The 128899-nt window shown below is 49.1% G+C and overlaps 2 protein-coding genes across 5 annotated transcripts; one reads left to right on the plus strand and one right to left on the minus strand.

Moving 5' to 3' along the window:
- Window positions 1–10974: 10974 nt before the first annotated feature.
- LOC105481618 (EBF family member 4) lies at window positions 10975–77247 on the plus strand. 4 transcript variants are annotated; one of them, XM_011741338.2, is made up of 18 exons: window positions 10975–11283; window positions 11789–11910; window positions 23286–23442; window positions 23675–23738; window positions 23910–23965; window positions 25640–25713; window positions 27267–27335; window positions 65190–65271; window positions 66037–66154; window positions 66254–66387; window positions 66481–66607; window positions 68622–68710; window positions 68839–68904; window positions 69003–69180; window positions 69275–69463; window positions 72517–72714; window positions 76135–76210; window positions 76429–77247. In XM_011741338.2, exons 1-17 carry the CDS (start codon window positions 10975–10977, stop codon window positions 76203–76205), a joined length of 2103 nt encoding a protein of 700 aa, XP_011739640.2. In that variant the 3' UTR covers window positions 76206–76210; window positions 76429–77247. The 4 variants fall into 4 exon arrangements, 3 of the variants coding, with proteins under 3 accessions (XP_011739640.2, XP_070935675.1, XP_070935676.1); XM_071079574.1 differs by lacking the exon at window positions 10975–11283 and having other exon boundaries at window positions 11700–11910; window positions 66118–66154; window positions 76429–76567; XR_011613480.1 differs by lacking the exon at window positions 10975–11283 and having other exon boundaries at window positions 11704–11910; window positions 72633–72714.
- Window positions 77248–112701: 35454 nt separating this feature from the next.
- On the minus strand, window positions 112702–119345 carry LOC105481617 (carboxypeptidase X, M14 family member 1). Its single transcript, XM_011741336.2, has 14 exons — window positions 119119–119345; window positions 117442–117603; window positions 117144–117253; window positions 116868–117007; window positions 116684–116774; window positions 115912–116062; window positions 115726–115814; window positions 115260–115383; window positions 114980–115176; window positions 114715–114894; window positions 114332–114629; window positions 114010–114149; window positions 113274–113376; window positions 112702–113168 (listed from the first exon to the last, which is right to left on the minus strand). Exons 1-14 carry the CDS (start codon window positions 119288–119290, stop codon window positions 112927–112929), a joined length of 2199 nt encoding a protein of 732 aa, XP_011739638.1. The 5' UTR covers window positions 119291–119345; the 3' UTR covers window positions 112702–112926.
- Window positions 119346–128899: the final 9554 nt, after the last annotated feature.

The raw sequence follows: 128899 nt of genomic DNA on the forward strand, positions 1-128899 counted from the left end.
GTCCTCACACAGTGGAGATTGATAGCTTTAGTGTCCCTTCCTCCTCACGTAAGGGCACTGGCCCTATCGGATAGGGATCTACCCTTATGACCTTTATCATTTCAGCTTTTATCACCTCCTCACAGCCTTTTTTTTTTTTTTTTTTTTTGAGATGGAGTCTCACTCTGTCGCCAGGTGGAGTGCAGTGGCGTGATCTCGGCTCACTGCAACTTCCACCTCCTGGGTTCAAGCGATTCTCCTGCCTCAGCCTCCTGAGTAGCTGGGACTATAGGCACATGCCATCATGCCCAGCTAATTTTTTGTATTTATAGTAGAGATAGGGTTTCACCATGTTAGCCAGGATGGTCTCAATCTCCTGACCTCACGATCTACCCACCTCGGCCTCCCAAAGTGTTGGGATTACAGGCGTGAGCCATCATGCCCAGCCTCCTCATAGCCTTTATCTCCAAATATAGTTACTTAGGGGGTTAGGGTTTCAACATATGCATTTAAGGGAGACAAACATTCATTCCATAACAGGTGTCATTCAGGTTTCAGTTAAGGCTGGTGGTGAGAGAAAGCTTTAAAAGAAATGTTGAAAATATGAGGAAGTTGGTTAATTTTGCAGAGGGGATTTTTTTTTTTTTTTTTTTTTTTTTTTAGACCTCAACCTCCCAAGTAGCTGGGATTGCAGGTGTGTATTGCCAGGCCTGGCTAATTTGTTGCAGCAACAGAGTTTCACCATGTTGGCCAGGCTGGTCTAAAACTCCTGAGCTCAAGCGATTTGCCCACCTTGGCCTCCAGAAGTGCTTGCATCTGTAAGCCACTGCCTTACAGATGGGATTCTGAAGGGCATGGCGGATGCTGGAGGTGAAGTGGTGGAGGATAGGTCAGGGCCAAGGAGAAACAGAGCATTATGGGACTGAGTATGTGGCCAGTGGGATCCACAGTTTCAGAGTTGACAGACAAAAGCAGGCATAAGAAGCATAAAAAAGTTTTAATAAGTTAAAACTGGGCTGGCGCGGTGGCTCACGCCTGTAATCCCAGCACTTTGGGAGGCCGAGGCAGGTGGATCACCAGGTCAGGAGATCGAGACCATCCTGACTAACATGGTGAAACCCCGTCTCTACTAAAAATACAAAAATTAGCTGGGCATTGTAGTGGGCACCTATAGTCCCAGTTACTCGGGAGGCTGAGACAGGAGACTGGCATGAACCTGGGAGGCAGAGCTTGCAGTGAGCCAAGATCACACCACTGCACTCCAGCCTGGGCAACAGAGCGAGACTCCAGCTCAAAAAAAAAAAAAAAAAAGTTAAAACTACTGAAAGTCTGTGGTAGGAATACTACCTAGGAATGAAAACAAATGAATTATACTCTTATACACAACAACATGGATAAATCTCACAGGTAATGATGAGTGAAAGCCAGATATTTAAAAACTACATAATGCATGACGTCATTTACATGAACTTCAAGAATGAGAAAAACTAGTTTATGGTGCAAGGAATCAGGAGGGGCTTACCTCTTGAGGGGCAAGTGTTCACTGGGAGTAGGCACCAGAGAGGATTTGGAGATGTTGAAAATGCCCTGTATCTTAATCTGAATGGTTGGTTATGTGGGTGTATATGTGTGTAAAATTTTACCAATGTGAGTATTTTGTACTTTGCTGTAAATTATGTCATAATTTTAAAAAGGCAAATAATTTTTTAACTAAAAACAAAGATGGACATTAGGCCAAAGTGATCATCCACATACATCTTGCCCACATAAAATGATCTTACCAGCAAAAAGAACAGCTGGGCTGACTGCAGTGGCTCATGCCTGTAATCTCAGCACTTTGGGAGGCCAGGGCAGGGGGATCACTTGAGCCCACGACCTCGAAACCAACCTGGGCAACTTGGCAAGACCCTGTCACTACAAAAAAAATTTTTTTTTTTTTTTTTCTGAGACAGAGCTTCGCTCTTATTGCCTAGGCTGGAGCACAATTGTGTGATCTCGGCTCACTGCAACCTCCACCTCCCAGGTTCAAGTGATTCTCCTGTCTCAGCCTCCCAAATAGCTGAGATTACAGGTGCCCACCAGCACACCCAGGTAATTTTTTGTATTTTTAGTAAAGACTGGGTTTCACCATGTTGGCCAGACTGGTCTTGAACTCCTGACCTCAGGTGATCCACCTGCTTCAGCTTCTCCAAGTGCTGAGATTACAGGCATGAGCCATCATGCCTGGCCTACAAAAATTTTTTTTTAGAAAATTAGCCAGGTGTGGTGGGACACCCCTGTAGTCCAAGCTACTCAGCAGGCTGAGGCAGGAGGATCGCTTGAGCCCAGAGGTCCAGGCTGCAGTGAGCCAAGATCAAGCCACTGCACTCCAGTCAGGGCAAACAGTGAGACTCTGTATTTGAAAAAAATAATAATAAGAAGAAGAAGAATTTCCCATACACAGCTTGGCACAGAATATGAGAGTCCATCATCCAACATTTTGTTCAAATAAAGAAAGACCCTAGTCCTTGAGACCCCTACAGGAGTGTGCTGGAGTTGGATTGCAGACTCTGAAGAGGCTATTGTGTGTCTCTCCTAACATGTTCAGTGATACCACACTGGTAGTTTTAAATCAGCCATGGTAGGAATGTGTTGTTACCACAAATTCAGCAAATGCTACAAAGCAAGTTTATTTTGTGAGAGGAAGCTGTTAACCTCTTACCGTTGCACCACTTGGCCACCAGCACCTCAGGTTTATCCATGAAGTAACTGCAGCTGAGAAAAAGTCAGTAACTTACCTACTGAGGTCAGGTCTCCAGACCCCAAGTCCACTGTTCTTTCCAACACATGGCACATTCCAAGGACCTCGCTCCCCCAGGCCAAGCAGCCATTGAAGGCTAAGGAAAGAGAGAGCCACTAAGACCCCACACCAGGAATAGGCCTGGTTGACAGAGCAGAGTAGGGATAGGTGACAGGGGATAGGTGTGGGGAGCTATTTTTTTTTTTTTTTTAGACAGAGTCTCACTCTGTCACCCAGGCTGTAGTGCAGTGGCGCAATATGGGCTCACTGCAACCTCCACCTCCTGAGTTCAAGCAATTCTTCTGCCTCAGCCTCCCGAGTAGCTGGAACTACAGGTGTGTGCCACCACACCCAGCTAATTTTTTGTACTTTTAGTAGAAACGGGGTTTCACCATGTTGGCCCGGCTGACCTCAGGTGATCCACCTGCCTTGGCCTCTCAAAGTGCTAGGATTACAGGCGTAAGCCACTGCGCCCGGCTGGGAGCTCATCTCTTTGGGACACGCTGTGGTGCCAATCAATCATGAGTTTCTGACCTCCACCTCCCAAACAAGTATTCATCCACAAGTATTTATTCTCCAGGCACTATTCACAGCACTATGGCTACAGAAAAGAAGAAAAGAATCAAACATCCTCATCTGCAAGAGCTACAGGCCAGTAAATGACAGCAATTTTCTATTAAGAAACGCAACCCTCCCCACTGACTTTGTCTCAGTTGAGATGTTTATTATTCTTACCTGAACTGTTCCTACCCAACTCCAGTTCCCACCAGAAGATCTAGGTTTTGGGGGACCTGAAGCTTATATAATTGGAGGAGTAACTCCTTAAGAAGAGTACAAAATTATGAATACACAATTACATGTAGTCATGTGAACGTGTCACAAGGAACATTCGAGGGGCCTTGGAAGGGGCCAGTGTAGATGACAGCCTAAAGATTAAGCCTCATGGAGAATCAGCCTCTGCCAAGTCCTCTCCCCACTTCACCCAGGACAAGGGGAAAAACAGCTCCCTCCTGCCTACACCTTATATTCGCCTCACCCCCTACCCCTACCCCACCCTGCTCTACCTTAAGGATAATAGTTTCCTTTCGTCTTGACCCTCATTCCCCCACCCTCTGCCTACCTCCCCAGCAATTTGGGTTTTGGTTTTTGTTTATTGAGGCAGTGTCATTCTGTTGCCCAGGCTGGAGTGCAATGGCACAATCGGCTCACTGCAACAGCCTCTTCCTTCTGGGTTCAAGCACTTCTCATGTTTGTTTGTTTGTTTGTTTGTTTTTAGTATTATGCTCTTGGCCGAGCGCGGTGGCTCAAGCCTGTAATCCCAGCACTTTGGGAGGCCGAGACGGGCGGATCACGAGGTCAGGAGATCCAGACCATCCTGGCTAACGCGGTGAAACCCTGTCTCTACTGAAAATACAAAAAAAAAAAAACTAGCCGGGCATGGTGGCGGGCGCCTGTAGTCCCAGCTACTCGGGAGGCTGAGGCAGGAGAATGGCGTGAACCCGGGAGGCGGAGCTTGCAGTGAGCTGAGATCTGGCCACTGCACTCCAGCCTGGGCAACAGAGCGAGACTCCGTCTCAAAAAAAAAAAAAAAATTATGCTCTTGGGTTTTTGTTTTTAATGTAATAGTTTAAGTATGAATATTTGTCCCTAGTATCTATTTGGAAAAAGAAATAAGCTGCTTAATGTCTCCAACAAAGACAGTTATATATCTTCCCTACTTCCACGAGAAAACCCAAGGTGATGAACGCCCAGAATAGCAACCTTACACAGGTATAGTGTTCAAAAGTTTGTAAAATTGCTTTCCTTATGTTTAATTTTATTTCACCTTCACAACTGTGTGCTATCATTCTCATTTGATGGGGAACCGAGGCTCAGTATAAGTTTACACATCGGTGAGTGGCAGAGATGGGATTCTGACTTAAGTTCAGCATTTTAGGAAACTCAAGGCCAGGCGCCGTGGCTCATGCCTGTAATCCCAGCACTTTGGGAGGCTGAGGTGGGTGGATCACCTGAGGTCAGGAGCTCAAGACCAGCCTGGCGAACATGATGAAACCCCGTCTCTACTAAAAATACAAAAATTAGCTGGGCGTGGTGGCGGTTGCCTGTAATCCCAGCTGCTCAGGAGGCTAAGGAAGGAGAATCACCTGAACCCGGGAGGTGGAGGTTGCAGTCAGCCTAGATCGCACCACTGCACTCCAGCCTGCGCGACAAGAGCGAGACTCCAACTCAAAAAAAAAAAAAAAGAAAGAAACTCAAATGTGATCTACTACCAACGGGATACTGGGTCAAGTGAGAGTGAAGACAACGTAGCCATAGTACTGAACTTCAATTTACGCTGGTGGCTAGACATTGATTTAAACTAAGTAAGCTGAACTCAGGTTTGCTCCCAATGTACTTGGAATTGTAACTGCACTGAGCTTTTACTTATTTATTTCAAGTACTCTATAGTAGTTCTGAGTCCCTGCTTCCCGTGTTGCTGGGACTAGAGGCACGTGCCACTGCATCCGGCTAATTTCTGTTTTCTTTGTATTGTTTTTCTTTTTTTTTTTCTTTTCCAGTAGAGGCAGGTTTTTGCCATGTTGGCCAGGCTGGTCTCGAACTCCTGGCCTCAAATGATCCGCCCACCTTGGCCTCCCAAAGTGCTGGGGTTACAGGCGTGAGCCACCGCACCTGGCCCTCCCCAGCAATTTGAAAATGAATTTGATCTTGCCCCATGGGTAAATATATATATATATATATAAAATTTCAAAATTGTTGCCATTGCCTATGAGTAGCTAAAGGGCAGCCATCAGGGTTAGTGTTGGGTGCTGCTGCAGTTTTAGGTTCGAGACTGCAGGGGACAGCCCCATGTTCTGCAAAATAGCAGGGAGTGGGCATAGCTTGCTGCACTGGGAAAATGGTTCCCTTCCTCTTCCTCAATGGGCATTGAGACCAGGTGTCTTTGAAGTTGTTTGTGATTGGCAGGCGTGTGAACAACCAGGACCAATGGTCTCAGAGCCTGGGGATAGGAGCTCGACTCTCCTGCCAAAGGGTCCACCACGAAGCTTCCTATTGTGTTATTATTCAAGATTGAATAACTCAGCCTAGATGTGGGGATGGGATGGATCCTAAGGCAAGGCTAACACTTGTGGTGTGGGGTTTTCTTGAAGCAATTGAAGAGGCCTCGGGAATCAACAGCAAGGAAGGCCCAGAGCTGATGCATACCTACCAGACCACCTTCTTGGATGGCCTTTGTCATTCTGGATTTCTTTATGGAGCTATGAGAATTGCCATAATTAATGCGCGCTTTAATTTTTGTATTCCTCCTTTAATTTTAATTACCATCAGGGGACTTGACAGGAAGTGGATCCAAGTGCCAGCCTCACACTCTGGGGCCTCCAGGGGGCGCTATGGCCCAACACACAGCGTGGCCCATCTGTTTTATATGGTTTGCATTCGCTTAAGGAGGCGGGTGGTGGGGGGAAGTTCTGCTGATTTAAAAAAAAACAGGTCTGTTTTATGACTAGACCTACATAAAAAAATTTCCAAACTCCTTAGCACGGCATGTTAGGCACCAGCATGACCCTCCCGGTGCTAGGTGCTAAAACTTCCACCTTGAAGCAAGTGCAGCAAACCCACTCATTCCGCTCTGCTAGTCCTCACACAAGCTGCTCCCGGCCCTCCTCACCTTCAGGCTCAGGCCCTTTTTCTGTGCTTGTCCCAGGACTTGCTCCACTTCTGTAACAGCCCAGGTCACTCCAGAGTGACATTGAGCATTCATGAGTCTCCTGCCACCTGACTGTGAGCTCATAAGGGCGCCACCTGGGTTTCATTATCTGCTCACTCTCTAGCACTGGCCACTCATAAAAAAGCCCTTCTCGTGGACATGAGCATAATGAAAGGGCAGAATGAGACCAGAGGCTCTGGCCTGAGGGTTTGTGGTGAGCCCCAGCCAGAAGACAGTGGCATTCTCTGCAGGCATACACCAAGCTTCCTCTGTCACCACCACCCCTCTAGCTCTCTGTGGTCACAGTTGCAGCACCCCACCCCAACCCACCCCACCAAATTCCTTTCTCATGAAGAAGATGCAGCAGTAGGAACGGGAAAATATACAAAGGAACTAAGATAAATAATGCATGGCCGGCACAGTGGCTCACACCTATAATCCCAACACTTTGGTACGCCAAGGCATGAGGATCACTTGAGGCCAGGAGTTCGAGACCAGCCTGGGCAACATAGCAAGACCTCTGCCAAAATATATATATATATATATATATATATATATATATATATATATATATATATATATATATATATAAGCCAGGCATGGTGGTGCACACCTGCAATCCCAGCTACTTGAGAGGCTAAGGAGGGAGGACTTGAGCCCAGGAGTTTGAGGATGCAGTGAGCTATGATCACATGACTGCACTCCAGCCTGGGTGATAGAGTGAGACCCTGACTCTAAAAACATAAATAAATGAAAGGTTAAAAAATAAGATAACTAATGCAAAATAAAACCACACAGAGAGATCCAAGAAACAACAGACTTTCACCTGGATCTAAACCAGAGACACTCACCTCCCGCCCCCAGGTGCTGCCCCAGAACTGCTCATTGACCTTCATCACCCCTTGGTTCAGCAGCTCTAACCCAGGAGCCCTTCTCTGAGGCTGCAGGCTCTGGGAAGCCTCAAACACCGTCCTGGCTGGTTTTCTGTTCTATGTGGTTAAGATAGAACAGAAACCCACGCACGTTGGGAGTCTGCCCCAGCTTATGACTGAGCCTTAACTCAGTGCCACTTTCCTGGGCCGACTGATTCCACCTTCTGCCACAGGTTAATTCTGAGCACCTATCCCCCAATCTACCTTGGGGACAACCTTCCAGAATGAAAAGCACTCCAACCAAAGCACTTCAACCATCACAAAAAGAAATGCTGCAAAGTGAGGGCATTCCCACGGGAAGGGCCAGCCAGCATGAAGGCTGGAGCTGGGAGAGAGGGAGCTAGGTTTGGGGAACAGTGTGATCTCCCATGCTGGATAAGCAAGGAACTCACACAGCAAGGGAGTGGAGGTAAGGCTGGACGGCAAGAGAAATTGGATAGGGCATCAAAGGGCCTAGAATGTTCCCAAACTAAGGGCCTAAATGTCTATTCGAGAAGCCACAAAACACATTAAAGTTTCTAAGCAGGCGATGGCCCAATCCAAGCAACACTTTTTAAAACTGTGGCAGGAGGATGGGGGTGTTTGGGGGTGAGCAGCTGGGGACGGGAGCTAAGGGAGGAGGCTGTGGGCAGAACTGGGAATTCCATATCTGCTCCAAGCCAGGGTGGAGTCCAGTGGAGGAAAAGTATGTTTTGCTGTTAAAGATATTCTCTGTGGGAACTGGGGCAGGGAGTAAAAGGAAGGGAGACCCCTTAAGACCAAACAAACGGGTAGCTGCAGGACAGGGAGAGATAAGTATTAGAGATGATTCCCAAACTCCAAGCCTGGTGGGCAGCAGGAAGAGGTGCCCAGCACAGACACAGTGGAGTCAGGAAGAAGACCTGGCTGGTGGACAGTGAGCCTGTGGAGACCAAGAAGCCCCATCCCAGCCTAGGAACAGAGCCTGTTGGGATGGGGACCCTCCCTAGAGGCAGGTGCTCCTCTCCTCTCTGAGGGCCAAGCCCAGCCCTGTCCTCACCCACTGATGTTCAGGACTGACAGAAGCGAGAGTCCCATATGGGGAGACCACTTCCTCAAAGATGTTCTCTGAGACCATGGAGGGACGTGAGTTCTATGAGGGGAGAACAGGAGAAGAGCGCCAGGCACAGTAGCCTGAGGTGCTCAGAGGGCAGAGGAGAAAGACAGTGTGCGCTGGTCATCAAGGCAGTTTCCCCGGTGTGTGTGGGGTTGGGGGGTAGGGTAGCCCCACTGCTGGCAGGAGGTCCCAGGACCTGAAGCCCAAGAGAGACCACGGAGTCTGAGAGCAGAAGCAGAAAGGCAGGGCTGGAAGGGAGCCAGCCCACAAGGGCTCCAGGAGTGGCTTGCTGGGGGCCAGTCAGGCGTCCTTGGCAAAGTGTTCCTGTGAACAGTCTCAGACACAGGAGGGGCAGAAATTTACGAAGGAGGCGAGGAGGAGGGGACAGTTCTTTTAAGAATGGGGAGATCTGAGCAGAAAAAAGAACATATTGAGACACAAATAGGAGATCAGTGGGGTAACCTCAGGAAAGGCAGAAGACAGGACTGAGCAAAAAGGTTCCACATCCATCTCCACAGTGGAAGATGAGGAGAAGAGAATGAGTGAAAAGACAGAAACGAGGAGGAGCATCTGCCACTGATGGTGCCAGCAGGGTTCTGCCAAGATTCCCCGAGTCCTCTCCACTGGGTAAGAAGAAGGGTGTCTGCTGGAAATGAGCCAGAGGTGGGTCTGAATGTTGGGGAGAGGAGTGGAGCAAGTGTGGAACAGCCCTGGGCGGGGGGGGGGGGGGGGGGGGGGGGGGGGGCTTCTCATATGTAGTGTGTGTACAGATCTTGGTAAATTGCAGGTTCTGATTCAGCAGGTCCGGGCAGGGCCTAAGAGTCTGCATTCCTCACCAGCTCCCAGGTGATGTCAATGCTGCTGGTCCAGGGACCACACTGTGAGATGCAAGATTTAGAGAGGCAGATCAGGAGATGGAGAAAGAGACTGGCTTAAGAATTGTCGGCCAGGCGCGGTGGCTCATGCCTGTAATCCCAGGACTTTGGGAGGTGGAGGCGGGTGAATCACGAGATCAGAAGATCGAGTCCACAGTGAAACCCCATCTCTACTAAAAATACAAAAAATTAGCCGGGCGTGGTGGCGGCCGCCTGTAGTCCCAGCTACTTGGGAGGCTGAGGCAGGAGAATGGGGTGAACCCGGGAGGCAAAGCTTGCAGTGAGCCGAGATCGAGCCACTGCAATTCAGCCTGGGCGACGCAGCAAGACTCTGTCTCAAAAAAAAAAAAAAAAAGAGATCCATGTTTGATAATCCCACCTGGGGTAAAAGCTGAGACCTGAAGGAGTCCTGGTGGGAATGGCAGTCCCCTGCGGGTGATGGGGAGAGGCATAGAGAGGAGGGGTGGTAAAGAGACCAGAAAAGGAGGTGAGAGGGCCTCTGTGATGACAGGAGAACCAGCAGTGCCCCTGGGACGCCTCATCTGGGCCAATGTGGGACAGAACACTAACTCACACGTGGAGGCCCCCCAATAGGAGTCAGTTGGGGCAGGAAGGTGTTACTGCAGGGGTGTCTGAGCTTGCAGGCAGGGCAGGTGGCCCCCATGCTGTTCTGCAGGAAATTGCTGGACTCATTCTGGGCTTGCCCAAAGCCTGGCCAGGACAACGTGGGGAGAGGGGCAGAAATGTATCTGCCCCACGGTCAAGGGCCAGATGACTTCTGTACCAGGAACTAATTTAAAAAAAGGAATGGGATGTGAGAGGGGATGTGGCTGGGGAGAAACAGGAGGTGAGCTGCGCTCTGAGCCTACCTGTCCAACTTGCAATAAGAAATCAGGAGGTTCCTGAAAGGCACAGACAGAAACTGAAAATGCTTTAGGCTTAGATAACCCAGCATCAGGAATAGGGGTGGTTGGATGCAGGGAACTTGCCCAGCTTGTCTGGGGCCCCAGCCTAAGGACAGAGGCGTTTCAGTCCTTAGCTGGGGTTAAAGCGAGGTCAGGGTCGCCGGGGAAATGCGGGAGTACAGTCGCGCCGGAGAAAAATGTCAAGAGCAAAAGCTCGGAGGCGTCAAAATGAGCAGCAAGTCCAGGCACAAGGCGTCGGGCGCGGAGAGTACGGCGGATGCTAGGGAGGGAGATGAGTCCGCGAAGACGCCGGGGCTTCGTCCGGCGGCGACGGGGAGGCCGCGGAGGTTCCCGAGCGCTGCAGGGCGCGCACCTCCAGCTCGGGCCGGGCTCCCTCGTCGCGCGGCCCCAGCTCCTCCCTGAGCGGGTCTCCGAGGCCCCCGCCGAGCTCTTCCGTTCCCTCCCGTGGCCTCCACCAGGCCGCAGCCCCCAGCCCGGGCGACCGACTCGCCAGGGTCCGCCCCGCCGCCGCGGCCCGGGCCCGGCCGCTCCTCCCCCGATGATGTCACGTCCCCGGCCGCCCCTCGGCCGGCCGCGCCGCCCCGCCCCCGCCTCCCCCGGGCCCCCGTCCCCTGAGCCCGCCCGCTCCCGACATCCCTCCTCCCGCCCGCGCTCCCTCCCTTCGGCTACCGCTCCCCCGGGAGCGGCGGCGGCGGCGGCGGGATGGCCCGGGCCCGCGGCCAGGCCCCGGGGAGCGGCGGGCGGCGGCGGCCGCGGCGGGGCGGCGCGGGAACCGGGCCCCGGGGGGAGTCGGCCGGGCTGCTGCTGCTGCTGCTCCAGGTGCTGCCGCCCGGGGCTACGGCAGGGCCGGGACGCCGGGGCACGCGGGGCGCCGGCGGCGGCGGCGTCTGCTGGCCCGGCGCGGCCCCAGCCTTTCCCCGGGACGCGCGGCTGCTGCTGCTCCTGCCGCCGCTGCCGCCACTGTCGCCGCCGCCGCCGAGCTCCGCGCCCGCAGCCTCCGCCTCCCGGATGGTAATCAGCGCCCCGCGCTGGCGCCGCGGGCGGGCGGGAGGTGGGGGCGGCGAGGGGGAAAGGGCGGGCAGCCCCGAGCCCCCGCCTTGCCCGAGGCAGTTCCCGGGGCGCTCGGGCCCCCCCCTCCGACGACCGCGGCCCCGGGCAGCCGCCAGAGCGCGCCTCTGGGGCGCCTCCGCGCGGACCGGGTGCGGGCTCCGCTCCCCGCCCTCCCCGCCCCGCTCGCAGTCCGCCCGCCAGCGCTCAGGCCGCGGGGGAATCCCTCCATCTCCCCGCCCCGCGCCCCAGGAGGGGAGGGGACAGCGCCGGCACCCGCGGACTTGCTTTCTCCGAGGGAGCGCCCAAGAGGCGAGCGCGCACTGAGCCGCCCGGACTCGGTGCTGCGCTGCTGGAGGCGCCTGGTGCCGTCGGGTCGGGCTGAGCTAGACGCCTGCAGCCTCGGCGGGACCGGATCCCGGGCGGCGGGGGCGCCCACTCACTGCGCGCTCTCATGTTCCCTGCGCAGGAGGCTCTGCCCCGCGGCGGGCTGAACCTGAAGGAGGAGCCGCTGCTGCCCGCCGGCCTGGGCTCAGTGCGCTCCTGGATGCAGGGCGCGGGCATCCTGGACGCCAGCACCGCGGCGCAGAGGTAAGCGCTGGGACCAGACCCGGTGCGCTCGGGTTGGACGGCTCCGCGCCGCCTCGGCTCAGCTTGTTGGAGCTGCTGGAGCCAGGGGCGGAAGGAGCCCTAACTCTGGACGGTCCCGGCGAGCTCCCCCGCCCACCCCGTCCGGAGCGCCTGTGCTGCCTCCTGAGGTTGTGGGGCGGGCCGGGGCGGGGCTTCTGCCTCCACTCCAGGCTGTCCCGGCAGATGTATGACGGCTGCTCGCGGGTGCGGCGATGAACGCCACCCCAGCTGGGCCGTCTATGGCTCTGAGAGAAGAGGCAGAGCCCCAAGCCATGACCCACAGCCACCGGCTGTCTAGGAACGTCCAGCCCCTCCTTCCTGGGCAGTCCCAGTGCCTCTCCTTGTCCAATTCCGCAGCTCTCTGTCAGGAAAGGCACGAAACCCAGCCCCCTTTTTCCTTTCCCACGCCCCTCAGAATTGGAGGATGGGGGTGTGCAGACCCAGAGAAGCGGCTGGGGGCTGGACAGTGGCGAAGAGATGAGGTGGGCAGTCGGTCTGGCTGGACTGATTGGCCTGAGAACCGGGCAGGGGCCCTGCCTCTCCCTCAGGTGTTTTTCTGGTAGGTCCTGTGGAAGGCAGAGAGTCCCTGGGAACCCAGCACCCGCGCCGGTCTCCTCTGACTCCTTTGCAAGGATCTGGGAACGTTAGTAGGGGATTGACTCCAGGATTTGAAGGCGAACTTTAAAAGTTTATTGACCTGCCCCTAAACCACCTGCACCTCCTGGCTTTTTGCACCTTCAGCGGTGACCATGGAGGGAGGCATTTAGGTATCCCATGGAGAGTCACTATGGTTTAGGATTAGGGAGGTGCCAGCTCTGCTGACAGCTGGGACAGGGTTGGCACTGGGCTTCCCAGAAGTCTGAGCTGTTGCAGCAGCCCGAAGGGATTCCGAATGGGGGGCTTAGGGCAGACCGGGCCTGACACAGGAGCCCACATTCACACCCAAGAGGACGCCTCAGTCTCACCCTGTAACAGACACACCGCGCTTCATGCGCAAACTGAAGCCCGTCCTTTCCTGGCCCGTCAGGAGGGAACACTGTGGGGCTCTGGAGCTGATCTCTTCCGGAAGAGAAAGGGTCTTGTGGATGAATTAATTTCCAAAAGTTTTACAAGGGATATAGCTATATTCCAGAAAAATTGGAAAATAAAAAATTTAGTCCCTCCTCTCTAATACTACTACTGTCAACATTTTAGTGTATTTCCTTCCTATTTTTCTTTCCATTAACTTGTGTTTTCCTGTGCTATGCTTACAATTCCACTTCCTGCCTGATCTTCTGTTGGTTCTGGCTTTTTGTTCAATTTGAGACGGTCAGTTTCTTTAACATGGCCCCCTCTTTATCCCCACCACCTGCTGTGTGGCGAGAGCTCTTTGTAAGAGTGGATGAGGAGTGCTGACAGGGGCCTCTGGGAGTTAAGATTCCATTTCTTTACCTCTGTGCCTACCCAGAGGCAGGTCTGATGAAGGGGAAGCAAATGTGAAGGAGGCAGTGCCCTTGGAGTCTGTGTGGGGTTCAGAGCGTGGGCCACAGCAGTGGTGTCTGCACATAGTGGGGCTGCGTGGGCTTGGGGTGTCCAGTAGGAGTCCCCACATTGTGAGGGCCACATTGCTGGGATGCAGAGGGCTTCTGCAATGTGAACAGGGGCTTTCTCGAGGCTCAGTCTGCTAATCCCCAAGTTTGGAGACTTCTCTGTCTCAGGACATAGACTGGGAGCCCCCACTCGCTTTGTTGTTCAGCTGACTGTCCTCCCAATCCCAGAGGGAGCCACTTTGTCCTTCCTTCCCACTCTTCCTCGTGTTGTCTGTTATCACTCCGGTTGTATCTTGTTCCTCAGTCAGTCCTCTGCGCAGGTCTTCTCATCCCAAATCAGCAACAGTGAAAATTCCTCCCCCTGCCCCTGCCCCCGCCTACATCCGCTGCCTGGTTTCTCTCCCTCTTGTCTCTGAGAAACTTGCACGGAAGCGCTCTCCCAGAAGGCTCCCTGGGATCCGAGAGGTGGCTTTGACACCTTCCTCAGCCTCACCCCACATTTGCCTGGTTGTCAAGGCTTAGGAATGTTCCTTTCCGTGTCCTAGTCCCAATCTCAGTGCCCTCCGCCACCGCTTTTAGCAATGAAACCCCTGGCCCTCCACCCACTTCCTCCCTGGCTTGAAGGTTAATTGCACCCTGGTTACCACCTCAGCCTCCTGGCCCAGTACCTAGCCCCAGCCATTCACCACTCCCCTAAAACCATCCTCCCTGCACTGGGGACCAAAGCAGTATTTCCAAAGTACTTTTTTCTGCTCATGTCTCTCTCTGATTACAAATAAAGTGACCAGGCTGGGCATGGTGGCTCACACCTGTAATTCCAGCACTTTGGGAGGCCAAGGTGGGCGTTCACTTGAGGTCAGGAGTTCGAAACCAGGCTAGCCAACAGTAGAGAGCATCATCTCTACTAATAATGCAAAAATAAAGTGGGCGTGGTGAAGCATGCCTGTAGTCCCAGCTACTTGGGAGGCTGGGGTGGGAGGATTGCTTGAGCCTGGGAGGCAGAGGCTTCAGTAAGCCAAGATCACACCACTGCACTCCAGTCTGGGCGGCAGAGTGAAACTGTGCCTTAAAAATAAATAAGTAGGCCGGGCGCGGTGGCTCAAGCCTGTAATCCCAGCACTTTGGGAGGCTGAGACGGGCGGATCATGAGGTCAGGACATGGAGACCATCCTGGCTAACATGGTGAAACCCTGTCTCTACTAAAAAATACAAAAAAAATTAGCCAGGCTAGGTGGCAGGCGCCTGTAATCCCAGCTACTCAGGAGGCTGAGGGAGGAGAATGGTGTGAACCCGGGAGGCGGAACTTGCAGTGAGCTGAGATCAGCCACTGCACTCCAGCCTGTGTGACAGAGCGAGACTCCGTCTCAATAAATAAATAAATAAATAAATAAATAAATAAAATAAAATAAAATAAAGTGACCAACCCCCAAGCCCCACTGCTTCCTCATGGATATCTCCAACATTCGAGGCCTATCATGGTCTGACTCCAGTCTTCCTCCCCAGCCTCCTCTGCATGATACTTGGCAGGCAATGGATACTTGGAGAATTAGCTGCACCACTGGTTAAGTGCTGTGGTCTATTGAAACAGTCCCTCTGCCCTCAGCACCTGCACATCCCCTGCATTAAGTCTCACCAGCCTCAGGACTCCCTCCCACACCCACCGAGCCCAGCACCTGCTCTTTCTATGCCCTCCCACCATGCCCAGGGCAGTGGTTTTAGTGCTGCCTACGAATGCTTACCACAGGCCAGCATCTGCTGTCCTCTGCCTGTCCCGGTCCTCCTTGCCCTGCCAGCTGGGGCCTTCCATTAAGGCAAGGGTAGCGGTCTGTTCATCCTTGTGTCCACAGCACCTGGGGCAGGCTCAAGCAGTCCATGCGGGGTGGGGGTGATGACAGTCTGCCAGAGGAAGCAGGAATGTTTCCCAGAGGGCTCCCAAGTCCCCTTATGTTGGGTTCCCCTCTTAACTTTAGAAGACTCCAGGTTCTACCTGACCCAGGAATCAGCTACTGGAGCAGCTTCTCCTGCCCAGTTCTACAGCTTGGCTTTTACAATAATGCCAAGATTTTACAGAAGGTGGGTGGGGAGGAAAAGGCCCAGAAGGCCTGCTAAGATGAGTGAGGGAGGCTGTGCCAACAGGAAGGAAAGGTCTGAGCAAAAGAGGGATAGGGAGAGCAGAGGGGCTGCATACCCTTAAACTGGAGGCAATGGGGATGGAAAGGCTGGTGGAGAGGGCTGCCCTCTCCCTACCAAGGTCTTCCTACCAGGGAAGTCTGCACAAGGACCCCTGCCCCTGCCCTGAGCCAACAGGACTTTATCTCTAAGATCCATTTGCCCAGCCCCAGCCCATCTTCCCCTGACTCCCCTGAAGACCCAAGTCCTCCTGCTGGCACACTCAGCATAGAAGTAGCTCTCCTTTCCTTCTGATATGCTTCCCAGTCTGGGGAGACCTCTGGAGGGCCCAGGCCAGGCCTCCCCCTGGAGGAGACCCCTGGAGGACCTAGGCCAGCCCTCCCACTGGAGCTGGTCCCAGCACACTAGCAGGGCCCCGGAGAGGGAGGCCAGCTGGGGCTGCCTTTCCTGTAAGCAGCTGCAGGCTAGCATCCCTGCTAGGAAATGCTTTTGTTTGTTTTAATAATTCATAGCCGATCTTCAGCCTGGGACCTGGCAGGCAGGCCTGTGGGTGGGTGGTGAGAGGGTGGGCAGAGAGCAGTGGAGTGGGGAGTCTTTAGGTGGAATTGAGGGCCAAAGGAAGAGGGGGAGAGCAGGCCTGTGAGATCCTTCCCCCTCCCTCTCCACCTCCTTCAGGGACTTTGGTCACTGTACCAATTTCCTGGGGCAGGTGAGCTGGGGCAGTGGGAAGAGGGAATAGGGACCTCCCCCAGACCCAAACCTCACCTCCAGCAGGACCATCTGGACACAGGCTCTGGGCAGCTCTCTGCAGCCACCAGGTCCTCCCTGTGCGAGCATTGTTGAGGTGGGTGTGCCCCACTGAGCTGCTCCTTTTATCTTCCCCAGTCTGCAGCATGGCCAGGGGTTGGCATGTCAGGGACTGGGCAGGGCCAGGCCAATAGATCTTGTCTGGGGCATTAATGCCAGGCCCAGCTTGATCATCATCAGCAGTCCCGGGGTCCAGAGGATGCCTTCAGGGGAGAGTGGGGCCCAACGGGATGCTTGGAGGAAGGGGGGATGTAGAGGAAAGGGACTGATGGAGCCCTGTCAGGATGGGACTAAGAAGAGCCACATTTGGCAGAGAGAGACTTGGGGGAAATCTGTGGAAAGGGATGAGATGCAGGAGTCATACTCTTTTTGCTCCTTCCACTTCCTGGGATGAGGGGTGTCAACAAGGAGCCTCCCCCTATTACTGATGAAAGTAGGGCTTGTCCCCTGTAGCCCCAGCATCCCAGACTCAAAGACAAGTTAGGCCCAGGTCAAGGCACAAGCTCAAAACCTTGAGTTATCAAGGCAGTCAAGAGTTAGGATTTGGTGGGGAGAAGGGAAGGCAAGAGGCCTGGGGGTGCCTCTGAGAGGAGGCTAAGGCTCCAGCCTCGGTCATTTGTCCTCTGTGGGATTTGAGCTGGCTGTGGCTAAATTGCTCACATTTATAACAAGCATGTAGTCAAGGATGTGAAGAGCCATGAGTAGCCTTGGGAAGAGAGAACAGAGACTGTGAGGGGGGCTGTGTCTGCACCAGACAGTTATGCTGTGGCAGGGGTGAGCAGCTGCCATGAGAAGGGCCCTGGAGTGTCCTGCTCAGCCTTGCAAAGGAGCATCTTCCAGGACCTGCTGGGCAGCCCCAGCAATAGCAGTCAGACACCTCTGCAGCTTCCCACGTCTCCCCACATGCATCCGTGTATACTCTGGAGCACAGTCTACCTGAATGGCCTAGGCTGTGAAGGTCAGGTTGCCCTTGGTATTGGCTTGAACCTGGATTCTTAACAGTGCTCAGGAAGTCCATGCACACCCATGCTCACTACAAAGCATGTTAACTCTGACCAAAATGCATCTGTGCAACGTAAATCTTTTTTGGTGTCTCAAACAATCTCCTTTAATTTTCGGCCTATTTAACAAAAGATGGGAAGGAGGTGAGTGGGGCACAGTGGAAATACAAAAGTGAGCATATTCTCTTCCCAAATCTGGGTTCTTTAATACGGGAGCAAATGTCCCACTGCCTCAGGACACTCTGGAGTTGAGAAGAAAGTGTTTTGAACATTGTGCTTGAAACAATCTTTTTAAGAAAGCGAGGAAATGTATAATTCATTTTGCAGTCTTGCAAAAGTGGTTAATGTGGCTGATTTTGTCACTCAGCTGCATTTCTCTGGAAAAGGCGCTTATGTGGCATGGTTTGTTCACTAATGATGCTAAGTGAATAAGCTGTTTCTGAATTATGGGCGTGAGCATTACATGTGCCAGGTGAGGCAGTTCTTTCTTGTATTTGTCATAAACTGATACCTGCCAAGCTGCACTCAGGCCCTTGGGGCTGTAGCTTTACTGGCATCCATTATACCTCAGGCCTCTGAATGGCTGGCAGTTGGTACCCACCCACATCTCCTCAGGACCCTTGGTCAAGGGTCTGCCTCCTCCACTGTTATCTGCTTCCCTTTGCTTGAGGACTTGCTCAGGCTGCCAGAGCCTGCTCTGCCCACTTGCACAGCAGCCCAGAAGTACCTGAGAAGTAACAGCCCTAGAAGCCCTCCACCAGTGACTGACTAGAGTTGGTAGATAAATACCCCAGCTCCCTCACCCATCCCTCTGGTTGGATAATGCTGAGGCACACATTCCATGCTGTTTCCAGAGTTCCCCATGGGATGGAGCTCCAGGTGCCCACAGTGTGGAGTTGTTGAAAATGCACCCTCTATATGCTGCGTTCTCATCTTTGTCTCACCCCCAACCCCCAGTGTTTCCAAATCACTGCCCAGATACACTGTTGGTACCTCCACTCCCTTGCTGTGTGTTTCTTGCTTATCCAGCTTGGGGTCAATCAGGAGAAGGGAGCACCATCCACACCTGCCTCTGTCGCTCTCGAGCCCTATTCCCTGCAATGTGCTGTTCCTTGTGTCCTTCTCTGTCTCTTGTTCATAGGAAATATCCTTTACTCATCTTGTCTTGAGCTTCTCCAAGCCTGGCAGGGCCATGAATAGGGTGAACTGGAGACGTTCCCAGGCAAGGAGCAGCCTCATGTGCGCTGCAGGGCTCTTGCCCACTCTGCGGTCCTCCTCTGGTTGGAAGGGGGCTGGGGCTGTCATTAACACTGCCCTGTTGTCCACTGCACGGATCTTTTCCTGAAGCTGTAAACTAACCAGTGCTGCTCCACCGGTGGGTGTGAGCCTGGGAGGATGAGTGTGCCTCAGACCCACTGAGCTGTGCTGGGAAAGGGCAGGATGCCGCTCTGGGCTGCCTCGGGGCAGTGGACTGAGCCCAAACCTACTATGGGGCAGGGCACAGGCATGCAAAGCAGGGAAGCCCCTTCATGCCCCCAGCTGGCAGGAGATGCTGGCCCAGAGACCCCCGGGGAACCTGCTGTCTTCCCCCTCCCCAGGTCCCTGTGCCCTCGCTCCTGTGTAATCCCCTCCTGCAGGGATGCTGAACCCTGTGAAGGAAGCTTGGCTTGGGGCTTATGCCAGGCTTCCCAGGTCTGGTCCTCAGCAGCCTGTCAGAAGCTGGGGGGCATCCAGGACCCAGGAATGGCTGATATTTGGGTGGGACAGGAAGCTCAAGCCAGCATCTTTGATTTATGCTGCACTAGTCTGGAATTTGGCCTGAGCACTTGCAGGGTGTCTGTGTAGAAAGGGCATGTCCAGTGGTCTGGGAGATTCTGTTCTCAGCACCCACCACTCCTCTGGCAAGGCCTCCTTTGCTCTCTACAGCCTCCCTCCCCGCTGCCTGAGAGCCTTCCAGGCCCCTTCGCTGGGCTGGATGACAGGATAAAAATCCACAGGGACCTGGGGTTGCTTCACAAACCCACCTCCTCTGACCTTCTCTCCCACTAGGTGGTCCTGGAACCCATCCCCAGTGGAGTTCAAGTTAAGCTGGTCCTGGGAGCAGGAGGGAGGAGCTCAGGGTTGAGGCCTCATTAGCATATTCATCAGCAGTAATCAGGGCCCCGCTGTGATCGAAAGCCCTCTTAGGGCTTCCCTGCCTCTTGCTGGCTGGGGAGCGGGTGAGGGGCGATCAAGGCCTCAACTTGAAAGGACTGCAGCCTGAGAGCGAGGGGGTGGAGGGAACAGGGAAGGATGGAGGGACAGTGAATTCCCTAGGGAAAGGAGCATCTGTAAAAACAATCTGTGGTCAGAAAGAAAGGTGCCGAGCAGAGCAGTGGCTCAAGCCTATAATCCCAGCACTTTGGGAGGCCAAGGCAGGAGGATCACTGGAGCCCAGGAGTTCAAGATCAGTCTGGACAACATAGTGAGACCCCATCTTTCCAAAATTAATTTGCTGGGCGTGGTGGCTTATGCCTGTAGTCCCAGCTATTCAGAAGGCTGAGGTAGGAGGATCATGTGAGCCTAGGAGGTTGAGGCTGCAGTGAGCTATAATTGTGCTGTCGCACTCCAGCCTGGGTGACAGAGCAAGATCCTGTCTCAAAAAAAAAAAAAAAAAAAATGGTATTGGAGGTCCCCTCCCCTCATCTTGATCAGGGACAAGAAGACTTATGGCTTCTACCTCCTAAGTCAGCATTTCATGTGGACCACTGCGGGAGGCTCCGGGGCAAGCTTTCAAGAGGAGGAAACATTTTCATTTTACTATTTATTATAATTTGTATGTGTAAAGCAATAGCAAGTGCCTCATGCCCATGACATCCCAGATGTTAATGGCTTAGCGTGAAGTCTAGTAGAAGAATAAATTGATTTAAAGTTATATGAAGAATAATAGTAAGTAGTGGTGACTGTGGCAGCCATTGTCACAGGAGCACGCTCATGGTGGGCACCTGGACAAGCTGACCTAAGTGGCCCTCAAGGCAGTTCCCCATCCTCTTCGCTTCCCTGCATCCCTGCAACAGTCTCTCACTTGTCCTCCACACGGCACCCTCCTTTCCCCCATAGCATTTTTAAGCCTTGCCTGGCTTCAGAACTTTCTAGTGGCCTTTAGTCATGTTTCCCAAGCCATGACCCTCAACAAAAGTGCTCCGTAACCAAGCAAGCAGGGTGTGTTATTTGGCGAGGCATAGTGGTTGGCACCTGTAATCCCAGCACTTTGGGAGGCCAAGGTGGGAGAAAGCTGGAGCCCAGAAGTTCGAGTCCAGCCTGGGCAACATATGGAGACCTCATCTCTACAAAAAGTAAACAAAATTATCCAGGCATGGTGGTGCGTGCCTGTAGTCCCAGCTAGTCAGGAGGCTGAGGTAGGAGGATTGCCTGAGCCCCAGAGGTTGAGGCTACAGTAAGCTGAGATCACACTACTGCACTCCAGCCTGGACAACAGAGCAAAACCCTGTCTAAAAAAAAAAAAAAAAAAGTTACTCCAAGCTGGGCATGGTGGCTCACGCCTGTAACCCCAGCTCTTTGGGAGGCTGAGGCAGGAGGATTGCTTAAGTCTAGGAGTTCAAGGTTGCAGTGAGCTATGATTACGCCACTCCACTTCAGCCTGGATGACAGAGCAAAACCCTGTCTCAAAAAAAATTATTCCATATTGGGCGTGGTGGCTCATGCCTGTAATCACAGCACTTTGGGAGGCCAAGGCAGGAGGATCATTTGAGCCCAGGAGTTCAATACCAGTCTGAACAACATGGCGAAACCCTGTCTCTACAAAAAAATTAAAAATTTAGCCGGGTCTGGAGTCACCTGTAGTCCCACCTCCTTGGAGGACTGAGGCAGGAGGATCATTTGAGCCAGTAGGTCGAAGCTGCAGTGAGCCGTGATTGCACCCTGCACTCCAGCCTGCATGACAGAGTGAGATCCTGCCTTGAAGAAAAAAAGGCAGGGCAGATCTTGAATCCAAGTCTCTCTGTCTTCAAATTTGTATCTTTAAAAAAAAAGGACTCCAAAACTTAGCAACTTAAGACAACAAATATTTATTATCACACAATTTCTGAGGTCAGAAATAAGGGAGCAGACTAGCCTGGTGGTTCTGGATCAGGGCCTCTCATGAGGCTGCAGCAAGATGAGAGCTGGGGCCACAGTCGTCTGAAGGATTGACTGAGGCGGGTGGATCTGCTTCCAGGGTTGCTCATGCTGGCAAGTCAGGACTGGCTATCGGCAGGAGGCCTCAGTTCTTCTCCCTGTGGACCTCTCCATAGGGCTACTTGAGTGTCCTCAAGACATGGCAGTTGGCTTCCCCCTGAATCACTAATCCAAAAGAGAGAACAAGGCAGAAGCTGCAGTGCTTTCATGATCTGACCTTGGAAGTTATATGCTATTACTCCTGCCCTAGTCTCCTGGCCCCACAGGCCAATCCCAACATAATACAAGAGGGGGCTAACTAAGGGCATGAATCCCAGGCAGTGGGGATCACTGGGAACCATCTTGTAGACTGGCTCCCACTCATGCAGAGCACCAGCCCTAGCCAACTCAAGCAGGGTCCATTCCTGGAGGGTGTCCCAGGCCCCCCCAAATACACCCATGTCTGTGGCCACAGCACCCTTTTCTCAAGGGAGGCTCTGGAGCCATGAGAGATCTAAGGAACACCCTTTGGAAGGCCGTGGCTCAGAGAAGAGAATCTAACCCCTTCCCTTGGAGTCTATGTCCCTTCATGATCTGGCACAAACTTCCAGTACAAACTTTCCTTCTTTCACTTCACATTTCGACACCTGCGGTACAGCAGCAGCCTCTACACATCCAGCCATTCCTTATGCTGTTTATTCTGTCCTTTTCCTCGTTCACCTATTGAGCTCCTGTTTATTCCTCAAGGACTTAAGGAAAAGTCACCATTCCATGAAGCCTTCCCTTCATCTCCTATAAAAAGAATTAATATTTTCTTCCTTTGCTTCTCGAGTTTTTGCATGGTGACATCTTTCGGGGGGCATCTGCCCCTTTGTCTGATGTCGTACCTCTCTGTCTCTCTCCCCTCTTCCAGGCATTTGCCTCCAGCCCCAGTTGTTGCCGTGTGTCCAGTGCTTGGTGTATCATTGGGATGCAGGGGATATTTGGGGCAGAGGGAATCCCTTCCTCCTGCTGTCACCCTGGCCTTGCTTCTGGGCATGGTTTCTGATGAGCCAGGAGAGATCCCTTAGCAAGGCCAGATGAGAAATTCCTCCTGCCCGAGGGAGCCTGTGGTTGTCTCTCCCAAAGCCTGGAGGCAGGTCCCTTTACATCTTGGGGGTGCTCCCCACATTCAGCCAGGGCCCAGGCCAGGCAGACTAGTGGTCCTGAACCGGTTTGACGTCTGCAAGGGTCTGATGGACATCATCATTCCCCAGGCAACACCACAGGCTCATGACAGCCTCAGCCTGGGCTGGGGTTTAGTAGGATATCTGTTCTAGGGCCCCTTGGGTCTCCTTGAAGCCCTAAAGGGCAGTCACAAGAGCTTCTGGTCAGAAAGACGGATTGGTTCATACTTTTGATTTTGGAGACTGGCCTTGCAAAATGTGCGGCCTAGGGAAAAGCCTGGGAGGGAGTCTGACAGAGTCTCCTCCTTTGCAGTCACCACTGTGCCTCTTGTTTTCCAGGGGGCAGGCCGGGGTGCCCTCAGTGCTGAGAGACCTCTATCTGGAAGCGAGATGGCCCTGGTCAGGCTGGAAAGGGCCTGTCTAGTTGGATTAAACTCTTGGCATCTTGGAGCCATGTCCTGGCCAGCATGCCTGCCTGGCCCGAGGCACTGGAGTCTTTCTCACTGGGGGGCCCTTCCAGTGGTTTCCCAGCTCTTTTCCTCCCACAGTGGCGTGGGTCTGGCACGAGCACATTTTGAGAAGCAGCCTCCCTCCAACCTCAGGAAATCCAACTTCTTCCACTTCGTGCTGGCCATGTACGACCGGCAGGGGCAGCCCGTGGAGGTGGAGCGCACAGCCTTCATCGACTTTGTGGAAAAGGACCGAGTGAGAGGCTCGTGGGCTTGGCTGGGACTGGCCCTGGGAGGGAACCCCCAACCACACACACACGCACATAGGCGTGCACACACACACACACACACACTGGGCAGATGAATGGATGGATGCTGGCTGAGTGGCTGGAAGGGTGGGAAAGAAGTTGGGGTTAGGAGAAGGGGGTGGGCGAGGGAGGCTGGAGGATCCCTGAGCACCCAAGCATCCTCCCATCTTGTCCCTGCAGGAGCCCGGGGCGGAAAAGACTAACAATGGGATCCACTACCGCCTCCGACTGGTGTATAACAATGGTGAGTGGAGACCCCTGCCCTGCCTGGCCCTGCCCCTGAAGTCTGGGCACTGCAGCATCATGCAACACCTAATGCCCCACGTGCCAGGCCTGGGGAGGGTGTGATGTGGTCTGATCATTGAGGCTGCCCATGCTCCCCCGGCAGCAAGCCCTGTCCATCTTCCCATCCTAGGACTTCGGACGGAGCAAGACCTCTATGTGCGTCTCATCGACTCCATGTCCAAGCAGGTGAGTCAGTGCAGGGGGTGCTGAGGCCCATCCCACTCTCTTTCCGGACCCTGCCCCACTCTGGTCGAGCCTCCTTGTTCCTGCCTCATCTCCCTATGCCCTCCGTCCCCATCAGCCTAGCTCCCCCAGTTCCCACCCCAGCCTGTGCCCGAGGGTGTGTGGCTCTTGCCCTCTGTTCTAGAAAAGACAATATTTGTGCAAAAACCCTGGCTTGGGTCATGTTTCCTAGCAGCCCAGCTTTAGATGGGAACTCAGGTGCAGGTAGTTTATTTGGGGAGATGGGAGGGGCTGCCGGGAGCAGGGGAGGGAGGCAGGCTGGACAGAAAACTGCACAGGGAGCTCTGGAGAAGGAGTGGCACCAGACATGTCCCCCTTCGAAGCAAATACCAGGATTTTGTACCCCGTATCAATTAGTCATTGGCTGGGAACCACTCCTAAGGGTAGCACGTAACCTCCCAGACATTTTCAGACCAGGCAGTTCCTATCCACTGAGAGCAGTTCTCAGGAGGAAGCCCTCTGCAGCAGACATCAGCCACAGCCATGGGAAGGTGCACGTGTCCAGTAAAGGGGATGTGGGCACAGCCCCGAGAATTTCCACTGCAGACCCTCAGTACCTTGCTGATGTGACGGTCACGGGAAGGAGGCTCAGAGGCCAGCATAAGGAGCTGGAGGAAACTGAAACCTGAATAGGCCCTGATGGAGTCTGCCAACACAGGGCCCCAAATCTCAGGGCTTTTCAGAGAAGCTGTGCATGCTGGCAAGGAGGGGGCTGAGTCTCCAATGGTCCAGATTAGTGGGGTAGGAATGCAAGGTGGAGATTTGGGCTTCCTACACAGGCAGGGTCTTTTGGCAGCCTCCACCCAATTCCAGGGCAGAGGGAAGAATGGTTTTTCTAGAATACCCATGGCCACTGGGCTGGGGGAGGCAGGCCAGGCAGTGCCCAGTGGAACTGTCGAGGGGATGAGTGTGGAAGGGGTTCGAGGAAGTCGACAGGGAGAGGGATCCCACAAATGGGGGAAGGCACAGATGGTTATAAACTGGGAAGGCAGATTTGCAGTTAGGAAGCTCACTTCTTGCTTCTGGGCAGAGGGAGGCTGGAAGACTGGTGAGGAGGTGATGCAGCAGTCCCAGGGGAAGACCAGGCCTGGGCTGGGGATGGTATGGGGGAAGAGGCGATAGGTATCTAGGGGGAAGAGGCAGCTGTGCAGCCCTCGGAGCTGACTGGGCTGGCAGGGATAGCTGAGAAGGACAACACTCATCAACAGAAGCAGAGGTCCGCCAGGACATGGAGGATACACACAGGAGGATGCTGGGGGAGGGGAGGGGCCTGGTGCTGGGTGGGCACAGGAGTATGTCTACCCACCAGCCACCTGACCTTGGTCCTGGAGCCCTCGGGAATCCCCTGCCCCAAGCAGAGCCAGCTCTGGAAAGAGCCGCCTGCCGACAGACAGAATCTGCAGACTTCATATCATTCTTGCCAGCCGGTGGTGGTCCAGTTTGGGAGGAGGGATTATCCTCCGCGTGGGCAGCCCAGAGCAAGGCAGAGGGCGTGCTCTTCCCTGGGGCAGGGTTTCCCTGGGCCTAGGCTTGGAAGATGCCAGGCCCATCTGTGCTGCCACCTGCACCTCAGAGGAGCCTCCTTCCCCTCCAGCCTGTGCACCTCCCTCTCCCCAGGCTATCATCTATGAGGGGCAGGACAAGAACCCCGAAATGTGCCGAGTGCTGCTCACCCATGAGATCATGTGCAGGTGAGATGGCCATGTCACTCACACCTCGCCCCTCTGCCAAGGCGTTGCCGAGGACTCCACCCAGGCCCTGCCCCCTCGCCGCCCTTGCCCCTGGCTGCTCTCTGCTGCTGCTCCCTGGAGAAGCCTGGTGGCAGGTGATGAAGGGAGAGGGTGAGGCCCCTGGGCACAGCGCTGGCTGAGAAGAGGGTCCTTGAGGCCCCATTAGCCTGGCCTGTTTATGTGGCTTCTCCGAGTGTTTTTGTAAGAGAGGCCTCCTGCCGCCACTGGGAAGCTTAGCTAATAAAGCTCAGGGGAGGGCTGCTGGGGATGTGGGAACAGGGCCTGGGAAGGCCTCTGGGATTAGCTGAGAAGCTAATCTTTGAGGAAATTTTGAACCCTAGGGCAGCTCTCTGGTGGGGCAGGGTGGGAGTGAGGAGGTGCACAGCTCTTGGTTCCCTTTTCCCCATTATCCAAGAGCTTGGCATTTCTAGTAAGGTCTCCCCAGGAGATGCCAGTCATACAGGGTCCTCGGAGGCAGTTCCTGATGCATGGAAAAGAGAACAGGGTTCTGAAATCTGTGGTTGGTAGCCAGGCGCCTGTAATCCCAGCTACTTGGAAGACTGAGGCAGGAGGATCGCATGAGCCCAGGAGTTCAAGGCTGCAGTGAGCGATGATTGCACCACTGCATTCTAGCCTGGGCAACAGATCCAGACCCTGTCGCTAAAAAAATAAATAAAGTAAAATAAATTTAAAATAAATAAATCTGTGGTTGGAACTGTGGCTACCCTTGGAAAGGGGAGTGACAAGGAAGAGGTATGACTGGCATCTGGGCTGCTGGCCACACAGCACTTCTTGGTGTGGATGCTGCTTTCACGGATAGATTAACTTTGTGGCCATTCATTGGCCAGGCACAGTGGCTCAAGCCTGTAATCCCAGCACTTTGGGAAGCCGAGGTGGGCGGATCACTTGAGGTCAGGAGTTCAAGACCAGCCTGGTCAACATGGTGAAACCCCATCTCTACAAAAATTACAAAAATTAGCCAGGCATGGTGGTGCACACCTATAATCCCAGCTATGTTAGGAGGCTGAGGCACGAGAATTGCCTGAACTCAGGAGGCAGAGGTTGCAGTGAGCCAAGATCACGCCACTGTACTCCAGCCTGGGTGACAGAATGAGACTCTGTCTCAAAAAGAAAAAGAAAAAAAGATTCACTTTGTGGTCATTCATGAGCTCACTGTTTGAGCTCCTGTCTCTGCGTGGACTGTGTTTCCATAGAGAGAGACCCTGTAGGTGACCTGCCGCCTGCCCTTTCCTGAGTCCTCCAGGAATGAGGTGCCTTTGGGGCAGGGCTCTCTGGCCAGCCTCAACCCCAGGCTAGGCTCTCAGGGTCCCTGCGGAGGAGCCACAGCCTTTCTCCCCCAAGGCCCTGGGAGTGAGCCCCTCCAGCCCAGGGATTCCACACTTGAGACAGGACATCAGCACCCTCAGCTCAGGGCGCCCCTCACAACTCACACACTGTCATGGCCCCCTCCTTCCTTGGCTTCCGCCTTCCCTCCTTCCTTATCTTTTCTTCAGCCGGTGCTGTGACCGGAAGAGCTGTGGCAACCGGAATGAGACGCCCTCAGACCCCGTCATCATTGACAGGTACAGACTCGGGGAGGGGGCCTGGAAGCTCAGAGGGGAGTGGGGGAGGGGCGGCTGTTTTCAATCACGGAGCACCAAGGCTCAAGGGAGGAGCGGAGCAGCCAGCTCCCAGGGCACCAGGTTGGGTGGCTCTGAGCAGAGAGAGAAACTGCCAGGCACCAGGGAGCCTCCAGCCGTGGCCCCTGAGTGAAACACCTGGTAGCCAACTTTCTGGAGCTGCTTTCCCCAACTCCCTAAGAGAAAGAGCCGGGGAGGGCAGGGAGGCTGAGAGCCGGGTGGGAAGGGAGGGGAGGAACCAGCACTCAGGGACGGGCTGCCTAGGTGGAGTGGCCAGCGTGGTCATGTCAGCAAAAACCGGGTTCAGGTTCCCAGTTCACCCCTGTGCTGTCTGACTTGACTTCTCTGAACGTTCGTTTCCTTGTCTGGAAAAGTGGGGAAAGAGCTGGTGGGTTTCGGTCACAGAATTGTTGAGGTACTGTATGTGAAAGTGCATTTGCACACCAGGATTTCTATTTCTTTATTTTCTTTTTTGTGTATTTGTTTTGTTTTGTTGAGACAGGATCTCACTCTGTCACCCAGGCTAAAGTGCAGTGGTGTGGTCATGGCTCACTGCAGCCTCGATCTTCGAGGTTCCAGTGATCCTCCCACCTCATCCTCCCACCTCAGCCTCCCAGGTAATTGGGACTACAAGCACACACCTCCACACCTGGCTAATTTTTTGTATTTTTTGTAGAGACCGGGTTTTGCCATATTGCCCAGGCTGGTCTTGAACTCCTGGGCTCAAGCAATCCGCCCACCTCGACCTTCCAAAGTGCTGGGATTACAAACATGAGCCACTGTGCCTCACCTACTTCTTTTTGAAGAGGAAATGCATAAATAAGGTGCAAAATTCAAATGGTACGAAACAGTAATTAGTGAAAAGTAAGTCTCCTTCCACCCCTATGTAGAGCATACTGTACATGTTATTTTTTATTTTTTGTAACAATGTATTTTAGATATTCCATATAGGAACATAAGCCACATCTTATTCTCCTTTTAATAGAAAAAGCATTCATAGGTGCAAAAATTCAAGAAGTTTAAAAGGGTTTACAGCAAACTGTCTCCCACCTCTGTCTCCCAACCCATCTATTCTCCACCAAATAAGCTACCACTATTACCATTTTCTGTTTTATCCTTCCTGAGACAGTTTGCACATATACAATAAAATAGTTATATGTTCTTTTTGTACCCTTTCCTTTTGTTTTTATAAAAATGGTGACAGTGGCTGGGTGCAGCAGCCCATGCCTGTAATCCCAACACTTTGGGAGGCTGAGGCAGGGAGATTGCTTGAGCTAGTGAGTTTGAGACCAGCCTGGCCAACAGGGTAAAATCCTGTCTCAACAAAAAATACACACACAAAAATTAGCTGGGCATGGTGGTGTACATATGTGGTCCCAGCTGCTCAGGAGGCTGAGGTGGGAGGATCACCTGAGCCCAGGAGGTCTAGACTGCAGTGAGCTGTGATTGTGCCACTGCACTCCAGTCTGGGCAACAGAGTGAGACCCTGTCTAAAAAATAATAATAATAAAATTAAATTAAAATTAAAATGGTGGCGAGAAGCACAACTTTCAGCACCTTTCTTTTTCCTTGAAAAATTTAGATCTGGGAGTTTACATCAGGACACAAGTCTCCTTATTCTTTTTTTGCCACTGCAAAATATTTCATTGTATGGGTATGCCACAATTTATTTAAATAGTCGGCTATTGCTGGACATTTTGGTTGTTTTCATCGCTTTCAGGGATTTAAAAATGCTGCAGTGAATTACTTTGTTCATGTGTCATTTCACACGTGTAAATTTATATGAAGGCTATTACTAAGTAGAATTGCTGGGACAAAGAATATGTGCATTTGTAGTTTTGATAGTTACTGCCAATTCGACCTCTGTAAGGGTTATACCAACTGCATTGAAACCAGCAATTTTGAGAATGCCTATTCCTTACACTCTGGCCAATTAAGTGTTTTTGTTTATTTGTTCAATCAACAATTGTTGAGCATCTACTCTGTGCCAAGATCTTTTCTATATGCTGTGGATTAAGCAATGACCAAAATAGACAAAAAGCCTTGTGTTCACGGGCTTACAATCTGGTAGGGGAAATAGACGTTAACAAACTAAATGAGTAAAATGCATAGCATGTTAGGTGGTGATAACAGCTAAGAAAAATAAAGCCATTGAGGAAGATCTGGGAGTGCCTAGGAAAGAAGGTTTGAAGCTTTAGGGTATTTAAGGTCTCACTGAAAAGATGACATTTGAGCCAAGACCTCAAGGAAGAAAGGGAGTGAGTGATGTATTTATGTATCTGGAGGAAGAATGTTCTCGGCAAGAGTGTGCCTGCTGTGTTTAAGGGACAACAAGGAGGCCCAGGTGGCTGGAGCAAGGAAGATAGTAGGAGGAAATGCTGTCAGAAATAATGAATAGGGCAGAGGAAGGCACGGCCATGCAGGGTCTTATAGGCTGCATGTAGGCCACGCCTGTGGATCACTGTAAGGGCTTTGGCATGACATGGAAGCCATTGAGGGGTGTTGATAATGATAAGACCTGGCTTATATTATAGCAAGATCACTGTGGCTGCCATGTTGACAATGACCTGTATGAGGCAGGGAGATGAGTTAGGAAGCCAGTACAATAGCCCAGGTGAAGGATGATGGAAGCTGAGACTAGGGATGCAATAGGGGAGGTTGTAAGAAGCAGCTGCCTTCTGTATACATTTCATTTCATAGGCAGGACTGACAGGATTTGTTATGGAAGGAGAGAGAGAGAGAGTCAAAGATTCAAAGATGTCTCCAAGGTTTCTGACCTGATCAACTTAGAAGGATGGAGTTTCCTGAGAAAGGTGTGATTTGGGGAAGAGCAGGTTTTGGAGGAGAAAGATCTGGAGTTTGGTTTGAGCATGTTATGTTTATGATGCTCACTAAACATCCAAGTGAGGAGCTGAAAAAGCCACTGAAAACATGAGGATGGGTCTCAAGACAAAGGTTCAGGCTGCAGATGTAAATTTGAATGAATGAAATCATCGAAGGGATGAGTGTTGATAGCAAACAGAAGAGGCCTAATAACTGAATCCTGGGATGTCTAGTATTTAGAGGTCATTGAGACGTGGAACCAGCAAAGGAGAATGAGAAGAAATGACCAGTGAGGTAAGAGGGAAGTCAGGGGAGTGTCAAGTCCTGGAACCAAGATAAGAAAATGTTCCAAGAAGGAGGCATCTGCGTCCAGTGCTGCTCGTGGATATGATAACAAAGACTAGGGACTGACCATTAGATTTAGCAACGAGGAGGATATTGGTGACTGCCACAGGAGCCACTTAAGTGGAGTGGAGAGGCAGAAGCCTGATAGGATTGTGTCTAAGAGAGATCAGGAGGAGAGAGATTGGAGACAATGAGTAGAGGAACTCTCTTGAGTTTTGCTCTAAAGAGATCCAAGGAATCAGATGATGGCTGGAGCACAGTGTATGGCCAAGAAAAAATGTAGCTTGCTCGTATGCTGATGAGAAACAGCCAGGAGGGAAGGGAAAAATGAGGATGCAAGAAAGAGGGGAGAATTGCTGAAGCAATATCCTTCAGGTGGCAAAAGGGATGGGACCTAGTGCACAGATAGAGAGGCTGGTTTTAGCTGGGAGCATACACAGTTCATCCGTGGAAAAGCAGGGAAGACAGAGAACATGGACACAGAAGTGAATAAATGGGTATATCCAAGTGGGAGCTTGGACGTTCTCTTCTGATTGCTTTGTTTTCTCTGTGAACTAAGAACCAAGGTCAACAGTTGAAGATAAGGATAGGGAGGGAGACACTAGAGGGCGTGATGTAGTTATCCAAGAGAGTGAGTGAACCAGGGGGATGAATATCTTGTGATTGACAAGCAGCACTGAGGGTATCCCTGATGTTTATGATCATAAATTTGGTGATAACTTTCTCCAGCCATGTTGAGCTGCACAGGTGCAGGTGCAGAATAGGTGAGTGGTTGCATAAAACCAGAGTTAGGGGTTTGTCAGTTGAGTAGAAGGAAACATGAGAGGGCAAGAGAGTGAAATGTATGTGCAAGGGGATATTTATTTTTTAAAAATGAAAAGATTTAAGCTGGGTAAAGAGAGGAGTGTGATGAGAGTGTGGATGTCGATTCTGATGGGGCCAAAGAATTGTTGGAGTTGAGATATGAGACAGGGGTTGAGCTGGATATTAGCTGCATGGAGAATGGGTTGCCTGCAGATGGGATTCAGGGTTAAATTGGTAATGCATGGCCAGGGAAGGTGGAGATAAGATCCTTGGAGAAAAGATGCTCACGGAATGGAGAAGAGAGTGCATTGGAAGAATTATCTGTCTATACTGACATTGAAATAATCAAGAATTATGACAGGGACAAATGTTCAAGGGTGTATATAATTATCCAGGAGTAAAGCTTCATGGAGTGAAGGTAAGTGATCTTGGGGAAGATAAACGGCAGCAACAAGCACTGGTTACCTTAACTGTTTTTTCTCATATTTCTGCATCGTGTAAGTGAACAGCGGTATCCCAGTGACTTCCATTTCTCTTACTCTGAGTGAGGTTGAGCCCACCGGGTCTATTTAAAGGCTATTTGTGTTTCCTTTACTGTGAAGTGCCTGTTCATATCCTGTGCTTATTTTTCTTTCCTTCCCTCCTTCCTTCCTTTTTTCCTTCCTTCCTTCCTTCCTTCCTTCCTTCCTTCCTTCCTTCCTTCCTTCCTTCCTTCCTTCCTTCCTTCCTTCTCTCTCTCTCTTTCTCTCTTTCTCTCTTTCTTCTTTTTTGACAAGGTCTTGCTCTGTTGCCCACTCTGGAGTGCAGTGGCACAATCGTAGCTCACTGCACTTCGACCTCCTGGGGTCAAGCCATCCACCCACCTTAGCCTTTGAAGTAGCTGGAACCACAGGCTCACGCCAACAAACCCAGCTAACTTGTGTATTTTTTTGTAGAGATGGGGTTTTGCCATGTTGCCCAGGCTGGTCTCGAACTCCTGGGCTCCATCAATTCTTCTGCCTTGGCCTCCCAGAGTGCTGGGATTACAGGCATGAACCACAACACCCCACCATGTGCTTCTTTTTATATAAATTACTGACTTTTTAAAAAATTGATTTGTAGGAGTATGTATTAATGAAATTATCCCTTTGTGATGAGTTGTCCGTTTTTTTAAGTCATTCAACTTTGCCTATGATGAAATTTGCCCAGTTTCTAAATCTTTTTTTTTTTTTTTTTTTGAGACAGAGTCTTTCTCTGTTGCCCAGGCTGGACTGCAGTGGCCGGATCTCAGCTCACTGCAAGCTCCGCCTTTTCCGGGTTTACGCCATTCTCCTGCCTCAGCCTCCCGAGTAGCTGGGACTACAGGCGCCCGCCACCTCGCCCGGCTAGATTTTTGTATTTTTTAGTAGAGATGGGGTTTCACCGTGTTAGCCAGGATGGTCTCGATCTCCTGACCTCGTGATCCGCCCGCCTCGGCCTCCCAAAGTGCTGGGATTACAGGCATGAGCCACCGCGCCCGGCCCTAAATCTTTTTTTTTTTTTTTTTTTTTTTTTTTTTTTTTTTTTTTTGAGACGGAGTCTCGCTCTGTCACCCAGGCTGGAGTGCAGTGGCCGCATCTCAGCTCACTGCAAGCTCCGCCTCCCGGGTCTACGCCATTCTCCTGCCTCAGCCTCCCGAGTAGCTGGGACTACAGGCGCCCGCCACCTCGCCCGGCTAGTTTTTTGTATTTTTTAGTAGAGACGGGGTTTCACCGTATTAGCCAGGCTGGTCTCGATTTCTAAATCTTTTACATACTCTGGGTTTTCATTATATTTAGAAAGGCCTTTATCACTCCAATATTATTTTTAAAATGTATCCTGTGGTTTCTTCCAGGACTTAGATGGTTTCATTGTTTACATTTAAATGTTTGATTCATTTGAAAAATATTTTGTTATTATGTCCTATATGATACATGCAAAAGAAAAATAAAACAAAAATTTTAAGGTATAATAACCAATGTACACATGTGAACCTACCAACAAACTTAAAATTAGAACATGAGAAATAACACTGAAGCCAGCTCCTCCCAGTCTCATACCACTGCCTAACCCTCTCCTACAGGTAAACCAAGTTTTGTGTTTATCATGACCTTGCTTGTTAAAAAAAAAAATTCATCACAGATTGCATCATCCTAAAAAAAGTGTGTAGGTGTAGTTTAGTTGTGCTTGTGTTTAACTTCATAAAAAAATGATATCATGTTGCGGCAACCTTCTGCAATGCTCTTTTTAAATTGAGCATATTTCTAAGATTTATCTGTCTTGTATTTAGGTTTTGCTATTATAAGCAAAGCTGCTATGAGCATTCTTGTTTGTGTCTCTTAATTTGAATAAATACAAGAGTTTGTTTAGGATATAAACTAGGACAGGAATTGTCAGGTCATGGGATACGCACGTGATCATCTTAACAAGTTAGTGTCAACTGTTTTCCAAGGTGGTTTGACTAAGTAACACTTCCACCCACAATATTGAGTTTCTATTGCTCCATATCCTCACCAACACTTAATAATGTCACACTTCTTATCGTTTGCCAACCTAGTGGGTGTACAGGGAATTTTGTGATGGCCTTAATTTGCATTTTCCAGATTACTATTGAAGTTGAACATCTTTTAATTTGTTTGTTTGCTTATTTATTTATTTATTTATTTATTTAATTTGGGGACACAGTTGCACTCCGTTGCCCAGGCTGGAGTGCAGTGGTGCAATCTCGGCTCACTGCAACCTCTGCGTCCCTGGTTCAAGTGATTCTTGTACCTCAGCCTTCTGAGTAGCTGGGATTACAGGCGCGCCATCACACCCTGTTAATTTTTGTATTTTTAGCAGAGATGGGATTTTGCCATGTTGGCCAGGCTGGTCTCAAACTCCTGACCTCAAGTGGTCTGCCTGCCTTGGCCTCCCAAAGTGCTGGGATTACAGGTGTGAGACACGACATCCGGCTTTTTGTTGTTGTTGCTGTTGCTGTTTTGAGACAGGGTCTCATTCTGTTGTCCAGACTGGAGAGCAATGATGTGATTATAGTTCACTGCAGCCTCTACTCCTGGGCTCAAGCAATCCTCCCACCTCAGCCTCCTGAGTAGCTGGGACTAGAGATGTGTGCCGCTATGCCTGGCTGATTTTTTTTTTTTTCTGTAGAGACAAGATCTCACTGTGTTGCCCAGGCTGGTCTCAATCTCCTCGGCTCAAGCGTACTCCTGCTTTGGCCTCTCAAAGTGCTGGGATTACAGGCTTCAGCCATTGTGCCTGGCCTGCCTTAGTGATTCTTTATAGATCCTAGATACTGATCCTTTCTCAGAGTAGTGCATTGCAAGTTGTTTTTTAATTTTTTTTTTTTTTTTTTGACAGAATCTCAGTCTGTTGCCTAGGCTGGAGTACAGCAGCACAATTATAGCTCACTGCATCCTCTAACTCCTCCAACTCCTGGGCTTAAGCAACTCCCGCATCTCAGCTTCCCAAGGAGCTAGGATTACAGGTGCATGCCACTGCACCTGTCTAATTTTTAAAAACATTTGGTAGAGACAGTGTCTCACTATGTTGCCCAGGCTGGTCTTGAACTCCTGGGCTCAAGCAATCCTCCTGCCTCAGCCTCCCAAAGTGCTGGGATTACAGGTATGAGCCACCGTACCTAGCCACAAATATCTTTTTTTTTTTTTTTTTTTTTGAGACACAGTCTCACTCTGGCTGGAGAAGTGCAGTGGCATGATCTCGGCTCACTGCAACCTCTACTTCCCAGGTTTAAGCGATTCTCCTGCCTCAGCCTCCTGATTAGCTGGGATTACACGTGCGCACCGTAACACCTGGCTGATTTTGTATTTTTTGTAGAGATGGGGTTTCACCATGTAGGCCAGGCTGGTCTCAAACTCCTGACCTCAGGTGATCCACCCACCTCAGCCTCCCAAAGTGCTGGGATTACAGGCGTGAACCACCGAGCCCAGCCTTACTCTGTGTTTTACTTTAAAAATCTTGCCAGGCACAATAGCTCATGCCTGTAGTCCCAGCTACTCAGAGGTTGAGGTAGGATGATTGCTTGAGCCTGGAAGATCGAAGGTGCAGTGAGCCGTAATCCCATCACTGCACTCCAGCTGGGGAACAGAGTAAGACACTGTCTAAAAAAAATTCTTTTTCTCAGCTGAGGTCATGAAGATATTCTTCTATATTTTCTTCCAAAGGTTTCACAGTTTTCCCTTTCACATTTAAGTTTGTCATCCCTGTGGAACTAATTAGGGGTATGGTGTGAATTAAGGAATCAATGTAATTATTTTTTACTTAGGAACTACCGATTATTCCAATACCATTTATTTATTTATTTATTTATTTATTTTTTATTTTTTATTTTTTTGAGATGGAGTCTTGCTGTGTCGCCCAGGCTGGAGTGCAGTGGTGCGATCTTGGCTCACTGCAAGCTCCTGCCTCAGCCTCCTGAGTAGCTGGGATTACAGGCGCCTGCCACCACGCCTGGCTAACTTTTTGTATTTTTAGTAGAGACAGGGTTTCACTGTGTTAGCCAGGATGGTCTCGATCTCCTGACCTTGTGATCCGCCCACCTCGGCCTCCCAAAGTGCTGGGATTACAGGCTAATACCATTTATTAAATAGCTCATCCTTTCCCACTGAGTTGTAGTACCAGCTATGTCCTATATCAAGTTTTCTACTATTTGTGGGTCTGTTCCTAGGGTCTCCATTTTATTCCTTAGATCTATTTGATAACTCCTATGTAATCATCACTTTTTAAAACCACTATATCTTTATAATACCAATGCAAGGACAAGTGTATAGGGCAAGTCTCCCACCTTCCCTGAACATTCTTCAGTTGAATATTGGATATTTTGATCTTTTGTGTTTCCATGTACACACCACACTCCTCTTAGAGTTTTAAGTAATATTACAATGAACCTATACGTCAATTTGAAGAAGTATTTGTCTTTATGCTACTGAGTCTTCTGATCCATGAATATGGTTTATCTCACCATTTTTGTAGATCTTCTTTAATGCTTTTCAATATAGTTTTATAATTTTTTAATAAAGGCCACAAATACTTATTGTTTTCATTAATTCATTTAGTCAATAAATATTTATTGAGCATCTACTGTGTACCAGGCACTAGGTAAATAGTACACTTACCAGGTTCTAGGCTTTAGGAATACAAGAGTAAACAAAGCAGACAAAAAAACCTGTTCTCCTGGAGAGAGAATATATAGGGATAGGCAATAAATAATTTTTATAAGTCTTTAGAAGGTAATAAATGAGAAAATAGAGAAAAATAAAACAAATTAGGATTGGGGGAATATACAATTTTAAATGAGGTGGTCAGTCAGGCCAAATTGAGAAAGTGGGGTTACAGGAAACACTGAAGAGATGAAGAAATGAGCTATTGTATGGGAAGCTTATTTCCAGATACTATTTGTATTTTGTTACTATTGTAAATGGCATCTTTTGTTATGTTTTCCAATTCTTTGTTTATATTGTAGAGAAATGCAATTATTTTTGCATTGATCTTTGTCTTTAGATTTGCTTAATTTTGATTTTTTAAAATGTAGACAGCCATCTTATATAAACAAATACTGTTTTGTTATCCAGTCCTTATATATTTTATTTCTTTTTCTTGCTTTATTGCACTGGCTAGAACCTCAGTTACAGCTTTGAATATAAGCAGTGGCAGTGGGCATTCTTTTTTTTTTAATTTGAGACAGAGTCTCGCTCTGTCACCCAGGTTGGAGTGCAGTGGCATGATCTCAGCTCACTGCAACCTCTGCCTCCTGGGTTCAAGTGATTCTCCTGCCTCAGCCTCCTGAGTAGCTGGGATTACAGACATGTGCCACCATGCCCCGCTAATTTTTGTATTTTTAGTGGAGACGGAGTTTCACCGTGTTGGTCAGGCTGGTCTCGAACTCCTGACCTCGTGATCCACCCACTTTGGCCTCCCAAAATCCTGGGATTACAGGCATGAGCCACTGCACCTGGCTGGTTAATGTTAAGCCAATTCTACATTTCCCAGATAAACCCCACTTAATAAGGTTGTATTGTCTTTTTAAATATGCTGTTGGATTCTACTTTACATTTTGTTTAGAATTTTTGCATCTATGTTCATAATGGATATTTTTCTGTAGTTTTCTTGTAATTTCTTTGTCTGGTTTTAGGATTGGGGTAGTGCTGGCCTCATTTGAGTTGATTGGGAAGCATTTCCTTCTCTTCAATTTTTTTGGAAGAGTTTATGTGGAATCAGTATAATTTCTTCCTTAAATGTTTGGTAGAATTCACCATAAAGCCATCTGGGGCTGGAGTTTTCTTTGTTGGAAGGATTTTAACTGTAATCTCAATTTCTCTAACAGATATGGAAGATTATTCATTTCTTTGTGAGTGAGCTTTGATAATTTATGTCTTTCAAGGAATTTGTCAATTTCTTATAAACTGTTGAATCTGTTGGCATAACATGTTTATAATATTCCCTTATCATCCATTTAGTATTTCTAGAACCTATAGTGATGTCATCCCTCTCATTCCTGATACTGGCAAATTGTGTCTTCTCTCTTTTTCCTCATCAATCTGGCTACAGGTTTATCCATTTTATTGATCTTATAAACAAACCAGCTTTTGGTTTCATTGATTTTCTCTGTCGTTTTTCTGTTTTCTGTTGCATTGATTTCCACTTTGATATTTATTTCCTTTCTTCTGCTTACTTTTGGTTAATTCCTTCTCCTTCTGGTATATTAAGGTGGAAGCTAAGTTATTGGTTTAAAATCTTTCATTTTTGTCTTAAAATAGACTTTTAGAGACATACATTTCTCCTCAAGTACTGCTTTAGGAGCATACCAACAATTCTGATAAGTTTTCATTTTCATTCAGTTTAGAATGCTTTCAGATTTCCCTTTTGAGGTCTTTTTTGACCCATGTGTTACTTAATTTCCAAAAAATTGGGGGGATTCTTCTAGAATCTTTTTATTATTAATGTATTTTATTTACTTATTTATTTTGAGACTGAGTCTCACTCTGTCACCCAGGCTGGAGTGCGGTGGTGTTATGACGGCTCACGGCAGCCTCAATCTCCTGGGCTCAAGCGCTCCCTCTGCCTCAGCCTCCAAAGTAGCTGGGACTACAGGTGCATGCCACCATGCCCAGCTAATTTTTGTATTTTTAGTAGAAACAGGGTTTCACCATATTGGCCAGGCTGGTCTCAAACTCCTGACCTCAAGTGATCCAGGCCTTGGCCTCCTCCCAAAGTGCTGGGATTATAGGCATGAACCACCGTGCCTGACCTTTTGTATTTTTTGTAGAGATGAGGTCTCACCATGTTTTCCATGCTGGTCTCAAACTCCAGGGCTCAAGCAGTCTGCCCACCTCAGCCTCCCAAAGTACTGGGATTAAAGGCATGAGTCACCATGCCCAGCCCTTCATTATTATTTTCTAATTTAATTGCATTGTTTGTCAGGCAACATGTACTTTGTGTGACTTGAATCCTTTTGAATTTATTGAAACTTGCTTTATGGCGTAGAATATGGCCCACATTGGTAAATATTTTGTCTGCGCTTGTGAAGAATGTTTATTCTGTTGTCACTGGGTGAAATGTTCTATAAATATCAAACAGGTCAAGTTAATTGATAGTGTTGTTCAAGTGTTGTTTTAGCTGATTTTCTTCCTATTTATTATATTATTGAAAGAAGGGTATTAAAATTACTGGCCATTATTGTGCATTTGTCTATTTCTCCTTGAGGTTCTATCAGTTTTCCTTCATATAATTTGAAAATTTATTATTAGGTACATGGATGTCTAGAATTATTGTGTCTTCTTGTTTAATTGACTTCTTTATCATAAAATTCATGAAATCTACTTTGATAATATATAGTGACACTAGCTTTCTTTTGACTATTGTGAGCATGTTAAATGTTTTTTCATATTACTTTAAATATATTTGCATTTAGGTACAAATAGATTTACATATTATATATACGTATATATATTTTTTTATTTTTTATTTTTTTGAGATGGAGTCTTGCTCTGTTATCCATGCTGGAGTGCAGTGACAGTGATGCAATCTTGGCTAACTACAGCATCCACCTCCTGGGTTCAAGTGATTCTCCTGCCTCAGCCTTCAGAGTAGCTGCGATACAGGCACCAGCCACCACACCCAGCTAATTTTTGTATTTTTAGTAGAGATGAAGTTTCACTGTGTTGGTCAGGCTAGTCTTGAGCACCTGACCTCAAGTGAGCTAGTGACCTGCCCACCTTGGCTTCCCAAAGTACTGGGACTATAGACTTGAGCCACTATGCCTGACCAGATTTACATACGTATATATGTAAATATTATATATATTATATATACACATACAAATATTTTATATATATACACATATATACATATATATTTATTTTTAAGACAGAGTTTCACTCTGTCACCCAGGTCAGAGTGCAGTGGTGCAATCATGGCTCACTGCAACATTCACCTCCTGGGTTCAAGCAATTCTCCTGCTTCAACCTCCCGAGCAGCTGGGACTACAGGTGTGTGCCACCACACCCAGCTAATTTTTGTATTTTTGGTAGAGACGAGGTTTCGCCATGTAGACTAGGCTGATCTCAAACTCCTGACCTCATGTAATCCACCCACCTTGGCTTCCCAAAGTGCTGGGATTATGGGCATGAGCCACCATGCTGCCCGGCCAGATTTACATATTTCAAGTGCATTTCTTGCAGACAGCATACAGTTGGATTTAAAACTCCAGTATGATCATCTCTGCCTTTTTTGGGGATATTTAGACCATTTACATTTAATGTGATTATTGATATGGTTAGGTTTGAGTCTATTATCTTGATATGTGCTTTCCATTTATTCTGTTTCTTCTTCATTCTTTTTTTTTTTTTTTTTTTTTTTTGAGACAGAGTCTCACACTGTTGCCAGGGCTGGAGTGCAGTGGCATGATCTTGGCTCACTGCAACCTCCACCTCCCAGGTTCAAGCAATTTTCCTGCCTCAGCCTCTCAAGTAGCTGGGATTACAGGTGCCCACCACCACGCCCAGCTAATTTTTTGTATTTTTAGTAAAGATGGGGTTTCACTATATTGGCCAGGCTGGTCTCGAACTCCTAACCTCATGATCCCCCTGCCTCGGCCTCCCAAAGTGCTGGGATTACAGGCATGAGCCACCACCCCTGGCCCATTCTTCTTTTCTTTATCTTTTTCTTTGTTCCCCCCCCCCCGCCCCTTTCTTTAGATGACTTGGGTTTTTCAGATTATTTTATTTTTGTCTCCTTTGTTGGCTTCTTAGCAAAACTCTATATTTTGTTATTTCAGTTGTTTATTTAGAGCTTATTGTGTATATCCTAAACTTATTGCAATCTACCTTCAATTATACCCCTTCTTGTATTATATGCTATTACTGTCACAGACTTTATTTTTACATGTTGTAAAATCCATAATATATTGTTATTATTTTGTTTTGTCAATTGCTTTTAATGAGATTTAAATAATATTAAAAATATTTTATCTATTTATCCATGTAGTTACCATTTCCTTTCTGTTTATCCAGATTTCCATCTGGTACCAATTTTCTTAGGCCTGAAGGGCATCCTTAAATATTTCTTGTATTGTTTGTGAAAGCTATTTTGCTGGGTATAGAATTATAGGTGATAGTTGAGTTTCTTTTTTATTGGTTTTTAAGATGTTGCTCCACTGTCTTCTCTCCTGCATTTCTGATAAGAAATCTGATGTTTATCCTTATCTTTGTTCCTCTGCACATAACATGTCTTTCGTTTCTAGCTGCTTTTAAGATACTGTTATAATTCATTTTGAGCAACTTGATTATGACGTACATTGATGGAGTTTTCTTCATGTTTCTTGTGCTTGGGGTACATTGGTCTTTTTGTGTCTGGGAGTTTACAGTATTCATTCAATTTGGAAAGTTTTTGACCATGATTTATTCAGTTATTTTTTTCTGCCCCTCTTCTTTGGGGACTCCAATTACTCACAAATTGGAACTTCTTGAAGTTTTTCTGCAGATCACTGATACTCTTCAATTTTTTTTTTTGAATTTTTTTCCCTCTGTGTTCGTTTTGAATAGTTTTAACTGTTATGCCTTCAAGTTCACTAGTCTTTTTTTCTGCCAGTTTTCATCTGCCATTAATCCCATTCCATGCAATTTTTAAAATATCAGACATTGTAGTTTTTATCTCCACAAGTTTGATTTGTATCTTTTTCATATATTCCGTGTCTCTAAGTTGTTGTTTTTTTTTTTTTTAAATGGAGTCTCGCTCTGTCACCCAGGGTGGAGTGCAGTGGCAAGATCTCGGCTCACTGCAACTTTCACCTCCTGGGTTCAAGTGATTCTCCTGCCTCAGCCTCCCAAGTAGCTGGGGTTACAGGCACGTGCCACCACGCCAAGCTAATTTTTGTATTTTTAGTAGAGATGGGGTTTCACCATGTTGGCCAAGCTGGTCTCGAAATCCTGACCTCAGGTGACCTGCCTGCCTCAGCCTGCCAAAGTGCTGGAATTACAGGTGTGAGCCACTGCACCTGGCCCCGTGTCTCTGTTTCTGAACATATAAAACACAGTTATAATAACTCTTCTAATAGATTTTTCTGCTGATTCTAATATCCGTGTCTGTTCTGAGTCAGTTTCAATTGATTATTCTTTTCCTTACAGATCTTTTTTTAAGCATCTTGGCATGCCTGGTAATGTGTAATTGGATATCAGATATTGTGAACTTTTTCTTGTTGGGTGGTAGATATTTTTGTATTTCTATAAATCTTGAGCTTTGTTCTGGGATGTAGTTAAATAACTTGGAAACGGTTTTGTCTTTTTGAGCCTTGGTTTTGTTTTTGTTTTTGTTTTTTCTTTTTTGAGATGGGAGTCTCACTATGTTGTCCAGGTTGGACTTGAAATCCTGGGCTCAAGCAATCCTCCCACCTCAGCCTCCTGAAGTAACCAGGACTACAGGTATGTGCCACTGCCCTCAATGAGCCTTGCTTTTATGATTTCTTAGATGGGTCCACAGCAGTACTCAGTCTGGGGCTAATTATTCCTCACTACTAAAGTAAAGCCTTCCTGAGTACTCTACCCAATGCCCTATGAATTACGAGGTGTTTTTTCAGTCTGGTTGGTAGAAACAAGCACTATTTTCATCCCTATGTGAGCACCAAGTCATGCTTCCTTTATTCATTTTGAGTGATTCTTTACTTGGCTCCAGATAGTTTTCTCACATGCATGCCCTTATCAGTACTCTACTAAATATTAAAGGAGGTTCCTCCGCAAATCTCTAGGATACTCTTTGTATGCAGCTCTCTCCTCTCCAAGAAGTCTAGCTACCTTGGTCTCCCTGGACCCTGAGCTCTATCTCCTCAACTCTGGGAGTCTGCTGGAAAGTGCCTCGGTTCCTTCTCCCTGTGCCACAGCCTGGAAACTCTAAGAGCATTATGCTGGGATATTTGTAAGGTTTAGCCTGTTTATTTCTCATCTCTTGGGGATCACTGCCCTTCGTTGTGTGATATCTATTGTTTTGAAAATGTTGTATTTATTTTGTCTGGTTTGTGTTGTTTTGTTTTCAGGATGCAGGTAAATGTGGTCTCTGTTACTCCATCTTGGCTGTAGCAGAAGTGTGTTTCTTAATTTCCAAATAAGTGGTATTTTTCTAGTTATCTTTTGTTACTAATTTCTAAGCTAATCGTGTGTCTTATTGGATCTCCTATATTACACATGTCCATTAAATCAAGATTGCGTTGTTCAGATCTATCTTTCCTTATAATTGCCTACTTGATCTATTGGAAGCTGAGAGATGAGGTTATAATCTCCCATATGTGTTTTCACCTTATCCCTGTTGTTCCATCAGTTTTTGACACATATATATTATTAACTATTCGATGAATTGTGGACAGGTTTTTAAAAACTTTGTAACTTCAGGCTGGGCGCGGTGGCTCACACCTATAATCCCAGCACTTTGGGAGACCGAGGCAGGAGGATCATGAGGTCAGGAGATTGAGAGCATCCTGGCCAACATGGTGAAACCCCGTCTCCACTAAAAATACAAAAAATTCACCGGGCGTAGTGGCGGCCGCCTGTAGTCCCAGCTACTCAGGAGGCTGAGGCAGGAGAATGAGGCAGGAGAATGGCATGAACCCAGGAGGCGGAGCTTGCAGTGAGCCGAGATCATGCCACTGCACTCCAGCCTGAGCGACAGAGCGAGACTCCGTCTCAAAAAAAAAAAAATAAATAACTTCATAACTTCCTTCTGAATTGAAGCTTTTATCAGTATTTATTGATACTTTATTTCTAATAATACTTTTGCTTCAAAGTCTGTTTTATCTGATATTATTTACAGGCTCCCTCAACACACTTTTGGTGATATTTGCCTCAGATACTTTTTACTCCGCATTTATTTTCAACCATTATGTGTCCTTATGTTTAGATATTTCTCTTTTAATAGCACGTTGCTGAATTTTTTTAATCTAGTCTATTTTTTAACTGGCAAGTTTAGTTCATTTACTTTATTGAGATTATATTTTTTCAACTTTATTGGAGTATAGGTGACAAAAATTTTATATATTTAGTATGTATAATATATTTTAACCATTTTCTACCACATTGCTTTGTGCTTTTTATTTGTTCCACTTCTATCTTTCTTTGTTTTCATTTCTTGTCATTTTTTTTTTTTTTTTTTTTTGAGACGGAGTCTCGCTCTGTCGCCCAGGCTGGAGTGCAGTGGCCAGATCTCAGCTCACTGAAAGCTCCGCCTCCCGGGTTTACGCCATTCTCCTGCCTCAGCCTCCCGGGTAGCTGGGACTACAGGCGCCCGCCACCTCGCCCGGCTAGTTTTTTGTATTTTTTAGTAGAGTATTTCGTTTGATATGTTTGTGTTTCTTATCTCATTTTCTCTTCTTTAATGGTTTGGAAATGTATTCACTTCAATTCTATTCTTTGAGTTATTGCCCTTGAAATTTACCACAGATTCTTAAGAAAGTCATAATTCCTTTCCTGGCTAATATTAAAATTTTTAGCAGTAATGTGTTGGAGCTGGTTTATACTGGCTCACAAGAGCTGATTGTCAGCACCTCTTCTCAGTTTTATATTCAGTGACACCCATTGGCAGTTTGAAATCAACCATGCTGGGAACATATAACCATGGAAATCAACAACACTATAAATCAGTTTTGCACCCTGAAAATTTGGAAATGGTTGTTAAACATTAACCAGCACACTACTGATCTTAGGCCATTCTCTCACACCTGCCGTATTTTTAAAGCCGCATATCGTTGTTATTCTTTTTTATTATATATGAATAATTTTTTTAGCTCTACCAAATTTTCTGCTCACCTTTTCCTTCTTGCATTTTGCAACTTTTTGGAGGGTCATTTTCTTTCTTTCTGAAGTACGTCTTTTAGAAGTTACTTGAACAGCTTGGCTGGTAGTAAATAATGTTCTCACTTTTGTCTTTATATGACTCTGTTTCTTGAAAGATGGTTGTTCTGGGAACACAATTCCACACTGACAGTTATTTTTTACTTAGTACTTTGAAAATATTTCCATTTTTGTTGTTGAAAAGTCCAGCATGCCAGGCACAATGGCTCATGCCTTTAATCCCAACATTTTGGGATGACGAGGTGCAAGGATCACCTGAGCCCAGGAGTTTGAGACCAGCCTGTGCAACATAGTGAGACCCCATCTCTACAAAAATAAAAAAATTAGCCAGGTGTTGTGGTGCCTGCCTGTAGTACCAGCTACTTGAGTGGCTGAGGCAGGCGGATCATCTGAGCCCAGGAGTTGGGGATTACAGTGAGCTATGATGGCACCACTGCATTCCAGCCTGGGCAACAGAGTGAGATCCTTTCTCAAAAAAGAAAAAGAAAAGTTCAGCATAATTGTCATTCTTTTGTAGATAAACTCGCTCTTCTCTCTGGCAATATATGAGAGTTTCTTTTTGTCTTTAAAGTTATTCAGTTTAGGCCGGGCGAGGTGGCTCAAGCCTGTAATCCCAGCACTTTGGGAGGCCGAGACGGGAGGATCACGAGGTCAGGAGATCGAGACCATCCTGGCTAACACAGTGAAACCCCGTCTCTACTAAAAATACAAAAACTTAGCCGAGCGAGGTGGCAGGCGCCTGTAGTCCCAGCTACTCGGGAGGCTGAGGCAGGAGAATGGCGTGAACCCGGGAGGCGGAGCTTGCAGTGAGCTGAGATCCGGCCACTGCACTCCAGCCTGGGTGACAGAGCAAGACTCCGTCTCAAAAAATAAAATAAAATAAAATAAAATAAATAAAGTTATTCAGTTTCTCTGGTATGTCTAGGTGTGGATTTTTTAAAATTCTGCTTAGAATTAGTTGGCTTATTTGTATCTATGGATACATATCTTTTACCACGTCTGCAAATTTCTTAGCCTTTGTCTCTCCTAATGTTACATCTCATTCGTTTTCTCTCTTTTCTCTTCTGACGCTCCAAAGAACACTCCAATTTAGATCTTTTTATTTTATCCTCCATGTATCCTAAACAATTTTATATTTCCCACCTATTGTCCTCTTCATCTTGCATTCTGGGTAATTGTTTTTCATTTATCTAGGTGGCACAGTGGCAATCTGTCATTTGTGCCTCTGGAAATGGTGAATGACCCTGGCTTTCTTTCTGAGCTTTTGTAGATCTCTCAGATCCCCCATCCAGGACTCTCTTATGGCGTTTTATGATGCCCTCAGTTTCTAGACTTGATTCTTTATCCACAGCAGGATTCCTAACCTGAGGTCTACAAGAATCCCTGTGGGTCCATAGGTAGAGTTCTGGGAACCTGAATGGGAAAATTCCATTTTTTTAAACATAGTTTCCGGTCCTGGAAACCTTTAGCTAATCTTTAGCATTCCTTCAATGGTGGGAATGGGCAATAGATTACCATAGTATTAACACTCTGCGTAATTTTGTCACCAGAATGGTTAATTTCCATATCATAGTAGAGCTGTTGCAGATATTTTGAAATCCCATTATACTCACTGCCACTTCAAGATTACTATAGTTGTTAGAACAGCTGGTAGATCTTATTACTTAATGAATTAATAAAGTGTGCATATAACTATATTACTATTTTAAAATGTTTTTTGACAACTGTATTTCAGTATAATTGGTTTATTTTATAATCTTATGAATTTATTTTGTACATATGAAAACAATATGCTGAGAATGGGTTCAATGGGGTCCATGGCACCAAAAAGAAAAGATTAAGAACTCCTGACTGAAAGCCTTCGCCGACTCCTGTTGAGTGCATTTTCGCAACAGTTCACAGCCAGCTATGCTCAAAGAGCCCAAATCTGGCTGATGAGAAACAGCCATGTTCCTTGCCCTAATCAGCTCTAAAACAGCATCCGGTTCTCAAAGCCACCCCCACCAATGCCTGGCCCCGCTCAGCTACTCAGGATGAGCTTGCCTTTCCCCAGCCTCTTGCTGTTAAACTTCACAAGTATGAATTGAGTATGGATCTCTCTGCTCTTTGAATTCTAGTGGATGCTTGTCAACTTCTGCAAGCAGTCCTTTTGAAACTCCCCCACCTGGCCAAAGTGAGACAGACCCACCCCACACTTCCTCCCCATTGAGATGGGGGGGCTACAGCATCCTGAGAGGTCCACCTAATACAGTTCCTATTTTTCACCCTAGAGAGAGGTGATGAGCTCAAGGACAGTCTATGACCAGGTAGCATAGGTGGTCCAGCAGCTACATTGTCGTTCTTAATTTTGAGACCTCAGCTGAAACCAAGACAAAAAGAGTCCATTTTCACATCCTATTACACAAAGAGTAGTAAGTAGAGGTTGTTACTATCTATAGATTGTTATCATCTAGAAGCAGAGCCTGAGATGGGGATTCTCATTCGAGTTCCTCCCTCACAGGGAGTGAAGGAAGCAGGAGGAGGCAGAGGGCAGAGCTGAGTAAGGATGTGTATTGAGCTGGAGTCCAGCCTCCAGCCTCAGAGCCACTGGAAGCTCTGGAGTATAGATCCCACCCTATGGCAAGGACACAGTCTTTGGCAGCTCTTTGAGAGCAAGTCAGTTAGAGGTTGCCGGCCAGCGCTATGGTGAGGGAATAACCACCCCTGGCATTTCCAGGTGCCCTGTGGCTGAGGGCACTTTGCAGCTGGGGGATGAATGCACTTACTTAGTGTATTAGTTTCCTAGGGCTATCCTAACAAATTACTGCAAACTTGGTGGTTTAAAACAGACATTACTTATCTCCCCATTCTGGAGGCTAGAAGTCCAAAATCAAGGTGTTATCAGGTCCATGCTCCCTCCAAAGGCCCTAGGGGTGAATCTTCCCTTGCCTCTCTTAGCTTCTGGATTCTGTTGGCAGTCCCTATGGCTGCATCACTCCAATCCCTGCCTTCATCTTCACAGTGCCTCTTCCTTTTCCGTCTAATCTCCCTCTGTCTTATTGTTATAAGGACCTCGTCACTAAATGTAGGGCCCACTCAGATAATCCAAGTTGATTTCATCTCCAGATCCTGCAAAGACCCTTTTTCCAAATAAAGTCAGCTTCACAGGTTCTGGAACATAGACATAACTTTTGAGGGGCCACCGTTCAACTCACCACCCGCAGTGAAGGGGATTGGGGTGAGGCAACAATGACATCCCCTACACAAGTAATCCTCAAGCCACCACATCACTCAAAACAAGCTCTGTGGACTCTGCCATCCCCTTAGCTGCTGGAGAGACTCATGAGCACACATACATGAAGCACTCTTCGCTTCAAGCATGCGAAGCTGGCCTGTCCACCCTCTGCAGAAACAGGACACTCAGGGGCCTGTTGGCTGTGCAATAGCTCTGCTGGTAGAAAGCATTCTCTTTCTCCTCCACCAAACTTCTTGTATACCATCCCATCAGTCAGTGTTCCAATCATAAAGCCCATCTCATTTCCCTCCTACCAGCCTTGCTGTTTGATGACACTGTATGAGTTAGCATAATCTACTGTAACAAAGAATCCCCAAATGTGGTGGCTCAAATATATGTTTAGTTCTCTCAAAAGAGTCCAGGGCATCAGTCCAGGGTGGCTCCTCTCCATAAAGTCATCCAGGACCAAGCTGTCTTTTCCTTAGCTCTCCCCTAAGGTGATACCCTCATCTGTATAGCCCAAACAGGCTCAGAGATACCAAAAGGGGATAGAAGAAATGGGGCAAGCAGCTTACTTATAAAGACATAACCTAAAGGTCCCACCTTACCTCTGCTCGTGCCATTGGTCATACCCTGCTGCAAGGGAGGCTGGGAAAGGTAGGGTCTAAATGGGCATCGCTAAACCTAGGTAAGACTCAGAGGGTTCTGTCATGAAAAGAAAGGAAGGAGCTAGATAACGGGGACAGCAAGCATTCTCTGCCACAGACATCTTCTGTCTGGCTACTTCTACTGTCCTTCCTATGAACAAACCAAGTGTTTCTCTGTCCATGGGTACCAGATGCCTCTCCCTCTTGAGCAAGCCACTGTAATCTGTGGCATTCCTTTTCAAACAGGGAGCTTGCACAGAACCTAGGCCTCCATCTGCCTGTGACTTGATGGGCCTTGTGCTTCTGGGATGTGAACATGAATTCTTAGGAATGGAGCTAAAACCAGGAGTACCTCACCTTTCACTTGCCACTTCACATTGCGTGTGCAGAGCTTCAACACACAGAATGTGAGTTTCTTTACCAGTTGCATGCTACATCGGGCCCCAGTCAAACCTAATAGTTCTATACATTCTTGCAAGTAGGGTATTGAAGTTGTCAGCTATTATCATTTGTTCCTTCAATTCTGTTAGTTTTTGCTTCATGCATTTTGGAGCTGTTATTAGATACATATGCTTTTTTGTTTGTTTGTTTGTTTCTTTTGAGGCAGGATCTCACTCCGGTTGACCAGGCTAGAGTGCAGTGATGCAGTCTCAGCTCACTGCAGCCTTAAGGCTCCCTACAGCCTCAACCTCCCAAGCTCAGCTGATTCTCCCACCTCAGCCCCCTGAGTTGCTGGGACTACAGGTGCATGCCACGACGCCTGGTTAATTTTTTGTATTTTTAGTTGAGACGGGATGTCACCATGTTGTCAGGACTGGTCTTGAACTCCTGGATTCAAGCAATTTGCCTGCCTCAGCCTCCTAACGTGCTGGGGTTATGGGCATGAGCACCACACCCGGACTGTTATTAGATACATATGCTTGTAATTGTTATTTCTTTCTAATGATAGACACTTTTATCATTGTAACATGTCCTTCTTTGTTTCTCATAATGTTTATCTTAATGTCTGTTCATAAATTAGTATAGCCACTCCAGCTATCTTTCAGTTAGGGTTCACATGGTATCTCCTTTTCCATCCTTTTATTTTCAAAGCCTTTTGTACATTTGAATTTAAAGTATGTCTCACATATACAGCATATAGTTGGATTGCGTTGTAGTTTTCTTTTTTTAATCCATTCTGCTAATTTCTGCCTTTTAATGAAGCATTTCATTCATTTATATTTAATTGCTGATAAAACAGGATTTATGTCTGCCATTGTGCTTTGTGTTTTCTTTTTCTTTTCTTTTTTTTTTCTTTTTCTTACTTTTTTTTTTTTTTTTTGAGACAGGGAATTATAAAGAGTTCCCTATATCCCCTACCCCCACAAATGTGCAGTTGTCTTTTAAATTAGATAGGAAAACAAAGTTGTTACAAACAAAAATGCATTTATACTCTCTTTTATGTTTACCTATGTAATGACTTTTACCAGGGCTCTTTATCTGTTCATGTTAATTCATATTACTGTCTTGTGTTTTTTCATTTCAGACTGAAGGACTCCCTTTAGCATTTCTTGTAGGACAAACCTGTTAGTGATGATTCCTCTCAGTTTTTGTTTATCTGAAAATGTCTCCATTTCTTCTTCATTTTTGAAGTTGATCATTTTAGAAGTTGATAGTTTTGCTGGACATGCAATTTTTTGGTTGACAATTGTTTTCTTTTAACACAATATGTCATCTCACTGCCTTCTGACCTTCATGGTTTCAGAAGTTATGTGGTGATCTTTTTAAGGATTCCTTATACATGACGAGTTACTTCTCTCTCTCTCTCTTTCTCTCATTACTTCCCAGATCCTTTCTTTTTCTTTGACTTTCAAAAGTTTGAGTATGATGTGTCTTTGTATAGATCATATACTTTGTGTATGTCTTTAGTTCATACTACTTGGAGTTCATTGAACTTCTTAAGATGTGCTCAGTAATGAAAAACATTACGGAGCACATTTAGGAAGTTTAGGGGCATTTTCTTGAACATTTTTCTGTCCTTTTCCGTCTCTACTCTCCTTCTCAGGTTCCCATTATGCATATACTGGTATGCTTGATGGCTCCCACAGGTCTCTTAAGCTCTGTTCATTTTTCTTCATTCTTTTTTCTCTCTGTTCCTGAACTAGGTAATCTCAATTGGCCTATATTCAAGTATAATGATTTTTTTTCCTTCCACCAAATGAGATGTGTTGTTGAGTTCCTCTAGGTCTTTTGGCGTCCGTGGGCCACATTGGAAGAAGACTTGTCTTGAGCCACACATAAAATACATTAACACAGCCGGGCGCGGTGGCTCAAGCCTGTAATCCCAGCACTTTGGGAGGCCGAGACGGGCGGATCACAAGGTCAGGAGATCGAGACCATCCTGGCTAACATGGTGAAACCCCGTCTCTACTAAAAATACAAAAAACTAGCCAGGCGAGGTGGCAGGCGCCTGTAGTGCCAGCTACTCGGGAGGCTGAGGCAGGAGAATGGCATAAACCCGGGAGGTGGAGCTTGCAGTGAGCTGAGATCCGGCCACTGCACTCCAGCCTGGGCGACAGAGCGAGACTCCATCTAAAAAAAATAAATAAATAAAATAAAAAATAAAAAATACATTAACACTAGCGATAGCTGATGAGAAGAAAAAAAAAAAAAGCAAGCAAAAAAATCTCATAATAAGAAAGTTTACAAATTTATGTTGGGCTGAATTCAAAGCCAACCTGAGCTGCATGTGCCCCATGGGTCGGAGGTTAGAGAAGCTTGTTCCAGGTGTTTTTTAAAATTTTAGTTATTGTTCTTTTCAACTTCAGAATTTCATGAGTTTTTAAAAATATAATTTAAAATCCTTTATTGATTTTTTTTGGTGTGACTTCATTCTCATACTTTTCTTGAATTTTTTAGACATAGTTTCCTTTAGTTCTATGAACATATTTATAATTGCTCATTTAAAGTCTTTGTCTAGGCTAGATGCAGTGGCTCTGTGTATGTGTTAGGACATGCCTTCAGTGCTCTAGCAATTTACAACTCTGCCTTGACCTTCACTTCCTGCTTGCTCAGGCCCTTGGGATAAACCAGAGGTGAGAGGAAAAAAGGCTTTCCATGCCTTTTTTGCTCATGTGCCTCTCCCTGCACATATGTATAGCTTTCTAGATCTCCAGGAATATGTCAGAGCTTTTCAGAGCCCCCTGTGAACATCTTATTCCCCACTTTTTCCTTTAAAATATTATGGCCAAACTTTTGTTTGCCCCCAACTTGTATTGCTACCTCATGTAGCTGCAATGTTAAGCAATTGCCACTGGTTTTCAACAAACACCCTGAAGATAGGGCCTTTCCCACTAAGTAAGTTCTGAATCAGGTCAGATAACAAGTTCTACAAATAAAGCCATCAGGGAGTTGCTAGAAAGGTTAAAGAGTGGAAACTGACTGGGAATACAGCTTGTTGAGAGGCTCCAAACCCACTCTACACCTTCCTATGGTTGCTAGCTTGCTGGTTTTTACAGCTACAATAGTGGTTGCAAGGTAACTGGTCTTCAACAGGGCTGGGGAGTAGGGGATGGGAATAGCGCAAATTAAAACACCACAAAGCTTTCTGTTCTTATTACAACTCAGCCATTTTTCTTGCCTCAATGTTCCTTGAGTTGTTGCACATATTTTGTTAATTTTCAGAGTTCTGAGAAAGTTGATTTTGACCATGTTTGCCAGTGTTCTTGTTTCTTTATGGAAGAACAGATTTTCAGAGGTCTTTACCTAGCAATTCCCAAAGTCCTGTCCCTGTAATTGTTATTTCTTACCTGGGCACAAGTTAAAAGTGACTTGGGAGCTTTAGTCCAGCATTCATCCAGTCACAGTGATTTTTGACTCTTGAATTCCATCATGAATCAATTAGCACCTGTTGTGGGACTGGCACTATGATGGATGCTTGGGAGAAGAGAGGCTTACACAATGATCCCTGCCCTCTGAGAGCTTACAGAGCAGTTGAGGAGACAAATATAATTATGTAAACAACATTTTATAATTTTGAAAAAAATTTGTGTACTCGAAGAAAGGTCAGTAGAGATTATCCATAATTACATAATGATAAGAAGAAATAGAGAACAATGTAAGGCTTGAAGACCACACTGTCCAATAGTACTTTCTGCAATGATGGAAATGTTCTGTACCGACCAATATGGTAACCAATAGCCACACATAGTTAGTTATTGGGCACTTGAAATGTAGCTACTGTGACTGAGGAATTGAATATTTAATTGTGTTTAATTTAAATCAAATTTAAGTAATAACACATAGTTACTGTATCTGACATCACAGCTCTAAGACTTTGCTTGATTGGCCCGGATGACCCTGTGGTAGGGGTGGGGGAAGATCCCCTCCCATGGGAGGCTCATAACTCTTCTCTGGCTCCCAGAGATAGACAGGAGCTGGGGGCTATGGACACTCCCTGGCATGTAATTGTGCCTGCTGCCTGGTGGGTGTTGTTCAGTGACACTGTTGGAACAGTTTAGATCTGAGCCACTGGCAAAGGTAAGCTGTGGTCTACTCTATTGGGGGAAAATTTAGACCCTAGATCAGGCAAATTACAAGTAGAATTAGATGAGAAGGAGCTGTGGGAACTTCAGAAGAATCAGCCCCCTTCCTAATCCACTGGTTAATGCAACATTCCCTGTTTTCCTCTATAGCCACAAAACTAGCCCAGTGTCATCCATCTCCTTCCACCCTTTCCAGCAGGATCTCCCACACTCATGCTGCAAGCACAGACTTCTGTCCAGATCCATTCTGGCAATCCCCCTTGAGGTTCCAGAACCTCCCTGCTGGGTCAGTGCTGAGGTGAGACTGAGGTCTTCCCTCTTGCCACCTGAATGCACTGCACTTCCTTCCTCACTCTCCCCAGCCCCCACCACTCTTTTCAGAGCTGAGAGCATTTCAGGGAGGGAGAAGCAGAGGGGGTTCAAGCGAGATTCACTCATATGCTCTGAGGATCATATAGGCTGAGATGCCAATCATAAGGACAGAGGTCTCCAAAGGACCCCTAATGAAGAGGAAGGACTTATGAGGAGACCTCTGGGCAGCCAAAGCCAAGCTTAGGGCCAGACTGGCCCCCATGCTGAGACAGGAGTAGAGATTTGGACAGTGCCTCCATAGAAAATTGGGGAAAGAGGGCCGGCATGGTGGCTTACGCCTGTAATCCCAGCACTTTGGGAGGCCAAGGTGGGCAGATCACGAGGTCAGGAGATCGAGCCCATCCTGGCTAACACGGTGAAACCCCATCTCTACTAAAAATACAAAAAAATAGCCAGGCATGATGATGGGCATCTATAGTCCCAGCTACCCCAGAGGCTGAGACAGGAGAATGGCGTGAACCGGGGAGGCGGAGGTTGCAGTGAGCCGAGATCACGCACTGCACTCCAGCCTGGGCAACAGGAGCGAAACTCCGTCTCAAAAAAAAAAAAAAAAAAAGGAAAGAAAAAGAAAATTGGGGGAAGAGGGGAACTGCAGGCATGAGGCAGCCTAGGAACCATAATAGGTGGATTAGAGGCAGCTAGTGAGTGAACCGCCTGCAACTTGAATAATAAGCTTTCTCCACAAAGTGGAGAGTTATTGAGGGTTGGGGACTTAAGCCAACCTGGGATGTTTGGCTATGTAACTTGGAGCAAGTTCTCACCTCCCTCAGCTTCAGTTCCCTTATGTGTAAAATGGAGCTGACTGATGAGCCTCCTGTGATTCTGGGAAGGAGAGGACTCTGTGGAGTTAGTAGGATGTATTCATGCAGTGCCCAGCACAGTGACCGCCTCAAAGTCATTTCTTACCCTCCTGCCCCCCACCCTTACCAATCATCTTAGAGTAAGTGCAGCTGAGCCTAGACAGCAGCAAGAAAGTTCAGGCCGGGCACAGTGGCTCACGCCTGTAATCCCAGCACTGTGGGAGGCCAACGTGGGCGGATCACTTGAGGTCAGGAGTTTGAGACCAGCCTGGCTAACATGGTGAAAACCCACCTCTACTAAAAATGTGGAAAAAAACAAAAAAAAGCCGGGCGTGGTGGCGGGCACCTATAGTCCCAGCTACTCGGCAGGCTGAGGCAGAAAAATGACTTGAACCCAGGAGGTGGAAGTTGCAGTGAGCCAAGATTGCACCGCTACACTCCAGCCTAGGCAACAGAGCGAGACTACATCTCAAAAAAAAGAAAAGAAAAGAAAAGAAAAGAAAGAAAGTTCAGGGTGAGAGCCAAGGAGCAAGGAGGAATGTCCTGCCTCCAGTGTCAGAGCCCACAGTCAGGGGTAGACGTCCCAGGCTGGGATAGGTCTTTCTCTGAATAGGAAGGGGACACTCTCACTTGGCCTTCTGTCTGTTCTCTCTGCCCTGGGTGCTTGGTGAATTGTAGAAGATGCCAGGCCTTGCTAACACCCCCTACCCACCTCTCACCTGATTCATAGATAAGAGGTGCCAAGGTATCTGGTCTTGGAGCCCAGGGCTCACCTCCACCACCACCTCTGCCCAAGGCCAGAGGAACCCACAACTTCTTTCCTTCAGACTCCCAGCTTCTCCTTTAAATCTCTGTGTGACTCACAAGCACCCCTTCCAGCTCTGTAGCTTCTGCTGCTGTCCATGCCCCATCCCCCCTCCTTCCTCCTTTTTCTCTCTCTCTCCTTCTCTTCTGTTCCTCCCATGGACTCTGATATCCTGCATTCGCAGAAGACTCCCCAGGCTTGAGGGGACTTGTGTGGGTGTGTGTGTACATCTGTGTCCACACAGGCACACACCACGGTGACCATGCTCCAGCCCCTCCCTGCCGCTGCATGTGGCATGCCCAGAGGCCTCCCATTAGCAGCCACTCCACCCTTCCTCCCCTCCCCTCAGGCCTGGTTTGGGGGAAGTGGAGTCACTGCCACTCTTGGTGGGCAGCTGGGGGCCCCTTAGCAGTCTCTCCACCCCCCTCCCCTTCTCCTCAGGCCCCATGCCCAGCCCTGAGGTTTGGAGAGCCTAGTAAGTGCCCTATCAACATGTTAATCAAATTACTTAGGAGCTAAAATTGACGCTGTTCATTAATTATACAAGATTATGCTAATTGTGCATGCAAATGCATGCAGGGGAACAGAAGGTGTTCAGGCGCATGGTGGGCCATTAGCATAGAGGATGGGGTGCGGGTGCATTGGCATGCTAATGTATGCGCCCTGGCTATTTATAGTCCCCCAGCCCATCTGCACTGCAGCCACCTCTACCCGGGTGGGGATCATGGTGGCGAGGCCAGGTCCAGGCCTGGCAGGTGGCTATGGCCTTGGGGACAGTCTGTCTTGGCTGCTACCACAGGCTAAGACCAGGAAGCAGCCTGGGTCAACCCCACATGGGCCTGAACTATTGCAGTAAGCTCCTCATTCCCCTTCCCTTCTCTAGCCTAGGCCCTTTGGTTCCTGTCTCTGCCTGAAGGGAGACATCCCCTGCAGCCTCCCCATCACCCACAGGGTCCAAGTCCCGCATGATTTGGTCCCAACCCTAGGCCCCAAGCCACACTGCCCTCCTCAGTCTTGTTAGGCACCACGGGACGAGTGAGCCGTCTGCCCCGTGGCAGAGCTGTTAGTCCCTTTACATGGAGTGCCCTGCCTCCTACTTCTTGGTGAGATCCTCCAAGACCCAACACCCAAGACCAAATAGGAGCTCTAGGAAACCTTCCACCTCCCCTAGGCAAAATAAGTGGCTACTGCAGATTACACTTGGCACATCCTCCTGCCATGCCCACCACTCTGTCTTCCTGAGTTTCTCTTTCCTGTTGGATTGTAATTTCCTTAAGATTTTGTACAATGTCCCAGTGCCTGACACATAGAAGGTATTTAATAAATCTTTTTAAGTGGGTGTATGGAATGAATGAGGGGATGAATGGCCCAGCCATCTGTGTCCTCCTCTGTCCCTGAGCTGAGGGTAGAGAGAGGCAGACAATGAAAATGCTGGAAAGCCAGAAACTGCTTCAGTTTCTTCTGAGGATCATGGGAGTCCAAGACAAATCTTTTAGGATAAAAATTAGCAGAGGATCCCTCTCCCCTTATTTCCCCATCTCAGGCTGCAGTGCCAACTTTGGGCTTGGAAACACATATCCAATTTAATCTACTCTTCACTCAATCTGCTGTCTTTCCCAAGGCCTTCACAGGACACACTGTTATTCGGAATACCCTGCCCCAGCTTGTATTTCCATTCACTGCACACCTTCTTTCTAGATCTGCACTGTCCAATATGGTAGTCTGGAGCCACATGTGACTATTTAGATTTATGCTAATTAAAATGGCCGGGCACAGTGGCCCACGCCTGTAATGCTACCACTTTGGGAGGCCAAGGCAGGTGGATCACCTGAGGTCAGGAGTTCGTGACCAGCCTGACCAATATGGTGGAACCCTGTCTCCACTAAATAACAAAAATTAGCTCTGCATGGTGGCAGTCACCTTTAGTCCCAGCTACTCAGGAGGCTGAGGCAGGAGAATCGCTTTAACCCAGGAGGCGGAGATTGCAGTGAGCTGAGATTGGGCCACAGCACTCCAGCCTGGGCAACAGAGCGAGACACCGTTTCAAAAAAATAGATTAATTAAATTAATTAAACATTTAATTTAATTTAAATGTTAATGAAAATGAAATAAAATTCAGTTCCTCAGTCGCACTAGCCACATTTCAAGTGCTCGGTAGCCATGTGTGGCTAGTGCATATCATTCTGGGAAAAGTTCCCTTAGGGAGCACTGTAATCTAGACATGCTCTTCCTTGCCCCTGACAGTCCTGTAGTGGAAAATGCACTTGGGCTCTCCTTCCAGCTCTTTGACTTACTGACAGCTTTCTCTTTGGAAGTGAGAACATGATTTCAGCCCTAAGTGTCTCGTGGGGATGCAGGGAGGAAAAAGCTGGTGAAAAGCCTTAGCTCTGTGACCTAAGGTTTCTTAGGATGGGATTCCTGGAAGCAGAGCCTGAGATGGGGATTCTTGTGGAAGAGGTTTATCGAAGGAGAGCTCTCAGGAGAAAAGGAATGAGCGGAGAGGCAGCTTAATGAGGAGGTGGTCTCAGCTGGAGTCTAGCGTCAGCCTATCCCATGTGGAGGTCTGGAGTGTGAATGGCCGGAGAGTTGGTCCTCCTTGTAATGTCAATCTGTCATTGGCTGTGGGCTACTGGTGGGTAGTATATGCTCTTGGCTGAGGGTAAGTCTCAGATTAACTCAGGGCAGCTGTGAGCCATTTGACCATCTACACTGCAGCTGGGGCATGAGGGAATCAGGCAGGCATCAATTCACTGTAGAGTACCTGGACGTTGTCTTCCAAAAACAGCTCCCAGCTAGGCACAGTGGCTCATGCCTGTAATCACAGCATTTTGAGAGGCTGAGTCAGAAGGATCACCTGAGCCCAGGAGTTTGAGACCAGCCTGGGCAACATACTGAGACCTCAGTCTCTACAAAAAATAAACAAAATTAGCTGAGCATGGTAGTGTGACCTGTAGTCCCAGCTGCTCAGGAGGCTGAGGTGAGAGGATCACTTAAGCCTGAGAGGTCAAGGCTGCAGTGAGCCAAGATCACACCACTGTACTCCAGTCTGGGCGACAGAGTGAGACCCTGTCCCAAAAAAAAAAAAAGAAAAAAGAAAAAGGCAACTCCATCCCACTCTGCCTTCCACCCCCCCGAGAACCTAGAGTTTAACAGTGGACTCACATCAGTTGCCTTCACACTTGCCCTCTCTACTGAGTGTCTCTTTTGAGTAAAGCACTGTGCTTGGGAAGTTTACTTTATGCAATGGTGTCACCCCTGAGAAGTAGTGTATACGTTAAATGTTTGCACTTCAGCCATACTCAACCCAGAATTTGCTTCTTTGGTAGGAAATACTCCATGGACAAGAAGTTTATTTTCATTTCATCTTGAGCTGTTTTTACTGGGAGGAATAAAAAGCATTTATAGACATCATTACGAAGGCTAAACTAAGTTCAGGATGTAGTAAGGTGGGTGTGCGGGTGAACTACTCTGAGCTTTCCTTTAAGTCACAGGCATCAGAGTCGTGATGCATAACTGCCACCCTTTAGGTACTTCATTAGTTGGATGGCCACTGTTCACAACTCTTCTTCTGGTCTTTCATTGAAGCTTTTATTGAGAATGTGGAATATAGGCAGAATGGAATAACGAAGCCCCTATAGCCCCAATGAGCTAGAACAATTTTTAACTCTTGGTTCCATTGTTTTTTTAATACTGAAGATCTTCTCGACTGACAGCAGCAGTCACAACAGCCAAAATCCCAAAACTAGGAGCAAGAGGACCCGAGTTTGTCCTTTGCAACCCTGTTGAATTTGTAACCTCGAGGAAATCCCCGCAACGTAGCTATCCTGGTCCCCACACAGCCTGCCTCTCAGAGCCACTTTTGAAGGCGGGCTTGCCGCTGCAGTACCAGCCTGAGTCGGACTCTGAGAGCCCCACTTACAAGGACTTCTAGGACTCTTGTCAGCATCAGTGAATCATAAAGACCCGTGTTCATATCCTGACTTCGGCATTTACTATGTCTTTGTAGCTTAGCCTTGGTTTTCTCATCTGTGAAGTGGGAATGGTTGCAGACCGACACCACCTGGGCATCGACATCACCTGGGGGATTCAGCAAGATGATGCCAAAGTGACAAACTCAGCAGCATTCTGGGCACTTGCTAAGCTGCTAAGTGCCTGATGGGTTAGACCTGGTTCCCTGGTTTTTTGTTTGTTTGTTTTGTTTTGTCTTGTTTGTTTGTTTGCATAGTTACCTCCTTAATGCATTTTATGTGTAAGTCATGCTTGTATTTATGGTGTTTTCTTCCAGTAATCCTAATGGAAACTTCTGGGATTTGGCCTTTCCTTTACTCCCCTTTCTGTGGGGTCTGGATTAGGAAGCCATGCCCTCAGAGAGCCTCATGGCCACAGGGGGATGGCACTGGACACTGGTCCTGCAGTGCTTACCCTCCATGGGGATTCTCAGGTCAGAGAGGGCTGTGGACTTGGGCTCACTTTGCTCCCCCCCACTCCCTGCCCCCTGCTCCCATCCTGGTCAGGAAAAAGGGGCTTTCCTAGACTCTCTTTCAGCCCCATAGGGCCAGGAGTGGGGAGGGCTGCTCAGAGAACACCCTCAGGCTCATCCAAGCTTTAGAGGTGGGGGGTGGTTCCATGGTGACAAGCAGGGCTTCAAGCCCCTCAACAAAGTTCACATCCCTTCCTGCCTCAAGTCCCTGCAGGGTGTCCCAGGCCCGGAACCTTGTCCTCACTTACCCAGCCCCTGCCCAGGCTCTTTTCTTTCAAGGGTAGCACCTGCCTGCAGCTCCCACGTCCACGTGTGCTCCACATGTGTATATGTCTCCCTGCAGCTCCCCTGCCCACGGGGCCTCTCACCCTCTCCCAGTCCCCAGCCCCCGCATCGGGCCTCTGTGCAGACATGGCTTGGAGGACCTGCTGCCCCTCCTTCTTCTTCCCTGACTCCATTCTCATCCTTCCCTGACTGCTCAGGTGGAATAAAGCGTCACCCCCTTGGCGTCCGCCAAGGGAGAAGTCCGCTGGGTTGTCCTCATGTTTGCCCTTCCAGCCTCCGTGGTGTGTCTGTCTCCCCCTGGTGGGCAAAGAGAGGACCAGGCAGCCGCACCCGGAGGATTGGCAGTCACTGGTCCAGGGGAGAGGAGGGGGCACTGCTCCTGGTTCTAGACCCCAGCAGAAGTCCTCTAATTCCAGGTCCAGCCTTGGAAGGCAGGAGCCTTCGGGGGCCGGTCACCTTTGCCAAAGCACAGTCTTCAAAATGTCAAAAGCATGAGTCTCATACAAATTGCTACTGAGCATGTGTCGAAGTTTTCTATAACTTATTGATGAGGAAACCAATGGGATGACAAAGCTGATTCAAAGAAGACGAAGAGAAACCGACTGAAATATGTGTGAGTGTGTGAGTGTGTGTGCGTATATGGAAAGGACTGGAAGGGAGGGAAGGAGAGGCAAGGGATTGTGTGAAAAATACTGGAATAAGATTTCCAAATTAGATACAAAGTTAATGTCCGTAGGACAATTTTATCATCTTTAGGGCTTATTTCTCCACCAAACAGAAAGTATTTACTTCTCCTGACAAATATCATTTGTTTCCAAGTCATATAAATTTGGGGGAGTATAAATTCGCAGGGTACAAGTGAAAGTATACATGTGTGGTGATCCAATCCGGATATTTAGGGTGTCCATCGTGCAGGTACAATACATTTTGGCTAAGTATAGTCACCCTACTCTGCTATCAAACATCAAGTTTATTCCTTCTATCTTGCTGTTTGTTTGTACCCTATAACCCACTTCTCTTCACTTCCCGCCCCCCAACTCACCCTTCCCAGTCTCTCTTATCTATCTTTCCATGCTCTACCTCCAGGTCATCAAAGTTTTTAGCTCCCACAGACAAATATCATTTGTATCTTATCAGTTTTCTACAAATTAGCACTTAACTTTACAGTCTGTGCTCCAATCAATCAATAGTAAATGTGAGTCACTTTCTCCTAGAGACATACACTCCAGAGAAGCATTGTCCTATATTAATATAATGCAAGTCACATATGTAAATATGCTTTTTTTTTCTTTTCTTTTCTTTTTTTTTTTTTTTTTTTTTGAGACAGGGTCTCACTCTGTCACCCAGGCTGGAGTGTAGTGGTGCAATCTTGGCTCACTGCAACCTCCACCTCCCCCGTTCAAGCAATTCTTATGCCTCAGCCTCCCGAGTAGCTGGGACTACAGGCATGCACCACCTCTCCTAGCTAATTTCGATATTTTTAGTAGAGATGGAGTTTCGCAGTATTGGCCAGGCTATTTTCAAACTCCTGGCCTCAAGCGATCCACCCACCTCGGCCTCCCAAAATGCTGGGATTACAGGCATGAGCCACCGAGCAGGGCCTCAAGTCACATATGTAATGTTAAATTTTCCAGTAGCCACAGGAAACTGATACAACTAATTATCATAATACATTTTATTTAACCCAATATATCTAAAAGATGAGCATTTCCACATGAAATCAACATAAAAGATTACTGATGAATTATTTTATATTCTTTTTTTTTCTAAGTCTTGGAAATCTAATGGGTATTTTACACTTACAGCACATCTCAAGTTCGGACTAGCCACGCTGCAGGGTTCATGCCACATGGGGCTGGCGGCTGTAGTAATGGGTAGCGCAGCTCCAGTGCAGTGGTTCTCAAACTTCAGCGTGCACCAGCATCACCTGGAGGGTGTATGAACGCAGATATGTGACTCTGACTCAGCAGGTCTGAGGTGGGGGCTGAGATTCTACATTTGTAGCAAGGTCTCAGGTGACACTGACACTGCTGGTCTTGGGGGGTGGTGCAGGCTTTGACTGGGAGCAGCCTCGTGGACTACCAGCTGGAAGGGAGTGAGGTTTCAGCCGCACCATGGATGGCTTCGACTATGTGCTAGCTCTGAGGACAGGCCCAGAGGGAAGGGAGAAGAGGACTGACCCTCAGCTCCCACCGCAGGCCATGGCCTTGTGCAGCTGCTTTTACTCACCCACACTCTGCAGGTAATGCTAGCCAGGCTCAAATACTGAAGTGTCCCCACAGACAGAGGTGCTGGCAGGGCCCTAGGGCTCTCAGGGAGGGGTGGTCCTTGAAACCTAGAGTGGCCAGAAAATGGTGGCTGGCAGGGTGTGAGAATTGGTGTGGACCCAAAGGACAAATGAAACCTGTACTGGAAAGGGATAGTGGGAGTGGGAAAACCTGCTGAGCAAAGGCTTGGGGAAGGGCCAGTGAGGGAGCAGGAAACCACAGCCTTGGGGAGGGTGGAAATAAAGGATGTCCCAGAGGCAGGACTAGAAGGTGTCATGGCAGCCTTCAATCGCTACTCTCCCTTCATGGGTGTGGAAGGATTTACCTACCCCAGGTCACACAGAGAGTCCAGGCCTGGCCAGAGCCCCTATCTTGGCCCCTTCCCAAGGACCCTTCCTCTTGATTCTGTAGTTTTGAGTGGTGTGGGGTGCAGTGGGCACATGTGTCATCTTCTGGTACAGTCCTATGCTTGTCGCATCTTCAGTGGTATCCAAAGGTGAGCCTTCAGTCCCTTTAGGACAGAGACCATGAGCCATCCTGGTGTTTTTTCCTCCATCTAGCACCTGCCAAAGGACCGAGCACACCAGTACTTAATTTAAATGAACTGGTCTGCACTGTGTGTGTGAGTAGAGAGTCTATATGCTGTCACATGTGAATGTGGGGCATGGATGAGGAACATGTTGCACATGTGGGTGTAGTGTGTTTACACCATGGGGTGTCATAAGGGGTGTAGGGAGTGATTACTATAGTAACTAATAAGAGAGAAATGGAGTGCGTCCACTGTGCAGGTGTACCTCTCAGGAGCACTGGAGGTGTCTGCACCTCAGGGTGACCCATAGGGGTATATATGGTGACTACATATTGGCGACTACTGTTTGGGGGCATAATAGCTGTGTGCACTGCAGGGTATCCTGTAGGGGCAAATGGATTGTCTGCACTGTAGGGATGCACCATTTGGGAAATATAGGGGTGCCTACTGTGAGGGAACATGAAAAGTGCTGAGAATGTAGACAGAGGCAGGACCCCAGGGAGAGGTATCTCCAGGAAGGTGACTGCCACCATCTCCCAAGGAGGGGCTGCCTGCTGAGGACACCTCAGTTCCAGGACTGGTCCTTACTCCTCCCAGGACTTGGGGACCTCCTTTTTGGGGACTAGGCTTTCAGGGCCTGTAACAAATCTTCCTCTGAACCAGGAATTTAATGTTTGCAGACTTTGGAGGCAACTCTGGTGAATTAAATGAACATTCAAATTTGGGGTACATAAGCAGTACAGGAGTAACTATACAGTGGTTAAAGTTCCACCCCAGGTTTGGGATTCTTGTATTTGCTCTAGTAAATAGTATGGTAAAAATATCTCCCAATTGGGTGGAGGTAAAATGAGAAAGCTGGCTGACTGGAGAAGCTCATACAGTGGCCTAGGAGGCTGTGCCACATGTCAGGACCTACTGCAGACGTTAGCCACACGCTCTACAGTTTGTAAAGGGCATCGTCCCAGATGCTCACAGAGTGCTGTAAGGCATAAGGCAGATACTGATCATATTCCAAGTTTACTAAGAGTACAACAGGGCCGGGCGCAGTGGCTCACACTTGTAATCCCAACACTCTGGGAGGCCGAGGCAGGCGAATCACCTGAGGTCAGGAATTCGAGACCAGCCTGGCCAACATGGCAAAACACCATCTCTACTAAAAACTACAAAAATTAGCCAGGCGTGGTGGCAGGCACCTGTAATCCAAGCTACTCAGGAAGCTGAGGGCTGAGGCAGGGAGAATTGCTTGAACCCGGGAGGTGGAGGTTGTAGTGAGAGATGGTGAGCCTGGGCAACACAGTGAGACTCCACCTCAAAAACAAAAAACAAAAAACAAAAACAAACCAAAAAAACCAGGATAAAAAAAAAAAGAGTACAACAGCCAGAATATTGTCCATGGCTACCTTATTGGTGGGTAACAGGACCAAGGCCCCACCCTCCCAGCCAACTGCCAGGAAGGAGAGGAGGACCAAGTGCTCATGTTTGTCCAAAAAGCAGCCTCATCAGCGCATGTGTTTTTTTCCCAATAACTCTATGTAAAAAAGAAGACATTCACGGTGTCTCTGGACCACATGTCTGACAGATACACCATGTGTATATGGTGGGTATGTGCTCTGTGTGATTACGTTTTCCTACATGTATAATGGATATAAAATGTGTAGGAAGAGGATCTGCCATGTGGGAGGTGAATTTGCTGGGGGCATCTGCTATATGGTATGGCTCTACAGTATTTGCAATAACTATATTTTGAGTAATCATTTACAGCATAAAATGTGTATTAATGTATGTGTTCTGGGTATTTCCTATTTCTCTGTGCATATATTGCGTAGGGCGGGTATACACCGTGCATGACGGGTATGGGCTCTGTGTCTGATTAGTATGCCGTGTGTGTGATGAGTGCAGGCTATACGTGGAGTACATGTCGCTTATGCTTGTGTGAAGGTTATACCCTGAGTGTGTGATGGCTGTATTTTGTGAGTATTAGTATACAAGGCATAAACAGTGCCTACAAAGAATGTGCTGTGTCTGAGGAGTGTACATTGTGTGGTGATGGGTATACTCCGGGGAGGGATGTGACAGAAGTACTATATGGGTGATGAGCATATACTGTGACATATACACTGTGTGTGATACAGTTACATTGGGTAAGTGTGCATACACATCACATACGGAGCATATGTTGTATGTGTGATGGGTATACAGTGTTGGGTATAATGAGTAGTAGGTATATGTGGTGTATATAACGGGTTTACTCTTTATGATGAATATATGCTGTGTGGTAGTGCTAAATACAAACTTTGTGGCATAAATAAGCACTCTGTGATCGGTACACTGTGTGTGTGGTTGTGCAGTGAAGTTGTCATTGCGATGGGTCTGTTTGGTGTGTATCAGGCACCCTGGTATATGCAGACCATGATGGGAATATGGGATGTGTGCCTAAGTGGGAGCCGGAAGAGGGGAGTCATCCTGCGGAGAGGGGGTATGGCAAGCAGCAGTTGGATCTTCACCTGTTTCCAGAATCCCCAGACCCTTGAGCCCACCGACCACACTGTTTCAGGTTCTTCCTCAAGTTCTTCCTCAAATGCAACCAGAACTGCCTGAAGAATGCGGGGAATCCCCGAGACATGCGCCGCTTCCAGGTGGGTCTGGAGAAAGGGTTTCCCCTTGCGACCCCACCCTTTCCTGATGGAGGGGAGGGGAGGGAGAAGGGAAGGCTGTGACCCTGCCACCATGGGAAAGGCCTCCAAGGCAGACCTCTGCCCAGCCCTGTGCCTCCCCAGCCTGGTGCCTGCTGGGGGTGGGGCAGCTCCTTCTCAACTTATGCTGGCTGCCAAGGGAGGCTTCATTAGAGTCCCACTTAAGAAGATGCTAATTGTGACATTTTTACATGATTAACGACCCAGGCAATTTGCATAGCGTGAAGCGGAGAGCAGCTGCCCTTAGCACATCCCCAGCCTGCACACCCCTCCCAGTGCAGGGCGGGGGAAGAAGGCAGCCCCAGTTTTCTCCCCAGAATAGGGCAGGGGCTCCTGCTGATGGGTTCTCCGGCTGATGCTGCTCCCTCCGCTTGCCTAAGACCCCATTCCTGCCTTGGAGGCCCGTGGATACAGCCCAGCATTCTGTGTATGCAAAAACAGTAGCCATTCTTTGCCCAAGGAGCCAGTTTTTTCAGGGGTCTTTATTTTTGTAGCTTCTGGGGAGTCAGTTCATCTGGGGGTGTCACCTGATCCAGCTGGCCCCCTTCCACCAGCTCAGACACTGCAGGACTGAAGCCCTCCTCCTCCCACCAGTGACCCTAAATTCCAGCATCCAGCCACCAGCCTCAAGGTGCTGGTTCCCCACCACATTCCCCTCCCGGGAGCCCCCGAGGGCCCCAGCCAGGCTGGCCTCGGCTCTCCCCGCAGGTGGTGGTGTCCACGACGGTGAGCGTGGACGGACACGTGCTGGCCGTGTCTGACAACATGTTTGTGCACAACAACTCCAAGCATGGCCGCAGGGCGCGCCGCCTGGACCCCTCCGAAGGTCAGGACCCCGGCCCAGCCCCGGCCGCCGCGGGCCCAGCCAATCCCCAGGCCCCACCTCAGCGCGGTCCCCTGACCTGGGTCCTCTCCTGCCTCCCAGCTGCCACCCCCTGCATCAAGGCCATCAGCCCCGGGGAGGGCTGGACCACGGGCGGCGCCACCGTCATTGTCATCGGCGACAACTTCTTCGACGGGTTGCAGGTCGTGTTCGGAAACGTGCTCGTGTGGAGCGAGGTGGGCCAACCCCGCCAGTCTCCCCCTGGGCCTGGGGGCTGGGCCCTCCCCTGGCCGGTGCGGGACCTGCAGGCCTCCCCTATCCCCTCGCAGCTCATCACGCCCCACGCCATCCGGGTGCAGACGCCCCCGCGGCACATCCCCGGGGTGGTGGAGGTGACCCTCTCCTACAAGTCCAAGCAGTTTTGCAAGGGAGCACCCGGCCGCTTTGTCTACACAGGTAAGGAGTCGGGCGGGGGAGGGGAGGTCTAAGGTGCAAGGAGGGGGCCCCACCCCGCGCACTGATCTCCGTTCTTGGAGTTAGGAGTTAGCAGAGCTTTACGCTGTGGCCGCACCCCCAGGCGACGTCGGGCCACCGTCACCCATCTATGCCTGTGATCGCTCCGCTCGCAGGACCATCTTTCCGTGGCTCTGTGTGTTTCCCTCCCTGGCTTCTGGCTCCTTAGTCCCTTCCCCGGGGCAAAGTCCCCCCCACAACCAACATTCTTTCTCCCTTGGCCATCTCACCTCCTGAACACTGTCTCCCGCCCGCAGACCCTCCAGGGTTTAGAGCCTCTCCAAAGGGATGTTTATTTCAAAGATGCCAATGGGATCGCTGCTCCCCGAATCTTTTGAATCTTTTCTGGGTCTCTTGGTTCCCCCACGCTACCCCAGGCCTCACTCTGCATGTACACGCACACACACATGCGTACATACACACCCCTTGCACGACGCCAGGGCGAGAAGTGAACACACGTGGAGAGGCAGTGTAGAACCCCCCAGCCTGGCTTTATTTGGCCGCTGACCGAGTCTTCCCCATTTCCATCTTCCCGCCCCGCCCCAGCTAAGCCACCCACTTCTCTCCAGCCCACTGCAGTCCCCACCATCGCGCCGCCCCCTGCACCGATGCTCACCGAGCCCTTCGAGAGACACTCGGTAGTGACCCTACTTACCCTCAGGGAGCTCCAGTCTAACCCGGAAAGGCTGAACAGAGAACCGCGTGGGGTGGTGGGGTCACACCGTCAAGGGGCTGACAATCAAGGAAAACCTCTGGTAGGGAGTGTCTGCTGAGCCCGACTGAGCCGAAACCCGAGGGCTTAGTGGGGAGGTTGACCTGGGGGAAGGAAGGGTAGTTGCAGGAGAAGGAATGACAAGGACCGAGCCCCAGAAGTGAGTGCTTTTTCTTTGCCGGGAAACTAAAGGAAATTCACTAAGTCAGAATTACAGGTGAAGGTAGGGCTTTGAGACTTCGGGGCCAGGGTATCCGAAAAGGAGGGTGCAGGGAACAGGAAAAGGGGAAGGAGAAGGAGAAGGGCGTGGGGAACTGGGTCAGACGCGCATACACACACACCCCTTGCACAACGCCAGGGTAAGCAGTGAACACAACACACGTGGAGATGCAATGTAGAATCTGGCCGCTGGCCGGATCTTCTCCACTCCATCCGCCCCAGCCCAAGCCACCCACTTCTCCAGTTGCTTCCCTGGGGTGCATGCAAACCTCTAGCCCTCAGATGCTGCAGAGAGTCCACTTGAGCCGTGATAAATGGAGATTAAGTTTTTTCTTTTTTTATAATAAACTCCTGATTTGACCAGATGGAAAGAGAAAACTCTCCATCGAGTCCTGTCCTTAGGACTATAACTCATATATGTATAGAGTTTCCTTTTTTTTTTTGAGACAGAGTCTTGCTCTGTCTCCCAGGCTGGACTGCAGTGGCTGGATCTCAGCTCACTGCAAACTCCGCCTCCTGGGTTTACACCATTCTCCTGCCTCAGCCTCCCGAGTAGCTGGGACTACAGGCGCCCGCCACCTCGCCCGGCTAGTTTTTTGTATTTTTTAGTAGAGACGGGGTTTCACCGTGTTAGTCAGGATGGTCTCGATCTCCTGACCTCGTGATCCGCCCATCTCGGCCTCCCAAAGTGCTGGGATTACAGGCTTGAGCCACCGCGCCTGGCCAGTTTCCCTTTTTTCTAATCACAAATGGGTGCCGGTGTGTTCATGCCAAGCGCCTAGGGCAGAGGACAGAGCCTGGCCCAGTAAATATTTGTTGAATGAACAAACGAAGGAACTGAAACTTTCCCGAACCTCGCTGCCGGGCGTGCCTGGAGTTTTCCGGGGGACTTGGGCTGGGCCTGGTGGAGGGGGCTGCAGCGAGGCTCCTGGACTGGGCGCTGGCCTGCTTTTGGCGCCCTGCGTCTCACCCTGGGAGTCGGGGGCTGCGGGGGAGACGTCCTCCAAACGACGCCCCCCTCCCCAGCTCTGAACGAGCCCACCATTGACTACGGATTCCAGAGGCTACAGAAAGTCATTCCCAGACACCCCGGAGACCCCGAGAGGCTGCCCAAGGTACTCAGAGGGGTGGGGCGGGGCTGAGGGTGTCCTGCGGGCAAGGGAGTGAGGAGGGGCTCCCGAGGGCCCCTTCGTCGCCCCCAGGGGCTGCCCCTCCGTCCCGCTGTCTCTCCCCCTGTCCCCAGGAAGTGCTGCTGAAGCGGGCGGCCGACTTGGCAGAGGCCCTGTACGGAGTGCCCGGCAGTAACCAGGTATGGCGCCTTCGCCCTCCTAGCGCCGCCGGGCCCGGGGCTCGCCAGCACGCGGCGCCCGCGGTTGTCTCGGCCGTACCTCCCTCTTGTCTTCGCAGGAGCTCCTCCTGAAGCGCGCGGCGGACGTGGCCGAGGCTCTGTACAGCACCCCACGCGCACCCGGGCCGCTCGGACCCCTGGCCCCAAGCCACCCGCACCCCGCCGTCGTGGGCATCAATGCCTTCAGCAGCCCGCTGGCCATCGCCGTCGGGGACGCCACCCCGGGGCCCGAGCCGGGTGCGTGCGCCGCGCCTTCCCGCGGTCCTCAGGCCCCGCCACCGCCCCTCCCCCCGCCGGCGCCGCCCCCTGACGGCCGCGCTCTCTCTGGCAGGCTACGCGCGCAGCTGCAGCAGCGCGTCTCCCCGCGGGTTCGCGCCCAGCCCCGGCTCGCAGCAGAGCGGCTACGGCAGCGGCCTCGGAGCTGGTCTGGGCGGCTACGGAGCGCCAGGAGTGGCCGGCCTCGGCGTGCCTGGGTCCCCCAGCTTCCTCAATGGCTCCACCGCCACCTCGCCCTTCGCCAGTGAGTGTCCCCCGCCGGCAAGGGAAGGGCTGGGGCCGGGGAGCGGAACGGGGCTCAGCCCCGCCCCCGCCCATCCCGGAGGGGTTGAGGCGCGGGCGCCGTGAGAGTCGACCCTGGCTCAGCCCTCGGGGCCAGGCCCACCGTCCCCGCCTAGGACCTCCCCTACCGCGGGACCTCAACCCCACCCCTAGGCTGCACATCCCGGGGTCCTGGGGCCAGAGTACTTTAGCCTTCTTTGCGGATCCGTTATGCACATCGCTTCTAGGCCTCCAGTCCCCATGAAGTGGGCTTTAAGGGAGGCGGGCGCCCATCTGAAACCTGGGACACCGCCCCCTTCCCATCTTGCGCTGAGACTTGGGGAGGAGGCTGGCGCCGCCTGCCGGAAGCCTAAGGAAACTCAGGGCTCGAGGGAAGCCAGGTTCCAGCTGCCCCCAGCCCCCAGGACTCCAGAGGCCGGGTGGACGTGGGGGGGATGTGGTCCCTGCGATGTCGTCTGGCAGAGCGAGCGAATTCTGTGTGATCAGACAGAATTTGAGTTTCAGTGGCCAAATCAGGAGCTGCCGGGCATTCAGCAAGTTATTTCAACTTGTTTCCTCGCAGTCAAATAGGGTCAATTCCACCCCCTGCTAAAGGTTGATTTCGGATCTGAATGTGCCACTGTGCCTAAAGGGCCAGTGTTTGATTTCGGAGACCCAGCCCTGACTGTGGGCGCTGACCACGTCCCATCTGGCTTCTTAGAGTGGGGAGCTCAGAGCTGGGTGGACGGGCAATGTCTGCGTGTCATGAGTGAGTGACATTCCTAACGGCTTTGATGCCTTGTCATTTTACACTGCCCTCAAGACTCTTCCAACATCAAGTTCCAGATGAGCAAGTTCACAGGTCTTTTTAGCTTAGCTATTCAGCAGACATTTATAAAGCGCCCACTGTATGCAAAGCCCAGGGCTTGGGGGATCCCCCGACTCCTGTCACGTGCAAGAAGCCTCCCTATTAATCATAAGAGAGGTTGTCCCTGAAGTCCCAGGCGACTCTGGAGAGCTGGAGAAGTGGTGAAGGCTGTCCCAGAAGGAACTGGTCATGGCTTTGCCCGTGGTGCCCTCCCCTCTCCATGTCCCGTATTTGCCATTGCCGAGACTGCACTGTCTGTCCACCAGCCTGGCTTCCCTTGCAGGGCATGTGTCCTGCCTGCTGCTGTTTCTGGCTGAAGGCTTGATCTTGGCCCTCTCTGGCCTGGGCTCAACTTCTGGGACCCAAGGCCCCAAAAGCCAGAGTCCACATAGGACATGGCCCTCTGGCGTCCCTCCCAAGGCCCCTGCCTCTCCTGGCTCTTTGCTCAGGCCAGGCTTGACTGCTCCTCCTTCCCTTCAGTTCTGGGGCAGTACCCTCACAACCTCTCTGTGGGCGCCCCCTTGGGCCAACACTAGTGGGGCCTGGAACATCAGTTCCTTCCCGCACATACACTGTGGTCAACAGTAGAGGAACACACTGCCGCAGTGTGAAGAAGCCAGCCCACCTGGGGTCTTCCGATTCAGCAAGAAGATCAAGAATCCTAGAGCTGCTTAAACCCAGCATCAGCTGGAGACACACTGGACTTGAGGGAGGGTTGGTCCCATTTCATGATACTGTCTTGACGAAGGCTTACCCTTCCACCCCCCACATTCAAGGTGCTTTGTAGCCCAACTCCAAGGGATGTCATTCTCATTGAGTTGCCAGAACCTTCCTGGAATGACATCAGAACTGTCCCAGCCAGAGACTCAGGGGCTGTTTGCTTGGGTCTCTCTTTGTTCTTCTGCTTCAGCCACCAGCAACCCTGGAATGACTCGAAACTCCCCACACTACCTACCCAAGGTGCAAAATGCAGCTGTGAGCCCTGGGCATTAAGAGCTATAGTACATTTTCTGGCATTGGTCTCAAGCCCTTCGTCAGGCTCTGGGGGCCTCTCCAGCTGGCAGTAACTATTGTCTTAAAGGAGATGAGGCTGAGGACATTTGGAAGAGGGGCAGCTGTTGAAGGCATTATTGTATCAAGGGAAGTAGGAGGGTCCTCTGATGCCAAAGGCAGCCTTCTCAGGCTATTGCTTTCTTCCAGGAAGCCCCACCAACCCCACTACCTGCTGCCTGGATAATACTCAAATCACAGCCTTACCGGTCTTTACAGGAGAGAGGCAGGGAATTGGGTTCAGATGAGAATGTAGAAAGGTGGGATCCAGCGATGCCCTGGCCCTGAGCCCCCAGGAGAGGAGGCTGCAGGAAGAGGGGGCAGGCAAAGCCTGTGTGCAGGAGGCTCCCTTGCCATTCCCAGGAGGGCAAGCCACAGCCTGGGTGGCTGGGGAGTTTGGGAACAGGAAGATCTGAGGATGTAGATCCCTGCACTTTGCTTTAAATTGACCAGCTGGAAGTGGGAGATTCAGGAGACCCCCCACCGGGCCCAGGCTGGAAATGACAAGGACCTGCATTAAGCTGTAAGGAAACAAAGTGCCCCAAGGTGCAGGGGGAGGTGGGAGAGGGACAGAGGAACATAGGAGACATTGGCAAGGAGAGCATATTTGAGGAGGAAGTTGGAATGCTGTTTGTGATGTTGGACAGAGAGGCTTATAACAGAAACTTGTGTGTTCCCCCAAACTTCATCCCTGACTACTTGGTCCAGCTCTTCTGTGACTCCTGAACTATGACTCTAGCCTTGTCACCCCAAGGCTCATAAATGTTTCCTCAGAATCCCTGGGGTTTTCAGCAGAAATCCTGAAGTAGTCCAGCTGTTGCTCATCTCATTTTTGGGGGTTACCTCCCACTGTTTGGTTTTATTGAATGTTCTGGTTTTGCTTTTGTCTTTACCTGGTCTGGCCCTGTCATCCCCAGCCCCAAGAAAAGGTCTTCAGAACCCTTGAGAAGGCAGGGCTAGCCCAGGACCCTCACAGCTCCCAGTGAGGTCTGAGCCTCGTACCTGGGTCAGCAGCCCACGTGGGGCCCCAGCCAAGCTGCTCACTCTGGTGCTGTCTCCCTGTTGTGTCTCCCACCGCCTTCCCTGCTGCGCCTGCCCCTCCCCGCCCCGCCCCGGAGTCATGCCCTCTAGCCCCCCGCTGGCGGCTGCCTCCTCCATGTCCCTCCCGGCCGCTGCCCCCACCACCAGCGTCTTCTCCTTCTCGCCTGTCAACATGATCTCCGCCGTCAAACAGAGGAGCGCCTTCGCCCCCGTGCTGCGCCCCCCGAGCTCCCCACCCCAGGCCTGCCCCAGAGCCCATGGAGAGGGGCTTCCAGGTGAGTGATCCACCCTCCCTCACTGTGGCAGGAAGGAGGGGCCCTTGTGGAGCAGCTGGGCAAGAGGGGCCCACTCCATCCGCATCTCACCAGTGCCTCATGCTGGCTGACCAGCTCTTCTTGGAGGACGGAGAGCAGGGAGCTCTGCTAGGGTCCAGGGAGGTCCTTCTGGCCCCCACTCCCCTGGCCTCCCAGCCTGGGATGGTCGCCACTCTGGATGCTCTCAGTTGACCACTTGGCCGAGGGAAAGAGACTCAAATCACAATTGATGAGGTCTAGAAATTACCCCAACACCCCATCCCCATCCAGCTGAGCCCAGAGCAAAGACCCTCGGAGCTGGTGGGCTGCACGCCTGTACCTGTGCCTCCCTGTGTCCACCAGAGGGTAGCACACACCACTGTGAGGCACTGGGTCGCTGACAATGGAAGGGGACTGACCTTAGACGAGGCTTAGCCCAGCTTCCCTCCCCACATTTTACAGATTAGGACTTGAGACCAAGTCATCTTCCCACATCCCATTCCTGAAATGGCTGTTGCCTCACTTTACTCACGTGCAGCAGAACCTTTGAACCAGTAGAACCTTTCCTATCCAAGTGGTGATTGGAAACTCACTGGGAGGACAGAGGAAGGGACTGGCTGTGGAAAAGGAGGAGGCAACAGGATGTGGGTGGGGCGGAACAGGTCTTTGTGTATGGGGGCAGTGGGGGCCAGGGCCAGTGTCTTCCGTAAGAGGCTTACAGGTGTTTTCTTATCCGGCTAAGGGATGCTTCCACGGGATCCCCTAGGACTCAATCTGGCACACAGCAGGTGCTTAATAAATAGTAGAATTATTGAATGAATATATGAGTCAGAAGGGCACCGTTCACACCCACACAGAAGGCTGCAGTGCAGTTTGTGGGGCACTGATCTGGAAGAGGTTGGGTTAGAGCACAGCCTATTGAGTATTCCCCAAAGCAATAATGGGTCAGAGCAACAGAGCTTAGGAAAGAATCAGTGTTGAAATTACGGCTGGGCGCGGTGGCTCAAGCCTGTAATCCCAGCACTTTGGGAGGCCGAGACGGGCGGATCACGAGGTCAGGAGATCGAGACCATCCTGGCTAACACGGTGAAACACCGTCTCTACTAAAAAAATACAAAAAGCTAGCCGGGCGAGGTGGCGGGTGCCTGTAGTCCCAGCTGCCCGGGAGGCTGAGGCAGGAGAATGGCGTGAACCCGGGAGGCGGAGCTTGCAGTGAGCTGAGATCCGGCCACTGCACTCCAGCCTGGGCAACAGAGCGAGACTCCGTCTCAAAAAAAAAAAAAAAAAAAAAAAATCAGTGTTGAAATTACGTAAGTGGCTATTGAAGAATTTGTCAGAGGCTTTCATGTGCCAGGGTACATTGTGAACCTTTTAGGAAACAGGAGATGCAAATATATTTGAGCACAAAAATGTATTTTTCTAAGAGCATCTTGAGATTAGTTTCTGGGGAATGGCCTTGAAATGCAGGAAGAGACACCCTCATCGTTTCCTCAGCCTGATGTGGGGGCTGATCAGGCTGGGATGCCTGTCACAAGAGCAAGGCCAGTGGCTTGGGCCCCAGAGCCATCTCCAAATCCAAGGCAGGGGCAGGTGGGGCAGCCACCAGGCTGAGGCAGGGGAGGGGGCTGTGGACAATGCTCTATGGAGCCTCTGTGCTCCAGGGTGCCTGTATGAGAGTCCGGAGACACTGGAAAGAGGGTGGGAAAGCTCAGGGCCTGGGAGGACAACTGAGGATGATACATGTCCACGGTGTCCCGCAGAATCAGCTGTTCTGGGGGCAGTCAGAGCAACGAGGTGCAGCCCAGAATCTTCTGAGAACTGTGCTAATGCCTGCCCTGCACACAGAATGGGGTCCCTTCCCACCAGGGACCCTTCTCTGCACAGCTCAGGCAGGCCTGTGATGGTGACTCAAATAATAACAGACTTTTGTGCCAGGGACGGTGCAAGGGAGCTGCTAGGTGACCCATCCAGAGGGTAGAGGGTAGCCCATCTTCAGGGAAGGACTTGCCCAAGCAGGGTTTGAAGAAGGAGGCAGGGGTTCTTAGTTGGGGAGGAATGCCCTAGATAGAGAAGACCTCGGGCCGAAGGTGTGGGGGTGGGAAGGCAGAGATTTGGAGCCCACGTTCAAAACATTAATAACCTAACATGGCCGATTACAGTGGCTCACACCTGTAATCCTAGCACTTTGGGAGGCCGAGGTGGGCAGATCACGAGGTCAGGAATTCAAGACCAGCCTGGGCAACATGGCGAAACCTCATCTCTAAAAAAAAAATACAAAAATGAGCTGGGTGTGGTGGCACATACCTGTAGTCCCAGCTAGTTGGGAGGATGAGGTGGGAGGATCACTTGAGCCCAGGAGGTCAAGGCTGCAGTGAGCCGAGATTGCACCATTGCACTCCAGTCTGGCTAGCCTGGACAACAGAGCAAGACTCTGTCTCAAAAATAAATAAATACATAAATACATAAAAACATAACATACAAATATATGCCAACAATTTATTTAACTCATTAATGAGGGCCATAACAGGATGACAAAGCAGCTTAAAGTAGACGGTGAGAGACTGAAGCCAGTAAAACAAGGAGGGCTGAAATAAGATTGCTGGCTGCAAACTGCTTCTACAGAGCAATAAACTTGTAACCTTCCTCTGGGGATTGTCTTTTCTACCAATGAGAAATCATCTGCCATTTCTCAGCCTCCTCCAAGTGAACATCCATCCAAAGAGCAAAGCCTGGGCCCTAGCCAGTAGCATGAAGTCAAAAGACGTCACATGCCCCAGAATAAGATGACTCTTAAGGTGGGCTTATTTGATAATGTTCTAGGTTGACTTTGAAAGGATACACAGTCACTTTTTTTGCCTTATTTCCAAGTTTTGGGTATTTTTTCTTAGGTGTGTCTGGAGCTTAGAATGTGAGGGATGGAGAGAACAGAGGGTCACCGATTTCTCCTGCCAGCAACGAGAACCATGGGAGGGAGTCAGGCAGGGGTGGGGAGTGGTGGAGTGATGAATTTCATAGGTTGGGGAGGCAGACAGGATGCTGCTGTGGGTATGTCAATCAGTACTCCTAGAGGCTGGCCTCTTTCCTTTTCTGCCCTGGTACATGTCCATGTGCTTGAGGAAGCAGATGGGCCCTCTGGAGGAGGCCACCCTGGGAGAAGGAGCCTGGGGTTGTCGCTCTCTTGAGGGAGGTAGGGAGCAAGGGCGTGGGCTGCATCCCCTGAGCATCTGAGAGGCACCCCTCATCCCTGATCTGCAGTGCTGCCCCCGGCCAGAGCTAGGAATGGCTGACTGCCTTCAGAAAGTGCTATATCACCTGCCTGCTGTCTCCAGCCCAGAGAGTGACAGGCAGGTGGCTCCCCGGGTGGCACATGGCTTATGGCTCCTTTCTCCTTGACTACTGCAGACCAGTCTTTTGAGGATTCTGACAAGTTCCACTCTCCAGCCCGGGGGCTTCAGGGCCTGGCATACTCGTAATTACGGTAGGTCTCTGGCTGGGTCTGGCCTCCCCGCTAGCAGCCCCACAGGGATGGGGAGCTGGGGTCCAGGTCTTCCTCCCCAGGGCCCATCTATACAGCTTTCTGAGGTACATAGCCCACCCCAGTAACCCAAGCTGACCGGGTAGAGAGAAGTGGCTTCGTGTCCTTTGGCAGCCAGCCTTCCTCCCCGACCTTCTTCTCTCCCTCTCTCGCCCCACCAGGTCTGCAGCTGTTGTTCCCATGGAGCCCGGACTGGAGGTCCCTCTGGGATTCACAGCCACACCCTGGATGGTGGCACAGACAGATGCAGGGCCGGGGCCATGGGCAGACCTCAGCCCATGAGTGGAACGGGGAGGGGCCTTCACCCCATGCTCAAGCCTCCCGCTAGGAGCCCCACAGGCTTCTCTCGCCTCCCTGTCTTGGGGTGGTCAGAAGCCCCAGCACTGTGCAGATGCTCTTGGCAGGAGAGCATCCCAGGGAGGTGCTGGGATTCTGGGCCTCGCTGTCTGGGTCTTGGTTCCTCTGAAAGAGATGGATCTTGTGGGGACCAGGGATGTCGGGTGAGGGGAGCATGGGATGGGGACTGTGGGAAAAAGGACAGCTCAGGGAGAAGTGACCTGGAAAGGTCCTGTTTGCATCTGACCCATCTCAACTGGCCCAACATCCCAACTTCTGTGCAGCGAAAGGGCAGCGCCCCGAAGCCTGGGGAGGCCTGCCCAGGCTCCCATGGAGCTTCCAACAGCTGCTTCGCCCCGCAGCTGCCCCCACTTCCTTTGAGACCTGCACTCTCATGCTTGCCGCATCATGCCTCCCTGTGGGGGCTTTGGGCATGGAGGAGGCAGAAGACGGGGTGCCAGGCCTCCTGTATTTGGATGTCTCATGGATTCTGGCCCACACACTCACAATAACTCTGGCTGGCCCCATGCAGTGGGCCCAGCTGCCCCCCAGGTGGCCTCACATTCTGCTCTGCTAAGTTTGGAGAAAACAGAACAATAAACCAGATGCAGGTGGCGCCCGCCCGGCCTCTCACCTGCCTCCTTGGTGTGAGTTTGCTTTTCTCAGCAGCCATTCAGCAGCTCTAGGGGCAGCTCCAAACCCTGCCCCGGGGGAGCCCTCTTGCGCCTTGGGCTTTTTAAACAGCCCCAGAGTTTGACTAAGCAAGTATTCCCTGCCCCATGTCTGTTCTTAGGGACTGTTGGGAGAGGGGGAGCACGCTAGCAGGCCTGAGCTCTGCCTGGGAGCATAATAGGGCCACTGAGGACTCAGTTGCCCAACTCTCTGGTCAGGACCAAAGTGGTGGTTGTCCAGACATTGCTGAGAACCAGGACAGACCAAACCAAATTTGACCCAGATGTACAGAGGCTCAGAAATTAGATCCAATCCAACACAGAGGCTGCAGGGCCATGCCTGGGCTGGGTGGGGCAGCTTGTGGTTTCCAGGGCTGTTTATCTGAGCCACACCCCAACCCCATCCCACCCCACCACCCCCAGGCCTAGGCACCTTATGGCTCACCTGCCTCAGAGTTTGGGTGGAAGGAGGGTAAGGAGGCAAGATTCCTATGCCCATTCACTCCACCACCCACCCCTCTAGGATGAGTCCCAGTTGTCCCCTGAGATATGTCCCCTGGATGATTGGCTGGTTGTCTGACCCTGAAAGCCACTTTTTTGACCCATGATCCAGTGATCCCCGTGTCTAGCCCCAGGCCTCAGGCTTTCCTCTTTCTCTTCCTGGCCATGCTCCTGGGCTCTGGCCTCTGGACACCCTGGCCCTCTCAACCCATGCGTCCATGACCTGCAAATGCAGCCTTCTGGACAGGCACACTTGCCAGGGCAGATGGGCTGCTCTTGTGTTTCAGAGGCCTCCACTTCTTTCTCTGGTGTTCTTGGCCAGCACCTGGGATTCATCTCTCCTGGACACAGGGCAAGAGGTCATGCTGCTTTCTGGTCATCCTGCCCCATTCTCAGTGCTTGCGTGGCCTCCAGCTCAGAGCACCAAAACTCACGCCCTGCTTTATTTGGCTCTGAGCAGCTCCTGTTGCCCAGGGCCCTCCCAGCTGAGGCCCTGCAAAGTTCTAATCTGCACTGGACACAGGTGGTAACTGGATAGTGGTCACACTCTGGTTCCCAGGATGGGTCAGGTGCCATGGTGGATATAAATGAGACATGATGTCTATCCCTAACAATCCCACAATGCTGCTCAAGCCACCGTTTGAGTCCACACTGTCCCTTTCCTTCATCCACAGCAGACATAGCTAATCAATTACCATGTTTGCAGTGACCTGGATTGTGCCTCCCTAAAATCCATATGTTGAGGCATTAACCTCCCACATGACTGTATTGAGGATGGAGCCTTTAAGGAGGTGATTAAGACTGGATGAGGTCATCAGAGCAAGAGTCTTGATCCAATAGAATTGGTGCTCTTATAAGAAGAGTAAGAGACACCAGAGTGCTCTCTTTCTATCATGTAAGGACACAGAGAAGGCAGCTGTCTGCAAACCAGGAAGAGAGCCCTCACCAGGAACCAAATCAACTGGCACCTTGGCCTGTGACTTAATGGCCTCTAGGACTGTAAGAAAACAAAATTCTGTGGTTTAAGCCACCCAGTCCATGGTATTTTGTTATGGTAGCCCAAGCAAACTAATATAACATTTTTTTTTTCCATCTGTGAGCTGAGGGGTGCTTCCAGGAAATTAACCCTTTAGTGTTTCTGGCCTGCCCCTCCCACCTACATGGAGGAAAAATCACCAGTTAGGTTTTGTTGTAGAATATTGTTGGCAAATTCTGGGACAGTAATCCGAGGTGATGTGGACAGGACACCAACAGCCTCTGCTATGCCACAAAACCACCATGATCACAGAATCATTTTCAACAAAGCTACTGATCACAGTTGTTACTTGAGATGAAAACTATTAGCCAAGTCAATATCACACCAGGCCTTCTTGTAGTCTATAAATCAGCAAGTCAAACTGCTGACGATGAGTCAGTACAAGACTGGCCCGCCAGCAAACCTGGGCCTGTGTCTGGGTCTGTGACACCTTCTACAAAGCAACTGGGGCATCTTCTGGGCCTTGCAAATGGAACACCTTTCTGGACTTCCCACATTCTGTAGTCAAAGAGGTTCCTTTCTCAGTAGCACCAGCAATCCTCAGTCTGAGGATGACATTAAGCCAAGTGGCAGAAACTTGGCCTTGAGCTTACATAAATCTGTAGTGGAGACCCACTACCCAATAAATGCTGTCAAATGACCAGATCTTAGTTTAGCTCAGTCCTGAGACCTTGCACACAAGTAGAATTGATTGACTCGTTGGCATTCATCCCTACAGAGCCCGGATATCCCAGGCCAGTGATGAAAATCCTAACCTTAGCTCCAATTCCTATGTGAATATTGGTCAGGGTGGGATCATTTGCCTGGAATGGAAGTTGTCTTTGTTTCAGTTCCCCCAGCAGCAGACCTTGGGACAGGAGGTGGGTCCAGATGGTTTATTTGGGCCGCAATCCCAGAAGGCACCAGTCAGGGGAGCAGGGAAGGGAGGCAGCAGAGAGAAGGAAGCCCAATACAGGATGCTACTGAGCACGCTACTACTGTGGGTTTTTCTGAAGCTTAATCCCAGCTGGAAACTCTGGGAGGCTATAAAATGCGTACCTCAGGAATTTTGCACCTGAGGAGCGAGGCAGCTGGGGTAGTTATACACCAATTCTCATCAGTCAGTGGTTAGGGCTTCTGGATGGAGTGGGAGGGCAGCACTAGCTTTCTGGCACTTCTCCAGTCTTCCCCACAGGTGATAAAACAGTCCCAGTAGCTAGGGAAAACACTCAGACAAAGAGAAGCAGGAGCTGACAGTTGGAATCAGACAGGTATACACAGAGGAGGTAAAGATGTGGGGATGTGGGTGGGGCACACACCTGGAGGTGGTCCCTGACAGTCATCCAGAGGAAGATGGTTTTTTCTACTTAAAGTAAGTTTGGAGTAGGCATGGATTTTTCCTTTATCTGCAGGTCCCACCTCTACCTGGGACCAGGTGACAGAAACTGCCCAGGCTATTTCTAGTTGAAGTACCAAGATGCCAGGTGACAAAGGGGTCCTTCTCAGCATCAGCCCACCCCCAGGCTTCTAATGGGGGTGGGAGTAGAATGGGCATCAGACCCTTGACTGCTCACCCTTCGGAGAGAGTGCATCTCCACTAAGTCCTCTGCTTTCCTCTTACAAATGTTTTCTAGCAGAACCAGGCTGCTGCATTTTGCATCTGACCCTAGGGACCAGAGAGCTTCTGGGGCTACATTTTGGCTCAGACAGGACCTGCTATAGACAGGTCTCATTGGCTCAAGAGAAGCCAGGCAGCAGCTTTCACCAGCCCTCTGCTGACTATTCTGCAAAATATCATTCTCCCTGCCCCCTGCCCATATTGGCAGAGACTTTTAACTTCTTCCAAAAAGAAAAATCCCCTAGAGAAATGGAAATTGCTGTGCAGTATGGAAAGGATGGTCTTTTAAAAAAATATGATCTTAGGCCGGGCGTGGTGGCTCACGCCTGTAATCCCAACACTTTGGGAGGCCGAGGCAGGTGGATCACAAGGTCAGGAGATGGAGAGTATCCTGGCTAACACGGTGAAACCCCTTCTCTACTAAAAAAATACAAAAAAATTAGCCGGGCATGGTGGCGGGCGCCTGTAGTCCCAGCTACTTGGGAGACTGAGGTGGGAGAATGGTGTGAACCTGGGAGGCGGAGCTTGCAGTGAGCCAAGATCATGCCACTGCACTCCAGCCTGGGTGACAGAGCGAGATTCCATCTCAAAAAAAAAAAAAAAAAAAAAAAGATGTTAGAGCCCAGGCAGCTACTTGGGAGGCTGAGGCTGAGGCAGGAGGATTGCTTGAGCCCAGGGGTTTGAGGCCAGCCTGGGCAACAAGTGAGACCCCCATCTCTCAAAAAAGAAAATGGTGTTGGGTTAATTGGATAGTCATATGCAAAAATTGCATTTGACCTCTACCTCACACCATACACAAAAATCAATTCCAGGTGGATCATGGATGGAACTGTGAAACCTAAAGCAATAAATCTTTATGCCCTTGAAGACAGACTAGAAGCTTTTTGCCAGAGTGATATCCAAGGTCTATTTCCCTACCCACATGACCAACTTTGGATTGAAGCAAGCACTGGACATATTTGAAATGGTTCAAATGGACCCCAAAGTCTTTTTTCACTTCCCTAGGAGAACTTTTCCAAATAGGAAAAAGTTCACAGTTCACAGTGTCTTTCTACCCGGGGAGAGACTAGGTCTTCACAGTTAGTGATTCCCCGAAGCTCTTAACTGCTTATCCTGGGGCAGCTGCCTTCCCCACCCTGTCCACAGCTCCCTCCTCTGCTACCACCTCAGTGGTAGTAACACCACCTACTGGATGATGGAAGGGAATGGGCCACCTCCTTGGAGCCACCAGCCTAGAAGTTGGCTGTTCACAAGAAGACCTTCAACGTGAGAGTTCTGATGGGTGCGAGGCATCGACCACAAATATGGACCTAGGATCCTTTTATCACTTCTCCCATGCTCCCCTTCTCTTCTCTCTCATTATGAGGTGTGTGTGTGTGTGTGTGTGTGTGTGTGTGTGTGTGTGTGTCAGGGTTTCACTCTGTCACCCAGTCTGGAGTGCAGTGACACAATCATAGCTCACTGTAGCCTCGAACTGCTGGGCTCAAGCAACCGTCCTGCCTCAGCCACTTGAGTAGTTGGGACTACAGGTGCCACACCTGGCTAATTTTTTGGGAGTAAGAGATGGAGGTCTCACTATATTGCCCAGACTGATCTCAACCTCCTGGGCTCAAGTGATACTCCTGCCTCAGACTCCCACAGTGCTGGTATTACAGGCGTAAGCCACCACGCCTGCCTTCATTATGAGATTTTTTTTTTTTTTTTTTTTTTTTTTTTGAGACAGGATCTTGCCCTGTCACCCAGGCTGGAGTGCAGTGGTGCAATGACAGCTCACTGCAGCCTCAGCCTGCTGGCTCAAGTGATGCTCCTGCTTCAGCTCCCAGGGTAGCTAGGACCACAGGCATATGCCACCACACTTGGCTAATTTTTGTGTGTGTGTTTTGTAGAGACAAGTTTCTCCATGTTGCCCAGGTTGGTCTCAAACTCCTGGGCTCAAATAATCCACCTGCCTCAGCCTCCCAAAGTGCTGGGATTACAGTTGTGAGCCACACGCCCAGTCATTAGATTTCTGATAACCAGAATTTCTTTTTTTTTTTTTTTTTTTTTTTTTTTTGAGACGGAGTCTCGCTTTGTAGCCCAGGCTGGAGTGCAGTGGCCGGATCTCAGCTCACTGCAAGCTCCGCCTCCCGGGTTCACGCCATTCTCCGGCCTCAGCCTCCCGAGTAGCTGGGACTACAGGCGCCCGCCACCTCGCCCGGCTATTTTTTTGTATTTCTTAGTAGAGACGGGGTTTCACCGTGTTAGCCAGGATGGTCTCGATCTCCTGACCTCGTGATCCGCCCGTCTCGGCCTCCCAAAGTGCTGGGATTACAGGCTTGAGCCACCGCAGAATTTCTTAATTGAATGTAGTCTAAGTTATCAATCTTTTCTTTATGGTTAGTGTTTCTTGTATGCTTTTAATTTATTTATTATTTTGCTTCACGCTTCCCCTCCCCTTTTGTATGCTTTTAAACGAATCTTCAGTGGGTGTGGTGGCTCATACTTGTAATCCTAGCACTCTGGGAGGCCAAGGTGGGAGGATCACTTGAGGTCAGGAGTTCTTCAAGACCAGCCTGGTCAACATAATGAAACCCCGTCTACCCCGTCTCTACTAAAAATACAAAAATTAGTTGGGCATGGTGGCGTATGCCTGTAGTCCCAGCTACTCAGAAGGCTGAGGCAAGAGAATCACTCGAACCCGGGAGGCAGAGGTTGCTGTAAGCTGAGATCGCACCACAGCCTGGGCAACAGAATGAGACTCCATCTCAAAAAAATTAGTTGATTAATTAAATTAAATTAAAATAAAATAAATTTTAAAATCTTCACTTACACCAAAGTCAAGAAGATATTTTAGAATTTTTCTTGTTTTTGGCTTTTATATTTAGGTCCACAATCCAACTAAAATTTATTTTTGTGCACAGTGTAAGCTAGAGATCAAATTTAATTTTTTTTTCATATGGCTAGCCAATTGACCCAGCACTATTTACTGAAATGAGTGTATTTTCCCCCACTTCATTGAACTGAAGTCTTTGTTATAAATCAGATGTTCATATATGTGTGTGTCTGTCCTGGATTCTCTATTCTGATCCATTCATCAGTTTATCTACCTCATACCAATGCCACATTATCTTAATAACTTTAGATGTATAGTATGTTTTGATATATAATATGGCAAATCATCCAACTTAATTCTTCCTTTCAAAATTTTTTATTTTTATTTTTAATTTTTTATAGATATAGGGCCTTACTATGTTACCCAGGTGGTCTTGAACCTTTGGCCTGAAGTGACCCTCCTGCTTTAGCCTCCCAAAGTGCTAGTATTACAGGCTTGAGCCACCATACCCAGCCTGTTCAACTTAGTTCTTCATAATTATGCCAGCTACATGTGGTCCTTTTCATTTCAATACAAATTTTATAATCAGTTTATTAATTTCTATTTTTTAAACTGGCGGGCAGATTGCCTGAGCTCAGCAGTTCGAGAGTAGCCTGAGCAACACAGTGAAACCCCATCTCTACTAAAATGTAAAAAATTAGCCGGGCTTGGTGGCATGCACCTGTAGTCCCAGCTACTCGGGAGGCTGAGGCAGGATAATTTCTTGAACCCTGGAGGCAGAGGTTGCAGTGAGCAGAGATCGTGCCACTGCACCATAGCCTGGGCAACAGAGCGAGATTCCATCTCCAAAAAAAAAAAAAAAAAAAAGCCTGCTGGATTTTCATTGGGTTTACATTAAATTTACAAAGTAATTAATGGAGAATTGATGTCTTTAAAATATTGTGCATTTCAATCTGTGAATATTGTATATCCTTCCATTTATTTAGATCTTTTAAAACTTCCCTTAATAATGTTTTATAGACTTCTGTATGAAAGTTTTACACATATTTCATTTATTTCTATTTGATTATTTTGTGGTATTATAAATAGTATCATTTTCTTAATTTTATTTATTTGTTGTGAATATACAGAAACACAATGGATTTTTGTGTAATTATCTTGTATCCAGCAATCTTGCTTAGCCACTTATCCTTAGATTATCTTGGATTTTCTTAGCTACATACTTATGGCATCTGCAAAAAAGGACAGTTTCATTTCTTCACTTGCAGTCCTTATTTTTTTTATTTTTACTTATTTTTCTTGCTTAAATGCACTGGCTGCAACCTCCAATAAAATGTTGAATAGAAGCAGTGAGAGTGGACATCTTTGTTTTGCTCCTGATTCTGGAGGGCAAACTTTTAATATTTCACCATTAAGCATCATGTTTGGTTTATAGATATCCTTCTATTCCTAAATTTCTAAAAATGTTTGAAAATTATAAATAGATGCCAAGTTTTATGAAATATTTTTCTACATATATTAAGTAATCAAATTACTTTCTCCATTATTTAATTAATGTGCTGAATTACATTAATTACATGTCTAATTTTAAGCCACTGCATTAGCTAATTATATGTTTAATTGTAAATGGCCATATATTCTTCTTTTTTTTTTTTTTTTGTTCAAGTGATTCTCCTGCCTCAGCCTCCTGAGTAGGTGGGATTACAGACGCGCACCACCATGCCTGGCTAATTTTTGTGTTTTTAGTACAGATGAGGTTTCACTGTGTTGACCAAGCTGATCTGGAACTCCTGACCTCAAGTGATCTGCTCTCCTTGGCCTCCGAAAGTGCTGGGATTACAGGCATGAGCCACCATGCCTGGCCTTATTCTTTATACCGGGTATACCAATTATTAACACAGAGCCTATTTTCTCTTTCTCTCTCTTCCTCTCTCTGCACTGCTCTCTAAGAAGGCACTTACTGGTCCTCGCCCTTCCCTGCTTCTCCTGGAGAAGTGAAGCTTTCTGCAGACCACCTCAGTATCTCACACTGCCATGCTGGCTTCAGCTACCTTCTGGGAGCAGTGAAGGGAAAAACACAAGAACAAACACAAATTAATCTCTCACTAAGTCATTCTACTTTGATTCTAACCCATCTTTTACCATTCTATTGTAACCATTAAGATTCAAACCCGGCTGGGCTCCTCAGTTCTGGGTCCCCTCTGTCTGAAATCCGGAAGAGTCCTCGTGAGTCGTCTGTTCAGGAGCCCCGACCACTCACTTCCAAAAGCGAAGGTGCTCAAAGCTCCCCTCCTTGCCTCACCTTGGCAGCGGGGCACAGAGAGGGTAGGAGGTCCTGGGTTTGGAGCTGCAGAGACTGCCAAGCAGAATGGGTAGGCGGGTCTCAGAGACCCCCACTGAAGACAGAATGGAAGAGAATTCATGACTCTAAAGATGCAGGAGAGGCTGCCTAGCAGGGCGGGAACAGAAACAAGACTTTTGTTTGTATACAATCCTTGAGTATTTTATTCCTTGAGAGAGAAGGCGCCAAGTGGTTACAGTGGAAGGAAAGCTGGCCATCCAGTAGCAGATTTGCTGTTCCCTGGGGCTCAGCATCCCAGCATCTTCATTCCCCACAGCCTCTCCTGCCCCTCCCCTGCCAGCCTGGGAGCGAGAGCTGCCCCGATGCACCCTCAGCTGGCAGGGTGTGAGGAGGAGGCTCAGGCTAGGCTGCCGGGGCTCCGGGCAGTCATTCCATGAGTCCAGTTCCTGAAGGGCTGATTCGTGTAGGGAAGAAAAACCCTCTGACTTGGCTCCTGCCCTTGCTGCCTCTCTGTGGGTTCCACCCATCTAGAAGCCTGCCCCCTCCACGCACCCACCCGCTCACCCAGAACTCAGTTCACCTTTAGGTGGGTGGGGGAGGCTCCAGCCACTCTCAGGCTGTCACTGCCTCAAGCCCAGCCAGCGCTGGCTTCTGTGGTGAAAGCTGGTTTGTCTGGGCTGCTCCCCAGGGCCTTCCTGGAGCTGGGCCTGGAGGCTGACCTTGCCAAGACAAACTGTGGCTGCCGGTGGAATGTGGTCGAGTGGTTGAGCAGGCCTAAACCTGGCAGGTCTGTCTGTGGTGCCCCCGCAGATTCCACAGCACAGAGCCCTAGAGTCAGGCGGGGCCAGGAACAGGTACCAAGAGACTTCCAGGCACCTCTCTGTCCCTTGTTGAGTGAGGCCGGGGCAGCCTCTCTTTTGGTCTCAACTGAAAGTGAAAAAGGCTATCATCTAGTGTCAAGGTTGACAGAATTCCTCAACCCACTTCCTCTGGGAAGTGGCTGTGCAGGAGAAGGCATGGTAGGGAGCGGGTGCGGGGAGGACTGTGCGCCTGTGTGGGTGTGGGCATAAAGCAGGAGTTGCCAGGGGAGGAGAAAGAGCTCCAGTAAGACCTCTTCTTCCCTTAACACAGCCCGGTGGGATGGGGCTACATTGCTGTTAGAGCCACAGTTTGTTTGTTTGTTTGTTTGTTTGTTTGTTTGTTTGTTTGTTTGTTGGAGACAGGGTCTTGTTCTGTTGCCCAGGTTGGAGTACAGTGGCACTGTCTCAGCTCACTGCAGCCTCGACCTCCTGAGCTCAAGCAATCCTACCTCAGCTTCCTGAGTAGCTGGGACTACAGGCATGTGCCACCACACCCAGCTAGTTTTTCTATTTTTTTAGAAACAGGGGTCTCGCTATGTTGCCCAGGATAGTTTTGAACTCCTGCCCTCAAGCAATTCTCCTACCTCTACCTCCCAAAGTGCCGAGATTACAGATGTGAGCCACCGTGTCCAGCCAGATCCACAATTTGTTCAGCATATACCATCAGCCCATTATTTTAGGTGGGGTTCGCTGGATGCAGAGCCTGAAATGGGCATTTGGGTGCACATGAAAGGGCTCTTTGGACAGAAAGGAGAGAAGAAAGCAGAACAGGGCAGGGGAAAGAGCTGGGCAAGAATACGGTCTCTGCAGGAGACCAGCACAGTCCCACACTGAGCCTAAGCATGAAGGGCACCTCAGTTGGACCCTGCCGTGACAAGGAGATGCCTCTAATATCCCTGAACCTGTCAACCACTGGCTGCAAGCTGCCAGAGGGGAGTGAAGAGTTAAACCTCCTGGGCAAAGCAGCTCCCATTTGGCCAAGGGCAATACTTAGGAGAAGAGGGAAGCTGTGAGCTGTCAGCAGCCAACACTCACCCCAGTTGGGGGTGAGCACAGTGGCTGGTAAGGATCTGGTGGAACTCTAAAAGCCTCCACTCTACCCCTCTATCTAGTAAATCCGAGACCAGGAGCAACGCCCATCTTTATACCAGCCCTACTTCTTGGATGGCAAGGATTCCCCTTCTGTTTCAAGTGGGGCTTATAGGGAATGTCCTGGTCCATTGACAAACAAAGGGCAGGAATCCACCCAGGGAGATCAGGTGATGCTCAACAGAGCTGTGCAGCAGAGGTGGACACACACAGCAAGCACGCAGTTGACTCAATCATAGTCACTCCTTGGGACGGCCATGGGTGCTGTCCACATCAGCTCTGCTGGCTCAGGACTCCCGTCATTGCCTTGGATGTCTCTAAAAGGTGACTCACTCTTCTGCCTGTCCTCCCACCTACACCCTACCCAGGTTGAGCCCCATTTCCCTTCTCTTCTACCTCCCAGATCAGCAATGCTGAGCCAGTCCCCAAGGTAGGGTGAGGGCTGGCAGTCTTGCTGTTGCTCTAGTCTCTTTCCAAGATCTCACCTTGGCATCTGCTCCTGCTTCCCTGTGGTCTTCCCTTTTCATACTCAAGAGGGTGGTGGCTCATGCCTGTAATCCTAGCACCTTCCCTTTTCATACTGAAGAGAGTGGTGGCTCACGCCTGTAATCCCAGCACTGTGGGAGGTCGAGGTGGGCTGATCACTTGAGGTCAGGAGTTCGAAACCAGCCTCGCCAACATGGTGAAACCCCATCTCAATTAAAAATACAAAACTATTAGCTGGGTGTGCTGGGGCATGCCTGTAATCCCAGCTACTTGGGAGGCTGATGCAGGAGAACTGCTTGAACCCAGTAGGCGGAGGTTGCAGTGAGTCGAGATCATGCCACTGCACTCCAGCCTGGGTGACTGAGCAAGACTCTGTCTCAAAACAAACAAACAAACAAACAAAACAAAAGAAAGGAAACTGTTTCCAAAACCAAAACAAAACAAAAACTGAGTCTGCTCTGTTTCTCCTTCTGCAATGCCCGGCAGCCACCCTAATTTCCCTTAGGCAATAGGGACACTACTGACTAAGTTGGGGAAGCTCACGGAAGTTAGAACAAAGGGATAAAGGGAAGTTCAAGGGACTTGGTGCAGTGGCCAGAGAGGAAGGACAGCAGCGTCCTCTGGGAGGGTGAGCCCCAGAAAGAGGCGCCCCACAGGAAAGATGACAGGAAGTGGAGGGAGCATGAGGGGAAAAGAAAACGCAGTGGCCAGAGAGGAAGGACAGCAGCGTCCTCTGGGAGGGTGAGCCCCAGAAAGAGGCGCCCCACAGGAAAGATGACAGGAGGTGGAGGGAGCATGAGGGGAAAAGAAAACGTGTGAAAAGCACCTCATGCTCCAAAACACAAAACAAGAAAAGTAGAGACTTCCCAGGAAATGGAATGACGTCGTTTTGCCATTTATTCTGCTAAGTATAATTTAAAATCTTGAACGGCTCACGCCTATAATCACAACCTTTGGGAGGCTCAAGTAGGAGGATCACTTGAAGCCAGGAGTTCGAGACCAGCCAGTGCAACATAGTGAGACCATCTGGCTCTACAAAAGAAAAATTAGCCAGGTGTGGTAGTGCACGCCTGTAGTCCCAGCTACTCAGGGGACTGAGGTCGGAGGATTGCTTGAGGCCAAGAGTTTGAGATTATAGTAGCACCATCACACTCCAGCCTGAGCAACAGTGAGACCTTGTCCCTTAAGTAAATAAATAAATAAAAATAAAAAATAAAACCCTGGACATTATATATGAAATAAGCATAAGCAGATTCTGGGGGAAAAAACAGGATTCTGAAAGGTGGAGAAAAAGAGGCAGATTATCTAGAGGCCCCTGCACCCCAGGAAAGACATGGCAGAGAGTCCCCTGGGTTTTCTTTCTGTTCCACATATCCTAGGTTTGGAACTTAAGAAGCTGGCAACCAGCTGGGCGCAGTGGCTCACGCCTGTAATCCCAGCACTTTGGGAGGCCGAGGCGGGCGGACCAGGAGGTCAGGAGATCAAGACCATCCTGGCTAACACAGTGAAACCCCATCTCTACTAAAAAATGCAAAAAATTAGCCGGGCGTGGTGGCGGGCGCCTGTAGTCCCAGCTACTCGGGAGGCTGAGGCAGGAGAATGGCGTAAACCCGGGAGGCAGAGCTTGCAGTGAGCCGAGATCACGCCACTGCACTCCAGCCTGGGCGACTGAGCGAGACTCCGTCTCAAAAAAAAAAAAAAAAAAAAAAAAGCTGGCAACCCAGCAATGCCAAGGTATGCCAAAAAGTAAAAAAAAGCCCCAGTAAAAACCTGCTCTCTAGCCAAAGGACCAAGTGAACAGCAACCTAGTAAAGCTGAAACCGAGACACAGAAACTACTCTACTTCAGCCAAGCCTCACAGAATAAACTGAGGCCCCACCTACATCCGCACAGCAAAGGCCCAGTGGAGAGCCTAAATTCCACCCTCCCAAGGCTGCAATGAGGTTCCCCAACTAAGGGAGGAGACCACTACTACTCCTGCTGCCCTCCTCCCCCCACCTTGCCTAGTTCAAAGACAGGAGAAAAGAGAGAGAGAAACAAAAGTAAGATAAATAGCCAGACAACCTTGGCACCCCCACCCAGTCCTAGGAGTTAAACGAAGTAATAATAATAACATCAACCCCTGGCCTAAACTACTTGTGTTATCTGTAAATTCCAGACACTGTATGAAAAAAGCATTGTAAAACTTTTTGTTCTGTTAGCTGATGCATGTAGCCCCCAGTCACGTTTCCCACGCTTGCTCGATTTATCACGACCCTTCCACGTGGACCCCTTAAAGTTGTAAGCCTTTAAAAAGGCCAAGTATTTCTTTCTCGAGGAGCTCGGCTCTTAAGACATGAGTCTGCCGACGCTCCCGGCCGAATAAAAAACCTCTTCCTTCTTTAATCCGGTGTCTGAGGAGTTTTGTCTGCGGCTCATCCTGCTACACAACAATCACTACCAGAGCAGTGCCAGTGAAGACGGGGCATACAGTTGAGCCGTCCATCTGTGTCAGCCAGCAAAGCGGCCTCCTCCGTGCTCCACGGTCTCACTAGTACCACCACCATACTGGGAACCACGTGAAGAACCTGGATTTCCAGCCTGTACTCTCCAGTAAAGAGGCGCCTCTCCCACTTCCTGCTGAGATGTGTCATAGGAAGCCTTGTGGAGAGTCAGGATTTTTGCCATGGCCCAGAGCAATTTATTAGACCACCTACCCTGCCTCTTCGCCCCCCCAGCTGTGGTGTCAGTGAAGATCACAGCTGGAGTCAGACTTCCCACCTTTGCCCATCAGTAAAATGGAGCACCTGCCCCCTACAGGTGTCAATAGAGGTCATTTTTTACCTCCACCTGGCAGGGAAGACCCGACCCTACCCCTCACCACCCTGCCTTGCCCTGCCAGACAGATTGGTGTCAGAAAAAAGCCTGCTAAAACATAAAGTTTATATTTATTTATTCATATTTTTCCATTTTATTTTTAAAGAGGGTCTTGCTCTGTCACCCAAGCTGGAGTACAGTGGCATGATCACAATTCACTGCAGCCTTGAACTCCTGGGCTCAAGCAATCCTCCCCTCTCAGCCTCCCAAGTAGCTGGGACTACAGGCATGCACCACCACACCCTGCTAAAATACAAAGTTTAAAAGAAGATCCAGAGTCTGATAACACAATACAAAAAGGTCCAAGTTTCAGGCTGGGCACAGTGACTCACACTTGTAATCCCAGCACTTTGGGAGGCTGAGGCAGGCAGATCACCTGAGGTTAGGAGTTCGAGACCAGCCTGACCAACATGGAGAAATCCCGTCTCTACTAAAAACATAAATAGCCGGGCATGGTGACGCATGCCTGTAATCCCACCTACTTCGGAGGCTGAGGAAGGAGAATCACTTGAACCTGGGAGGTGGAGTCTGTGGTAAGCCAAGATCGCACCATTGCACTCCAGCCTGGGCAACAAGAAGGAAACTCCATCTCAAAAAGAAAAGTCCAAGTTTCAATCAAAAATCACTTGTCATGCCAGGAACCAGGAAGATCTCAAACCAAATAAAGAAAGGTCATCTATTGGATGTAACACCAAGATGCTTGAATTAACTGATGAAGATATTAAAGCAGTCATGATCAAGATACTTCAACAAACAACTAAGAATATGCTTAAAACAAATGAAAAATTTGCCTCAGCAAAGAAATAGAAAGTTTCTGAAAAAGTAGACGATAACAAGAGCCAAGTGGAAACATTGGAACTGAAAAAACAGAATCACTAAAATTTTTAAATTCAGTGGATGGGCTCAACAGCAAAATGGAAAGTACAAAGGAAAAAATCCATAAACTCAATGACAGACTAACAGAAATGGCCAAATTTGTAAAAAGAGAGGAGAGACTAAAAAAAAAAAAAAAAGATAAAGAGAACCTCAGAGACTGTGGAGGTATAACAAAAGAGCTAACATTAGTGTCACTGGAGTTCCAGAAGGAGAGCAGGGCTGGGTGTGGTGGCTTATGTCTGTAATCCTAACACTTTGGGAGACTGAGACAGGAGGATTGTGTGAGCTCAGGAGTTCAAGACCAGCCTGGGCAACATGGTGAAACCTTGCCTCTACAAAAAATACAAAAATTAACCACACATAGTGGCATACACCTTAGTCCCAGCTACTCAGGAGGCTAAGGTGTGAGGATGGCTTGAGTGTGGGAGGCAGAGGTTGTAGTGAGCTGACATTGTACTGCTGTACTCCAGCCTGGGCAATAGAGTGAGACCCTATCTCAAAAAAAAAGAAAAGAAAAATAAAGAAAAGAAAAGAAAAAAAGAAGAAAAATACTCAAAGAAATAGTAGCTGAAAATTTCCCACTTATCACTCATGTAATAAGGGACTTCAGCCACTGAAACACTGTTTTCTTTTTTTTTTTTTTTTGGGGGGGGGTTGTTCTGTTTTTTTGTTTTTGTTTTTGTTTTGAGATGGAGTCTCGCTCTCTCGCCCAGGCTGGAGTGCAATGGCGCAATCTCAGCTCACTGCAACCTCCGCCTCCCACGTTCAAGCGATTCTCCTGCCTCAGCCTCCCAAGTAGCTGGGACTACAGGCGTACACCACCATGCCCAGCTAATTTTTGTATTTTTAGTAAAGACGGGGTTTCACCATGTTGGCCAGGATTGTCTAGATCTCTTGACCTCGTGATCCGCCTGCCTTGGCCTCCCAAAGTGCTGGGATTACAGGTGTGAGTCACCATGCCCAGCTGCTGGTTTTTTGTTTTTTTTTTTTGAGACATTCTCACTCTGTTTCCCAGGCTGGAGTGTAGTGGCACGACAATAACTTACTATAACCTTGAACCCCTGGGCTCAAACAACCCTCCTGCTCAGCCTCCTCAATAGCTGGGACTACAGGCATGTGCCATCACACCCAGCTAATTTTTTAATTTTTTGTAGAGATGCGGTCTCACTGTGCTGCCCAGGCTGATCTTGAATTCCTGGCCTCAAGCAATCCTCCTTCCTTGGGCTCCCAAAATTTGGGATTACAGGCATGAGCCACCATTCCCAGCACTGAAACACTTTTTGAAGCTTGTATTGGTAACCTAATACAAGTAAGTCATCAGAGGTGTCTATATTTCATATAGCTGTATTTCTAATAAAGTTGTAATTAAAAGAACATTTGTAACTTAAAGTTCTAAGATGTCGCAGGGGTTGGGTCACTATATTGAGTGTACCGCCCCAATTCCTCTTCTCACATGCAGATTTTAGTGATAGTTTTAAATTAAATTTTGAACCTGTGCTTTGTTTTGTTTTTTTCTGAAACAGGGTCTCACTCTCTCTACCAAGCTGGAGTGCAGTGGTGCGATCTTGACTCACTGCAACCTCTGCCTCCCAGGTTCAAGCGATTCTTGAGCCTCAGCCTCCCGAGTAGCTGGGATTACAGGCATGCGCCACCATGCCCGACTAATTTTTGTGTTTTTAGTAGAGACGGGGTTTCACCATGTTGGCCAGGCTGGTTTCGAACTCCTAACCTCAGAAGATCCACCCGCCTTGGCCTCCCAAAGTGCTGGGATTACAGGTGCGAGCCACCGCATCCGGCCAAGCCTGTGCTCTTTATTTCCTCCATACTGCTTCATAAACTTGGGGACATTGAGCTTGGGATTTATCTCACAGAGGCTGAAGCCACCTTTGTCTTCCTCTCCGTGGAAATTAAATAGGTTTCATGTCAAGCATAGTACTTGTGATGTCTGCACAAATTAGAAAAAGGTGTCTCTTCCTCAAGCCCCCCCCCAAAAAAGTGTTATGTTAATATTTATTCCTTAACAACAGTAATTAAGATAAACATACAGGAGCGCTTGCCCCTCCCGCAAAGCTGAAAGCCTTCGTGTCACCTGATAGATTAGCTGAAGCAGTATTCCTAGGTGAGAAATGTGTTGTTTCCAGAATCCAGAGGCCACCAAGCACAGTACTTCCTTCTTTGTGGCAGGGGATACAAGATACAGCAATTAGTCGCTAACTTTGGAGGAGATATCCTGGCATGCCCTTGGCCAACAGACCCTGCAAAACTTGACCAAAATGGCAGGTCCTTGAATCCTCCCAGGGTTTATCTCCCACTATCTGGATTGCATGTGTCTCACCAAGGCCTCCAGTGTGCTAGCCATGTTGTGCTCATCCTGCCTGCCTGCATGACATCAGTAACATAAAGGATCACTGCAGTGTCTGCACGACATATGGATGGTACAGATACCTTCAAACTATATTATGATAGAGACCAGGAAAATTAACATAGCCCTAGAGCAAAACACTGAGTTAATATTTATGTGAATGAGGACGGTTTCCGATCTTCTTTTCTAATTGGGATGGAACTCTAATATAAAATCCACCACCATAACAAACTAAAAGAGAAAAAAATACATGGTCACCTCAATAGATGCAGAAAAAGCATTTGACAAACCTAATATCTGTTATAAAAATTATCAGCCAGCTGGGATGAGAGGAAAACTTCCACAATATGAGAAAGGGCATCTATGAAAACCTAACAGCTAACCCCAAACTGAATGTTTTTGCCCTAAAATCAGGAACTTGCCCTAAAATTAGGCAAGGATGCCCACTCTTACCACTCTTGTTTGTGCTTCTTTGATCTGAAAATATATGGCTTACACAAAATTTGAGCAGTTTTCAGCCATTGTTTCTTAACTTTCATTTAATATAGTACTGGAAGTCCTAGCAAGTGTGATAAGGCAAGAAAAAGAAAAGTCTTAATATTGAAATGAAAAAAAAAATTATTCCGACTCACAAATGATATAATCATCTGTGCATAAAATCCTAAGGAATATATATATATTTTTGGAAAAAAACAGCTCCATGGCCAAGCATGGTGGCTCACACCTGTAATCCCAGCACTTTGGGAGGCCAAGACAGGAGAATTGCTTGAGGCCAGAAGTTCAAGACCAGCCTGAGCAACATAGGGAGACTCCATCTCTACAAAAAAATGTTTAAAATGGCCAGAAATAGTGGTGTGTGCCTGTGGTCCCAGCTACCTGGGAAGCTGAGGCAGGAGGATCACTTGAGCCCAGGAGTCTGAAGCTGCAGTAAGCTGGATTGCGCCACTGCAGCATAGAGCCTGGGCAATAGAGGGAGACAGCTATCAAAAAAAAAAAAAGAAGCTCCTAACTAATATTCAAGTTTATCAAGATCACAGGATTTGAGATCAATATACAAAAATCAACTACAGTTCAATATATTAGCAAGGAACAATTAAAAACAAAATTAAAAAAATAACACCTGCATTTGTTTGCTAGGACTGATATTAAAAAGTACCACAAACCAAGTGGCTAAAACGACAGAGATTTATTTTCTCACAGTTCTAGAGGGTAGAGGTCAAAGATCAAAGCATCAGCTGATTTGGTTTCTCTTAAAGCCTCTCTCCTGGCCCTACGGGTGCCTGCCTTCTCCCTATGTTTTCACATGGTGGACAGAGAAAGCTCTTGTGTCTCTCTCCTCTCCTTTCCTTTTTTTTTTTTTTTTTTGAGACAGTCTCGCTCTGTCGCCCAGGCTGGAATGCAGCGGCGCAGTCTCGGCTCACTGAAACCTCCACCTCCCCGGGTTCAAGTGATTCTCATGCCTTAGCCTCCTGAGTAGCTGGAATTACAGACTTGCGCCACCAACCCCAGCTAATTTTTGTTTTTTCAGTAAAAATGGGATTTCGCCATGTTAGCCAGCCTGGTCTCAAACTCCTGACCTCAAGGGATCCGCCCACCTTGGCCTCCCAAAGTGCTGGGATTACAAGTGTGAGACACCGCGCCAGCCTCTCTCTTTTCTTTTCTTTTTTTTTTTTTTTTTTTTTTTTTTGAGACGGAGTCTTGCTCTGTCACCCAGGCTGGAGTGCAGTGGCCGGATCTCAGCTCACTGCAAGCTCCGCCTCCCGGGTTTACGCCGTTCTCCTGCCTCAGCCTCCCGAGTAGCTGGGACTACAGGCGCCCGCCACCTCGCCCGGCTAGTTTTTTTGTATTTTTTAGTAGAGACGGGGTTTCACCGTGTTAGCCGGGATCGTCTCTCGATCTCCTGGCCTCGTGATCCGCCCGTCTCGGCCTCCCAAAGTGCTGGGATTACAGGCTTGAGCCACCGCGCCCGGCCGCCTCTCTCTTTTCTTAAAGGGACACTAGTCATATTGGATTAGGGCCCACCCATGTGAACTTAATTACTTAATTACTTCTTTAAGATTCTGTCTCCAAATACAGTCACAATCTGAAGTACTGGGGGTTAGGACTTCAGCATATGAATTGGGGTGACATAGTTCAGCCCATAAAAATACCATTGATAAGAGCTCAAAAAATGAAATACTTCAATATAAATCGAACATAAGATGTGCAGGATCTGTATGCTGGAAACTACAAAAACGCCAATGAAAGAGATAGAAGAAGACCTAATAAGCGAATAAACACACAGTGTTCAAGGATTGGAAAGCACAGTTAGTATAGTTTTGTTTTGTTGTTGTTGTTGTTGTTTTTGGGACAGTCTTGTTCTGTTGCCCAGGTTGGAGTACAGTGGCATGATCTCAGCTCACCAAAATCTCCGCCTCCCAGGTTCAAGCAATTCTCCTGCCTCAGCCTCCCGAGTAGCTGGGATTACAGGCACACACCACCATGCCCAGCTAATTTTTGTATTTTTTAGTAGAGACGGGGTTTCACTGTGTTGGCCGGGCTGGTCTCAAACTCCTGACCTCGTGATCCGCCCACCTCAGCCTCCCACAGGCATGAGCCACCACATCCAGCCTCACAGTATAGTTAAGATGCCAATTGTCCCCAAATTGACCCACAGATTTAATGCAATTCCAATCAAAATCCTAGCGAGATTCTTTGGAGATAGACAAACTGAATCTAAAATGTGTATGGAAAGGTAAGAAGACAATAATAGCCAAAACAAGTTTGAAAAGCAAAAGTCATGGGATTCACACTGCCCATTTGTGTGTGTATGTGTGTGTGTTTCCCAGATTGATGTATGTTTGTTTGTTTTTGAGACAGAGTCTTGCTCTGTTGCCCTGGCTGGAGTGCAACGGTGTAATCTCAGCTCACCACAACCTCTACCTCCCAGGTTTAAGCAACTCTCGTGCCTCAGCCTCCCAAGTAGCTGGGATTACAGGTGCACGCCACCATGCCCAGCTAATTTTTGTATTTTTGGTAGAGACAGGGTTTCACCATGTTGACCAGGCTGGTCTCGAACTCCTGACCTCAGGTGATCCACCCACCTCAGCCTCCCAAAGTGCTGGGATTACAGGCATGAGCCACTGCACCCGGCCTCCCAGATTGTTTTATTGTGGTAAAGTATGGATAAGATAAAATTTACCATTTAACTTTTTTTTTTTTTTTTTTTTTGAGACGGAGTCTTGCTCTGTCACCCAGGCTGGAGTGCTGTGGCCGGATCTCAACTCACTGCAAGCTCCGCCTCCCGGGTTTACGCCATTCTCCTGCCTCAGCCTCCCGAGTAGCTGGGACTACAGGCGCCCGCCACCTCGCCCGGCTAGTTTTTTGTATTTTTTAGTAGAGACGGGGTTTCACCGTGTTAGCCGGGATCGTCTCTCGATCTCCTGACCTCGTGATCCGCCCGTCTCGGCCTCCCAAAGTGCTGGGATTACAGGCTTGAGCCACCGCGCCCGGCCTACAACTTTTTTTTTTTTTAAAGATATGGAGTCTCACTATGTTGCCCAGGCTAGATTCGAACTCCCAGGCTGGAGTGATCCTCCTAGCTCAGCCTCCTGAATAGCTGAGGCTGCAGGCACATGCCACCACATCAGACTAATTTTTGTATTTGTGGTAGAGATGAGGTTTCACCATGTTGGCCAGGCTGGTGTCAAACTCCTGGCCTCAAGTGATCCACCTGGCTGGGCCTCCCAAAGTGCTGAAATTACAGGCATGAGCCACTGTGCCCAGCCCACCAACACTTTTTATTGTTAATTTTATTGATAGTAGCTATTCTAATTTAGGGTGTAAAGTGATATCTCATTTCAATTTGTATTTCCCTAATGACTAATGATGTTGAGCATTTTTTCATGTGCTTATTGGCCATTCATGTATCTTCTTTGAATAAATGTTTATTAAAGTTACTTGCCCATTTTTGAATTAGTTTTTTTTTTTTTTTTTTTTTTGATGTTGAATTGTAGAAGTTCTTTACATATTCTGGATATTTAAATTTCTGCAATTTTTTTTTGTTGTTGTTTGTTTTTTTGAGACGGAGTCTCACTCTGTCGCCCAGGCTGGAGTGCAGTGGTTGGATCTCAGCTCACTGCAAGCTCCGCCTCCCGGGTTCACGCCCTTCTCCTGCCTCAGCCTCCCAAGTAGCTAGGACTACGGGCGCCCACCACCTCGCCCGGCTAGTTTTTTGTATTTTTTAGTAGAGACGGGGTTTCACCGTGTTAGCCAGGATAGTCTCGATCTCCTGACCTCATGATCCGCCCGTCTCGGCCTCCCAAAGTGCTGGGATTACAGGCTTGAGCCACTGCGCCCGGCCTATTTCTGCAAATATTTTCTACCATTCTGTGGGCTGTCGTTTCACTCTCTTCTTTGATGCACAAAAGTTTTTAATTTTGATGAGGTTCACCTTACCTGTTTTTTCTTTTGTTGACTGTATTTTGGTGACATATCCAAGAAATCATTGACAAATTCAACGTCATGAAGATTTTTCCCTGTTTTCTTCTCCTAGGAATTTTATGGTGTTAGCTCTTCGGTGCAGGGTTTTGATCCATTTTGAGTTAATTTTTGGATATGGTGCAACGTAAGGATCCAGCTGCATTCTTTTGCATGTGCACACTACCTGGTTTTTAGATGTATCATAAAGCTACCATAGTCAAGGCACTGTGGTATTGGCAAAAGGACAAATACATACCAATGCAACAAACTAAAAATTCTAGAAATAGACCCACATAAATATGGTCAGCTGATTTTTGACAAAGATGTAAAGATAATTCAATGAAGAAAGAACAGCCGTTTCAACAAAAGGTGCTGGAACAACTGGACTTCCATATGAAAAAAAAAAAAAAAAAAAAACCTAGACTAACATTTCATATATATATATATAAATTAACTCAAAATATATGATAAACCTAAATTAATATGTAAAACTATAAAACTCTTTGACTTAGGAGAAAATATTCATGATCTTTTGTTAGTCAAAGAGCTTTCAGATAGGACACAAAAAACACCATCTAAAAAAGAAAAAATGGATACATTTTTCTCAAAATTTAAAACTTCTGCTCTGCAAAAAAACACTCTTAAGAGAATAAAAAGTTCTTTCCTTTTGTCACTGCAGCAGCAGCTGTATGTCCAAGCTTAAGAAGAGACCGGCCTCTAAGAATCTCCACTGTAGCAAAAAGATAGTCTGGCTGGACCCTAGCAAGACCAACACAATCGCCAATGCTGACACCTGCCAGCAGATTTGAAAGCTGATCAAAGATGGGCTGATAATCCCAAGCCCCTGACTGTCCTTTCCTGGGCTTCATGCAGGAAAAGCACCTTGACCTGCTAGGAGGGCAGGAATATGGGCATAAGTAAGTGAAAGGATACTGTCAATGCTCAAGTGCCAAAGAAGTTACCCTAGATGGGGAGGATGCAAATTCTGCATCAGCAGCTCAGAAGATACTGGGAATCTAAGAAGACTGGCCACCACATGTATCACAGCCTATACCTGAAGGTGAAAGAGAACGTGTTCAAAAATACATGGATTCTTATGGAACACATGCACAAGTTGAGGTCTAAGACCAAGGAAGCATACAAATGTATTCACCTCCAGTCCAAGAAGGTTCATCAAGGATCTGTCCAAGGAGGTAGAGACAAAGAAAAAAAGCGCCCCCCACCCTCCTTGTCTGTACACAGTGGCCTCAGCAATTATATAGACCAATCACTCAAATAAAACAAGTCTCTTTTTTTGCCTTAAGAGACAAAGGGCGGGCCGGGCGCAGTGGCTCAAGCCTGTAATCCCAGCACTTTGGGAGGCCGAGACGGGCGGATCACGAGGTCGGGAGATCGAGACCATCCTGGCTAACACGGTGAAACCCCGTCTCTACTAAAAAAATACAAAAAACTAGCCGGGCGAGGTGGCGGGCGCCTGTAGTCCCAGCTACTCGGGAGGCTGAGGCAGGAGAATGGCGTAAACCCGGGAGGCAGAGCTTGCAGTGAGCTGAGATCCGGCCACTGCACTCTAGCCTGGGCAGCAGAGTGAGACTCCGTCTCAAAAAAAAAAAAAAAAAAAAAAAAAAAAAAAGACAGAGGGAGAGAGAATGAAAAGACAAGCCACGGATTGGGAGAAAATATTTACAAATCATATATCAGACAAAGGACTTGTATCTAACTCAAAACTTAAAAGTAAGAAAATAAACAATGCAATTTTTAAATGGGCAGTTTATTTTATTTTATTTTATTTTATTATTTTATTTTATTTTGAGACGGAGTCTCGCTCTGTCGCCCAGGCTGGAGTGCAGTGGCCGGATCTCAGCTCACTGCAAGCTCCGCCTCCCAGGTTTACGCCATTCTCCTGCCTCAGCCTCCTAAGTAGCTGGGACTACAGGCGCCCGCCACCTCGCCCGGCTAGTTTTTTGTATTTTTTAGTAGAGACGGGATTTCACCGTTTTAGCCAGGATGATCTCGATTTCCTGACCTCGTGATGCGCCCGTCTCGGCCTCCCAAAGTGTTGGGATTACAGGCTTGAGCTACCGCGCCTGGCCAATGGGCAGTTTAAAACAAAACTCTGCAGTTTAAAAAAATAAAAACAATCCAATTATAAAATGGGCAAAAGATATAAACAGATATTTTTCCAAAGAGGAGATTTAGGTGACAAATAAGCACGTGAAAAGATGTCCAACATCCGTAGCCATTGGGGAAATGCAAATTAAAGTCACACTATTTCACTACACACCTATTAGAACAGCTAAAATAGGTGCGGAATGAACAGCTAAAATAACAAGTCATGGTAACACCAAGTGGTGACAGGTGTGCAGAGAAGCTGGCTCTCTCCTACATTCCTGATGGGAATGTAAGTGGTACAGACACTCACATACACTTACTCTATGATCCAGCAATCACACCCTTGGGCATTTATCCCAGAAAAATGAAAACTTATGTTCATTCAAAAATCTGTTCTTGAATGTTCCTATTAGCCCTATTTATAATAGCAAAATACTGGAAACAACTCAAATGTCCCTTAATGAGTGAATGGTTGAACAAGCTCTGGAACATCCATATAAAGCAATATCACTCTGCAATAAAAGGATATGAACTATCGAGGCATGCAGCAACCTTGATGAATGTCAAGGGCATTATGCTTAGTGAAAAAAAACTCCATCTCAAAAGGTTATGTGCTGTATTATTCCATTCCTATAACATTCTCTAAATGACAAAACTATAGAAATGAGAGAACAAATTAGTAGTAACCAAGAGAAAGAAATGGAGATGGGGGAGGCAACAGACACAAATACAAAAAAGTAGCATAAGGGAGTTCTTTGGCGGTGAGGGAACAGTTGTGTATCTTGATTGTGGTGGTGGTTACACAAATCTATACATAGGATAAAACTGCACAAAACTAAACACAACACACACACCACACACACACACACACACAAATGGATACAAGGTTTTGGGGTTTTTTTAATGCCAAAAACTGAACGAGGTCTGTAATCGAGTTGACTGTAATGTACCAATGTCAATTTTCTCATTTGGATGTTTGTATTAGTTTGCTAGGGCTGCCACACCAAGTACCACAGACTGGGTAGCTTAAACCAACAAAATTATTTTCTCTGCCAGGTGCGGTGGCTCGCGCCTGTAATCCCAACACTTTGGGAGGCTAAGGAGGGGGGATCCCCTGAGGTCAGGAGTTGGAGACCAGCCTGGCCAATCAACATGGTGAAACCCCGTCTCTACTAAAAATATAAAAATTAGCCAGGCATGTTGGCAGGCGCCTGTAATGCCAGCTACTTGGGAGGCTGAGGCAGGAGAATTGCTTGAACCCAGGAGGCGGAGGTTGCAGTGAGCTGAAATTGCGCCACTGTACTCCACTCTTGGTGACAGAGCAAGACTCTGTCTTGGAGAAAAAAAAAAAAAATATTTCCTCACAATCTTGGAGTCTGGAAGTCCAAGGTCAGCAGATTTTATTCCTCCTGAAGCCTCTCTCCTTGGCTTGTAGATGGATGTCTTCTCTCTGTGTCCTCATATGGTCTTCCCTCTGTGTGTATCTGTGTCCAAATCTATTTTTTTTCTTTTTTTCGAAACAGGGCCTCTCTTTGTCACCCAGGCTAGAGTGCAGTGGCTCAAGCAATACTCCCACTTCAGCCTCCCAAAGTGCTGGGATTACAGGCATCAGCTAATGTACCCGACCTCCTCTTCTTATAAGAACACCAGTCATATTGGAGGGACCATCCGTTTGACCTCATTTGACCTTAATTACATCTTGAAAGACCCTATCACCACATACATTCTGAGGAAGTTGGGGTTAGGACTACAACATATGAATTTGGGAGGAAGATGATTAGAGCCATACGATATTGTACTGAGCTATATGTCACCACTGGGGGAATAGTTAAACGCGCATGGATCTCTTTGTACTGTGTGAACAACTTCCTGTGAACCTATAATTATTTCAAATAAAAAGTTGGCCAGGTGTGGTTTCTCATCTGTGTAATCCCAGCACTTTGTGAGGCTGAGGTGGGCCAATCACTTGAGGTCAGGAGTTTGAGACCAGGCTGGCCAATATGGTGAAATCCTGTCTCTACCAAAAAATACAAAAATTAGCCAGGCTTGGTGGCGCAAGCCTGTAGTCCCAGCTATTCGGGAGGCTGAGGTGGGAGGATGTCTTGAACCCGGGAGGGAGAGGTTGCAGTGAGCCAAGACCACACCACTGCTGTTCAGCCTGGACAACAGAGACTGTCTCAAAAAAAAAAAAAAAAAAAAAGTCCAGGCACAGTGGCTCACACCTGTAATCCCAGCACTTTGGGAAGCCAAGGTGGGCAGATCACCTGAGGTCGGGAGTTCAAGACCAGCCTGACCAACATGGAGAAACCCTGTCTCTACTAAAAATGTAAAATTAGCCAGGCATAGTGGTGCATACCTATAATCCCAGCTACTCGGGAGGCTGAGGCAGGAGAATCGCTTGAACCCGGAAGGCGGAGGTTGCAGTGAGCCAAGATTGTACCATTGCATTCCAGCCTGGGCAACAAGATTGAAATCAGTCTCAAAAAAAAAAAAAAAAAGTTAAACAATGGGGAAAAGATGTAAAGACATTACATCAAAGAATATATATGAATGGTAACTAAGCACATGAAAAGACATTCAGCATCATTAGTCATTAAGGGAAATGTAAATTAAAACCAAAATGAGAAATCATTACATGCCTATTCTGATAACTAAAATTAAAAATAATACCTAATGCTGATGAGAATGCAGAGCAACAAGAACTCTCATAATTGCTTGTGGGAATTCAAAATAATACAGCCGCTCAGGAACAGTTTCTTGTAGTTACACATACACTTATCACATGACCCAGCAATCCTACCTCTAGGTATTTATCCTAAAAAATGAAAAGTATGGCCGGGCGTGGTGGCTCAAGCCTGTAATCCCAGCACTTTGGGAGGCCGAGATGGGCGGATCAGGAGGTCAGGAGATGGAGACCATCCTGGCTAACACGGTGAAACCCCGTCTCTACTAAAAAATACAAAAAACTAGCCGGGCGGCCGGGCGCGGTGGCTCAAGCCTGTAATCCCAGCACTTTGGGAGGCCAAGACGGGCGGATCACGAGGTCAGGAGATCGAGACCATCCTGGGTGACACGGTGAAACCCCGTCTCTACTAAAAAATACAAAAAAAAAAAAAACTAGCCGGGCGAGGTGGCGGGCGCCCGTAGTCCCAGCTACTCGGGAGGCTGAGGCAGGAGAATGGCGTGAACCCGGGAGGCGGAGCTTGCAGTGAGCCAAGATCACGCCACTGCACTCCAGCCTGGGCGGCAGAGCGAGACTCTGTCTCAAAAAAAAAAAAAAAAAAAAAAAAAAACAAAAAACAACTAGCCGGGCGAGGTGGCGGGCGCCTGTAGTCCCAGCTACTCGGGAGGCTGAGGCAGGAGAATGGCGTGAACCCGGGAGGCGGAGCTTGCAGTGAGCCAAGATCACGCCACTGCACTCCAGCCTGGGCGGCAGAGCGAGACTCTGTCTCAAAAAAAAAAAAAAAAAAAAAAAACAAAAAAAAAAACAACTAGCCGGGCGAGGTGGCGGGCGCCTGTAGTCCCAGCTACTCGGGAGGCTGAGGCAGGAGAATGGCGTGAACCTGGGAGGCGGAGCTTGCAGTGAGCTGAGATCCGGCCACTGCACTCCAGCCCGGGCGACAGAGCGAGACTCCATCTCAAAAAAAAAATAAATAAATAAAAATAAAAAGTATATTCACACAAAAACCTGTACATGTTCACGGCAGCATTATTCATAATGGCCAAAACAACGTAAATGTCCTTCAATGGGTAAATAGGTCCACAAGATGGGATACTGCTCAGAGATAAAAGGGACAAATGATTGATACACGCCACAACATGGATGATTCTGAAATGCATGATGCTAACTGAAAGAACCTAGACTCGATAGATTGCATACTTTATGATTCCACTTACATCACACTCTGGGAAGGGCAAAACTATAGCCACTTCAGCTCTCTTTTGGTTCCTGTTTGCATAGTTTTTTTTTCCATCTCACCTTCAACCTATTTGTGTCTTCGAATCTGAAGCATGTCTGTTGAAAATAACAAATAGATTTCATTTTTTCTTTTTCTTTTTCAGACAGAATCTCACTTTGTCCCCCAGTCTTGAGTGCAGTGGTACAATCTCAGCTCACTGCAGCCCCGATCTCCCGGGTTCAAGCGATCCTCCTGCCTCAGTCCCCCAAGTAGCTGGGACTACTGGCATGCACCACCATCCCCAGTTAATTTTTGTATCTTTAGTAGAGACAGGGTTTCACCACGTTGCCCATGCTGGTCTCGAACTCCGCTCACCTTGGCCTCCCAAAGTGCTAGGATTTCAGGCGTGAGTCACCGTGCCTAGCCAACAAATAGTTGAGTCATATTTTTTAATCCATTATGTCAGTCTCTGCTGTATAATTAGAGGGCTGGTTTGCTTGTTGTTTGTTTGTTTGTTTGTTTTTGAGACAGAGTCTCGCTCTGTTGCCAGGCTGGATGGAGTACAGTGGTGCCATCTTGGCTCACTGCAACCTCCGCCTTCCGGGTTCAAGCAATTCTCTTGCCTCAGACTCCTGAGTAGCTGGGACTACAGGTGCGTGCCACCACGCCCAGCTAATTTTTGTGTTTTTAGTACAGACGGGGTTTCACCATATTGGCCAGGATAGTCTCAATCTCTTGACCTCATGATTCGCCTGCCTCGGCTTCCCAAAGTGCTGGGATCACAGGCGTGAGCCACCATGCCTGGACAAGGGTTAACCCACTTACATTTAAACTGATGAGGTAAGATTTACATCTGCCATTTTGCTGTTTGTTTTCTGTCTTTTTTTTTGTTATTCTTCTTCCATTGCTGCCCTTCTGTGTTAAATAAATATTTTCCACTGTATCGTTTTAATTCCCCTGTTCTTCCTTTCCTATATATTTTTTGAGTTGTTGTTTTCTTGGTGGTTGTGCTGGGGATTACAATAACATCTTAACTTTTAACATCTAGGTTGGATTAATGCCAACTTAATTTCAATTAATACCAACATAACTTAATTTCAATTAGTTTTCTCCCATTTAGTTCCATTTCTTCCTGCCCCTTTGTGCTTTTTATTTTTTTATTTTTTTTGAGACAGAGTCTCACTCTGTCGCCCAGGCTGGAGTGCAGTGGCCGGATCTCAGCTCACTGCAAGCTCCGCCTTCCAAGTTTATGCCATTCTCCTGCATCAGCCTCCCAAGTAGCTGGGACTACAGGCGCCCGCCACCACGCCCGGCTGGTTTTTTGTATTTTTTTAGTAGAGACGGGGTTTCACCGTGTTAGCCAGGATGGTCTCGATCTCCTGACCTCGTGATCCACCCGTCTTGGCCTCCCAAAGTGCTGGGATTACAGGTGTGAGCCACCGCACCTAGCCCAAAGTGGCGTGATCACAGCTCACTGCAAACTCCACCTTCCGGGTTCAAGCGATTCTTCTGCCTCAGCCTCCGAGTAGCTGGGACTACAGACACATGCCACCACACCTGGCTAATTTTGTATTTTTAGTAGAGACAAGGTTTCACCATGTTGGCCAGGATGGTTTCAATCTCCTGACCTTGTGATCCGCCCGCCTTGGCCTCCCCAAGTGCTGGGATTACAGGTGTGAGCCACCGTGCCCAGCTGAAAATTGATAATTTTTAAAAATACATAACATGTTCACACAAAGCTGAACATATATATATTTTTTTATTTTTTTGAGGAGGAGTTTTGTTCTTGATGCCCAGGCTGGAGTGCAATGGCATGATCTCAGCTCACTGCAACCTCTGCCTCCTTGGTTCAACCTCCTACCTCAGCCTCCCAAGTAGCTGGGATTATAGGCACCCACCACCATGCCTAGCTTTTTTTTTTTTTTTTTTTTTGTATTTTTAGTAGAGAGGGGTTTCACCACGTTGGTTAGGTTGGTTGGTCTCGAACTCCTGACCTCAGGTGATCTGCTCACTTCAGCATCCCAAAGTGCTGGTATTACAAGCTTGAGCCACCACACCTGGCGTGAACATATTTTTAAGTGAACACCCATGTACTCTCACCCAGGTAGTGGAAAAACATATTGTGAGCATTCCAGAAGCTCCCTATGTTCTTCTCCCTGAATGTTGCCTCATTGCTCCCCCATAGCATCAATCACAATTCTAAATTTTATGGTAATCACGTCCTTGCTCTTTTTTATTTATTTATTTTTGTTTGTTTATTTGTTTCTTTGTTTTTAAGACAGGATCTCACTCTGTTGGCCAGGATGGGATGCAGTGGTGTAATTCCTGCTCACTACAGCTTCAACCTCCTGGGTACAAGTGATCCTCCTGCCTCAGCCCCTCAAGTAAGTTGAACCACAGGCACCCGCCACCACAACCAACTAATTTTTGAATTTTGATTTTTAGAGACCAGGTCTCACTGTGTTGCGCAGGCTGATCTTGAACTCTTGCGCTCATGCAATCTTCTCGCCTTGGCCTCCCTCACTGCTAGGATTACAGATGTGCGCCACTATGCCCAGCTGTTCTTTATCTTTTTATCATTCATGCATCACTAAAAAATATAATTCTTTTCCTTTTGCATTTTGCTTATTTACTCAGAATTGTTTTTGCAAGAGTCATCTATGTTGTGTGTACTAGTTTACTTATTTTCATTCTTGTATAATTCAATTGCATAAATGTATCATATTTTATTCTTCATTCTTTTCTCCTTTTTTTTTTTTTTTTTTTTTGAGACAGGGTCTCACTGTGTTGCCCAGGCTGGAGTGCAGTGGCGTGATCACTTCTCACTGCACCCTCAACCTCCTGCTGGGCTTGTGATCCTCCCAGCTCCTCCTCCCACGCAGCTAGGGCCACAGGTAGGTGCCTCCATGCCTGGCTAATATTTGTATTTTTTGTAGAGATAGCATTTTTCCATGTTCCCCACACTGATCTTGAACTCCTGAGCTCAATCCACCCACCTCAGCCTCCTGAAGTGCTGGGATTAAAAGTGTGAGCCACCATACCTGGCCTCTTCATTTTATTTTTAGTGGACATTTGGATTTGTTCCAATTTGAATCTCTTTCAAACAAAACTGCTATGAGCATTCATGTACATGTATCTTTTATACATGTGCAAGAGTTTCTCTATGGTATACATTATATATCTAAGAATTGGGCATATGTGTCTTCAATGTTACTAGATTATGCTGAAGTGTTCTCCATCTTCTCATACCTTACATGTCAAATGGAATGCAAGAGCAAATACCTCTAACGACATGTGGTACAGACACAGGTTAAGGGTTTACTGGAGGAAACTTCCAGGCAAAGAGTTGAAAAAAATGTATATGATGCCCCAAATTCCCTTTATCCAAAAGGAAGCTTGCTTAGGTCAGGCAGGGCTAAACTCACTGCTGAAAGAGTTCCAGCAGAGTGAACCTCTTCTCATGACACTCTACAAATTTTTGAAGGCAAGAGAGGGCGGGGCCACCTGGAAAACTAGCAACAACCCATGGAAATTTCTGGCCATAGAAATGTCTTAGCTGTAAATGAGGAGAATCCAGAGCTTGGACATCACTTGGCGAGCTCACATGCCATTTCAGTCATGCTGAACTGTTTCTCTTGTGAAACGCATGTTCACATCTTTTACCCATTATTATATTGGGTTATTTATTCTTCTTGGGGTTTGTCAAGATTCATGTACCTGTGAATTGGTGTCTTTCATCAGTTCTGAAAATTCTGATAGCGTCTCTTCAAAAATTGCTCTTGGACTGGGCATGGTGGCTCACGCCTGTAATGCCAGCACTTTAGGAGGCCGCGGTGGGAGGATCCCTTGAACTCAGGATTTCAAGACTAGCCTGGGAAACATGGCAAAACACTGTCTCTACAAAAAATGCAAAAATTAGCTGGGCATGGTGGTACATGCCTGCAGTCCCAACTGTTTGGGAGGCTGAGGTAGAAGGATCACTTGAGTCCAGGAGGTTGAGGCTGCATGCAATGGGCAGTGATCACACCACTGGACTCCATCCTGTGTGACAGAGCAAGACTCTGTCTCAAAAAAAAAAAAAAAAAAATTGCTCTTGAGTTTGGTGGTGGCTAATGCCTGTAATCTCAACACTTTGAGAGGCTGAAGCAGGAAGACCACTTGAACCCAGGAGTTTGAGACCAGCCTGTGCAACATAGCGAGACCCCATCTCTACAAAAAGTACAAAACTTAGCTGGGCATGGTGGTGCATGCCTGCAGACCCAGCTACTCAGGAGGGTGAGGTGGGAGGATGCTTGAGTCCAGGAGGTCCAGGTTGCAGTGAGCTTTGATGACTGCACTCTGGGTGACAGAGTGAGACCCTGTCTCAAAAAAAAAAAAAAAAAAAAAAAGCTGCCTTTCACCATTCTTCCTCTCTTCACTTGTCAGTTTTTCTTCCATGTCTCTTACCATCTCTTCAATATCTTTTATCTCTTCCCACATTTTCCTCTATATCTCTCTGTCCATTTCCCAGAAAGGATATTCTCTAATTCTCTCTTTAACTGCCTAACCCACTATTATACACACCCATTCAGTTTTTAGTTTAGGTTATTATATTTTTATTTGTAGAAATTGTTAGGTTATATAGATATAGATATATAGATATAAATACAGATACATATTTTTTGAGACAGGAGTCTCGCTCTGTCACCCAGGCTGACTTGCAAACTCCACCTCCAGGGTTCAAGCAATTATCCTGCCTCAGCCTCATGAGTAGCTTGGATTACAGGCACCTGCCACCACACCTGGTTAATTTTTGTATTTTTAGTAGAGACTGGGTTTCACCATGTTAGCCAGGCTGGTCTCGAACTCCTGACCTCAGGTGATCTGCCTGCCTCAACCTCCCAAAGTGCTGAGATTACAGGCGCAAGCCACAGCGCCTGACCCAAATAGCTCATTTTAATGCTTTTTTTCCCCCCTAATCTGAGGAGGCATCTTGTATGACTTTTATTTTACAAAATGTGAACATAGTTATTTTATAATCTGTAACTGGTGAATCAAATTTATTAAATTTTTGTAGGTCTAGATCTCCTATTTGTTACTGCTGCCTCATTTCCTTGATTTTTGATATGATGTTTATTGTACTTAAAAAATTATTTGTATGACAATTAACAAGTTGACTGATGTAAAATTCTTGGTTCATTTTAAAAATTATGTGTCACATGTAACAGACTGACCAATATAAAATTTTCTGTTCATTTTACAAACAGTATTCCCTAAAGTTGTCCAATACTGTGATCCTACTCATGGGTATTCTACAATATTTCAGATGATACAGGCTGACCAGCCAGGCATGGTGGCTCACGCCTGTAATCCCAGCACTTTGGGAAGCCGATGTGGGCAAGATCACCTGAGGTCAGGGGTTCAGCCTGGCCAACATGGTGAAACCCTGTATCCACTAAAAATACAAAAATTAGCTGGGCGTGGTAGCACACACCTGTAATCCCAGCTACTCTGGAGGCTGAGACAGGAGAATTGCCTGAACCCGGGAGGTGGAGGTTGCAGTGAGCTGAGATTATGCCACTGCGCTCCAGCCTAGGTGACAGAGCTAGACTCTCTCGGAAAAAGAAAAAAGAAGAGAAAGAAGAGAAACAAAGAGAGAGAGAGAGAGAGGGAAAAAAAGAAAAGAAAGGAGAGGAGAGGAAAGGAAAGGAAGAAAGAAAGAGAGAGAGAGAAGGAAGGAAGGAAGGAAGGAAGGAAGGAAGGAAGGAAGGAAGGAAGGAAGGAAGGAAGGAAGGAAAGAGAGAAAGAAAGAAAAGAAAGAAAGAAAGAAAGAAAGAAAGAAAGAAAGAAAGAAAGAAAGAAAGAAAGAAAGAAAGAAAGAAAGAAAGAAAGAAAGAAAGAAAGAAAGAGAGACTGGCCCATTTAACATCTTCATTTTAACCTTTCTTTGGCTTGACTTCCTATAATGTAGAGGCTGGAAAGCTAAAACCTAAATATCCCAGCTTCTTTTCTATCTGGCATTCCTCGTGTAACCTAGGTCCTGTCAAACAGATGCACTGGCCCTAGACTTGACGCTAAGAATGGGCAAAAGGAGGTGGCAACCACATTCAGGGAGATCAGATTTTCTGGCAGTCACGGTAATGGAGCTGTATGGTTTCTTTGGTACAAATATGAAATGTTCTGGCATTTAGTCCCCAGTATCTTAGCTGCCAAATATAAAGCAATGTTGAAAATGATTATTTCTCTAGGAATATTCCCATGACATACATGGTTGGGGACTCCCTATTGCCTTTGTTGACATTGACTATAACATTTCTGGTTATGGAGCATCCAAGTCTGGTTTCCAGCCTTCCTGGAGAGTGTGTGACCTTCCTAAGACCCTTTAATCAATCCCTTTCTGCTTATTTAGAATGCGATTTAGAGTGGATTCTATCATCTACACTTAATAAGTCATATCCAGTGAAACCAAAATAGAATCCAAGCAACTGTAGAACAAACTCAAGAGTACAGTAACAAGAAATCCTAGACAAAAAAGCAGGCAAAGTTAAACTATGATGTTAGATGTGAGGATAGTGGTTACCCTTGACAGACGTGGGTATTGACTGGAAGGGTACACATGGGGAGAATTTTGGAGTACTGGTAGTATTGGAGATTTTTAAACCTGGGTTATGGGTGCCTGAGTGTGCTCTGTCTGTGTACATTTATATGGCTGTGAACGTATATGCACTTTTCATTATATATGATAAACTTCAATGAATTAAAAAATCTGTTTTTGAAAAATGACACTCTATAAGTGAAGGTAAGGAAAAAAGGTGCAGGGAAATTTGGCACTAGATCCTTCATGGTGATTAATGGATACTCACTATGTGTGCGAGAGACAGAGACACAGACATCTCAAGAAACAGCGCGAGAGCCAAGTAGTAGGCAGAACTTACATGGCAAAAGGCTGCGTGATGTCTTTATGCCGGATTTTGCCTATTAGTATTTGCCCCATTCCTGTCCCTGGAAGCTCTACTCTGAATGACAAGGGAGTTGGGAGGCTACATTTTGTAGGCTTCCTTGCCAGCTGAGTTACTATTAGACTTTGTCAGTGGACTTCATAGGTCAGGGACTAGAAAGTGGGAGGAAATGAGAAATTATCCTGTTTCTGGCTCTAGCCATGGCAGGTGATTGCTTGTGGTTGCAAGTAGTCACAAGTGATTATAAGCTCCAGCACCATCAGCAAATACAGGTTATAAACACCAGACCAAGGGTGCTATCCTGATTTCTGGGTAAAATTCCCTTCCTTTTTTTCATCTAGCTCTTTTTTGTTTATTTTATTGCCACCCAGGTTGGAGTACAATGGTGCCATCATGGCTCACTGCTGCCTCTGCAGCCTCCATCTCCCAGGCTCCAGTGATCCTCCCACCTCAGCCTCCCTCAGCCATGCGCCACTACACCTGGCTATGTTTCTTGTTTTTTATTTTTGTAGAGGTGGGGTCTTGCTATGTTATCCAGGCTGGTCTCAAACTCCTGGGCTCAAGCAATCCTCCCACCTCAGCCTCCCAAAGTGCTGGGATTATAGGCGTGAGCCACCACACCCGGCCTCATTCAGCTCTTCCAACACCTTCCTATCCAATTTCCAGCATTAAATTTCCCTCCACATTAAATGCCTAGAATGGGTCGTTTACCTGGCAAGACACAGACTGATACACAACTTCCCCTTCAGTCTGATAGAAACTCATCAAAGCCTATCAGCTATGAATAGTCTGAGAATGGCTGAAGCAAATTCAAATGTTCTCAGCTGACCCACCTTTGGCCGACCCTCCTCCTTGGAGCCATCCCTATCCATACTCCACACCCTGCCCAACTCCCGCCTGAACTTCTAGAGCCACTACCTCTACTGCATCCTTCACTGCCGAGTCCTGTTGATCTGCAGTGCTGTATTTCACGTGTGCAGCTCCCCTGCACTCCCACGGCACCGGGCCTCCACCCTAGCATGCCTCATAATATACTGAACTGTCCTTTCCCTTGACTAGGAGCCCCAGGAGTTTGAGTGCAGGCACTGCTGATCCTGATTCCTTGCACACCTGGCAATGAGCAGGCGCTTACAGAATGCCTGGCAGCACCGTAATGGTACCTGTAGCAGAAGCTGATCAGCAGAAATGAGTTGCTCTGCCAGGTCCTTGGTTCAAGAAGAGCCCAGGTGGGATCCTCTTTTCACACAATGTGTCCAGAAGCCAATGGATGAGAGTGTGCAAGTGTGCAGAATAGGAACTGAGGCCCATCCCAGGGGGAGGACCTGGGGCATAGAGACAACACGAAGATGAGCTAAGGTGCCCGGTAGCTTTAATGAGCACCTTTTCCTCACTTTGTCCCTCCCTCTCTACTCTTCCCCTTCCCGTCTTGACAGGTCCAGCCTGCCCTAGGGCTCTTAAACCGCAGGTATCAATCCTTCTGTCCCCTTAGCCGCTCCAGGCGCCTGCGAAGGTCTGGGGGCACCTTGGCCCCAGCTGCCAGCAGCTCGCGCAGTCTCTGTTTGGGAGTCTTGGTGAGCACGAAATTGCAGGGGAAGGGGCCCTCTTCAAAGGTGACCCGACAGTTCCGTGTCACTGAATGGTAGCCCTCGGCACTGGCAGTCACCATGTAGTCCCCTGGGGTCAGCAGACGCCAATAATCCCCGCCCCACGCTGAGGAGAGTGAAGGACATGATCAGGACCCAATCAATGATCCTTTGCTTCTTCCTGGGCCTCCAGCCCTCCAGCCCCTTCCCTTGCCCTCCCAGTCAAACACACCCGTTGTCACATCATGGTTAATCCCATCCACGGCAATGACAGCATCAGCAATCCCAAGCTCCGTGTCCTTGTCCCGCACCACTCCTGCAATGCCCATGCGCACCTGTGTGGGAAAAGGTTATCAGAGCCCTTCCCCTTCTGCAGGAGAACGTGACATTTAGTTAACTTGCTGGCTCTGTTGCCCTGCAAACCTGATCAAAGTGGTAGGTCTACTATGTGCCTAGGTGACAATACTTCTGGGAAAAAAAAAAGAAATCTTGATTGATAAATCACATCTGGACTAAGAAAACGATAAATACCTGGTAAGAAGGCTTATCTATCCTTAGGCTTTCCCAGGTTATTAGGCTTGTCTTTGGTAGAAGCTTTGGAAGCTCTGCTTATGGAGCCATTACAAGGGTTATGAGCTCCATGGAACATGAAGCTTCTATGCCAGGACAGCTCCTGCACCTGCCTCACATGAGTCTCTCCTGAGGACAGCTCTGGGGCAGCGCCATGGACCACCACCTAGACTGCAATGGAGGCTCCTCCCACCGGCTCTAACACGGTGCCACGCTGCCAGCCAACTGCACTTCCTGTCCCGTGTGCTTCCAAGACAATCTGATACCAAGCATGGCCCATGGCATCTTGTGAGTCTGAATGCTCAGCTGGACCTTAGAACAACCCCTGGTAGGAGCTGTAGGCTAAATGGACAGCAGGGGTGATTCAGGCAGGCTGGGGACTGGGACGCAGAGCCGACCTGCTCCAGGTAGGTGAGGAGGGCGTCTTTGTTGTTCTCCCACTCCTGGGGCAGTTCATTCTCATGAGGGAACTTGTCACAGGACAGCTCCACAGTGACCTCAAAGCAGTTGGTGTGTAGGTAGCTGAAGTCATTCATGCCTAAGGGTACCACAGACACTGGTGCCTAAGCAGGCAGGATGCAGTCCCATCTTCCCACTACCCTCCCTTCTCTGAGGGACACTTCAGGGTGGGAACTGATGCCAGCACTGTACGCAACCGCAGGCTGTCTTATCCGGGCAGGGGCTACGGGGCCAGGGCTAACTCCACCCTCAGGCACATACTCCCGGGGACTGTGTGCCAGTCAGCCCCGTTGATGATGTTGCCGTGCACGGAGAAGTCCTGGCTGTGGCAGGGTCGGCGGCTGGTGTCCTGCATGGCCAGATTACTGCCAGCATAGACAGTGCTGAGCCAGCGAAACACAGCATCATCTGGTGTGGGTGTGAGTTCGCGGGCAGCCCACGGGGTGCGAGTCATGTCGAATGGGTAGGACACCACGAGCTCCCCGCCGTGGAGGTTGGCACTTAGCACAAAGGGGATCCGCTTCATCCACTTGATTACTGCCCGTGTTTCAGGAGCCACCTGGATGGGGCAGGTCAGGAGGGGCAGGAGACAGAGACAAGGTCCACACCCCACAGCCCTCCACTGCTGCCTTAAGAATACTCACGGTGGCATTGGGCAGGGTGTAGTAAGTAGGCAATGGGAGGTGATGGTTGGGGACGATGTGGGGCACCTTCCCATCGTCCTGTGCTTCCCACAGTGGTGTGTTGAGGTCAGCAAAATTATGGTTAAGGTCAATGCTCTGGTTGTTCCAGCGGCCCTCGGCCCAGCCCACCAGCTCTGAGCCCTGCCAGGGAAGGGGCTTGTTCAAGCCGAGCAGGTCCAGGCACCAGGGCAGAAGGACAGAGTGACCCTCGTGCTGGGTGGCCTACCCGGTGGTAGGCAATCTCATAGCCATCAGGGTTCATGGAGGGCAGCAGGTGAATGCGCATCTCAGTGAGCAGCCGGGTCACCCGTGGGTTCCCTCGCAGGAACTCATGGCACAGGAACTGCATCAGGAGCAGAAGCAACTCCCGCCCCAGGGCCTCATTCCCATGCATGCCGGCCACGTAGCGTACCTCAGGCTCCCCTGGGGACACATGGGGGCTTGCAGCGGGCTCATGCCTGGGGCCCTGCCCTGTGCCTACCTCTCCCCACTCCCCTTGCCAGTACCCAGCTCATGCTCCCCAGGCTGGTCCGACATTTCCATCACATACAGCTTCAGGCCCTGGTAGCTCTTCCCGATGCTGTAGATGCGGGTGATGTTGGGGCATTGCTCGTGGACCTGCTTCATCAGCTGGCGGGCACAGTGTAGCATGGCATGAGGCATGGGAGGGGTACGCCCAGGGCAGATCACGTGTGCCATGGAAAGACTTAAAAAGTCAGCGAAGGCACAGAGGGGGCATCCCATCATGGCACAGGAGGGGAGCGGCAGCAGAGCCGGGAGGAAGGGGCAGGACAGGGGAGGCACCATAATAAGGGAAAGTGGGACAGAGCTTAGGGGTCCACAGGAGAGAAGGTTGAGACATCAGGAGGCGGCGGGGGCAAACAAGCACAGTCACAGCAGGTTATGCCCCGGTGGGAAGGGGACATGAGATGGGTGGGTCCTCCTTCCCAGGTCATAGGGGTTATATCTGACCTTCCTCATGGCCTTGTAATTGTGATGCCGAAAGTCTAGAGGGTCAGAGGATCCCGGTGCAGAGGCCTCAAGGAATAGGTCATTGGGGTCTGGTGGAGGTTGAGTTTATGGTAAAGGGTATGTCCACAGTGAAGGATGCACCCTGCATCCAGGCCCTGCCCAACCAGCCCTGGCCTGACTGCCCACCTGAGACTGGGCAGGCCAGGATCTCTGCCCGGAGGCAAGGTGTGCCTCCCTGGAGCCAGGTCTGGGGCAGCAGGCGAATGAAGCGGGCCACCTGGGGCTCCGGCAGGAGGTTCAGCACTGGAGTTTCTGGGTCTGAATTGGCAGGAAATACCTGGGGGCAGCCAAGTTCTCTGTTGTGGCTGCTCAAACCCCAGAAGCCTGACCCAGGACCCAGGGAACGAGCTCAGGCCTCCAAGCTCACTGTCTCCCCACCTTAGTGGGCTCAGCTAGAGACTTGTACTGTGCATCACAGACCCCGGCCCACAGCCCCTGCCAATGGGCAGCTCTAGGCAGCTCTGCTCTCTGGGTTGGACACAGTTCATTAGACCAGTTTGGCCACGTGACTCAGGGGAAACCAATCCTAGAGCTGGCCAGGACTCCACATTGTAGCCTGGGGTAAAAAGAGGTCCATGAGACACGGAAGTCAGAACCACGAGGAGGCAAGAAGTGATGTGGACGAGTGGCCCTGCGCCAGAAGGGGCATGCCAGGAGGAAGCTGTACCATGAAGTAGCACCCACCCTGTGGTGGCATTATCTGGGGAGGATGTGGGCATGTCCTAAAGCAGCTGGCTCCCAATGGTGCCTGCTGTGTGCCACCCTCCTGACAACAAGCCCCACCCTCCTGGAAGCCCAAGCAGGCATCTATTCCTTGTCCTCAGAAGAGCCTCAGCCTAGCCTGGACTGGGTGCCCAACTCCCAGGATGGAGGGTCCAGTCACAGTGGGGCCACTCACCGCATCCATCCCACTGCTGTGGTTCCTACTTCCCCACCAGGTCCGACTGTCATTGCTAAACTGGACCTTGTATGATGTGACCCAGTCATACCTGGCAGGAGAGGTGGAGAGAGATCATCAGTGCCCCCAGGACTCCCACCCCAGTCCTTCTGTGACCTCCTGACCTAGGGTTAGTCTGCCTCACCTCCAGACAGAGTTCCTGCCCTGTGTGATAACACCCGAGAAGCGGGTGGGGTGCCCAGCGTCCACCTGAAACCACGGATCAGTGTCCTGCTCCTCAGCACACCAGGCTCCATCATATAGATCGCCATCCTCCAGGCCTGACTACAGACACAGGACATGGTGGTCAGGCTCAGGTGGACAGAGTGGGGCAGGCCAGGACAGACAGGAGGCAGGAGAGACGCTCCCAGGGGCTGCCTTCCCTACCCTGAGACCATGACACTGAGCCAGGATTACTGACCTGAATGTTGAGCCGTCCTCGGTGTGGTCCAAGACCAAAGGACTGGCTGCTGGATGCCTCAAGCCGGCTATCTGAAACTCGCAGGGACTCTAGACCCAAAGGAGGACAGCCTGGGGCGGGGATAGAGCAGTGAGACAGGACCAGAGGGAGGGTAGCCAGGGAAGATGGGAAGCTGAGCCTAAGCTTGCTCCTGTGCTAGGCAAGCAAGGGGCATGCTGGTGCCCACGAGACCAAGAGCTGTGTTGGTAAAGTGCCCTAGGGGCTGCAAGTCTGGGCTGGGCCCCTGGAGAGGAAGTACCTGTTTCTTGTTTCTCAGCGGGGTTGAGGGTCCCTGCTGGAGTGGGGGTCACAAGGGGCCTGGCAGTCACCAGGGGGGTGGGGCGAGTTAGCTTCTTCCGCTTCTTCATAATGACCTTTTTCTTCTTGATGATTCGAATCCGGACATGCTGTTCTGAGGTCCCTTGGGGTCCGAGAGGCACAGCATGGGGAAAGGAAGAATGGTGAAACCCCGGATGGAAAGATCCGCCAGCCCAAGAAGACATGAGAGCCCACAGCAGGCCACACGGCCAGGATCTAACAGCCTTCACATGACATCAAAGGCCTGCAATCTGACCCCAACCTGCCTCTCCAGTCACTTCCTTGGCTCCTCCTTCTCCTCCCTGATGTGACTACATGCTTGGCCAGCCTCCCTCTGAACCTCTAATCCAATGGAGAGCTGCACCCAGCCTCTAGAAACTGTTTAGTAGTTGCTCCAAAGAGCTGAGTCTGCCAGTTTACCTCCAGGTCTCTGCACTAGCTATCCCCTCCCCTGTAATGCTACCCCTCGCCTCTGATTTTTTTCACCTAATTCCCATTCTTCGTTTGCATCTCAGCCCAGATGCCTTTCCAAGGAGGCTTTCTTAGCTCCAGACTCAGCATCGTGCCCCAAAACCCCTGTGCCGCTTCCATTGTTGTGTCTGCCCTCTGGGTTCAGATGGCCTGTCCTGGAATCCATGTCTGCCTGGGTGCTGAGGTTTTCAGGGCTGGGCCTGCCCACCTGCCCACCAGCCTGCCCGCCTGCCCTTCAGCACAAGGCTCTGCACAGGGCAGGCGTTGGGGGTACCCATCGAAGCTCCACAGCTGCCTCCAGAACAGGCTGCTCATTTCTGCATCTGGTGCCCCTGTGCCTTTGCCCGCCGCTTCCTCCTCGGTCTGTCTGTCGGTCTGTCTGTCGGTCTGTCTGTCGGTCTCTCTCTCTCTCTCTCTCTCTCTCTCTCTCTCTCTCTCTCTCCAGACTCTCCTGACATCACCCTTCAAGGCCCACTTCCACTTGCCTCCTCTAGAAGCCCCTGAGTGCCATCCGCTTGCGCTCCTCCACTCCTATTCCACATCTGGAAAGCTGGGAAGTCAGGCTGCCTTCCTCTCCGGCTCTGCCCCATCCTCCCGGCAGCCTCAGCGAGGGGCTCTCCCTTCTTTCCTTTTGTTCTTTCTCTCCAGCCCTCGCCTTCAAACTCTCTCCTACACAGTCTTGCTCTACACCTTGAGAGCTTTTACCCCTCTGTCTCCCCTCCTGCCGGTTCTGGCCTGTTTCGTCTTTGGTGAAAAGGGAAGTTTTGGGGCTTGGAAGAGGCAGCATCCCACTGGCGCCTGTCCTGGGACTGCTGACTAGGTCTGGCAGGGAACCGGGGCTGCCGAGTCAGCAGCCATTGCTCCCAGCAGGGAGTTGAGGGAGTGTGAGTGTGAGTGTGTGTGTGCACTGTTAGTGTGAGTGTGTATGTGTGTGTGTGCGCGCGCGTGCGTGTATGCGTGTGTGAATGTGCATGTGAGTGTGAGTGCGCGTGTGGGTGCGAGTATGCGTGTGGGATGAGTGTGAGTGTACGTGTGTGGGGGTGTGAGTGTGCGTGTGCCCGCGTATGTTAGGGAAGGGTCGCCCGACGGGGCAGGGGAGCCGGGCAGTCGGCTTGCGGGGGAGCGGACCCGCGGTCGTGGAACTCACCGTTAGCCGTCTCCGCGGGCAGCTGTGCCAGGCTGCTGTTCCGGGCCGGGATCGAGCCTGGGACCTTGGTGGTCGCGGGCTGTGCGAGGTCCAGCACCGAGTTCCTGGGCGCCCCCAGAGCCGGGCCGACGGCCGGCGCGAAGGCGGCCAGGGCGAGCAGGAGCCCCCACATGGCGGGGATTCAGTGGAAGGGGCGCGCGGGCCGCGGCGGGTGGTGGGTCGGTCTCTTCCTGCCGAATGCGCCGAGCCCCCCGCCCCTTCCTGCCCCCCGCCCCTCCGCAGCCTCCTGCCCGCCCACAGCCCGCTGCCCGCCTCGGACCTCCGAGAGGAGGAGAGGGCCGGGAGGAGCGAGCGGGGCTGACCTCCAAGGGGCCGCCCCAGGTCTCGGGACCGCCGACTCTGCCCTTCCTCTCGGCCGTCTGGGGCTAACCAGCCTCACTGGCGCGCTGCGCCTTTACAGTCTACAAAGTCACACTGAAGAAACCAAAGATCACCTGGTGGCCATCAAGCCGACTAATAGGAGGCAAAGCCCCTTGTCTGAGGAATTCAGCATGACACTTCTCTATTGTCTAAAGCCACATCTGGTGCCAAGCTTTCTTCCCAAGAATTTATAAGTAACTGGAATGTCTGTACATTTCCGTAATGCGTGCACGTTAAGACCCATTGTGCAACCTTTGCTGACATCAAGGCACCAAAATATAGACAAATGTAACCATTTACCATGACCTAAGTGACTAATGTGGTCCAAATTACCCTGCAGTTCCCCGCAGGGCGCTCAGTCCTCTCTTGCTGAAGCGCCCACTGCGCTCTGCTGCAGCGTCCTTTCCATTTAATAAAACTTTCCTTTTCAGACATATACTGTTGTTAAGTTATTTTACCACCCGGGAGCCAACCACTCCCCGGTTCCGGAGCTCTGACACCTCGCCTGGCATCTTGGTGGCCCATACGGGGACTTCACTGGGATTTCCCTCTTCCTTTTTCTCTGTTTCCTTCCACGGTCTGATTCTTTACTCTTTGGGGAACTGACGGTCCCCGCGGACGCAGCTCTTCGGTGGGATCCTGAAGCCCTAGAGAAGGGATACCTGGCTGTCCTTGCCCTTAGGGATGAGGGACTGGCTAGGGCTCTTTTCTGTTTTCGGACTGCCAGTGAACCAGCTTGAGTTCTCAGCTTGGCAATTGACAGTTTCTGGCCAAGGGCCATCCCCCAGTGTTACCCCAAGGCCAAGACGAAAGAGCTATTGCCTGTCAAAGTGGCAAGGCACTTTCATTTTAACACTCCATAAGCCTTGTCCTGGAAGCGGTTGATCTCAATTCTACACAGGGATGCCTCAGGGATCTTGTAGTTCCTTGTCTAAACCCAACATGGGTTCAATTAATTCAGTTCCATCCAACTCGTCCTTGGATTGCCTCCTTAAAAATAGTCCCATTGGTCTCATTTTGACCCACAAACTCTTAAAAATAAGCATATAAGGCTGAGCACAATGGCTTATGCCTGTAACCCCAGCACTTTGGGAGGCCAAGGCAGGCAGATCACCTGAGGTCTGGAGTTCAAGACCAGCCTGACCAACATGGCAAAACCCCGACTCTACTAAAAATACAAAAATTGGCCGGGCACAGTGACTCACACCTGTAATCCTAGCAAATTGGGAGGCCGAGGCGGGTGGGTCACCTGAGGTCAGGAGTTCGAGATCAGCCTAGCCAACATGGAGAAACCCCACCTCTACTAAAAATACAAAATTAACCAGGCATGGTGGTGCATGCCTGTAATCCCAGTTACTCCGGAGGCTGAGGCAGGAGAATCATTTGAACCTGGGAGGCGGAAGTTGCGGTGAGTTGAGATTGCACCACTGCACTCCAGCCTGGGCAACAAGAGCGAAATTCCGTCTCAAATAAAATAAAATAAAAAGAAATAATAATTTTGTATGTATGGAACTATCCGAAAGCCCTGCCCTTTTCCAAGCTAGACTGGTGGAGGCCATGCATAAATACACAAATTGAAACCCCGGGGCCAGATGTGGTGGCTCATGCCTATAATCCTAGTACTTTGGGAGACCAAGGTAAGGCAGGCTGATGACCTGAGGTCAGGAGTTGGAGACCAGCCTGGCCAACATGGTGAGACCCTGTCTCTACTAAAAACACAAAAATTTGTGGGCACAGAGGTGCATGCCTGTAATTCCTGCCTTTTAACGCTTATATCTTCCAGCTTATAATGATTCCACCTACAGATGACTATGCAATCCCAATACCAGCCTGCAACAGCAACTTCCATTTTCATGGGTCCTCTTTCTGGAATCTGGCCTTCCCTCCACGAACAAGTTTTTCATGACCCTCCATTCCCTTCATGACAGAAAGCAGGAAAGGAAAAAATGCAACTAATCCTTTCAACGCCCCTTTTCAGCAGGAAGTAGCCAGAGAGACTGGGCACCCCTCTTCACTGTGCCATTTTCCCTTTCTTGGGATCCTAACAGACAAGTAGACATGGGCATGGAGAAATACAAAGGGTCAAAGATTTGCCCAAAATATTTATCAGCGGGAAAATGAGAAGAGCAAGGATCACCTGGTGGTCATCAAGCAGACCATCAGGAGGCAAAGCCCCTTATCTGAGGAACTCAGAATATCATTTACTATGACTTACATAACTAATGTGGTCAAAATTACCCTACAGTTCCCTGCAAGTGAACTCAGGCCTCTCTTGTTGAAGCACCCTGCTGTGCTCTGCTGCGGAGTTCTTTCCATCTAATAAAACTTTTCAAACCTATACTGCTATTGGTAAATTCTTTTACCACCCGGGAGCCAACCACTCCTAGCTGCGCTGCCGGGGCTCTGACACCCCGCCTGGCACATACCATTTCACTTAGCCCCTTGAGGCCCTCAGCCCGCAGCAGGCATCTACTTTGTACCATGTGCTATGCCAAGACTTTTGCACGTGGCCTCTCAATCAAACTTCATTTTACAAACTGGTAAACTGAGGCTTAGAGCGGCTAATTGACTTGGGCGAGGTAGCAAAGCTGAGAACTTTGGGAAGGAAACTACAACCCGAGAGGAAAAGCTATCCAGAGCCAGAGGCCCCCTGGCAGGGCAGGTGGGACAGAAGAGGGAAAAGAGTGAAGAGAAAATGAGGCGGCGGGCGGGGCTGGGGGCCGACCCGGCGCCTGGGGAGAGGGCTGGTCCTGGAATCCTCCTGAAAGACAACTCAAGGGGCCCAAAAAGAGGCGGCGTGACGGCGCTTCCCACCACCATCACCAACCCCGGCCCCGCCCCTCCTCTCCTTTCCCTTCCCTCCCCTACTCCTTCCCTCACTCACCCAGCTGCCACGTCCCGTCCCGGGGTTACATAACCCGGAGAGAGAAGCCGGAGCGATAGCCCGCGGGCTGGGGCTAGGGTGGAGAAGCCAAGGCTTGACGCGCGCCCTGACCTCCCCTCCAGCTCCTCGCCCCCAACTCTTATTCTCCTCGGGGAGCCGGCAGCCCTGAGGCTGCCCAGATCCCGAGATGCCCTTTCCGTCCTCCCTCCAGGACCCCCTTTGGATCCTCCATTTCTGGTCATCTCCCCAGAAGGAAGGAAATGCGTCCAGTGGTGTGCCTTTGGCCAGCGCTTGGCCTTTGCAAAGGGCCCTCCAGGGAGATGCTCCCATCCCCACGAGAAGTGAGAAGCGATGCCCAGAAGTGGCCGGCAATCATCTGGCGTAAGCGGGGCCCTGCGCAAATGGTTTTTGCGGGGCCACTATCTGTATAAATGATAAGAATCACCCAAAATCAGCTTGTCGCCACCATTCTGGCGGCCCACGCTCACAAGAACCCCAGAAAGAAATAGCCCACTGCAGTCTGGGACTGGGGCCCACCACCAGCAGGGACTACCTCATAGGCACCGGTCCTGGAGCTCCTCAAGGTGTCTGGGCTGCCCCACTCACACAGCGTAAAGAGCTAGAGGACTCCCGAAAGGGAGTGACCCCACATGGCCCACGAACAACTGGGTCCCGCCTCGGGGCGCCCTGCCTCGACGGCGCTGCCGAATCCCGGGCACTGGATGGGAGGACAGAGAGACATTCAAGGGAAGCGCTGCACAGCTGGGACTCCCTGGGGCAGATGGGCGGCGCGGATGCTTCCCGAAGGTGGGAGGCCACAGTCAGAACAGGTCCCGAGGGCTGCTAAGCCTTCCGCCAAAGACCAATCTGGCCACCTCTAGGTCTCTGGTCCCCACACCCATCCATGTTTCTCAGGAAAGAAGGGCGGGGGCACAAGAAACAGGACATCTCAGCCTCCTGAAGCCCCCACCCCCTCCAAGCCCTTCCCCACACAGTAGGCAAATTGTGTCAAGTTCCTCCAGGCTTAAGTCCCCAGTGGGTTCACCTGCAAGGTCTTCATGACCAAGTTCTTCCTGCCCACGTATTTCCCGTTCCATCTGCCTCCCTATCCCCTGGCTCCCATCCCTCCAGTCACTCTGGCATTCTAGCTGCTCCTCCCACGCACCAGCCCAACTAGCCGCCTGGCCTTTTCGCTTGTGCATGGAGTTTGCCTTCTCAGTCAGATTTCCTTTCAACATCACCTGCTCCCAAAGGCTTTCCCTGACTACCCTGACTAAAACAAACTCTCACTTTACACACTCTATCCTCCCACCCGTTTAAATTATTATCTTAAAGGCACTCAACACTGAGATGATCTTGCTATACTTATGTGTTGGCTGTTCAGGTTTCCCCCGCCCCAGCAGGAGGTAAGTACCCCGCCAGAAGAACTTTCTACCCAAATGTCCACAGCTGCACCTCAGAGCCTAGAACAGCCACCTGGTCCCTAGTCAGCTCTCATAAAGTGTGTGTATAACATATTCAAGGTTAGAGGGGACAAAGTAGGGCTGAAAGGACCTCCCTAACAGTGCCAGGTTTTGCAGGAGAGGACATGGCAGGCCATGAACTGAAAGACCAGTTCCCAAAGCGACTAGGGTGGAGTGGCTGGCACCCTCTCACCAATCTTTTAGGGGCCAGGTCTGCAGGATGCAGACCTTTTTTCCTTTTCTTTTTTTTTCTTTTTTTTTTTTTTTTTTTTTTTTTTTTTGAGACGGAGTCTCTCTCTGTTGCCCAGGCTGGAGTGCAGTGGTGGGATCTCAGCTCACTGCAAGCTACACTTCCTGGGTTCACGCCATTCTCTTGCCTCAGCCTCCAGAGTAACTGAGACTGCAGGCACCCGCCACCACACCCGGCTAATTTTTTGTATTTTTAGTAGAGACAGAGTTTCACCGTGTTAGCCAGGATGGTCACGATTTCCTGACCTCGTGATCCGCCCGCCTCGGCCTCCCAAAGTGCTGGGATTACAGATGTGAGCCACCATGTGTGGCTAGGATGTTCCACCCCTTATGTCTCCTGCAACCACCCCCCATTCCCCTTCCCACCACTCTGCACTCCCTGCCCCTCTGCCCTATTGCAACCCTTAGGACTCCTTGGTTCCCTGCTGTGTCTCCTGAGCCCCGCAGCACCTTCTCACACTCTTCTCCACTCCCAGCCCTGCTGCCACCCCTGGCCCTTGCCACTGGCTACCTGGGACTGCAAAGGTACAAGCATCAGGATCTGGAGGTGATAGCTCCTGGGGCAGAGGGGCAGGTTTGCACCCAGGTACCTGTATAGCCAGATCTCGTCTACCAGGAGCCAGGTAGATCTTTCGTGGTCTCACTAGGTGTAACTGAAAAGGACTGGATAGTGGCACCTGCCTAAAAGAGATTTTAATGTAAGGGGTGGGCTAGGAATCTCCTGCCAGCTCCCTGGTGTGGTTAGGTGGTTGGAGTGGGAGAGGATAGGTTGACTCTGGTAACACACAGGCTTCGTTTCACGTCCCACTTCTGACATGTATTTTGTTTGGCTGTCCTTGGGCAGTAGTTTCACCTCCCTAAGACTTAGTTTCCTCATCCGTAAAATGGGAACCGTATCCTTCTCCCAGGGTTGCTGTGATGATAAAGTGAGATAATGTGGGGCCTTAGGGGGCTCCTAGATTAATCAGATGAATTAAAGGTGGGGAAAACAGCATAACACAGCCCTGTTACTCCTACATACTTAGATGGAATAAAACAGTATCAAGGAAAAGAAAGGAAACTGTGTGTCCAGCAGTACAACTAATGAAGTAGTAGAATCTACTGCCTGCCTGTGCCTCTAATCTCCTGTGCCTGGATGCTAAAGCAGAACTCACTCCCTGTGATGTAGGTGAGCATTGGTGGAGTCTCACATGGGACCAGGATGCACAGGGTAGCATCTCCCCACGCACCCATTCTCCCCTAATAACTGTCCTCCCCAGCTTTCTCTCCTACGTACATCAAGGTCTTTGAGAGCCTTGCTTCACAAAGTGTGGTTAAAGACCAGAAGACCAGCAGCAGTGGCATCCCCTGGGAACTTGTTAGAAATGCAGAACAGGCTGGGTGCAGTGGCTCATGCCTGTAATCCAAGCACTTTGGGAGGCTGAGGCTGGGCAGATCACCTGAGGTCAGGAGTTCAAGACCAGCCTGGCCAACACAGTGAAACCCTGTCTCTACTACAAATACAAAACTTAGCTGGGCGTGGTGGTGCATGCCTGTAATCCCAGCTACTTGGGAGGCTGAGGCAGGAGAATCACTTGAACCCAAGAAGTGGAGGTTGCAGTGAGCTGGGATGGCTCCACTGCACTCCAGCCTAGGTGAAAGAGCTAGACTCTGTCTCAAAACAAAACAAAACAAAACAAAACAAAAACACCTCTGTCCCAGACCTATTGAATCAGAATCTGCATTTTGTTTGTTTGTTTGTTTTGAGACAGAGTCTCGCTCTGTCTCCCAGGCTGGAGTGCAGTGGCCCGATCTCGGCTCACTGCAATTGCTGCCTCCCGGGTTCAAGCAATTCTCCTGCCTCAGTCTCCTGAGTAGCTAGGACTGCAGGCGTCCGCCACCACACCCGGCTAATTTTTGTATTTTTAGTAGAGACGGGGTTTCACCATATTGGCCAGGCTGGTCTCGAACTCCTGACCTTGTGATCCTCCCGCCTTGGCCTCAGAATCTGCATTTTTTTTTTTTTTTTTTTGAGACGGAGTCTCACTCTGTCACCCAGGCTGGAGTGCAGTGGCCAGATCTCAGCTCACTGCAAGCTCCGCCTCCCGGGTTTAGCCATTCTTCTGGCTCAGCCTCCCGAGTAGCTGGGACTACAGGCGCCCGCCACTTCGCCCAGCTAGTTTTCTGTATTTTTTAGTAGAGACGGGGTTTCACCGGGTTAGCCAGGATGGTCTCGATCTCCTGACCTCGTGATCCGCCCGTCTAGGCCTCCCAAAGTGCTGGGATTACAGGCTTGAGCCACCGCGCCCGGCCAGAATCTGCATTTTAACAAGACTCCCAGAGGATTCAACCCCAGGAGATACATATGCGTGTTAAAGGCTGAGAAGCACTACGTGGTGGTTTAGAGCACCTCCACATCAAATGCAGGAGATTCACAACATTCTGAGTTTTATCCCTGGTATTTGATACTGTCACTGGTAATTTTATCTTAAGCCACAGGAGTATATCCACATAACGTTTCATTTATCCTGGGAAGGAATATTCCTGATCTCCATAGCGTGACTGTTGATTTGTTCTTTGTAACTAAGTCATTTTTATCAAAATGCTACAAAATATAGTTTTGGTTTTGTTTTTTTTAGAGATACTGTCCTGGGCCGGGCACGGTGGCTCAAGCCTGTAATCCCAGCACTTTGGGAGGCCGAGACGGGCGGATCACGAGGTCAGGAGATCGCGACCATCCTGGCTAACACGGTGAAACCCCGTCTCTACTAAAAATACAAAAAAAAAAAAAAAATAAGCCGGGCGAGGTGGCGGGCGCCTGTAGTCCCAGCTGCTAGGGAGGCTGAGGCAGGAGAATTGCGCGAACCCGGGAGGCGGAGCTTGCAGTGAACGGAGATCTGGCCACTGCACTCCAGCCTGGGCGACAGAGCCAGACTCCGTCTCAAAAAAAGAAAAAAAAAAAAAGAGATACTGTCCTGCTCTGTTGAGGAAAACAGCCCCATACCACCTAGCGGGTACCCCGAGTCCGGCGGAGACAAAGGAGTTAGAAAGGGGCAGAATAAGCCTTTAAAAGGCGAGTCCACGGACGGGAGGGACCGGAGCATCGGAGGCTTGCTCAGGGCCCAGAGCTCTCAGGCTCCGCCCAATTTATTGGTTTACAAGCTCTTTGTTCTTAGGGCAGATGGGAGGAGGAGGAAGGGATGAGGAAAAGGATTAATCAGTGAAGGAGAACTCGAGAGTCATTTGATAAGACGTATAGTAGTGGCGGTTTCTATGAATTTCCTTGAGCAAAGGCGAGTGTCTAAACTACTTAAGATCTTTAACTGGCTGGGTGTGGTGGCTCATGCCTGTAATCCCAGCACTTTGTGAGGCCAAGGCGGGCGGATCACGAAGTCAGGAGATCGAGACCATCCTAACACGGTGAAACCCCGTCTCTACTAAAAATACAAAAAATTAGCCAGGCATGGTGGCCGGCGCCTGTAGTCCCAGCTACTCGGGAGGCTGAGGCAGGAGAATGGCGTGAACCCAGGAGGCGGAGCTTGCAGTGAGCCGAGATCGTGCCACGGCACTCCAGCCTGGGCAACAGAGAAAAACTCCGTCTCAGAAAAAAAAAAAAAAAAAAAAGCAAAAAAAAATTTAACTTATCAGGACTTAAACAGGCGGGAGTGGGTTTCAGGAGGAGCCAAGATGTTTGAGTATACTCCACTGCTTCAAGGGAGTGTTATCTGCCTGAGCAACCTGTGGAATGCCGCTGAGTGGTTATGCTCTGGGGCATAAAGACATGAAGGCAATAAGGAGACGTTTCTCCTCAGAGGCCGCCCATGACTTCCCATGGGTGTCTCACATAGGGAAGACTAACTCAACTGGCACCCCGGAAACTCTCTTTCCCACAGCCTAGGCTGGAGTGCAGTGGTGTGATCACAGCTCACTGCAGCCTCGAACTCCTGGGTTCAAGCGATCCTCCCACCTCAGCCTCCCAAGTATCTGGGACGTATCACCACGCTTAGCTAATTTCTACCTTTTTTTTTTTTTTTTTTTGAGACGAAGTCCCACTGTGTCGCCAGGCTGGAGTGCTGTGGTGTGATCTAGGCTCACTACAACCTCCGCTTCCTGGGTTCAAGCGATTCTCCTGCCTCAGCCTCCCAAGTAGCTGGGATTATAGGCACGTGCCACCACATTCAGCTAATTTTTTAGTAGACACTGGGTTTCACTGTGTTAAAATTTCATCAGCTACTTGAGTGGCTGAGGCACATGAAATTTTTAGTAGAGACGACGTTTTACTGTGTTAGCCAGAATGGTCTCAATCTCCTGACTTCCTGATTTGCCCGCCTTGGGCGTCCCAAAGTGCTGAGATTACAGGTGTGAGTCACTGCTCCCAGCCATATATTTTTTTTTTCCAGAGACAAGATTTCGCTATGTTATCCAGGCTACAACATAGTTTTTATTTTTATTTCAATTGCTTTAGGGGTACAAGCAGTTTTTGGTTACAAGGGAGAATTGTACAGTGGTGAAGTCTGAAATTTTAGAGCACCCATCACACAAGTAGTGTACATTGTATGCAACATGTAGTTTTTTATCTGTCAACCCCCACTTACCCTCCTCCTTCTGAGCCTTCAATGTCCATTATACCATTCTGTATGCCTTTGCAAACCCACAGCCTAGCTTCCATTCATAAGTGAGAACATATGGTATTTGGCTTTCCATTCCTTAGTTACTTCACTTAGAATAATGACCTCCAGTTCCATCCAAAAGACATTATTTCACTCTTTTTTATGGCTGAGTAGTA

Source organism: Macaca nemestrina, chromosome 15 (assembly GCF_043159975.1).
Source record: "Macaca nemestrina isolate mMacNem1 chromosome 15, mMacNem.hap1, whole genome shotgun sequence".
NCBI classification, from domain to species: domain Eukaryota; kingdom Metazoa; phylum Chordata; class Mammalia; order Primates; family Cercopithecidae; genus Macaca; species Macaca nemestrina.

Excerpts from the sequence above, each read along its gene's own strand:
- LOC105481618 (XM_011741338.2), top strand. The coding sequence starts at position 10,975 with ATGGCCCGGGCCCGCGGCCAGGCCCCGGGGAGCGGCGGGCGGCGGCGG. Across the intron at positions 23,966-25,639 it reads TCGACTCCATGTCCAAGCAG|GCTATCATCTATGAGGGGCA; the intron begins GTGAGTCAGTGC and ends CCCTCTCCCCAG. Across the intron at positions 72,715-76,134 it reads CCATGGAGAGGGGCTTCCAG|ACCAGTCTTTTGAGGATTCT; the intron begins GTGAGTGATCCA and ends TGACTACTGCAG.
- LOC105481617 (XM_011741336.2), bottom strand. The coding sequence starts at position 119,290 with ATGTGGGGGCTCCTGCTCGCCCTGGCCGCCTTCGCGCCGGCCGTCGGC. Across the intron at positions 117,008-117,143 it reads GAGGACGGCTCAACATTCAG|TCAGGCCTGGAGGATGGCGA; the intron begins GTCAGTAATCCT and ends CTGTGTCTGTAG. Across the intron at positions 115,815-115,911 it reads CCTGGCCTGCCCAGTCTCAG|ACCCCAATGACCTATTCCTT; the intron begins GTGGGCAGTCAG and ends AACCTCCACCAG.